At 34.6% G+C, this 144,179-nt stretch overlaps 1 long non-coding RNA gene across 2 annotated transcripts; it reads right to left on the bottom strand.

Moving 5' to 3' along the window:
- Positions 1 to 63,111: 63,111 nt before the first annotated feature.
- On the bottom strand, positions 63,112 to 140,434 carry LOC136034206 (uncharacterized). Of its 2 annotated transcripts, none has more exons than XR_010619138.1 (6): positions 140,339 to 140,434; positions 132,292 to 132,504; positions 124,989 to 125,157; positions 122,710 to 122,816; positions 117,462 to 117,575; positions 63,112 to 63,247 (listed from the first exon to the last, which is right to left on the bottom strand). It is a non-coding gene; the product is annotated as an uncharacterized LOC136034206 (long non-coding RNA). The 2 variants fall into 2 exon arrangements; XR_010619139.1 differs by lacking the exon at positions 63,112 to 63,247 and adding an exon at positions 110,285 to 111,017.
- Positions 140,435 to 144,179: the final 3,745 nt, after the last annotated feature.

Raw genomic sequence — 144,179 nt, 5'->3', positions numbered from 1 at the left:
TTGTAAATGAATAAAAGTAATATATTCTACTATAACGTTGAGATAGAACTTACCAATGTCTCAGGTTTTCCTGTCCCTTATTTGTTCTTGTTTTTTTTTCTGCCCATTGTGAAAATTCAAATGCTAAACTGGTATCTGACTTGTAACCAACCAAATTCCAATGGTCAGCTGTTGCCAATTAGACATGTGAAAAATTTAAATTCCCTTTAAATCCGGTCGTAATATCTCAAGGAAGTCAACAGAGTTCAAATATTCTGGTACAACCCTCAAGAGAGCAATTAAGCCAATGAGAAAGGAGGAAATCTCGGTACGTATTTCAATGCTATCTTAATAGAATTAGCTTTCAACCTAGGAAATTGACCTTAATAATGATAGATGGTAATAAGCTTACCTAGGCTATGGATGTCAGGTGATTGATTTTTCTTCTAATGATAATTTCGACAGGACCTGTGCCTGTCATCATCAGGTTAATTCAGGTCAAGGTCAGGTTGGCCTCAGAGAATATATTTGGTTTACTTATTTTGAACATAATTGTTTTCACTTGGTATTTACCAAGAGACATATAGCGATCGCAATTTCTGTTGGTCTGTGTGTCCCAATTTGCTAGTTTGGGTACTTCCAGATAAGCTAGGACGATGAAATTGGACAGGCGTATCTGGGACCAGACTAGATTAAATTAGGAATAGTTGTTTCCCCAATTCGACTATCTGGGAGGGGGAGAGTGGGAGGACGGTTAATTCGGAAAAATGAGGTATATTTAACTTACGAACGGGTGATCGGATCTTAATAAAATTTGATATTTAGAAGAATATCGTGTGTCAGAGTTCTTATTTTAAATCCTGACCATATCTGGTGATATTGGGAAGAGTTGGATAGGGAAACCTTAAATCTTGGAAAACGCTTAGAGTGGAGGGATTGGGATGAAACTTGGTGTGAAAAAATCACAATTCTTAGATACTTGATTTACATAAGTGGAACGGATCCACTCTCTTTGGGGGAGTTGGAGGGGGAGGGTGAATTCGGCAAAATTAGAACAAATAAGGTATTTTTAACTTACGAACGAGTGATCTGATCTTAATGAAATTTGTTATTTAGAAGGACCTCGTAAATCAGAGCTCTATTTTAATTCCTGACAGGACCCAGTAACATTGCGAGAAGTTGGAGGGAGGAAATCTTGGAAAACGCTTAGAGTGGAGAAATCTAGGTGAAACTAGGTGGGAAGGATAAGCACAAGTCCTAGATACGTGATTAACATAACTGGATTAGATTCGCTGTTTTTGGGGGAGTTGGAGGGGGGCCTAATTAGGTACTTTGGAAAAATTCGAAAAAATGAGGTATTTTTAACTTACGAACGAGTGATTGGATCCTAATGTAATTTGATATTTAGAAGAACCTCGGGTCTCAGAGCTCTTATGTCAAATCCTGACTGGATCTGGTCTTATTGGGGGGAGTTGGAGGAGGAAACCAGAAATCTTGGAAAACGCTTAGAGTGGAGAGAACGTGATGATACTTGGTGGGACGAATAAGCAGAACTCCTAGATAATTGATTAACATAACCAGAGTGGATTGGCTCTCTTTGAGGGATTTGGAGGGGGGGTTAATTTAGAAAAAAACAGGTGTTTTAACTTACGAACGAGTGATCAGATCTGAGTGAAATTTGATATTTAGAAGGATCTCGTGTCTCAGAGCTCTTGTTTTAAATACTGTCTGGATCTGGTGACATTGGGGGGGGGAGTTGAAGGGGGAACCAGAAATCTTGGAAAACGCTTAGAGTGTAGAGATTTGGGTGAAACTTGATGGGAAGAATAAGCACATGTCCTAGATACGCTATTGACATAACTAGAACGGATCCACTCTCTTTGGGGGAGTTGGGGGAAATCGCTAGTTTGGGCACTTCCAGATAAGCTAGGACAATGAAAGTTGGCAGGCACATCAGGGACCAGACGAAATTAAATTAGAAATAGTCTCTTCTCTGATTCGACCATCTTGGGGGGGGGGAGAGCGAGTGAACAAGATAATTGAGAAGAATTTTATTTGCTGATAAAACAAATGATTGTTCTTCTTAAGTATGGCGTAGTCTATTGTAGTCTAGGGGGGGGGTATGATTCTTGCTTAGAATCCAAGAGGTATCAGGCTTGAATCTCGGACCAGCCCAATTTTTACATGAAGAAGATCAGAAAATAGACACATGATCAATATAGCGATCGTTGAATGTTGGCAGGCGTTTCAGGGACCCGACTAGATTAAATTAGAAATAGTAACTTCCCCGATTTGACCATCTGGGGTGGGGAGTGGAAGGTTAGAAAGACCTCGTGTCTCAGAGCTCTTGTTCTAGATCTGACCGGATCTGATGATATTGGGGGAGTTGGAGGGGGAAACCGAAAATCTTGGAAAACGCTTAGAGTGGAGAGATCGCAATGAAACTTAGTCGGAAGAAGCTCTTTGCTCTTCCAACCTCATCACAAGTGCCATATGAGCTCTTGACTCTTGTGTTTTTAATACTATTTGAACTATATTATTTTGATGCATAGGTACAGGGGAAAATATACAAATATATGGCTTGAAAATCTGTCAAATATTTGGGGTTCTATAGGGCTGACGGAATTCTAACACTAATCTTGTTACACCCTTTAGTATAGACAAGTACTGTTTAATCCTTCCCATCTACATGCCCGACAGTTTCATCTTAATTTGCTTACCCTTTCCTAAGATATCGCAGATGCACCATTTCGACAACCTTGGATGCAAGTATTGCATTTTTATTTATGTCAATATCCCACTCGTTACCCTGTTAACCCTAATCCGTTACTGAGATTTTGAAGATGTTTTTTTATGCAATAAAGAAGTGTTTCCAAACTTTTGTTGCTATTTGATCCACTCCAACCGTGTTGGTGAACCCAGGCGCCAGTCAAACTCTGATGACAGCCTAGTTGCCTTCGATGATGACAGTACGATAGGTACAGTCAGATTCGATCAAGTATAACTGGAGAAAAAATTTCTTGCTTTATTTGAGAGACCTCTTTCATGGTTTATTGTGAACTTGGCTCTTAATGTTTCAAATTCTTTTTTATTTTCTAGAATTCTACAGCAGTTCCGAGTATTTATCTGATACATACGTCATCTGGTACTCTCCTTAGATCTTAAAGTGACCATATCCAATTCCTTGGAATCTTTCTTGATGAGAATAAGTCTTACAAATTTTACATTAACGCTTTAAAGGTTAAGATTGCCAGGAATTTTGGTATATTACCTAAACTGAATCGCACATCCCCTGGATCTATATACATTTTCTTTTCTTTATCTTGATTCAATCATATATTTCATATTGTCCTATTAATTGGATGTTGACTTACCTATCAAATTTGCAAAGTTTAGTATCTCTATGAAAAACCCAGACTAGTTGTAAAGCTTGAAAATCCATCTACTGTTAAACCCTTCTTAAGTATTCGTTCAGTGCACACGTGCTTCGTTTACTTTTGCACTGTTACATGGGCCTCTTTCAAATATATTTCAACCTCCTATTTTCGTATCTCAAAGTTCTTCTATCTGTGATGTATGGATAATATAAGAGTCCTGGCCAGACCCTGCATTCGGTCTGATTTTAGCCCTTTGGTTGAATGGAGAGATGTATTTTTTTTTTTACAGCTTATCATAATCTTCCGACCCTTTTCAGGAAAATACACAATGGGTTCTTTGTCCCTCTCTTTCTCTTAAATCTCAATTTTTTTGTCAATATCTTCTATTTTTCATGGAAATCACCTATTATTTGCGTTCACTAGAATTCATACCCCTCTCCCTCCAGTCACAAAAATGTCATGTGAGCCTTTTCCCCCCAGTTCGGGAAATGGCTTCTAAGTTTAACTTTATTAAGTCACGTTTATAATGCACTAAGTACCATTAAATCTTAAAGCATGGGTGGAATCTAAATTAAGATATAAAATCCATAAATGATTTAGTGCTCTATTAGAAGGGACACGATTTTAGGAAAAAAATCCACGGCCAAAAGAATTGATTTTCTAGTATTTTAAAAAGGAAACTTCCTCTCCAAGCTCTTGGACCTCTTCAGAATCCTTACTTCTCCAGTCAGTGGCTGATCTGGGTGGGGCTGCCCCTCCCTTCTAACATAACGTTGGATTTGGGGATAATATCATCAAATATTAAAATTAAATTCTTTTACTGTGAAGTGTGAACAGTTTTTTTTTTTTTTTTTTTTTTTTTTTTTTTTTTTTTTTTTTTTTTTTTTTTTTTTACGGCTGGCTTGTTTTTATAACTTACCATTTATTTGTATAAATATTTTAATATCATTTTAATTTCAACAGATTTATTATAACTTTAACCCTTCAGAAGATTTTTGATTAAATTTACAAACATTTCTGCAACCAGTACTTGTGCACATAATGGTGGACACTCGAGAAGAAACCGGTTTAATATGTCTGTGTTAAGGGACAATTAGCTTACGCTCAGTGGAAAGCAGGTGACAGATTATATTAGATTTATATAATTTGGGCTATTTATTTGCGTATAAAGGGGTAGGGGTTAAGTGTTGGGACAACGTGAAGTTAGAAAACAAATATTACTTCGTATGCAAAATAACTGTAGCAAACACATTTTGTGTGGGGACCCCCTATAATTTACCCCTACCCCCTAACCCCCCTGCTAATGCACAAATATAAAACCCAATTTGTTTTAAAGTATTATATTTTCATCATATTTTGGTATATATCATTAGGATTAACCAAACTTCATTTTTCGTGTACGCCACTATGTACACAAGTACCCCACTACCTACCTTCGACGTTTAATCGTTGAATTTCACTTTAAATTGCTGGCATTTCTTTGTTCGCTAGTTTATCGGAGCGACCTATTCCCCCTTTCCAAAAAAAAATTTTGGATCCACGCCTGCCTCCAATCCACCACAGAAACACTTCAGTGACTGGAAAATATTGATATTATTCAGTATAAGAGTCATGTAAATTTAAATACAGGCAGTTGGCATATCCAAAAAATTATAAAATCTAATGATGAATTCTTATAAAAAAGGCAGTTGAAGAATAAAGCATAATGTTAGAGCATGTGTCTTTGATTAGCCTGACAAGTATGCCAAACGACTTTTGAACTTTAAGTGAAAATAATGACGAACAAACTTTGACGGTAACCATTGAATTTCGCAATAAAAATGAACTTGACTAAAATCCCAGATCCGATTGAATGAAAAAAAAACTTGACTTGTCCTATACAATTTTCTGATTCAGGTTAGTTTGAATTTTCGTAAAGTCAACATCAGTTCAGGTAGATTTTATTTCTTGATTTATTATAATTCTGAATTTTTTTTGTAAGGATTTTTTCGTGGGTTTGTCGATTTAAATTGATAATTAAATGAAAAAAACAAGTTTTTTAACTGCAAGTAAGGAGCGACATTAAAACGAACAGAAACTATTCAATTTTCAGAGGGGTTGTCCCCTCCTCAATGCCTTGCTCTTCTGAAAAAAACAAAAACAAAAAAAAAAAAACAAATAAACACGCATCCGTGATCTGTCTTCTGGCAAAAAATACGAAATTCTACATATTTGTAGATAGGAGCTTGAAACTTCTACAGTAGGGTTCTCTGATACGCTGAATCTCATGTTGTGACTTTCGTTCTTTGACTTTTACGGGGTTTTTCCTTCTATTTAACCTAGCCTAACCTAGATATATTCTTTGACTTTCAGAGGGTGTTTCCCCCTATTTTCTAAAATAAGGCAAATTTTCTCAGGCTCGTAACTTTTGATGTGCAAAAATAAACTTGATGAAACTTATATATTTAGAATCAGCGTAAAAATGCAATTCTTTTGATGCAACTATTGGCATCAAAATTCCATTTTTTAGAGTTTCAGTTACTATTGAGCCGGGTCGCTCCTTACTACAGTTTGTTACGAAGAACTGTTTGAATAGAATTGACATCAGTGAGTCAAAGTTGAAACTAAAATCACTGGCAGCCCTGTGTAAGTAAAGGTATAGGATAAATCTAAGTTTTTACACAGATTGTGAAACATTATATTATGACATATTCCCCACATTTAAATAGCGACCCTATCTTAAATTTGACAGTATTAAAAAAATAAAGTTAGAATTATTAACTTATCCATTTTGCATTGTTTGACAATGAATATCCAGAAAATCTGAACAATTCCTGGTAGCACGGTGGCAGAAACCTTGAATTAAAGAAAAATTGCCAGGGGCACTAATTGGAAGGGAAAAGTGATTCCTAGAGTTTGAAAATTACAATCCCCTTTGTATCTTTGTACAAAAATTTTGAATTCTATAAAAAACACACAGGAGTTTTCTTTGGTAAATCAGGGTATGGGAGTATAAATTTCAGGGGGTTACACTGAATATCGTTTTTATGTCTCCAATTTCTTCAAAAGCAAATTACGGTCTCCTAATGCTGCATGATGAAACTAATGACAATAGAAAAGAGAATTGATTGGTATCGTTTATGCGTGCCCATAAAATTTATAAGTTGTGAGAAAAATATGCATATTTTGTTTAAATTCACTTTATTCTAATCTCAAGAGACATTTCATACAGTATGCAAATTCAAAGACAAATGTCCCATATGCAGCGCTGGTGTTGTGCGAAATGCGAATAGATCCAGTCACAATTCTTAGCACATTTACGGAAGTTCTTTTTTTGGAGCCGGTTAAAAGAAATATTAAGAAAAGTGAAAATATTGAGAAGTCAGCATGATATTTTACATAGAGGCAGTTCAATATTAATGCGTTATTATGTGAACCCAAAACGCAAAGAATAGGACTTTTATCAGGGCTTATTAGGAACTTCGAGACAAACTAGAGAATTGGAGTTTCAATTATAATCTGGAAATAAAGATTAAAACAATTAAATGATTCATGGAGCCGATCCCCTTCTACCAAATTCTCTGACCAAATTACAACTGATTTGGCCTGTCTTGTTATAGTGTGAAGATACGACAAATTGAGTAAAGAAAAAACGGGTTTAATTTCTATAAAGCAGTGAACAAAAATAAATATATAAATGAAAGACAACATATTTCAACGTATAACTCTAAACATGTCCCAGGACCAGGTGTAATTAATTTAAGCAAAAAGGAGTTAACCAAAGAACAAAAGGAAATCCTTGAAAAGGTATAAAATTTGGACTATCTCCTAATTGTCGGTTTGTAATTTTTTTTTTCCATTGAGAATGGCTCCCAGACGTGGGGTCGAAATATTTGGAGTATTTCTATTTTTTATTCCGTTAATTAAAGTGTAGTTAATATATTTTATTTTTGTTCACTGTTTTATAGAAATTAAACCCGTTTTTTTACTCAATTTTTTTTTGTAAATGGAAAAGCAGTGTTGAGTGAGAAATTATTAAGTGCGAATATCATTATTAAAAATCTCTAAAGCCTTAGTTTCTTTTTCAGTGATTTCTTTATCATTTAGAAAATTACTGTGATTGTGACAAATTTAAAAATTTTCCCGGAACTCAAGAGAGGTTAAATATTAATTTCACATATTTGGTGCGTTTCTTCGTGTTTTTGTACTAATCCCCAACGCTGAAAAACATCAACACAAATCCTGAATACGACCCTAAGAATTGCACATTAGTTTCCACCTCCACCTTCCCCTTGTTTATCTTGTAAGCCAAAATACTTTCAAGGTTTACTAAAACCTCACTATCTTAGGTATATTCTCTGCTGTTTTACCGATCCAAATATTTGCAAATAAGGTCTTTAAACCTCTACAATGGGGCTCTACTTCTTTCGTAGTTAGGAAGTTTGAGGCATCAGTTCTTTTGATGCCTCAAATGGTGATGGTTTATGCCCAAAGATTTCAACTCTCATTGAGCCTTCGGATAAACCCAGAATTTGTTCTAAGGGAGAGACGATGGGAGGGTGGAAGTAAAATTTACATATAATCCTCAGGGTGGTTATAAGACTTTTTCTTGTAGGTCGGGGAATTTTCTGTGGGAGGGAGTGCAAAAACTTCAAAATACATCAAAATTGTAAAATCGATATTTAACCCCTATTGGTTTCTGAGAATATTTCTGATCAACGCTGTTTCTATGAGATTAAAGAGTAACATTAAACCCAAAAAATTATCAGAATTAATTCCACATAGGAGGGGAACTTCCCCTTCCTCATCCCCACCTCCACCTCATGGTCGTAGAAACTTAAAAGGATGCTCATTACGTCAGAAATTGAATGTTAATCTTTTTGTATGAGTCGAAACTGATTGACTGTATTCCAGGGGGAAGGATTAAACACCGGCTTCCATTTTTGATATCTTAACTTGTTTGACCATATTAAAAAAAAACTTGTTTGAGGAAGTAGGATGCTCTGACCCTAGATTTGTCGGTGGAGAGAGGAGGAACTTCTTTAAGTGTTGTGTAATATTCATTGTTTTCTTATTAATTTAAGTTGTAGAAGAAGTAAAAAATTACAACAATTACAAAATACTCATTTTGATTAATTAGTAACTTTACAATTGTCAGTTATCTTCGTCAAGAAACAAATTGCACTTTGAAAAATGGGCAGATTACAGATTAGATCTGTATGAGTTATGATACTTTTTGTAAAACCAAGTTTTACTCGAGAGAAAGGGGGCTCATAAATCTCTAAGTAATTAAGTAAGTTTTCGGTTAAACGGAGTTCATTCCACCCTTTAGGGTTATAATGAAACACAGGTTAAAACAGTTACACCACCTTTTACAGATGAGGGATGTTAGATTCTCTAACTGCTTTTCGTTAATTTAGATGGAATTAATTGGTGTAAGTGGTGTCAATTGGGGTATTATTGCGCCCCCCTTGACATTCCCCGTCCTAGGTTTAAAAAATACAATTTACGAGATTTTCATTGGAAATTTTCTTTTCGGTACTTTCAGTGAAAAAAAAAAATTGTCACTCCCCCTAGATTTTGAAAAATGTATTTTCTACTCCAAAATCTAATTTTGAGTGATGGACATCACTGGCTTTGATTGCCAGACATATATGTAAAGTCATCAGATGGAGAGGGAAGGGGTATAAAAAATATTATAAAGCAGTAGGAAAATCATTGTGCCACTCCTTAGCATTTAGGAGGTATTGGGGGAGTGGCTACCAAATGTTTTTTTGTGAGAATTTTGTCATTTAAATTATTGCTTCATTGTAAATTTTTTCTTCTTATCGTCTCAATTGTAATTTAGCATATAACGACAACTTAAGAGAAATGACAAGACTATAATATTTTGTCAAACTAATCAAAAATTGAACAAAATCGAAAATTGTAAAATAAAAAATTAAAATAAAATGGCAAAACGAGCTTTTTTTGGGAACAGCGAAGCAAGAGTTATGTACCTTTCACAATGTGTCTTAAAACCTTTGAAACTAGCATAATTTAAGAGTTTAGGCTATGCTATGTAATCTTAAGGAGCAAAAATTATCCTTACCATAAGCAGTTTTAGATAGACTCGAGCTCTAAATAGAATTTTATGCTACAGAAGTTTATATTGCGTTATGGAAAAGTAAACATATTAGTAATATAATAAGATAATATACATAGTAGCATAGTAGCAACATAATGAGTAAAAAGTAAAATATCCTGATGAGTAATTAAAAAAATTTACAGAAATGAATAGCAAAACTTTTTCTAAAATACATACACCTTTTAATCTCCATTCCATGTACCTAATTTTTTAATATAAAAGTAAGTAAGTAAGTATGGCAGAAAACCTAGATTCTTTAAAATGTTTCTCATCGTAAAAATGGTTCTTAACGTAAAAATGGGTTATTAGCGTAACCAATTAGATTAGAAAGCTACATACAAAGAGTATTTGAAGGGCTGGTGGGTGGTCACCGAATGATGCACGTAGGGAGGAGTTTTATTCAGGGTTCTACAATATAATTGTGGGGAGAAACTTCGAGAAAACTCAGCAATAGGCGAATATACTAAATTTGTAAGGACTAAATCACAAGATTATGAGGAAATACGGAATAAAATCCTACCTACCTACGACTGCTCCCAACACTGGGCATATGTCTGAATGAAACCTTCTCTCCCTGTCATTTACTAGTTCCATGTCGATCTCCAAAATCTAGTATAAAAAGCTTATTTTTCTATTCTTGTTTAGTTTAATCATTTTTCACTCTCGTGTCCATTGGATCGCAAATTGATTTTTTCATACAAACCTCATTCATAATCAAAATTTATATAAATCCTTGTGATTTGAGATAGCAACAAATGTATCAAAAGTGATGAAAATGATTGAATTTCACAATATCCCTTGTGAATTGTTGAGCAATTGGTTGTGTATCACTGCCAAGAAAAACTAGATTATTTTCAAACCAAAATACATTTCATTTATTATTGAGTTTACAAGGTAGTTTCGTTGGGTCCAGGCTATTACCCCCACCCCTCCACATGTAAAATATCCCCTTCCCTAGGAAAAATGTCAAAAGTTTCTGACGAAACCGAGACAATAGCGTACAAGTTTTTTTATTTTTTATTTTGGGTGCTTATACATTTCACGTCTGAAATAATAGAAAGCGACCTAAAATATGGGTTCATTTGACAATTTTTTTTGCAAAGCAAGAAACTGAATGTCTTTGAATTTCAGGATGTCTCGCTATGTCATTCTCGCCTGTCAAGAACTCTTATACCTATTGCTTAATCTCGACCTGTTGAAAAATCAGCAAAATTTCTGAAACTCAACGACTTAAGATTAGAGTTCTCACACCAAGTCCCTTTGTGAATAGACTTTTTAAAGTCGCAGTCTATTTCCTTGACTCTAATATTTTTACACACGGTTCTATTTTCTAAAATTGAAACAAACGATTTGTGTGATCAAGACTTAATTTGGCAGCACTTTACGGTTTATCAATAGTTGTCTTGCGTCCTCCTCAGTTGAATATATCAATTGGAAAGGTATAAATTTATTTTCACAGACAAAACACAAATTCCTCACAATATTTGTTTATAAATAAAAACGGAAAAAAAAATTAATGAAGTGGAGAAGAAATTTAGCTGCATGTTAAGATGTGTTAACTACAATTATTTTGTGTTTCATGAAGTAAAAATTGTTTTCCTAAAATGTTCCCTTCTCAATAGCCCCCAATCTAGAACTATAGAAGAGAGAGAGAATAACATGGAAAGAGCATAGATTCAAAATCATGAAAAGGCAATTGACTTACGTTAATATCTTCACAGACTTTTACTTTCTTCAATTTTACCGACAATGATTTGTTCCAATTTGTATGTTGTTCAAATTTTATTCAGGTTTCAATGATTTATACCATCTCCTCTTATTACGATACCATGTTGGAATAAAGGAGTAATAATTCTTTGCAGAATGTCAGTGAAACTTGTTAAATATTTGACACAAAATTGGATCATCACTGAAATTAAAAACTAAATTAAAAAATAATATTACTTTCTAATGATTAGGATCTTTCAGTAACTACTCATCAGCCTGAAATTGAAAGTTGGCCGTGAACTGAAATAACGTAAGTCCAAACCTAAAAAAGATGAGAGGGAAGTGACAGATCACTGAGAAGATAACGACGGATAAGGGGGAGAGGAAAACAGAAAAGGTAATCACATACATTAACATTATCTTAAAGGCCAATACGTGCAACAGTTTCGCTTATGTACAATAGTGATCTTGAAGGGCTTTTTTTTTTTATCTAACTATAACTAAAAGATAGAATAGAATTTTATTCTAAAAATTTTTATCATATATATATATATATATATATATATATATATATATATATATATATATATATATATATATATATATATATACTCACCATATTTTATATTTGTTTTCATTATTTTTATTTTTATCTATTTTTTTTTATTTCTGACTTCTTAACTAAGTGTTGGCTTTTTATGTATTTTTTACAATTAATTTTGTTTGACATAACGTCAAGTTATTAAGAACTTGACGTTCACGTAAAACATAATTCATTGACAAAATACATAAAAAAGCCAACACTTAGTTAAGAAGTCAGAAATAAAAAATAAATAGATAAAAATAAAATTAATGAAAATAAATATAAGTCAAATTTAATTTTTCAAAACTTCATTAAAAATTCAAAATAACATAAATAGATAACTATAAAATTAATGACTAATTTTTCTGGCTATTATGTAACTCAACTAAACTTGGAACAAAACTCTTCCGGTATCTTTCATGTTTAGCTGGGATGGAAGTAAGTATGAGGATTTTTTTGAGATTTTACACGGGACGGTCTGTTGTGGGCGGGAAGGTAGGGTCCTGGGATGATGGAAGATAATCGAAGAATAGACAGGGTATTGGTACCGAAACGAAGGCATAGGAGGCCACTTCTGTCGGCCAACGTGGTGAGCTTGAACTTACCAGGTACATGACGATATGGAATCTTCCCTTTACCAATTATGATTCTAAGTGCTTGTGTTTGGACATTTTCAATCTTATAAATATGCTCTGAAGGAAGACCAAAACGCCACACTGGACAAGCAAACTTCAGTATTGGCTGAATAAAAGAACAATAAAGTTGGAGAAGAAACTTGGGGAGGGGGGAGAGAAAATTTTAGCAAATATTTTAGAAGGGAAACCGAAGGAGAAGCTTGTTTTAGGATTTTTTTTTATCATGGGCATCCCTCTTCAAGTCAGCAGTATTTGTCACCCTAAGTAATTTAATGCATGTGACAAATATTTTGGGAGGAATTGGGTTTGTGAAAGAAGAGGATGATCTTAAAAGATTAACTGTTATAACTGATTATTTACTAGCGTCAAAAAAGAAGCCTCCTGTGTGAAATCGTCAAGTAATTCATAATTGAGCTTTTAAAATTTCGTCGACAAACCTTATGTGCAGACAGGTCGTCAACATACTTCCATCACTGTGTTGTCAGTTATGAGGCTACTAACCATTAAAAAGAATAAAATTGTACCCATTTTGGTTTCCTGGGAGACCCCACAAAAGATAGGAAGGGGATCGGGATAAACATTTTTATTTAAGCACTTGAGAACGATTTGTTAAAAACGAGGCAACAATTTTAGATAAGAAGAGACTCACTTGAAACTCAGTCAGCAGTTAATTTACAAGAATATTGTGATTAATTAGGTCAAACGCTTTCTGGAGATTAATTAATAAAAGATTCAACCAAGTATCAGGGTTTTCAAGGGTTTCAAGAATGGGGTCAAGAAGACTCACAAGGTAGTGGGAATTATATGTCTCCTTCAGGTTGCCAATCTATTGTAAACCAATAAGTTCAAGGATCTCTGCCTTTAACCAATTAGCTAAAAAAAACTTGTTGTATATTCATAAGAAAAATGGGGTTAAGGTTATTGCTCGTACTCCAGTGAAATCATTCAATATATATAGTCCAGGATAGGAGTAATATAGCCCAGCTTCAAGCACGACGGGTAACATGTAATTAGTAACATGTAACAGTAACAAGTAACATGTAATTAATAATATCATTAAAAATACTAGCAAGGGGTGTTGATAGTTTATCAGTGAATGCTTTTATTTGATCACTTAGGATGTCAATGGGACAAACACTAGTTTTTTTAGTTTGTGTATTTTTTTTTATTATTTGCTTTGTTGAAGTTTCTGGGATTTTGTCTTCTGGAGTTTCAGGGATTAGACGGTTTTCCGAGATTGGAGGAATGTTTGCACAATGCTAGCTAGGTGTTTATTAAGCTCATTGGTTGTCTGTTCAGGTGGTTCATACAGAAGAAAATTGAGGTTCTTGCACAAGCGACCTGCTTTTTCTTTCTCTTTCTTAAATCGTTGCTGAGGTTTGCTCTTTTTTAAGTAATTTAATGTATTCTTACCAGAACGAGAAACAGCTCGACGTATTACTTTCTTTATTTGCTTACTGAGGGTTAAGGCCTCATATTTCTTTCCAAGGCGAAAAAGTTTTAGTGTCAATTGGACTAGTCCTGTTATTTTATTTTTAATGTAGGTTTTATATGAGGAATATACCTTCTTGGTAACCTCTGGCAAACTATTCTGGTAATTTGTCATTAATTTTGTTTGAACAAACTAACCTCTGAATTTAGATTTAAACACGACAAAACATCATCCCTACTCTCTGACATAATCCAAGATCCAAAATAAAAAAGACCTTGACTTGTTATTGGCCGGAATGAAAATTCAGAGTCTGAGTAATTTGTTTTAAAAACTAGCAGTGGTTTCAATTGTAATAGGAAACAGTAGAAACAGTAGCTACCACCGAGGGAGGGAAGGGTAGTTGGAGTATTGTAAAAGGTTTTAAGGTCGGTGTGAATAACATCCAAATTGGTTCCACCTTTTTTAGTAGGGAAATCAACAATTTGCTTAAGCTTCCGATCTTTTCAAAGATAATTAAGACTTGGTTCGTTTATGTCTCCTGCTATAAAATGGGTACCTTTTTGTCATGAAGTCAAGGCTTGCTTATAGCCTATCATGAAAATAACGACGAGAATAAGCACTCTGTCCGAGTGAATAATAAAATGAGCAAATGATTAAATTAGTGTAAGGCCGAGACAAGCGTCTGGGCTTAGTAGATATCTAAATGATTTCATCGCTATCCCCTAGACCAGGAATTTTGATAAGAGTAGGAGAGAGTCAATCCTTTTCGAAAATCATTGCTCCTCCTCCTTTTTTCCCAGTTGGTAGTAGACCTTGCGTAGCTTTACAAAATCTTGGAAACCAGTCATTTGAAGGAGATCTGGATTTTGAGCCTGGACTTCAGTATGTTTCAATTTAGCTGTTTCAAATTTTCAAAATTCAAACTTTCGGCCTTCGTAGGAAGGAAACGGGGAAGAAATAACTTTATTTTTTTTTTATCAAACTCTTTAACAACATATATCTTCAAAACAATTTTATTCTAAGGTAGCTTTGGTGGGGTGAAAGTAATAAGTTAATGCTGGAAGTGGGGAGAACATCATCTAAAACTGAAATATTATCATTTTGGTTATTGGAGGTAGGTTCGTCGTAAGGCTGAAACTCACCACCGTGGACCGACAGATTACTAAACCGGTTATGAAATGGGAAGACAAGAGGTTCAATTCTAAAAGTTGTGGGTAAATTGAGAGAGCCGGGGGTAAAAGTCTCCTGGTGCTCCAACGATTCTGTAAGAGCAGTTTCTTCTTATAGCGAAAACATGTTACTAAGTGAGATGTAACAGACTTATAGTCGAAACACGGGAGGCTCATTTTTTAAGCAAGGATAGATCTAGAGATATGGGGAGGGTTAATGGGGAAGGAGGAAGGGGAGAGCTTCAAGGGAAACCGGAGAGATACGCTGAGCCCGTGTGACCAGCGGTGACCACGAAGAAGGGATCTAGTAACGCGATGTCAGTATTGGAAAAGGTTGTTGCGGGCGCGATTTGGGGAAGGGGACTCGAAAAGGGGTTTTTTTACTCAGCTGTTGGCCCCTTCGTCTCGACAAGTTTTTTGGCATTTGCTCGGGGTCTAGGATTATTGCTTGAAGCATTCCCCCATAAGCAACCTTAGTATATTATAATCTAATATATTTTCTGAGGCCAACCTGACTTTCATACATAATGATGATAGAAGGTAATAAGCTTACCTAAGCTATGGATGTCAGGTGATTGATTTTTCTTCTAACGATAATTTCGACAGGACCTGTGCCTGTCTTCATCAGGTTAATTCAAATTTCTTGCCAGAAAGTAAAATCACTAAATAAATAAAACTAAAAACACTGAACAACACTAATGATGAGCCGAACCTGGAGTTATTGTTGTGCCATGGCCCGAATTTTGGTAGAGGCGTTGATGGCTGCTGTCCTAGTGGATCTTAAAGAGGTTGGGCCTTTAGGAAAGGGGTGGAGTTTTTTGTGGATTACCTTCTATCATCATTTTCATATTATAATCGAATACTGGAACACGGTTATAACAATTGAAATGAGTCAAACGGTCAAAATTCTTAAAAGGCACTTGATTAATGGGACAGCTGTTGCTTTGCACTTCTTCAGGTTGTATTTTCGGTATATGTGTAGGAGATTACACTTCTCTTTTTTGTTGCAAGAACCTCCTTCGAAATGCTTGCATACTTTATTTACACGGAAATTTTCTCGTTGATTTGGTTGTTTCTTCAAAACACAGTACCATTTTTGCCTTAGTGAATAAACGGACATTGTTCACCAAATTTGCATGCACCATTTGACATAAAAAAAAACGCATTATTAGTTTTACGTCTTCCGGTAATTCCTAGTCCTTCAGCAATTTTCATAACACAACTTTTTTTGAATAGCTGCAAATTCTGAGCGTTGATTTTGGTCTGTTTCTTCGACAGGGGTCGGGCATGACATTCTACTTCTATGCTGTGAATCTGTTTTTCAAGTTGTAGGATTCAATTATCTTTTGAAAGGCCACTCTCACAACTACTGGGGCAATTTTGAGTGAGCGATTTCTCCAAAGGTAGCGAAAACGTATTATTGAGGTTAACTATAGAGTATGTAGGAGTATCAGCCTCAGGGTCCTCAGTTACAACAGCCATTACACATAAGCTGTGCTTCCAGTTGCTTTTTTGCCGTAATACTGGTGTGGTTCCTGCACAGGGGGGGGGGGGCTGGAACCATGAAAGATATTTCAAGAACTGAATCTTCACACCTTTCCCACCTTTCAAATTCAGGGCAGATGTAAGTAGCTCTGGTTCGTGTCATATTTAGTGTACAATTTTACTGGTAATAAAACTTATTTATGAGTCCAAAATAAATTTTCTTCCAAACAAGGGTGTTAAATTCATAAATCCCAGGGGAAATTATACTCAAATAATTAGCTGTTAAATCATCCAAGTACTGTTTTGGAAAGTATTTTCAATAAAAGTCCGTAGGGAAAACAAATAAATAAATAATCCAAATTTAAATATTTTCAAGTTTAAGGTAAATTATGAACTGTCCATAGCGAATCACAATTGAGTCTTACTATATAACGAGATTATATCCAGATTACATTCAATAGAGGTACTTACAGAATGAACTCTCAATCTAAACTGATCATCCAAGGCTAAGTGTGACACGTAAGCTAAATTGTAAAAATAGGTTGGAGGTATATTCAGAAGGATTGCTGGTGTTTAACCCCCCATCCCCCCCAAGAACCCCCCCTGGAAAACAACCCCCCCCCCTTGGAAAATACCCCATGTGAAAAATAGGACTTTCCAAATTTGGCAATTTTATTTGAGTTTTGTTTTTCATTTTCCTCAGGCGGAAGGAATTTTGGAATTTATGTACTTTACGCTATTCACTCAAGTTTACACTGTGTAAAACTCGCGAACAAACCAGTTTCTTCGTTAGTTTCTTTCAGCTGACGGGAAATCCGGAAAAAGCTGGATTTCCCGGAATTATTTAAATACGATCAGAAATTAAATTAAAAAACAAGCTTTTTCAACTGAAACTGAGGAGTAACATCAAAAATTAAAACAAACAGATATTATTACGTATATGAAAGGACTTGCCCCTCTTACAAATTCTGGTCTTTTTCGCTAAAGTTCCGACTTTTTTTCCTAATTCTTTAAGAACGATTCCTGCAACACAAAGACCGTTTAATTAGAACAATCAGCTTTGATCTAAAATTCTATAAAAAAAAGTTTTAGCGCAAAGAGCAAGGTCTTGAGGAGGAAGCAATCTCTTTCATATACGTAGTAATTTCGGTTTATTCTAAGGTTTGAGGTTGCTCCTTACTCTTAGTTGAAACACTTGTTGTTTTCTCGATTTAATTACTTACATATAGTACTTGCTAAAGGGAAACTTACGAAACAAGTTTTTTATAGAAAAGTAGATAGCCTCATAAAACCAAAAATGAGCAGAAATTAAGTCAAATAATCTTTAAAGTAATAACTATGGAGTCTAATAGAAAAAAAAATAAGGGACATAAAATATTTTTTTGTGCTAAAAACACTGCTAAATGTCAATAAAAATGAACAGTAATTAATTTCACAAACTTTTTCTACCAAATAAGTTTGTCAAAGAATAGTAAAGAGCATCGTTAAGCAAAAATGAGTAGAAATAAATTCAAATAATTTTTCAAGCGAATAGAAATTACAATAAATAACCGATTCAAACTCAAAACCAGTAAAAATTAATATGATTAGAGCTGACAACCCCCACACCTTCGCAAGACCAAAAACATAATTTGCATTTTACTGAAAACGCAATACATTTTAAATGTTTTCACTTTTTTGACTTTAAAAATACAGAAGTAATAAGACTATAAAAAACATTGACTTGTCTCACGATAGGTAGACCTATTTTCTTGCACAGTAGAAACGAATAAACTGATAGTCAATGTACTCAAACCAGAACAAAAAAAGGCATAGGCGAATAAATAGAAACATTAAAACAGGAAAGTTTTGTTTTTGATCAGCGGAAATCTCTAGGATGAACTGACTGAGTGATCAGCTACTGAACAATGTGATGTATGTTAGGTCGCCAACCTATTAATCGTTTTCTTGAATATGTCCTTAAGCTCTCTTTTAAAAAGAGAAAAAGGACAAAACAAGGTTAATTTCCAGCCAGTGAACAAAAATTCGGCCATTGGCTAAGGATTATTGTCGTTCTTTCGTCCTTCCGTTTCTTCATTTTCTTTCCGATTTTTTATTTTCCGTTCATCTTGTGTAGCCTATGCAGCCTAAGAATCTTTTCAAAAAAAGAAGAAAAAACAAAATAAAAACGCTCCTCTTTAAAGCATGCACTGCAAAATGGCAAATGCGTATTTTTCCTTCCTATATTCTCTCATTAACTTGAACGTTTTTGTTTTGGTTTCGGGAGGTGGGGGGGGGGAGGCTACTGATCACTCTTAATCAAGTTTGAAGGTTGGTAATGAATTTTTTTCAAAAAATTCATAAGTAGAGCATCGCCTTTAATGTTGGGAAAGAAAAGAGGAAAGGGCTCTGGAAATAATGCTATCAAAACTCTAAAAAAAGATTTTAGCAGCCTAATCGATTTTGGATTACTTTACTAAATTTTGAATTTATTTTATTTTTGGATTCTGGCATTTCATGTGTTGAAGAGTTATGAACTCCTTGCGTCTTCAAGTATAGTTCTCTTTAATTAGTAACAGTTATGTATTTAACGATAAAATATTTTATAAGAATGTTAATTTAGTTAATTTATATACTCAAATCATTTAAAAACCTGCAAAACTCTGGGGAAGCAGCTGAAGGCCCCCTCCTCACTGTCTGCTTTTGTGGGTATACTCGGAAAAGCCAAGGAAGGCTAGATTGTTTGTGACGTTAGCCAAGAGAAGAGTAATTTTTGTTATTTACCGAGATTTATCAAGTCCTCGTTCTGGTTCAAGTTTTTCGTTCTCACTAGTATGAATTCGTGGTCAGTATTAAGTTGGCAGCAATATTTTCATACTACAGTATCTAATTAGTAATTCAAGTTGTATTCTTAAAGTTTTGGTGAATATGTGACCTCAGCATTCCTATTTTCAAACCATCTTTTACAAATTTGTCATTTAGAAAGAAGAACAAGAAAAAAATATTGAAACCAGAGTTGAGATGTTAAAATAAATTTTTGAATCATAATTTCACGGTTTTCAAAGACACGTCTTGACCAGTCTTGTTCTTTTCAAGCAAAAACAAATTTTCCATTCTTTCCAGATCAGAATATGTATCTAATAGTTTCTTCTAAAGTAAAATGTCTCCGTGATCAGATGAGGATGGTCACCCACTGGATTCATGCTCCAGTCAGCATTCGTGATAGGTCCAATGGATGAAATACTGCTTGTATTTTAATTTTATAGGCTGGTCAAAAACAAAGAAGAATGTTTATGACTGCAAAATACAAGCAGTTTTTTTTTCACTGAAACCAGCCGAAGAGGAGCGAATAAAAGAAGTTATATTTCCATGCTTTGTACGTGGGAGTGAGCGAGGAAGCCTAAAAATCAATTTAGATTTTTAAAATGTAGAAATTTGGCCAAAGAGAAGAGGGATTAGAAAGAAATCAAGAAGAACCTGGGGAATGCCCAAATGGGGGCAATTGTGTAATAAGAAAAAAGAATTTTTATCGCTATTGAAGAAAGCGTAGAGTAAAATACTTACGCAACAAATGCGAATTTACTAAATGCAAATGCAATCCTCAGGTTTATCTTGATTAAGTTTATTATTTGAGTTAAATTTGTTTATTTTAAATTTATTGCTGTTTAAATAGTTTTTTTTTAACTTTAACAAAATTTTGCTTATGGCAAATGCTTAGTGTTTTACTTAATGACTGTTTGAAATTTGCAACAGGATAGCTCTTTCAGGTTTATTCTACTTCAAGCTGAATTTAATAGGATTTTCTGTTTATTTACGAAAAACTTTGTGTTTTGATCCGACTCTGTTTTAAGGAATTCCTAGCTACGGCTGCAACCCGGACATATTATCGAAAAGTCATCCATTGGAAATTTACAACGAATTTTGGATGGTAGTATATCATACCAGGAACAACATATATGATTTTTGTGCACTTTTAAATTTCTTGACTGCAGACAGGGGCTAGGATTTTGTTTAGGTAGGTAACTTTATTCAAAAATAATACTTTTATTCATCAGCTAATTTTTTACCCAGCAAAACATCAGTTAAATTTTTAACCCCTGTTCCTGGAAAAGAAGGAATATTGGTTTCTTCAACGTTTACTATGAATCTTACTATTCATTTCTAATTCTTAACAGTTCAATTTAATGTCTTATCTCTTTCATTTTCTTTAAAAAAATTGTCCATGTTTCTATGTTATTTGTATGTTCGATATAAAAATGTATCTTAATTTCATGGATCTTCAATTTTCTATGGTATTTGTATGTTATTGTCTACGTTTTTATATTATTCATTTGTTTGACCAAAAAATTCATTCCGATTTCTTGGCTCTTTAATTTAGTTTAAACAATTTTTTTTTAATTTCTGTTATTTTGAAGTTATGACAACAATTTCTTTTGGTTTTATGAACCGAACTTTTGAATATTCGTCTGGTATTTTAGAAAAGCATATAAAGGATCCTACTGTTTTATTTTCAATATTCCACTGCTCCAGAAAAGATACCAGTAGTTTTTCCCTACAATAGCCTTATGCAAGATCATCTCCCATGAGTTGACATTTTTCAGGCGCCTTGCTTCCTGCAAGGGGTCATTGGAAAACTATCACGTAATCTCACTTTTCACTACAATTTGCAAAGTATTTATAATATTTCTGGGTTCTTGATTGGGCATTTTTTTTTAGCACTTTGAAGTTGATTTGTGAATATTCGTCTGGTATTTTAGAAACGCATATAGGGAGAAATAGGAAATAGATTAAGGGATGGGCCTTACAGTCGGCCTATGTGTGGAGAGATGGATGAGTTTTTGTATCATTTTCTAAGAGAATGTAGGGAGTTGAAGGAATTGCGCTTGAAAATTTTTGGTTGGGAGGTCAGGGGAGGATTTTATTTTAGAAATTTTGAGAAGTATCTGTTACTTAAATATAAACAATATTGGAAAGTTTGTCTGTGTAGGTATGAGATATCCACATAATTTTCTTAAATAATTAGTTTTAGTATTTTTTCAGTATCCACATAATTTTCTTAAATAATTAGTTTTAGTGTTTTTTCAGTCTATGTTTTGTTTCTATATTTCTTCTTTTTTTTGTGTATATCACCATGGCCTAAATGGGCTTTCGTATGAAAAAATCTATCGATTTATCTATCTATCTATAAAGGATCCTACTCTTTGTTTTTCATTGAGGTGTTTTTCATAGAGGTATGTGCTCCAGAAAAGATACCTCTAGTTTCGCCCTAAAATAGCTTTATGCAAGATTACCTCCCATGAGTTGACATTTCTCAGACGCTTTGTTTCCTTCAAGGGGCTAACGGAAAAATATCACACACACTCGTACTTTTCTCTACGATCTGCAAAGTATTTATAGGATTTCTGGGTTCTTGATCGATTTTTTTTTTATTTTTTCGAGTCGACCTGTGATTATTTGTGTGGTATTTTAGAAAAGTATATAAAGCATCCTCCTGTTTTTCTTCCTGTTTCATTATTCCACTACTCCAGAAAAGATACCTCTAGTTTATCCCTAAAATAGCTTTATGCAGGATCACCTCACATGAGTTGACATTATTAAGATGACTTGCTTCCTTCAAGGAGCCGACGGAAGATTTTTGTTCAAGCATCAGTCGACCTTCTAGAACCGCATGAATTAATGAAAATAAAGTTGTTAGTTTTCTAAATAACTATATAAGTAATGAGTATTAATTATTTTCTCAGGATATACCTCTCTAAACCACCTATCAAGTCAGAAATCATCAATTCATTCAAAGAGGCTATTGACAAGGTTAGAAAAAAGTTGAAAAAACTGGGATATAGTGTAAACCTAAGAATAATGGTACCTCACATATAAAGTGGTTACGGGATACTTAACAACTCCATATATCCCACTTAGGACCGTCAGATGTCTAAAACCCTAGATAGGGCAGGATATTCCATCTTGCTGAAAAGTGTAATTAAAAGAGCACAAGTGCACTCTAGCGTCGGAGCCATAAGCCGGGAGTGCACTTACAAGTTCATTTCGTAAATGGTAAAAGTAGAAAAGCTTCGGTTTGAACTTGATGTTCTTAACGGATGATTCTAGTTAGCCTAATCAATTTACCTCTTTCAGGTTTATTCTACTTCAAGCTGAATTTAACAAGATTTTCTTTTTATGTACGAAAAACTTTTTCGAATGGTATTTATATAGGCTGTGCTCAGAGGACTGAAGCTTATTCTGCCGGAACGTACTCTTTGTACGATATATTTTGCAATAATCTACCCGACACCAGAAATTGAGCCCCTGTGTTCAAGGACAAAGGATTTTCAGTCTAGCGTGCTAACCACTTGGGTAATGTTAAAATTTCAACTTTATTCTAGGCAAAATGTTGCATTAGCATTTCACACCACATCTCAGTTTCAGAGCAATGAAAAGCTCCATTATTTTCCCAACTTAATAATTTGATACATAAAGCTTTTGATAGAAGTATTTTCTTGAAAAAACTTATTAATATATATATATATATATATATATATATATATATATATATATATATATATATATATATATATATATATATATATATATATATATATATATATATATATATATATATATATATATATATATATATATATATATATATATATATATATATATATATATATATATATATATATGTATGTATATATATAGCATATATGTAATCATTTTCTTATGTATATACTTTTCTAATAAGTATTTTGAAAAAATTAAAGGCTTCAACAGCGACCCAGAACCCAAAGGCGCGAGCAAAAGTCCTGGAAAGCTGCATGAAAAAAAAAAACAATAACAGAAACAAGCTGCCATTAAGCCACGCACAATGAGACCTTAATGCATAAAAAGATTAATATTCTTCTACAGAGTTTCTTTGAGACATTCAATTTATCTAAACAGATCAAGTAAGGTAATACAGGCGAACACTCAATGCCAAACACTCAGCACTAAAATACCAACTATTTGGGTTAACAAATTATTTCAACATCTGCCTTTCACAAATTATCATTAGCAAATTGTGCAAAATTATGCTAGTTAAAAAAAGTTAGAAATTAGGATTCGAATGTTTAAAATCGCGTGCAAATTTCTTATGTTTTCTTTGCTAATAATTTTCAGATTTGTTTCAGTCTTGTTCAGTCATCCATCTATTGCCACAATTACTCCATTTTAGCTCTAAACAATAAGACAGGTTTCAATATTCGGCATACTACCCTGATTGCCTGGAGACCATTGGATTTTAAACTTAAAATTCTCAAAAAGTGTTAATGGTTTTAAAAAAATTCTTTATAAAAAAAACTCATTTGTTTTTATAATTTTGTATGTGTGGTAATTATTAATATCAATTAGTGTAGTGCTCGGTTTTATTCTTGGCATTTGCGCATTATAAATGTTTTGTTGTTAAATTGTGTGGTAATTAAATAGTATTTATATTTTATCAAGTTATTCTTTGAAGTAGATCAAACTTGCTCAAATTATCAGTTTGAATCATACAAGAATGAATAAAATATACTGATGAATAAACATACGTTAAAAAATATAAATTAATAAGTTATTTTTGAAAATATAAATACCTTACACCTAAAGAATAAATTTAAGAATTAATAAAATATACCTCAGTATTAGTGTCGTCGATGCGTTTGAAGCCTTCCATGAGCTTTCTAAAGCTATCCACAGTTTGGAAATTCCGTTCAGTGAATTTAATTTCCACATCCAAAAGATTAAATTTCTTACAGAGTTCAGGAAGTTCTCCTATAAACAATCAGCAATAAATGAATGAGGTAATGAAAAATTTGATAGCCTGCAACATTAGAAGATAAGATGGTATGACAGCAACTTTTTTTTATGGTTCAAACTCTGATTAAAATATAACCCAACTGTTGAGGCGCCAAGCAAATATCTACAATAAACTGAAATTTTGTATTTTTCGCTATCAAATTAATAAATAAATCAAACGTATTGTGTGCAAGTTTTTGGCATTGGCTCGGAGTCTAGGATTATTGCTGGAAGCTTTGCCCCCTTAAGCAGCCTGGCTATGGCTTGGCATATTACAATCAAAGTTCTTAAGCCAAACTGGCCAGACTTGACAACAAAGAGAGATAAGATTCAACAAAAAACCTCAAACGAGACTACGGCCAGTACGGAGAAAAGAGATGAAAGACTAAAATAACGCGGATATTTCGGCTGTAGCTAAACTAGGCGTCCTTAGCAAAAGAAAAAAAAGAAAAAAACAGTAAACTAAAAACAAATAAAACCACCACCAATAATAATAAATACAATTGTCACTACTGATCCACGTAGGGCAAAGAAACTATTAGATTTACATCAGTGAGGACATCAAAGCAACTAAGGAAAAATTATGAAAATTGAAACTAAGTTAACTATTCTGTTGCGAAATTATCCTCTCGTTAGCTAATATTGAAGCAACTCTTTTTGTTGGGTAGTCTTGCAACTCTTTTCCAGTAGGTAATCTTGTCCCCTGGTGATTATGTAAAATTTTAATTCTCTTATTGATAATTGGTTCTTTTTTCAAAAGGCAATCATAAATTGGGTCAATATTTAAATGCTCCGTGTCTCTATTAGTTGGAAAATTAGTAAACATATGTTTCTTAATCTCTATAGCCTCCCTCGCCCATTGAAAAAACCCCTATCATTATAAATAGCTGTATCCTCATCAAATTGTATAAAATGTTGGGGATGAAAGAATGTATGTTCAGCCAGTGCCAAAACAAAAGTGTCAGGAGGCTTTCTCAATTGTAGAGTTTTTTCTATTGAGTTGCGATGCTCAATAAATTGTTGGTGAGTCCTACCAATATAAAACTTTCCACAAGAACAAGGAATCTTAAACACCCCATTAACTAAATCTCCCTGGGTTAAATCCCTCCCAGAATTAAAGACACTCTAATTTTGAAGCAAGTATCAATGTTATGTTTACGCAAAATTCGTTTAAGTATCTCCCCTAAAATAGGTACATAAGACAAAGAAATGACTTTTCGGCATATTTAATTCTGTTCACTATGAAACTCCTATAACCCTATGGTTATGGTTAATGCGCATATTTTTTATTATTTTACCAATGAATTTAATCGGGTAACTTCTAAAATAAAATATTCCTTAAATACAACAATTCAGAACTTAAAAACTCCTGAGAACAAATTCTGAAAGCTATTCACCAATGCAATCACAACCCTTCGTTTCACAGAAATAGGGTGGCACAAATCAAAGTTCAAATACCTATCACTCTGTTTAGGCTTTCTATATACTGAGAACAGTAAATGGAAATTACTTTGAATCAATATGCTATCAAGAAAAGGTATTTTGTCATTTTCTTCAAAGTACACTAATTTTACATTTTTATTAAAACTATCTAAATGTTTATGTAAAAGGTCTAAGGACTCTAAATCGTGTTTCCAAATGCAAACCACATCCAAGAATCTGCCCCAGAAACAAGGGGAGAGCCTAAAACTGTGTATAGCGGAGGTTTTAATAGAGTCCATGAAGAGATTTGCTAACAAAGGAGAAAGAGATGCCACACATAGCCAAACCAAACACCTGTTTGTAAAATTCGCCTCTAAAGCCAAAATAAAGAGAATATTCATTTGCAAGGATGACCAACTTCATAATGACTTCAGTATCCAAACTAGCGATGGTCACATCTTATATCAAATCAAAGTGCTTTTGTCATTTAATCCTTAATATATCTTTGGATTTTTTCATATTAAAATTTGAATACATGAAAACCACATCAAAGCTAGAGAGAAATGAATTCTCCTCCAATATGAAAATTTTCAACTAATTGGTAAGATCAGTAGAGTTTTTCAAATACCATTTTTGTGTTCCTAAGAGTGGACGTAATGCCACCAATAATCACTTTCCTAATTTTGCCGATGCGTCACAGAAGACGCCTAGTTTAGATACAGGCGAAATATCCACGTTATTTTAGTCTTTCATCTCTTTTCTCTCTACTGGCGGTAGTCTCATTTGAGGTTTTTTGCTGTTGAATTTTTTCTCTCTTTGTTGTTTATTATCATGTCTGGCTAGTTCGGCTTAAGAACTTTCATTCGTCAAACTTAAGGGCAACAACTAGCCGCTTCTGTCAATTATTATTTTTCTTTGGTAAAAAAACACGCAAATTTTCTTAAAAAATTGCAAGAAGAAATCAGTGATTTCTAAATCTTTTAGAATCAATGCCCATTTTGGTATACTGAAAATGAATCAAAATTAAAAAAGAAATTCAGCCTCATGGCTTTCAATCACGTGACTTCCGAATAAAAACAAAGACGTTTTAAGATGTCCAAAAACTTAAATTTTGTCGAAAACGTTTTTAAGAATAACCTTCGATCTGACATGTTTCTGAGAATTAAGGAAGTGGCTGTTAGATCTTTTCACCATGGTTTCTATTTGTCAAAAAGTTCGTTTGGTTCAATAGACTTTTGTCCGGGGGAGGGGCTGCAAGTTACAAACTTTGACCATTGTTTACATGTAGTAATGGTTATTGGGAAGTGTATAGACGTTAAGTGGGACTTTTTCGCGTTGAGGAGGGATCGGGAGCAGTGAGTTATATAGGAGGATATCTCCATGGATAAATTTATCACAAGGGAAGAAAATTTGCATGAAGGGGTTACAGGGCTTTGCACGGATAGAAAATCACAATAATATTTAAATCTGCCTGTTAAATTCCAGTGATGAGTTTCAAGGCCTTACTGAAATAATAGAACTTTGTGGAACGTATAAATGTGCATAAATCTGACGTTTCAAAGGAAAAATCTGGACTCTCTTTAGCTCTTGTTGATCCAGATCTTCCTTTAGTGTTACAAATATAATCTTTGAGGGATTTGGTAGATCTTTATTTTACAGGTATTCACTCATAAAAGTGATAAAAAACCAACTAGATCCTATCTATCACGCCCATTTTTATGCATGAGTTGACACTTTTTTTTTAATCTAATTATATAAAAAGGATTTTTTTCTTAAATCTGTTTTTTATGAAAACCTCACGCAGTCCCGTTTGATCAGTACAGTCCTTAATATGTATTTTTAATTCAATCCCTAAAATACACAAAATCGCATTTAGCCACATTTTGATCTCCAAGGGGGGGATTTTCTGGACAAATATTAGGCCCAGTTTTATCCTAAATCCCTCCTTTCATCCTCCATACGTGGGCTTTTACTTAAACATAACTGCATGTGGCATCTATTGTATAATTTCACGCTACTCAATTAGAGTATTCGAATAAACCGTGAGCATATTTCAATCCAAGTTAAAACTAAATCAATCATTGGTAATTTCTCATATTCGAACAAAATAATCTTCAAAAAATATTTATTCATCTATTAACAATTTTTACTAGCAATTGCTCCTCACTTTAAACTAGCGTTAAAACTATTCTAAAACATTAAAACCTATATTTAAAATGCTTCGAAATATCTAAACTGCTTTGAATGTGGTAGATCGTTAAAAAGCATTCAATCGGAGAAAAGTCTTATCAGCGCTGTTCTGTATTCTACTCTTTTGAATTCCTTAAGTGTTCAATTTTCTCTTAATATAGACTTTAAGTACAGACATGTTTTCTTTTACGTATGGAAATTTCAAATAACCCAGAACACGTATACTGTTTAATGCAACTCTTCTATTACTTCCTTAAAGGGGTTTAACGCTATATGTAATTACCACTCATGTGGGTATTGCTCTTGTAAGTGTTTTCCTTAATTACTTAAATCTTAATTTGCGATTACACCATTTTGTTGTTACAGCCCAATTTTTTATTACAGCACATATCACCGATCCCAAAATAATGTTGCCATTATTTTTATAGGTTATTCACTTAAAATGATCATTTCTTACTCATTTTGCTTTACTTCTGTCGAGATTAATATTAATATAATGGTCTCCAGCACTAATAATAAATTAAAAACTTAAAATATGGATTTATAACATCTCGGCACCAACATTATAAATGGAAAAACACACTCAATGCTATTAGAACCAAGTATCAATTGTTTTTGTCAAATTATTATGCTTAATTATGCTGCATAATTATGTTGATTCTTGTTGTTATCATTAAAGTAATTTAACAATTGATTCGAAGTGTAGTTAAACTTGAAACACAACAAATTCAACAATCGGGCGAAAATATAAGATTTCGCACTTAAATTGTCACTTTCGATTGATTTGCCTGGTATAATAACTGCTCTTTGGTTAGGGTTTAATCTTCACAATCTATTTTCAACAGATATATTCACGTCCTGATACCCTTATATAACTAATTCGATTCGAAAGTTTGTTAATTAATTGTCTACTCAATTCAGGTAATAAGTTTTATCGATATTATAATTTTTTCCCCTCTTAAGCTGTGATTGTTCTCCTTTTTTTGGCGGGGGGGGGCCATATTTATCAAATTATAAAGTGTGGGATCAAGCTATAAATAAGTGTACACACAAATGGTCGTAAAACCAGAGGGAGACCCTCGGGTGGACTTGCTTGCCTAGTTAAACGATCCTTGCCTGTCACTGCTGTATTGTACTACTCTAATTTTTTGGCTATTAGAATTAGTAATCTTGTATTGGTAAATGTTTACCTTCCTCTTAACGAAAATTCACTGTCTTCTCTGATGAACTTTGCGACAGTGTGCTCCTCCATCAGCAGTCTGATCAAAAATATTGAAAATCGTGGGTAAGATTGGGTTCTAATGGGCGACTTCAAATGTGATTTATGTAATTAGTCAACCCGCACTGAACTTATTTTAGATTCTTTACCTGCTGTTTTCTATATTGTCCCGAAAGATACTAGACACACGTACACTCATAACGGTAGAATTCTGCACAATATTGACCATAGTGTAGGCTCTGCTACAGTATCTTCCTTGGATGTACATGTGGACGAGGATGAGCGTGATTACGACCATATCCCGATATTCTTAGCCTCTCCATTTCCTTTCACAATCCCGGTTGCCCTAATTGATAGCAAGCTTGATAAGAAGCGACGCTATAAAAGTGAATTGAGGAAATTGACATTCCATTATACATTTTCACCTTTGCTGCTCTCCTCTTAAAGCATTTTTCACTTAAAATTTTTGCTAAAGGCGATTTATGTAATAAGTCAAGCCGCTCTGAACTTATTTTAGAGTCTTTACCTGCTGTTTTCTGTATTGTCGCAAAAGATGCTTGACACACGTACACTCATAACGGTGGAACTCTGCACAATATTGTTCATAGTGTAGACCTTGCTACAGTGTCTTCCTTGGATGTAAATGTGGATGAGGATAAGCGTGATTGCGACCATCTTCCGATATTCTCAAGCCTCTCCATTTCCTTTTCACAATCCCGGTCGCCCTAACTCGCAGCAAGCTTGATAAGAAGTGGTGCTATAAAAGTGAATAGTAGAAATTGATATTCCATTATACATTTCCACCCTTGCTGCTCTCCTCTTAAAGCATTTTCACTTAAAATTTTCGCTTAAAGCAACCCCCTCCCCGCCGTAGAATGATTTCCTCTTCATTTGGACTAATTTCCCATTTTTTAAGTTTAGTTGACTGTTTTAAGAAATTTAATTTTTTCCCAAGGTTTGTTTATTGTTTATTAATGTTTTAAATTTACTTATATTATCCTTCGCCGTGGAATTGCTATTGATTTATATCTATAGTACGATATTCTTTTATGTTCTATTATTTTTTGTTCCTGCACCTAGAACTATGGTACTTAAAGTAATATTCAATGATCATGTTAACAGTAAAGTTTATTGGGTTAAAGCGTATATTGCCACACATAAGATTAATATAATGCACTTAACATAATTACAAATTTATACTGTGAATACCAAGTTACGATTGTTTTTCTAATTGAAACCTTTTTCTTATTCGTATTGTTACGATATTCTTTATAGACCACGCATCATAGGCAGTTGATTTTTTAGTTCATTCCAACCAGATTATTCTATGCCACCCACACGAGTGACAAAACGGCACTCTAGTGACACAATTGCCCCCCTTTCGGCATTTCCCACGATCTTCTGGATTTCTTTACGGCAGGCCTGACAAAATTTTGCTTCTAGTGCTTTTCTCTCTCTAGGTAGATGTCGTTGATTATTGAAAATTATTTATTTGCCATAAACAAAAGCATTTGCCATAAACAAAATTTTATTTATGTTATGAAAAACACATTGACAAAATGACAAATTAAAGAAAATTCAAAAATAAACTTAATCAAGAGACTGGATGAGAGACGCGAAAATTGCTGCGGAAATATATATAAACTCTAAGCAATTTATACGTTGATTTTCCAGTTCATACATTTGAAGAATTTTATGCTATGCCACCTACATGGTTGAGAAAAATGCGCTCTTTAATGACACAATTGTCCCCATTTGGGCATTTTCCAGGATCATCGTTTCTAGTAGTGGCTATGTTTGTTAATTGATTTTGTTGTTGTGAATTTAATAAAGCTTCTCTCTCTAGGAGTTTTAATGTTTTATATATTCATTCTTATATTTTCTTTCACCTGCGGAATTGCTATTGATCTAAATCTACAGTACGATGTTCTTTTGTGTTCTTTTATTTTTCGTTCCTGCACCCAGAACCATGGTATTTAAAATAGTATTCACTGAGCATGTTAACGTTACAGTTTATTGAGTTAAAGCTTATATTGCTACACATAATATTAATATAATGCTCTTGAACATAATTACAAATATATAATGTGAATACCAAGTTACAATTGTGGTTTTCTTATTGAAACTTTCTTCTTTATCGTATTGGTATGATATTCTTTATAGACCACGCATCATAGGCAGTTGATTTTTTATTTCATTTTAACTTGTTTATTCTATGCCACCTACATGAGTGACCCAAATGGCGCTCTCTAATGACAGAATTGTCCCCCTTTCGGCATTTCCCAGGATTTTCTGGATTTCTTTCAAGTCATTTACTGCAGTTCTGATGAAATTTGCTTCCAGTGCCTTTCTATCCTTTCCAAGGACAGAACAAGGATATATCACTATTTATTCTTTAGGATCATCTTGATTTTGTTGTTGTGATAAAGCTTTTCTAGAACCAAATCTCTGGTACGACGAGCCAAAATTTATTTCTAATTTACCTCTTTCATTTCTACATAAAATACTATAAACTTCCCCATAAGCTGCTTATATTTTGCAGTCATCAGAATCTGCTTGATAGTATTGTTTTTGAATAAAGTTACCTACCGAAAAAAAAACTTAGCCCCTGCTCCAGACAATGAGCATTGCATGAGCATCGTATGAATGTACATTTGCTGCTTAAGAATTCCTTTCTCTGTCACCTACAATGGCGACAAAAATCTCTCTCTTTGATGATACAATTGTCCCAATCTGGAAATTCCCCAGGATCATTTTGATTTTGTTGCAATAAATCTTCTCTATAGCCAAATTTTTTGCAGGATACAAATTTTTTTTTATAATTTCCTCTTTCATTTCCACAAATAAAACATGGAAATACAACAAATTCCTTTTTAGGCTCCTCTTCAACTGGCTTGAGTGCCAAAAACTGCTTACATTTTGCAGTCGTCAGAATCGTTTGAAAGTATTGTTTTGGAATAAAGTTATCTATCTAAAAAAAACCTAGCCCCTGTCTGCAGTCAAGAAACTTAAAATTGCACAAAAATCCTATATGTTGTTCATGGTATGATATACTTTCGTCTACAATTCATTAGAAATTTCCAACGGATGATTTTTCGATAATATGTCAGGGTTGAAGCCGTAGCTAGCAACTCCTTAAAACTGAGTCGGATCAAAACACAGTTTTCCGTAAATAAACAGAAAACCCTATTAAAGTCAGCTTAAGTACCTGAAATAGCTATCCTGTTGCAAATTTAAAACAGTCATTAAGACAAATAGTAAGCATTTGCCATAAGCAAAATTTTATTAATTTTATAAAAAAAACCAATTAAGCAGCAATAAATATAACTTAACATAAACAAATTTAACTCAAATAATAAACTTAATCAAGATGAAACTGAGGATTGCATTTGCATTTGGTAAATTCGCATTTGTTGCGTAAGTTTTTAATTCTACGCTTTCCAATAGCGACAAAAACTCCTTTCTCTTATTACAAAATTACCACCATTTGTGCATTCCCCAAGTTCTTCTTGATTTCTTTCTAATGCCTCTTCTCTTTAGCCAAATTTATTACAGGAATAACAAAAATTGATTTTAGGCTTCCTCACTCACTCCCACATACCAAACATGGAAATATAACTTCTTTTATTCGCTTGTCTTTGGCGGGCTTCAGTGACAAAAGCGGCTTGTATTTTGCAGTCATATAAAGTCTTCATTGTTTTTGCCCAGCCTATAAAATTAAAATGTAGGTAGTATTTAATCCATGTGACCTATTATTGGTACAGACTGGAATATGAATACAGTGAAAATGAATTTCTTCTAAAGGCACATTCCTTTGTTCTTAGCTTTTGTTTTGACTGATCCTGATTCTTTCTTGCTCACTGCCACTCGTCTTTTAATCGCAAATATTTTGCTCTTAAATTTCGTTTTGAATCGTAGTAACTGTTGTTTTGACAAGTATTATTTCCAAACATTAATTTATTCTTTTTTAATATATTGTTACTTCAGATATTATTTTAATGCCCTTTACTCTAGCTACTTGAATTAATTTGTCACATTTCATGGTCTAGTTTGTTCATTTTCACTCGTGAAATTACGATCTTCTGGTCGTTTTTGTCCTGTCTCTTTTGCTGTTCTACTTTGTTGATTTTTAGCAATTGTTCATTTTCATTTTCGTCCTCCAGGTATTATGGAACTGCTTTAAACACCTTCCCTGTTCATCACTTCGAGTTTTGATTCGTCCTGATCCTCGTATTTGCATATCTTGTAACTGCACATTTCTTTGTTCTGCACTTCTGTTTTGGACTCGTTGAAATTTTTGCTCCCGCTTATCTAATAATCGAATATTTGAATGTTCTTCTCTTTTGCTGTGAACCCGTTGTAATTAGCGGTTTTCTCAATAAATATTAATTTGTGGTTTTTTCCTCTTGTTATTATGAAACTGATGAAAATATCTTTCCTAAATATGCTCACTATGCTTAACATTTTACACTCAGATATGTTTGTTGTGAATTTCTGTATGTTTAATTGATACAACAAACGTTACAACTACTCTTATGGTGGAAATGACGTTTCTTTTCTCTCGAAATATGCCCAGAAAAATGATGTCACTGTCATTATTTTTCTCCGAAATTAAGCTCTTTATGATTTTTTTTTAATTCATGACCTATCTGGATTTTTTCTGGCCTGAAAAGCACTGGCTCAAAAGTTTCCCCGAAAATATTGATCTTTTCTTGAAAAATAGCTTTTACATAAATACAAATTATAAACAGATATGTTTGTTGTGAATTTCTGTATGTTTAATTGATACAAAAAACGTTACAACTACTCTTGTGGTGGAAATGACGTATCTTTTCTCTCGAAATATGCCCAGAAAAATGATGTCACTGTCATTATTTCTCTCAAAAATTAAGCTCTTTATGATTTTTTTTAATTCATGGCGTATCTAGATTTTTTCAGGCCTGAAAAGCACTGGCTCAAAATTCTCCCCAAAAACGTTGATCTTTTCTTGAAAAAAAGCTTATACATAAATACAAATTCTTTCTTGTTCACACAGGTAAGATACTGCAAGATATTGGCAGACCTTTGCCAACTGAATATGCAACGATCTAGTAATTAAGAAACAGTTACATAAGTTTTTGTTATTTTCTTTTTATTTTCAAGTTTTATATTAACAAGTAGGCTGACTGGCAGAGATGGCTAAGTTAAAACTATTAATGAAAGCAATATTATCGTTACACAAGCATCATTAAAAATCGTCATATTTGCCCGAAAGTCGCATTGGATCCTACGATAGTTGGTTTGTTGTATATATATTCTATCAATAATTTTTTCATTCAATGTTATACAAAGATGTTATACAAGGAGATCTATGGTTTGGCGACGGTAAACTAGGAACTTTAATGCTGATTATTTTTGCACAAAGCATTGTAGCTAGTTTTCTTTCTTTTTTTAAATTCTCTTACTTGTCGTTTTGCTTCAATTTTGTCTCGCTTTAATTCACTTGCCTCATTCTAATTACAAAACCTCCTCATTCCATTTTAGTTCTTGTATGTGACCTAGAAATAATCCCTTCGAAAAGCCGAATCTTGTCTTTTCCAAACGTGATCCCAATACTGGGCCTTCAGGACGCTGTAAGGAGTTTGATCTTTTCTCTAATAACAGAAAGCACAAAAAATAAATGAAAATTGACCTTGTAAGAAAATTGAGACAAGTAAAACTAATTTTTCATGAAAATTCAAATTTAGAAAACGACAAGCTTCAAGATTAGGGCCCGACGGTTAATATATCAGCTGGTCAATACTTAGGTCAATGTTATTATCGGATAACGGAGAAACAGTTAAACCAAATGAAGTTCTTGTCTTGACAGTAAAAATATTTTAAGCCGGTTTAGTTACATGAACACAAATATAGAAAAGTATGATTAGAAAAGTTTAAGATATAGATAGATATTCAATATTCAAAACCATAATTTACATTGTTATTAAATGGTTTCTTACTGACAAATCCATGCTAGGCACAATGGATACAGGGATGCAGCTAGGGTTTAAAGTTTGAAGGAGGGATCTAATATTCACATATCTTTTCCCATATAATTTACTATACCACCCTGTGAAATTATGGCTCCTGGAAATGGGAATCTAATTTTTTACTTAATAGTATTTTAGCCTGCTCTTGTATAAAGTTGTTCCTTTGGGGGTTAAAAGTGCCACTTCCACAGCTACAATTTAACTGTGTAGCATAATGTATTAATTTCACATGCCTACCGGTAAACATACATAAAAGTTGAGGTGTGCCCTCAAGAGCCTTGCCAAGGTCTTTACTAGGGGGGGGGGGGGTTAAATTCTTAAATACATGACACATTTGAAAATAAATTTACAAAAAATTTAAGAATTAGCCAAAGGAATAAATAATTTTAGAATCCAGAAAACTAGAAGTTTGACTTTTGATTTTTCCTGCTGAATTATTATTTTCTTTTTAAGAGAGAGAGAGGGAGAGAATTTATTTTAAAAAATCACAAAGAAATACAAAGAAGAAAAATTTGCCAAAAAGCCTAATGGCTTGTGCGGCCATTCTCGAAACTACAAAACAAATTAATTATCAATGGATTCCCCTAAAAAGCAAAAATAAGCAAAACAAAAAAAGCAAAAAAAGTCACCACTTGAGATCCTGTACTACACTAGCCTAATATAACAACACTCTTATGCACTATTTCCCTACTTTATCTATATATAAAGAAATAAGAATTATAAATCATAAATAACAAAACAATGGTCCCTAAGCAATCCACAAAAAGTCGGCCTATCAGTCTCTTAAACTACATCATAACAAAGGTGTTCCCATATAGAAGCACGAACATGTTGAATCGAAAATGTAGTTCTTGTAGAATTTTTAATCAGTTTTCAAATCGCTGACAAATTCCTTGTCTCATATTCAGGCTCATCTCTCTCAAACATACAAACCAAATATTCAGGTGCATTTCTGTGCAATATATCAAACATAAATAGAGCCTTATAAAAATTAAAAAGACCTGAAACGGGTAAAATACTAATTTTCTACAGCCATCTCGAACTGATATACGATTATCACAACCAAAAAGAACCCGAATTGTGGAATTTTAGAAAGCACGTAATGACTTCAAATGTGTTTGAAAAGTAGATGACCAAACCGAACAAAAATCAATCAAATAAGGGTGGACAATAAAAAAATACACCAATCTAAGTATATTATCTGGGATATAATATTTCAACCTCCTAAGAATCCCTACATTCCGAGAATTTTAGATGATATACATTTTATATACTTCACAGACGGTATTTCAAGATATTTCACAGGCGGTACACGCGCAATACGGTAAGATCTGACATTTAACTCCTTTAACCAAGGATAATAATCGGGTGGTCTAGAAAAAATTACCCAAAGAGATTTCTGATATTTTATCTTAAGGTGATTAACACTCATCTACTTTTCTTTCCTTGACATACTACCTCTTGTCATAGTTAATAATCCACTTTCTATTCTTGCTGCCACCGTAAGACATGTATCATCCGCAAACCGCAATAAAGCTTGATTAGGGTTCCGTTGTATTTGGGCTCTTCCAACATCAAAATACAGTCTACCAAGTGCTAAATATAGGTCATTTACATATATCGCAAACAAAAGTGGTCCCAAGGGGAACCTCTGTGGGACCACATCTTAAGTTATGATATATTGATGTACCTCCGATTTCACAAAAAAGGACTCGATCATTAAGATAAGAAGCAAACAGTCGGAACACATTCCTGCGAATACCTCAATTTTCTAATTTCTTCAATAAGATCAAATGGTCACAAGCCTTGGGCTTGTGACCCAATGGTATCAAACGCCTTGGGTTTATTTAAAGGGGATTGTCATTTTTAAGACATTTATTTTATGGATGTATTAAATCCGGGGGTTAAGTGAGTGATTAAGGTAGTGATAAACTGTAGATAATATCTAATATTTTTGACAAGAGAATCATATTAAAGATGGAACGGGCCTTATTATGTTAACTTCGATGCAGATTCCCTACTGAGCGTTCTAAGGGATTACGAGAATAATACTTGGTATCTGGATACATAAACAAACGTGATATGACAAACAATTAATTTATTTTAGTACTTACATACCATTTTTTCCGATAAATGCACTTCAATAGACTGAGTATACAGACAAGCATAAATTCAGGTTTAGAGATATGTCTATATATTATTTAAAAATACTCTCAAGACTAAAACTTGACTGAGTATCTAAAGCTTTCTGTCCTTACGTATATATTCCGCCCTTTTGCGTTGTATGACCTCCGTCTAAACAAGATATCACGACTCTGTAATATCGCAGGTATTTTCATCTTGATAAGATGTTGGCCTTTTATGGAATTGACAAGACATAGATTCATATATATTAAAATTTATGCAATTAATACTTGTGTTATTTCACAACATTGTTCTTTTCATCTTGATAAGATATCCCTTACTTATGGAGTGCATTTAAATTTATGCCATTCACGACTTGAGCAACAAAAAGTTGCTTAATTCTAAGAGGCTGGCTTTTTTTCATCATATTTATTAACAAATGTATTGAATACTTAAAGAAAGAATGTTTTTTTTCAATATTTCGAAATCGGATTGCAAAATAAATTTTTTGAAATCCATGGATTTTATAGAGGGAATTATAGGGCTGTATTTTACATATCCCAATTCCCGTCGTAGAATGATGTTTTCATCATTCAGACTAATCTCCCATTTTTATGATAGTTTATGTTGAAATTCATTTTTTGAAGTGTGATATTGTTTTTAAATGTTTTAAAACTCATCCTTATATTCCCTTCACCGCGGAATGGTTGTTGATCTACATCGATAGTACTATATTCCTTTGTGTCTCTTATTTTTTTCTTACACCTAGAACTATGATAATTTTGGTAATATCAATGACATAATTTAACGCCATAAAGCTTATAATCCTTCTCCTTACATAATTATGATACGCTTAAACAAAACTACAGGCTTACACTTTGAATGCCTAGTTTCAATTTCTTTTTTCTTAAGTCTTACTTATTTTTATTAAAAGGGATGTTAATTCAACTTTCTTTTCAATTTATTCAAGGTATTCAAAAATATTAAAGCATAATAGTCAGGTTACCTCAACAATTAAAAACTTTTATCAGTTTTATAATATTCTGCAAATCAATACTGGCACTTTTGTCATAATTCTTCACTAAGTTAGTTTTATAATATATTGCAAACCACTACTGGCATATTCCAATTATAATTTTTCTCTAAGTTTGTTATGTCTTACTTTAACATCTATGCCATAATTTGTCGTGTCTGCCCATTTAACTTTTTCATTTGGTCAATTATTATTTGTCCTTATTAAAGTAAGTGTTTAGTTCTTTCCTATCCCAATTTCACCTCATACCACTTCTAATATTTAAACTTTTCACTAGATTTGTTAAACTCTTCTCTAGATTTGTTAAAGTTTGTAATGTTTCTTAAAAATTCGTTAAATTATCGAAAAAGTTTCTTCCAATTTTCATCTTTGAAAGGTTGTTTGATTTAAAAAGTGATCAAAACCTTACTTGTATTTGTCGATGCATGTATTTGCATATATATCTATATATATAAAAATAAGTTGTCTGTCTGTGTGTCTGTCTGTCAGGTGACGTCATGTTTCTGTGTTGACTGACGTCATGAAGTTAGTTGTCGTCATTTTTGCTATGACGGTGACGTCATTAACGGTATTTAAGACATTTGTTCACGGAAAAATGTTTAATTGTAAAATGACTGAAGAACCTGCAATGGCAACAGCCGAGGAAGCTGCTCAAAGAGTTTATGCCAAAAAACTTGCTGCTGATATAGAAAGTAAGAAAAGAAAGCGTTCCGAGGAATCACAAGAACAGCAAGAAAACAGGCTTGCAGCTGATAGAGAAAGTAAGAAAAGAAAGCGTGCCGGGGAATCACAAGAACAGCAAGAAAACAGGCTTGCGGCTAAAGAACGCAAAACCGCGCAGTTAGATGAAAATCCACCTGGACAGCGAGAGTCAAAACATATCAAAACTGAAAATGATAGCGATGATGATTGGGTTTGGGATTTTGACTTGGATAAGGTTATCAATGCCTACCAGATTTAAGTTAAAAAAACAAAGTTTCGTCGATATGTACTTCATAGTGACGCTGAAAAATAAAGAAAAAAAAAGAAAACTGAAAAAAGAAAAAAGGTAAAAAACTAAAAAAAAACTAAAAAGAAAAAACACTCAAGGAGAAATTACAGACCGGGACACAAATGACGACCGAGACAGAGGGAATATAAGTGACGACCGGGAACCTCAAAGAGAAATTACAGACTGGGACACCCGGACACAAATCACGACCGGGACACAGGGAATATAAATGACGACCGGGAAACAGGGACACAACTACACCGGGGACGCCGGGGGCACAGGCGGGATATATAAATGACGACCGGGACACAGGGATTGTTCGAATAGAAATTACAGACCGGGACACAAATGACGACCGGGACACCGGGACACAGGGAATATAAATGACGACCGGGACACTCAAAGAGAAATTACAAACTGGGACACCGGGACACAAATGACAACCGGGACACAGGGAATATAAATGACGACCGGGACAAAGGGACACATCATTAGAATAATGAGGTATAGATCTGAATACGGATTGTTTTTCCCATGGACAATTATATGTTGCATGTTCAAGAGTCAGTAAACCTGACAATCTATTTATATGCACAGACAATGGGACAGCGAAGAATGTTGTATATTCGCATGTTTTATGTAGTTAAAAACATATATTTATATCTATCTCTATTCACAGGTGGGACACAGGGACACAACTACAATGGCGCGTAACGACTTACGCGCGCGGGGGGGCTTGGGGGTTGGGGCGCGAAGCGCACCACCAACTAGGTGTTGGGGTGGCGCGAAGCGCCACCGCAACAGCTAGTTACATATATATTTACATACATATATATTTGCATATATATATATTCGTTATAACATTGCAGCTTACGTCGAGAATTTTTTAACTTCATGATTGTTGATGATTTAGCCAATTTTAGTTTTTTTATAGTTCAAATTGCAGGCGATCTGTTGGTTTGTTCATGATTTTTGTCAGAGCACTACCGTATTTGTGGTTAGTTTCATGTGTCTTTGGGTTATTATTTCAAGTGTTACTTGATATCAAATCAATTTCAGTTTTGGTGTATTTTTCAGCTTTATACCTCTTCTTCTTAGGTTGACTTGGTCTTGCTGTCCACTTATTAAAAATTTTGATTGAAGGTGACTATTGAACAATTATAGTTGAAATTTTTCTGCTCTATGACTATAATTATGAATGAATGAATTTTATTTATAGCCCGCCAAACAACAAAAGAATGGGTGCAGTAAATTAACAACGAAAGAAAAATAAAAATAAACTGACAAAACCATATTAACGCATATTTAAAACACGAAAAATCAAACATTTAGCAATTTGCACAGTAGATCAAATATGTACATACACATTTAGAAAGACTGCTTAGAGCTTTTAAGTGAGCATGATCTTCAAGCTCGGGCATGTGAGCTAAAATTTTGCATAACTCACTCATTCTCCAGGTATGTATTTTAGGTATGAAGAGGGAGTCGGAGGAGAAACTTCAAGTATTTGAAAAAACGCTGTTCTAATCTTAAGTTTATCTGTAATAGATAGCCATTTCCACATTGGCAAAACATAATAAATAACTGGTAAAGCAACTGCTGAATAAATACGCGACAAAATTTTTCTATTTAAACTGAATTTGAGTGAAGCCACTTTAGAGTAACTTATCCTTAACTCCGTTGTGACTTTATCAATTGCCAATTTTCGGCTTTTTTTTATATTAGATCCACATGTAGCACCAAGATATTTCATAGATTGACTTGGACGTGCAACATGGGTCATCTACAACTACAACAGCGCTTTTGTGTAACCTGCATATACGGAAAGGCTCATAAATGAGGAACTCCGTCTTAAAAACTTAGACTTATAACCCAATAGATCTATACCCTCCTAAAAGTAACTTGGGATTTATTTGAAGCGTGTGAACATCCCTGCTAATCATAAGTAAGTCGTCAGTATAACATATAAGGTTTAGGTAAAAAAATAATCCTCCGGTTATTCTCTTCGTAATAGTTTGAATCAGGGTATTATAAAGCAAGGCACTCAGAACCAAACCCTGCCTTACACCTTTGAAAAGGCGTAAAGGTGATGATAAACTTCCATCCTACAGTTTAATGCGAGTTGAACTATATGAATACCAATACGATAAAAGAGCTACTATATAAGGATTAGCTCCTTGGTCTAAAAGTGCTAGAAAAAGTTTAAAATGCACAACGGAATCAAGAGTGGTGGTATCGAAACTGCATAAAAAAAAGATTTTGAGCATGATCTTTTGCTATAATTTTTTTAATTAACCTCTACAAAAACGCAAAACACATTCTTTTACGAAAACTGAACTGGCGTTTTCCAACTTTTCATTTAGGCACCAATTCAGAGAGTAACATGCGTTCTAAAACCTTACTCAAAGTTCCCACACTGTAATGGAGCAATAACTAGTGCACAAATTCAGGTTTTCCCACTTTTTTCAAAGTGTTCTTAACAACATCGCAACAAAATAATTTAGTTACAGCTCCCGAATCAATACACATCTGGAGGAGCACAGTGATGTGCTCTAGGAGTAGTGAAGATGCAATGCGAAAGTGTTTGCTAACAACTCCATCAATACCAGGCACTTTTGACACATTCTGATACTCTCTTGCTCACTGCCTCTCGTAATTTCAATCAAAAATATGTTGCTCTTCAGTTTCTAACCTCACATTTCTTTGTTCATTTTTGTATATTGTTACTTCAGACATTTATTGAATACCCATTACTACTGCTGCTCGAATTAATCCTGTTACATTTCGTGGTCTAGTTTGTCCATTTTCAATCGTGAATTTACAATTTTCTGGCCGTCCTCTTTATCTTGTCTTATTTGTTATTCCAATTTTTTGATTTTGGGCAATTGTTTATTTGCATTTTCGTCCTCTAGCTATTATAGAGCCGCTTTAAACACATTTGTTCTTCCCTTCGAATTTTGACTTGCTCTGATCTTCGTTTTGCATGTCTTGTAACCGCACATTTCTTTGTTCTGCACTTTTGTTTTTGAATCGTTGTTATTTTCGCTGTCACTTATCTAATAATTGAATAATTGTATGCTCTTCTTTTTTTTGTCAACTCTTTGTTATTTGCTATTTTTGCAATAAATAATTATTAAGGTTTTTTCTTCTAGTTATTATGAAACTGAAGAAACTTTTCTTTCGTAAATAGGCTCACTATGCTTGACATTTTATGCTTAGCTATGTTTCTTGTGAAGTTCTGTATGTTTAATTGATACAAAAAACGATACAACCACTCCTGTGGTGAAAATAACGTGTCTTATCTTTCGAAATTTGCCAATATAAATAATTTCACTGTCATTATTTATTTCCCAATTTAAGCTCTTAATGAACTTTTTTTCTAATTCATAATCCATCTAGATTTTTCAGGCTCGAAAATTTAATTTAAACTTGTGAAATTTAGTGCACTTTTATATTTTTTTTCTGAGTTTTGTGCCACAGTTTATTGGCATCAAAGATTACGACTGATTCGTTGTGATTCTTGATGTCGCTTGTCTTCTAAAGGAAAATTACTTTGTTCTTAGCTTTCATTTTAGACTGATTCTGATTTTTTCTTGCTCGCTACCGCCCGTCTTTTAATCACAAATATTTTGCTCTTCCATTTCTGTTTTAAATCATTGTAACTGTCGTTTTAGCCAGTATTCTTACCACACATTAATTTGTTCTTTTTTGTATTTTTCTATTTCAGATATTATTTTAATGCCCTTTAATCCAGCTACTCGAATTAATTTGTCACATTTCATGATCTCGTAAGTAAGTATTAATTCGTAAGTAAACCAAACAAGGTATTTCACTCTATATACTAAACTAAAATTACATGACCCCAAGAAAGAAAAACACTAATCTAATCTTAGTTTCAAACGAAGAAAAAAAAAAGAAAATGGAGAAAAATATTACACAACGAATGATCATCGGCTACGAAATTTCTAATCTCCTAATTCTTAAAAAAAACAATAACAAGGTTTTTTAACCTACTTATTACTCACTACTAACTTCAAATTAAAAGGAAAGCCAAGACCTACTTCAGATAAACACAAAGACACAAACATTCTCTGGGTATAATTTAAAGGACATTTAAATAGAAGATTGCTGCAAGTTTCAGAAATTTGGCAACAATGGCAAAAGCTTGAAAGAACTTTACCAATTCTACACAGTAAACTATTAAGACGATAATGGCCGGTAATAAATTGTGTCAACTTGTATTTTGGCTCAAAAGAAGAAGCAGCAATTAAATCAGGTGTACTTGAAAAGAAACAGCTTGGCCAATTGCTAATTGAACTTTGAAAATCACTATACTACATTTCATATAGCTTAAATTTAAGAAACTGCCAAAAATTTGCCAAACAAATGGCAACGCCATTGTTGCCAAAAATTTGGCAACAATGGCAGAAGCTTGAAGGAACTTTACCAATTCTATACAGTAAACTATTAAGACGATAATGGCCGGTAATAAATTGTGTCAACTTGTATTTTGGCTCAAAAGAAGAAGCAGCAATTAAATCAGGTGACTTGAAAAGAAACAGCTTGGCCAATTGCTAATTGAACTTTGAAAATCACTCTACTACATTTCATATAGCTTAAATTTAAGAAACTGACGGTTTAAAATAAGATTATTATCAAAAATACTTTGTCCAAACAATTCAGAAGGAACTTCATCTGTTAACATACTATGAAGAGATGATCTTTGAACCAAAGGGAAAGAAGGTGGAGTAAACATCGGCCAATATTGAGTGCAGTCTTTGTGACCATATCTTAATGTGGTCAGTTAAAAAGCTCTAATATGAATAGGTAACGTACTAGAAATTGCTGTTATTACTTCTGACTGTGCGCTACGAAAAGATTTGAAAATTGCCTACATCGAAATTCTTTGAGCTGATTTTAAATTTTTAGAATATGATTTTTCTTAAGAGTAGCAATCCAAACTAGAACAGCATTTAAGACTACTTTCCACAATCGACTTATACAATTTCCTCAATGCAAAAGGTTAAAGGCCTCAGGCTGTTTTTGTCGCACATAAGAGACGATCTGAGCATTGTTTAGCTAAATTAATTCTACCAACAACCTGGTCTGTCCACAATAATTCTCTATCCAAAATAACGCCCAAATATTTAACTTTTTCTTTCACTTCAATAATATCACCACCGAATCTTAGAGTTATTTTTGACATTTATGATTATTAATAAATAAAAAAGCTTCAATTTTATTTTTATCCAATTCAAGTTTATTTTTAACAGCCCAGTGCTTAAACTTTGTAAACGCTTTCTGAGCTATGTTTTCCAGTTGGCTAATACTTTCTGAACTTATTATCACACAAATATCATCTGCGAAAGCTTGTATAATACAATTTTTATCAATTTTCTCATTCGAAAAAATCATTTATGTTAATTAACCATAACAACGGAGATAAAATCAATCCTGAGGACAAAATTTTTCCATAGCCCTTGAAACTTTACTTTGGTATATTACTGCACGGTCATTAAAATAACTTTGAACTAATTTTATCAAATTTCCCGGACATTCTTTTTCTATCAATTTGTTAAATATTTTAGGATGCCAAGCATTTTCAAAATCCCTTTTATGTCAAAAACACATAAGGTAAATTTCTTTTTTAACTTGTTATTGTAAACAATAGTAACAACACTGTCTACTGCATCAACTGTACTTTTCCCCTTACAAAATCCAAACTGCAAAGAAGAAATCCAATTCTTTCAGAACTTAAATTATTCAATTTCTGCATTTTACTTTTTCAAACACATTATCTAAATTTGAAAGTAAACTAAAAGGGTGATAAGAGCGGGGACTCATATTATTTTTCTTTCCTTTTATCAAAATAATTATCACATTAGCGTTTTTCTATTCCCTAGGAAAATAACACAATTTTAAACATGCATTTATGATTTCTATAAAATCGGTGTTATCAGATTAATATTCTTTTAAACAAGATTAAGATTCTATCTCGACCTGGAGCTTTCATTGATTTCAGAGTATTTGCAGTATCTTCTAAAACATCAGCATTAATTTTATCTTCTCCAGATTTAACATTTTGAACGAAATTTTTAATTTGTTGTCTCACATCAGAATGGAACATTTTATCGTTAACACTATCATATTTTTGAAACCATTTTCCAAAAAGTCATAGCCTGCTTCATCTAGTGATGAAGTTCTGCTACCGTTATCTTTTAACACATGCAAAGGCTGAATACATCCGTCATCTGACCGACATATGTTATGAATAGTTTAGTATGGATCTAAGCTAGCTCTTTCTTCACAAAACCTTTTCAAATCTACTCTCTTAGCTCTTACAATTCAATGTTTATAATATCTAAGGGAATTTTTCATATTTACTTCACTTTCTGAATCATCTAAAAATTTTTTAATTCCCAAATTTCCACTATAATCTTGTCTTAATCTTGTCAATTCCAAATTCCACCACCATGCATACTTTTTTGATCTTTCATTACCAAAAACTGGGGTCAAATCAGCCGTGGCATCAGAAATCAACTTTCTAAAACTTTCAACAGCCACATCTATCTCTTGTACAGACGACAAAGGAAGCAAATAGACATCATCTATTATGCTTAGTAAAATTGAACTAAATATTTCCCAATCTGTTTTACTATAATCATACTTTTGAGGGAAAGTTTCGACGCCTTGCGTATAACCTAAAACTATTACAAAAGAAATATATAAATGATCAGACTGTGACGGGGAATTCGGAAAAACCATCCATTTCTTACATATTTACATCACAGCTAATACATCGGCTACTGACTGCATTGACGGGGGGCAATATTTTGACGAAACAACAACTTTATGACTTGGAAAATAAATAAACACAGTTACACATTCATTACACGAATCATCAAAATTAATATCCGCACGAAAACATTTTTTTACTAAAACTTCTGCACTAAAAACCTCTTATCGTAATTAATTCTTGAAAAACAACCATATTCTCTTGGAATGCACGAAAGCTTTCCGAACTTATTAACATAGGGTTCCTGTAGCAGAACAACATCTTCTTTCTGCATAAGCTTTGTAAACGCTTTCTGAGCCTGGTTTTCCAGTTGGCTAATACTTTCTGAACTTATTATCACACAAATATCATCTGCGAAAGCTTGTATAATACAATTTTTATCAATTTTCTCATTCGAAAAAATCATTTATGTTAATTAACCATAACAATGGAGATAAAATCAATCCTGAGGACAGAATTTTTCCATAGCCCTTGAAACTTCACTTTGGTATATTACTACACGGTCATTAAAATAACTTTGAACTAATTTTATCAAATTTCCCGGACATTCTTTTTCTATCAATTTGTTAAATATTTTAGGATGCCAAGCATTTTCAAAATCCCTTTTATGTCAAAAACACATAAGGTAAATTTCTTTTTTAACTTGTTATTGTAAACAATAGTAACAACATTGTCTACTGCATCAACTGTACTTTTCCCCTTACAAAATCCAAACTGCAAAGAAGAAATCCAATTCTTTCAGAACTTAAATTATTCAATTCCTGCATTTTACTTTTTCAAACACATTATCTAAATTTGAAAGTAAACTAAAAGGGTGATAAGAGCGGGGACTCATATTATTTTTCTTTCCTTTTATCAAAATAATTAACACATTAACGTTTTTCTATTCCCTAGGAAAATAACACAAGTTTAAACATGCATTTATGATTTCTATAAAATCGGTGTTATCAGATTAATATTCTTTTAAACAAGATTTAAGATTCTATCTCGACCTGGAGCTTTCATTGATTTCAGAGTATTTGCAGTATCTTTTAAAACATCAGCATTAATTTTATCTTCTCCAGATTTAACATTTTGAACTAAATTTATAATTTGTTGTCTCACATCAGAATGGAACATTTTATCGTTAACACTATCATCTTTTTGAAACCATTTTCCAAAAAGTCATAGCCTGCTTCATCTAGTGATGAAGTTCTGCTACCGTTATCTTTTAACACATGCAAAGGCTGAATACATCCGTCATATGACCGACATATATGTTATGAATAGTTTAGTATGGATCTAAGCTAGCTCTTTCTTCACGAAAACCTTTTCAAATCTACTCTCTTAGCTCTTACAATTTAATGTTTATAATATCTAAGGGAATTTTTCATATTTACTTCACTTTCTGAATCATCTAAAAAAAATTTAATTCCCAAATTTCCACTATAATCTTGTCTTAATCTTGTCAATTCCAAATTCCACCACTATGCATACTTTTTTGATCTTTCATTACCAAAAACTGGGGTCAAATCAGCCGTGGCATCAGAAATCAACTTTCTAAAACTTTCAACAGCCACATCTATCTTTTGTACAGACGACAAAGGAAGGAAATAAACATCATCTATTCTGCTTAGTAAAATTGAACAAAATATTTCCCAATCTGTTTTACTATAATCATACTTTTGAGAGAAAGTTTCGACGCCTTGCGTATAACCTAATACTATTACAAAAGAAATATACAAATGATCAGCCTGTGACGGGGAATCCGAAAAAAACGATCCATTTCTTACATATTTACATCACAGCTAATACATCGGCTACTGACTGCATTGACGGGGGGCAGTATTTTGACGAAACAACAACTTTATGACTTGGAAAATAAATAAACACAGTTACACATTCATTACACGAATCATCAAAATTAATATCCGCCCGAAAACATTTTTTTACTAAAACTGCTGCACTAAAAACCTCTTATCGTAATTAATTCTTGAAAAACAACCATATTCTCTTGGAATACACGAAAGCTTTCCGAACTTATTAACATAGGGTTCCTGTAGCAGAACAACATCTGGCTTTCTTTCTGCAAAGGTTTGTTGCAACTGCACTATTTCATGGAAAGAATGCTGCAAGTTAATCTGGATGAAAGACAATGATTTATTTATATCATTTACACTGCCTTATTGGAACATTATTGACCGTCGTCATACAGAATTCTATATTTCAGTTCTCGTATGACGCATGCGGGCTTCCATTGGTCTTACTATGGTGTTAGGAACATGATGGACGATCAGAAAACGATTTTGGGAAATCATCAAATGAATGGTTACCCAGACGAAAAGAGCAGCAATGCATACCTCTGCACTCAGTTGCTATTTGGCCATAATGGCAGAATTTTGAACACTTTATGAGGAACAAATAGTCTTCACAGTGCTTCATCAAAAAGTCAAGTTTCACATGACTGTTTAACAGGATGGACTGGTGGAGTGGTGGGCTAACTTCAAGTACGACGTTAGCAAAGTTTCTATCTTTCCTCAATACTGTGACAGCTTTCAGTAGCTCAAAATAATCAACCATATCTTTAACATTATCGTTGCCTCGTAAGAATTCTGTGCGGAATGAATCGGGATCTTCACACTCCGTGACTTCATATACGATTATTCTCGGCATCTTTTTCTTCACTTGGTCAGCTTTATACTTTGTCACCTCTGCTTTCTTGCTAAATGCTTAAATTGCGTCTTCTGTATCGCACTCTGAACCCAGTTCAAGTAGAATTTAGCCATTCTTATCTGGTACTGTAATTTTCACCGTCAAATTTTTGCTGTCTTCGTCAATAGTCCGGTAAAAACTTTTGGTAAGCTTTTCTAAATCATTTCATCCTAGACATGTATCACTACTTTGTCATATTTCATTGGTTCTAGATTGACCGAATAAACGCTTGGGCCACGTACCGCTAATGCAAACGAACGGAGCGAGGTTGCAGTTGACTGTGCAACCCCAAACACAGATATCCGTGTTTTATTCAGGTCACCAATACAATCTTGCAGTTTCACCATTGTTTGCAATTGGGGATTCTTGTTACAAAGTAGTTCTGAGTTCTCTTCCATAACATTCTGATGTAGAATGAGGATCTGGTTGCATATTTCTTTGACATTCTCCCTCCCGCCGGGGACTATTTACATTTCCAAAAACTTCCTTCAGCAGGCCTAATAACCCAGCGACACTTTTGTGCTATTCGACGGGACATAGAATCTCGTCATAATTTGGATTGGCTGTATCAATGCCCGAAGCCATTGTCACTGTCAGCAGTAACGGTGCTCAGTTCTCAGATTGCCAATATTCACTAGATTGTTAACAATTTTGTTTATGATTTGTACACAGATTAGTCCGAATAATGTGACAGATCTCTAGCTATCCTGTTCTGTATTATATTGCATACAGTGTGATATAATTCAAAACACTATTCGCTGCTGAATAACAAATGCACGTGCTTTTTCTCAAATCTTGCAATGATAGCTATAACAATTATTGAGTGTCCAAAGAAAACAGGTTTATCCTCAGGTTCTTGGATGTTCACCCTTTCACGCATCAAATGAGACTCTAGGGTTATAAGGCCCATTCAGAAAATAAAAAGAAAGCTGGCCTTCACACATGGGCACTGCATGACTTTCGAAGGCAGTCTATTGTGAATCGAGATTGTCAGCATTGCACTTGTATGATGGCTGGGAGATATTCATGACTTGAAACCGTGTTGAATTCTTTTATTTATAGTTTATTTAAAGTCCAAACACTCAAAGCTCTAGTCCTAAAAAAAACTTTCAGTCGTCATATTTCAAAAATGTTCCAGTAAGATCTATTTTTATAATTATGCGCTCATTTCATGCTCTAGTTTGTTCATTTACACTCGTGAAATTATGATCTTGTGGTCTTCCTCTTTGTCCTGTCTCTTTTGTTTTTCTAGTTTGCTGATTTTGAGCGATTTTTCATTTAAATTTTCGTCCCCCAGGTATTATGGAACTGCTTTAAATACCTTCCTTGTTTTTAGCTTCGAAATTTAGTTCTTTCTGATCCTCGTATTTGTATGTCTTGTAACCCATTGCTTTAAAATATTGACAAAAAGAGTTTGTTTGAGTAAAAACCAAATTTAATGTAGAAGTTACAAAAAAAATTAGTTCCTAGTAGATTTAAGCTGTGGTAAGCATAAGATACAACCAGTAAATCCTCTAATGTTCACCCATGCGGTCCCCTGTTGTTGTTTCAGTTCCCTTTTATTCCTAGAATGCCGTAATAATTTGGATCGACAACTAGCATCCAGTGATCTATCCAGTTACTTCCTGATGCAATACCAATGATGCATTTATAAGTGACATCTAACTCTCCATCTTCGTTTCTCACTTTCAATTCTTGCATCATCACTAGTGAGCCAAGAAGAAGAAGCCAAAGTACCTGAAAATAGGAGTCTGTAGTTCTTAATTTGCAATGTAAAAAAAACAGAGTTGGTGAACACAGAAGTCTTGGGTGCTTATACTTCTTTACCTAAGCTACTTGATCGTCTCAGCGAACATCTTAGAGAGTTGCAGACACCAAATTATGCTGTAAGTAACCTATATGCGTCTTTTCTTTGAGGACAGAATACATCTTATTAGACAATGTTCGCGAGCTGGCTTGTTAAGAGCCATTCACGGTGAGATATTACAAATGCCGAGATTTACCTAGCGCTAACATGAACCAATCATAATATTCTATATAATTTTGACTTTGTTTAAGAGGTTAAGTTTCAACGACTCCATACCTCTAAACAGAATACCAAATTTGCGGAAAATTGTTATCAATGCATATTAAATTTGTCTCCGTCACTATTTGGCTTTTACTTATAGCCCAGGTAAATCCTTTTACTTTTTCATCACAATGACCATGTAGTAGGATCTCTTCCTTATCGGTTTCCGAATCTTCTTCCGAATTGGTTTCCCATTCGGTTTACAAAACTTCTTTCGAATGTTTTTCCCATTCGGTTTCCGAGTCTGCTTCCGAGTTCTGTCCGCTCGGTCCTGCTGCTACAGTTTGCAGACCAATTGTCAGATATTTGCAGACCTTTGTCAACTGATTATGCAAAGATCTAGAAATTAAGGAACAGTTATAGAAGATTTTGTAACATTTTATCTTAACAACTAGGCTGGCTGGCATAGATGATTAAGTTAGACCTATTAATAAAAGCAATATTACCATTACACCAATAAAAATATCATTAAAAAATCGTCATATTTGCCCGAAATTCATATTGAATCCAACAATTGTTGGTTTGTTGTATGTATTTTCTATCAATATTTTTTTATTTAATGTTATAAAAAGATGTTATACAAGAAGATCTAAGGTATACTGACGGTCAAATTAGGAACCTCAATGCTGATTTTTTTTTTGCACTAAGCATTGTAGCTAGTTTTCTTTCTAGTTTTCCTATTTTTTTGAAGTTCTCTTACTTGTCGTTTTGCTTCATTTTTGTCTCCTTTTAATTTTCTTGTTTCTTTGATCAACACCCTTCCTTCCGTTTTAGTTCTTGTATGCGAGCTAAAAAATAATCTCTTCCAAAAGTAGGGACCTCGTCTTTTCCAAAGTTGATCCCAATACTGGGCCTTACTAATCTAACCTTAGGGGGGGGGGTGATGGTTGACTACTAGTTCTTTGAATATGGTAGCGTGCCACCAGTAGCCGCTATACGCATAGATTCACTTCTCTATCTTGTTTTGCAACAGTATATCTGTTTCTGAAGACCTATTAACACTCAAGATCTCTCCAGACAAGGAATTTTGCTTTAAGAAGAGTGTGTAAACAAAGCAGGTAAAAGAAATATGAAGTGAAAAGTAGTCACAATGGAGAGTTCTTCCTGGCTGAAGCAATGTCGTGACTTGGGCGAAGAAGTATAAATCTGGAAATGAAAAAAATTACGTTAAATCTTTTAGACACGCACGATAGGCTGTTCCTGGTGTTAATAGAAATGCTAGTATTCAAAAAAAGAATGTTGATCCTATAGGAAAGTAGATAAACCAAATTAGAATAGCAGGGTTCTTATCTCTATTTGTCGTCCACAAATTGTGACTCAAAACTCCCCGAATATTTTTCGAACATTTGCTTTTAAGGGGTGTCCTCTTCGATCCGTTTTTGTGATAAATTAGAGATTTGACTTTGACTGTCGGGGTAAAGGTTACCGGTCAATGGTCGAGGAAAAAAAATTGGTAAATGAGAGCAGATAAATAAGATGTGAAAATAAAAATAAGAGGACGTCAGCCTGTCGTAAAGTAATAAGGCAATAAATAAACAAAGGGATTTCTCCCATACTCTCCAGCTTCGAAAAAGCACGGTTCTGTGCTACGCCAACAAGTTACCTTTGTGTTTTTGAACCCTGTTTGGGTGTAGTTTGTGTCATTTAGGTGTAGTTAGTGTCATTGGGTGTAGTTAGGTATCTACTATACGAGAAGAATCTGAAACATAGAGGGTTTAAAACATTGAACATTAAACATTTGAACTAAAGATCACAGCGTCTGTAAAAAAAATCTTTATAGCACCCTAACCCATCAGGTTACATGAAATGAAAAATTTCGTGAAAAAAAAAATGTGAAAAATGATAAAAACATGACGAAAAATGATTTTTTATTTTTATTTTTATTTTGTCCAAAGGAATTCAATGTAGTTTTCGAATAATTATAAGAGATGTAAGATATGTTAGTAAAGTGATTTCAGATGTCATCAAGTTTATCCATTTCTTCCCTTAATATTCTTTGTTCTAAAAGCTATCCACTTTGATTTTTGTGTGAACTAATGTCAACTTTAGAATTTCAACCTGTGTCGAACAAAAACTCATTTCACAACCTATAATATATGATTATATAATGATAGCTGTGTATCATCACTAAGGCAAACCTACGAAAAACATTGGTTCTTGTCAAGTATTTGTCTTGACGAAACAGTGCAAAAATGAATGAAGTGAATACTACTGAATCTTTGACAGAACAAAACCTCTCACAAGGAATATCAAGAAATAATTGAATTAGATGATAAAAATATTTTTTTTACTTACCTAACCGGAAGTTATCATTTTTTTCCAGTCTTGTTTTTTTTTCTCTTCTCTTTTTTTCAGTTTCTATTCTTTTCTTCAAGTATTCTTCGTTTTTTCCTTTTTAAAAACGGGTCACTACACAAATTATTTTAACGTTAGCGGTTATTCAAAGCTGAATTTTAAATGAATCTTTTCCTCATGCAGTACCCCAAAAACCTTTACTGATATGCGCTTTTCTTTAGAGTTTGAAATACTTCGGTAACAAAAAGTGATTCTACGAATGTATTTCTAGTTCTGAAAATTCCTGATTGTGGTATATATATACTTACGTAGCATTCTTCAATGTCGACCCCTTTGTTTTGTCATACAAGTCCAAGTCCACAAGCTCTACAAGTCCAAGCAGACAGAAAGGTTTTTATGCGAAATCTAATAACTGAAGCTAAGAAGAGCAAGTAATAAATGCTGGGAGGGGGATAGATGTTACTGAAGTAATTGTTTTATCTGCTCCAAAGTCCTCCTAAAAAGTCTAATTTGTCTTCAATTTTTATCAGATGTTTTGAGTATTTAGTCCCAAATTAACTTTTTCACAAGGTTGTCTCTTGTGGAGGAATTTCTCCTTCAGATTTGAGATAGGCATAAATATTGTATCTGAACATTTATTTGGTTGTCTGTTTAAATCCACAGACATGCACATACTTAAAATAACTGCAATTGTTAATATAGTTAAGAGTATCAAAATTGGTGTTAATGACGATGAATGAATACTGGTTGGTTCGTCCGTCAAGAAGAGTTTGAGCGGAAGTTCAATGGGCGTATGAATTCTATTAGCTTGTGATATTAGCTTTTCTTGACAGTATTCATTCAGTTCTTTAGTGGTAAACTTTGTCGTAACTTGATCTAATGGTAAAATAAGCTTTTCTACTTCTGATACGGACGAAAATGATTTGACACGAAATGAAGTTGTCGGGCTATAAAAATCTTGAATTATAAAAGATAAATGACTAATTTTACTCTCAGTGCTGATAGAAAAAACTTGGGCATCACTAACGTTGATTAAATAATGTTTATAAGTTTGATTATTTAAAAATAAATTTGATTCAGGACAGACAATATTCGGGTAACTGGTCCTGACGAAGGGCTTGCAAAGACAAAGATTTATTGGTCTAAAAAAGCCGCAAATGGAGAGGAGAATGTTGTAGCCTTCCTTTCGCATAACTGGTTAATTGCGCTTGTATTTTCCGTAAAAACAGGATCTGAGCATGATGTGAAGCTAGCTTTTCTCATAACTATATGGCTATCACAAATGATTTTGTGTTTATAGGATACATACTTAAATTCTAAATCATAGCGGTTCAATAGCAAGTATGAATCAGCATCGTTTGTTACGGAAAAAAGTCGGAAGAAGGTTGAGGTTTAATATAATGTTGGGAGTCTCTTATTCTGTACAGCACTGATATTGATTCGTATAAGTTAAATTCAGTGCCTATTTGATTCAATGGTAAATAGAACACAATTATTAACTGTTCTGAAGTTGATATGAGTTCACATTTTTAAATTTTAACCAGGTCCAAAAGATATTCGCTAGAAGAAATGGCGAGCGCATAGGGATTTGGGAGGGATTGGACAATGTTAGTCAGAATTTGACTTAACTTGGTTGGGTATAATAGCTGCACTGGAAAACCTTCTAGGGATGTACTCATAAATGTAGTTAAAATTTCGTATAGCGATATACGTATAACGATGTTATAGGTTGCGGATTTCTGAAGTCGAATGCCACGAGAAGTTCTATGTTGGTTTGGAGTGATGCAACTCCGAAAATCAGATTGCTAACTGCTTCTTTTTGGGTGTCTATTATTGATTTTAGAAAGGCTAGGAGAGATTCATTAAATGTATTAAAAGTGTCCTCCCGAACCCTTGCCAAATCCTGTTCTAAGTTGCGTTTGATTCAACTCCCGGAAGTGAAGTCAAGAGTTGAATTTTTTCTCTGCTGCCGTTTTATTTAGTAAGAAGTCGACCAAGCAAGTCAACAGAGGATTGCCAATCGAACGCTTCTCTGGCAAAAAATTCAAATGTCTTCCAAGTTGCTTGAAGGAAGGAAGGGATAAACTAGCTTACTGTAAAATTATAGTTGACTCTTAAGGTGAAACAGACAGAAGGTAATTTTAACACCTTTGATTGAATAGGACACTCTAGCACTTCAGCATGTTTTTTTTTTGTTTATGCCTGCTATGAACGTACAGTAGAGGTACGCTTATTTGAACACTTTCAACTGTTCCACTAGTCCACTAACTTGACTTTTTTACTTGCCTGTAAAAAAGTCAAATGGAAAGGAAAAATAACAAACTTAATATCTTTTTAAGTCTATCTTAGTGCAACCCACCCAAACAAGAAAAAAGCAAGCTCAATAAACTCACCACATTGGTGCACAAAAGTGGTGCCTTCATCTTAGATCCATCTTAAGATATACTCCATGATTAGCTATAATTGAAACTTTTGCCTTCTTTCTTGGTTAACTTGAGACAACTGACAATTTCACCCCGTAGTGGAAAGTCAACTTTTCGCCAACCTTCAGTCAACGTTAGACAAATCTAACGCTCCCAGTTTACCAGGAATCGCAAATAAAACGTCGGACTGACGATCTAAGTTAACTTGAAAAGTAAAACGAATGCGGCTCTGAAGAATGAATATTGGTAGTAGCTGAGGTTAAAAAATGTGAAACTTTGTCATTTGTTTTCTTTATGTCGTTTAGTTTTTCTTGTACCTCCTGAACCTGACTATCATTGGCTAATCCAGCAGCATAACCTATTATGTTACAAAGACCAGGTATTAAACTTCTAGGAATCTTATTTATTTTCACTTGCATAAGAAATCTAATGCTATTTATTACTTTTTCAGCCAGCTGGACCACGAACAAGCAAAGAGTTGCGCTTTGCGATGACCCTCTGTGTAAATTCATTGCGAAATCCAAGCCAGTTAGTTAGTTGAGATCCTAAAATTTGACTTTCGTGGAATTGCTTGAACAAGCGTTTGGCCGTTGGTGTAGATGATTGTAATCCTTTTGGGGTTAAATTAAAGGATATTTGTTCCAAATTTTGTTTGTACTTTTAGTTATTTTGTTTCCGATTTCATCTAATCCTTCATTAATTTGAGAGATATTGACGTAAATAATGAGTCTATAATTTACACCAGTAGGGGTTTATTTGCCTATCTTATAGAAAGCCATTCCTTGCAACACAAAATTTTTAGTTCGATCCTTGACAGAGCCGTATACCTCTGAGAAGAGAAAGATAAAGAGCCATTTTGACCACATTACACAGAAAAGAGTGTGTGATTGTCGGAGTCCTGCATTTAAGGAAATCGTTTTAAGGTCCCAATAAACTAGGTATCGACTTAACCTTTTCTCCAAGAGGGTTGACGACAAACATATCAGTTCAATTCTAAACCTGGCTGAGGGAAAGACAACTGATAAAAGGATTTTAAGTGCGAAATCAAGTCAGTATAGTTCGAAAATTTAGCATTACTGGACTCTGAATGAACAATTTTTTGTACAAATGACCTTCTTGAGTATTTGGACTTCTTTTTAATCATGGTCTGAACAATTGACTAGTGAACTATTATGAAAAACTAACAGAGCTTTTTTCTTTTCCCAATTACCTACCCCTAACATACAAATAAATGATGAGAGTAAAACAACAACCAAAAACTATTTCTCAGAATCGAAGACCTCTTATTGAGATAGGACTAAGCTTGTAGAAGCCAGCTGGTTTATGTGTACCTCGCTTAGGTCGATTAGGTGCGAAAGTTGCTCCTGGATCGTCCATTTTGACGATGGGTGACGTTTCCTCGTGAAAGATAGTGGTGTCATATGGATCATCCGCAGAGTTGCCTTACTATCCTCCTTTTTCATCTCACATATTGAGGAAAAGATTAGAGTTTAATAGTGGACAGCATTCTGCATGTGATGGAGTTGTCTACTGTTCTCTGGCTCTCTTGACAATATAGTTGCAGAGCGTAGCACGAATTCACTCATTGTTGGATTTGTTGTAGATTTGTCAGTAGACTGATCGGCTCCTTCTGACTCGGGAAACCTTTCTCCTTCCCTTGAGAAAATATTGGATGTCTGGAGAGGATCACTTGACTGTCACCAACGGCTTTCAGTAACCAGATATTGACCGTTCTTCTTTTATAAGGTTTTTTTAAGGACTGCAAAAGAAATACATGTTTATGCATTTCTTGCAAAACACAGAACCGACCGATATAGCGGAAAATGCTGCCTTTTGGGGTCCCAGGTTTAATCGTGTCATCTTTAATGTAGATTACGCTTTCAATAGATAATAAAGAGATTATGGTGCAACCCTTGTTAAACTGCTCTGCTTGTTTTCCTCGCTCTTGTCGGAGAACCTCACTGAAAATATAATGGGTTGTAAAATTTCCTTCAAAAGCTGGACTGCTTAGTCTTCGTCATGTTCTTAAGGCTGGAGTCGAGTTCGTGAGATCTGCATACCAAGGAGACTAATAGGTTCATGAAAAAATTCTAAGGCATAGGGAGAAAACCCTCTTGGATGATTGATCGAACTGTTTAAAATAAATATATATAGATAAATAAATTCAATACAGGATCCTGAAATTACATTAAGATTAGATGTTTGCAGAGTTTGACCTTATTCTCTGCTGCTTCATTCATGGAAGGAGTCCAAGGACTGGTGAAGACACTCTTAACCTTCAAGAAACTCATGAGTCCTTTGAAAAGACTTCAGCAGAAAGCTGCGTGACAATCTGTCAATAGAAAACAAAACATTCCAAAATAATGTGACGCAGTAAAAATTTACAAATAGACTCGGCAGTAATATTAGGTATGGGTTCTAACACAACTAAGGAAGAACGGACATCTACGCAGACAACGACATATTTGTTGCCTCCAGACAGAGGTAAATGACCTAAAGTGTCCAAACACCATGTTTCAATGCTTATTTCAGCGGAGACATTATTTTGTAGCTCGGGTACAACTTTGGAGGTAATATTTCTACGCATGCAAATATGGTAATTCTAAGCCTCATTCTTCATATGTTTTGATGTATTGTCGAAATAGAAGAAATTTCGTAGTTTAACTAAGCTTTTCTCCGCGTTATGGTGGGCGGCCATGAGGACATTAGAATCCAACAGTTATAACACCAGAAATCTGGCACCTATGAATCATTAGTTGTAAAATGTGTGCGTTTGGTTTTCTGCGTTCTTTCGGTGGCAGCATCCGATACGAGATCCTCTCCCACAACATGAGCGTGTCAACTTCTTTCTGTATCTAAGGCACAATATTCCACTTTTTCAGTAACCTTTCAAAGTTTCCTGGATTCATTTGTGGATCTATAAATATACAATCATTACCTTTCATATCATTCAATTTTTCATTTCTTTCCCAAGTATCAATATAATCAGGCTGGTCTTTGAGACTAGCAGTCTCTTCTAAGAAGTCATGGTCCTGTGGCCTAACTATAATATGGCTATTTTTGCCATTTCTATCTGCGGTAAATCTCAACCTGGTGTCCCGGTCTTCCTGTCTTTGCAGGGCATCCCCATTAGTGCTATTAAATCCAAATTTCTTGTAATCATATGTCCCGTATTGAAGCATTAGGCTTATAATTGGTGCTAATTCTACGTCGTTCATCTTGTACTTCCTAATTTTTTAAATTCCAAACCTAGAAAGTCAGAACTTTCTTTCGGGGAAGTTGAATTCATTGTCGTTGAATCTGTCTGTACTGTCGATGCCAAAAACTCTGCTTCTTCATCCGTGAGTGAGGACGGTCGAGTTTGCAGAAGTTTGTCGTCTGGTGGTCGGCTTAATACATCAACGGGGTTGAGCTTCCCCTTAATGTAGAGTCATTTTATATTTCTGTCTGACAACATGACACTGATCGTATAAAGTTTTGAGTGAACATCTCTTGACTTCTGAATATAAGTGATGGCTTTGCAGTCCGTCAGTATGTAAGTTTCTTGTCCAAATTGTCGTAAGAAAATCTCTTTAATCCATCAACGATTGTCAAAGTTCTCTAGTGAAGTCACAAGATCGACGCATCGCTGGACTATGTACTCTTAACTGTGTGTCAATCAGTCGCCTTTTGTTGTCTTCTTCCTTTTGTTCTAAAGAGCTGGCGGATACATCCTTGCTTCTTTCGGTAATGATGTAGTATGGTCTACAGTCATGGTAAGGAAACTTCAAGAAGACTGGTTTAGAGATTTCTTCGTTCAAAAGATTTAAACAGGATTGTTTCTCTTCCCATTCCAATTTTGTGTCCTTGCGAGGCAGCCGTGAAAAATAGGACGTCAATTTAGCATAGTTCAGGAAAATTTTTCGGTAAAATCCAGTGAGTCTGAGGAAACTGCGAAGTTCCTTGATATTACGTGGTGGCTTCAACTTTACAATTTCTCTGATTTTGCTCTCCTGTGGTTTCACTTCTTCTGGAGTGAAGACGCAACCCAATAAGGAAACTTTCTTTGTGAGAAATTGGCATTTTGTGCTTTTTTTTCGTATGTTCTGTTCCCCTAGTCTCTCAAATACCTTTTCCAGGTGAGTGACATGCTTGTTATTGGATTGGCTGAGGCTTACCAGATCATCGAAGTAAAAACACACAAAAATTGCATTCTCTTGAACATAATAGTCATAAATTCCTGAAAAATCTGTGGAGATGGAGCAACTCCTTGCAGAAGTCGCTGGAAGATCATTTGTTGACCTGTAACTGGAGAAGATTAGCTGAAATATTTCTTGCTCTTTTCGTGAAGATTGACATTGTAGAATCCATGTAACACGTTGGTAATAGAAATGGAATTACCTCCAGACAAACCTAGGGTGCTAAAGATGTCATCTGCCCTTTTCAGAGTTCAAACTAATTGACGTATAGCCTTGTTAGTTGCAAGACATCAATCAGGAATCTAGAATTTGTTATATCCAGTTGACTATGCTCTGGAATGACGCCGTTCACTGATTTTGAGATGATGAAAACTGGAGATTGGTAAGGACTTCTTCCTGGCTTGATAATACCTGCTTGTAAAATAGCCTGAACATGGGACTCTAAAGCCTTTTGGTATAGCAATGAAAGGTTGAACTGCCTATCCTTGGGTATTGGTATGTCTGGGTTGATGTCAATTTCTGAGTCCATAATTTTGTTTTGACCAGCATTGTAGGTTGATTGCGTGAACATTCTCCCGTACATTTTCAATTCCCTCCATAACTTTTCCTTCTGTGTCTGATTCAAATTTTCCAACTTCAACTTGCCAGTTTGTTCTTCTATTTTCGATGTATTTTCAGAACTTGTGTAAGCTGCCAGAATAGCGTCCCCCTCCTTCTAAAATTCTTCCAGTGGAAAACCTTGGCTACGGCTATTTTCTTTGATTTCCTGAAAGTAACCAGGAACCTCCTAAAACTTTCTCTAACGTCCCAACTATTGTTGAAATACGGAATAAGAAACGTACTCCCGGAGAAATCGAGCGCATAAGGATGTAATCGTGGTTCTTCTTTTGCAGGAGTGAAAAGCACTGCTGCACATGCAGGAAGCTTTTCACCCATTGACCTAGCACGACAATCTAAGAGGACCATAGAGCGAGGAGGTATAGATTTCACCTTAGCCAAGGTAATATGAACACGTGCCAAATTTTCAGAACTGAAAATGCAGTCTTTTTCATCAGGGAAAGAAATCGAAGGATCATTAGAAAGATTCGTATGAGTGGCCATGTTAAAAGAGCAATTTAGATGATGCAAAAGATATTACCCTAATATTACATAGAACGATAATCTAGTCATTCCATGATCTAGCACCATTAGTGCTAGCCAGTGAATTGGGCAAAAACCTGGTATAGTGATGAATACTTCCGTTTCTCTGGCGACATCAAGAAAATCTCCAGAAAGTGATTTCACTTTTCAACCAGTGAATATTAAATTTTGTGCTGAAAGAATTTTCAGAATAAATCATTATCAATCAATAATCGACAACAACCCATTTCAACAAAACAAAGTAAGTTTTGACCTTAACCTTGCGTAAAAATGGAAAACCAGAACTTTTGAGCTTTTCCTCCTTATCTCTAGCTATATAACTGACAAAACATACATCTAGCGGTTTTGAAGGGAACAATGTTGGTTCCACCTTTAGTGCTGGAACCTGGCGTTCAAGCTTAAAGACCCATCTAAAGGGAAAGATTGATCTTCAACGTAGTTGGTTGTATCTTCAATACGGTTGAAAGGTGGACTCGGATCGTCATAATCCTCCGCCATGAAACTAACTTTCTGGGGATTTTCCTGAAAACGGACATTCCTACACTCTGGTGCGGACATCCCACAATAACTATCCTGACCCCTCATCTTTCCGTGACCTTAACCAATATGTTGTTGAAACCGATGGAATTTCGACCTCTCTGACCTTCAAATCTACCATCACAATTATCCCGTGAAGGGGAATACATAGCTGTATCGGAACAATCACCGCTAAACTGTGATCCTCGTTGTGAGTTAAAAGCACCGCGGTGATTACTACCCCTATTCGGGTCACTCCTAAAAAAAATTATATTTTCTTTATAATCGAATTAAATCAACCGTTAAAATATGGAGTAGAACTACTTCTTTGATCAAAATGACGTCTAATGCTAGAATAATTATAACTATCACTGGAACTTCTTTCATAGTACCTCCCGGGACCTTGTGAATGCCATCCCCGTGGCCCTTGATAAACTTTAGACTGAAAAAAGGTTTTCCCCATATTTGAGTGCTGGGCCATCTGGCATGGACCCTGCTGGTAAGAATTGTATTGATTTTAAAAGTTATTACCATGGGAAGCCCTTCCTGCCTGCCCGTAGAGAGTTCTGTTTCTACTAATATTTATTTCTGCAATCCCTGTCGTAATATATTCAAGTTGGTCTGTTTGGTTGTTAGATCTAAGGCTAAATTTTACTGATTCGATAATTTGGGTGGTCTCAAGTGCTTCGTCTAGATTTTCATAATCGTCTTTTCTTAACCTAACTGCTTCTTGGAGATCACTCCACAACCCCGTCTCAAACGCTTGCAGAACAATTGAGTTTACTAAGGCAAATGCATCTACACTTTTTCAGTTTGCTAACCCTTCTGCTTTATAATAATCTATCTTTCCTGCTTTTAATCTCATATAAAATTCCAAGACAGTGTCATCTGGTTTTTGTATTATTTCTAGTATTGCCTGCAGACATTGCCGAGGGGTTTTTCTAGCACCTACATTTCTTGACAGTTTTTCGCATAGGTTGTCGAGAGTAAAAGTGTTTCACGACTCAATTATTTCGTCTACAAATCGCTGGAAAATTCCTCTGCAGGTGTTTGACGCCATGACTAAAGTATATTCATCGTCCCATTTTGGAGTAGCCGTCATGCTTTTAAGTTGTCTTATCCATGCTTTTCCTTTAGATAGTTTTGTTAAAGTTTGAATGTGCAAAAAAGGGTCAGCTACCATCTGATTGGTAATTTGAGAAAGGACTTGTTGATTGGCTATTTGAGCATTATCTGGGATAGTTGCAGGGTTTTGTTTACTTGAATTTTCGGCAAACATCGTAAATCTTTACAATAAGCAATGAAATCTATTAGGATACAGATATGCTGTACTACTTTTAATATGAGTAATAAAAATCTATTGATGTTACAGACAGTAAAGATAATGTAAAAAAGAACTATCATGAGCTACGGATAATTTGATGAGGCTAAACTAATGAATTGATGAATAAAACTTATCTTATGAAACTAGTATGTTAGTCTACAGACAAGAAAATTCTAGCTTGTAGATAGGAATACGGGAATCTCCTCGGCTAAAAATGAGCCGACTCGGGCGAAGAAAAAAAATGGTAGGGGGGAAAATCTAACGAAAAAATAGATACAAAACAGCTAGAACCCCACCATAGAGCAGAAAAGAACACCGGTAGCCACCACTTTGTTAGCTTGCCACCAGTAGCTGCTATGCGTATAGGTTCACTTCTCTATCTACTATGGCAACAGTCTATCTGTTTTCTAAGGTCTATTAAAACTCACTATCCATCCAGACAAGGAATTTTACTTTAAGAAGAGTGTGTAAACAAAACAGGTAAAAGAAATATGAAGTTAAAAGAAGACGAACTGGAGAGCTCTTCCTGGCTGATGCAGTGTCGTGACTCGGACGATGAAGTAAAAATCTGGAAATGAAATAAACTTACGTTAAATCTTGTATATATATTCGTCAGGCAGTCCCTTGTGTTAATAGAAATGCTAGTATCCAAAGAAAGAATGGTGATCCAATGGGCAAGAAGATAAACCAATTCAGAGCATCCAATGGGCAAGAAGATAAACCAATTCAGAGCAGCAGGGTTGTTATCTATATCTGTCATCCACAAATTGTGAATCAGAACTCTCCGAATATTGTTCTAACAATCGCTCTTAAGAGGAGTCCTCGTCGATCTGGTTTTCCAATAAATTAGAGATTTGAGTTCTACCGTTAGGATGAAGGTTACCGGTCAACAGTAAAATAAAATAAAATTGGTAAATGAGAGCAGATAAATAAGATGGGTAAATAAAGATATGAAGACGTCAGCCTGTCGTATAGTGATAAATCAATAAATAAATAAAACAAAGGGACTTCTCACATTATTATCGGATAACGGAAAAACTGTTAATCCAAATGAAGTTCTAATCTGGACAGTAAAATAATTTTAAGCCAGTTAAGTTACATGAACACAAATATAAACAAGTCTGATTAAAGAGGTTTAAGATATTGATAGATATTCATTATTCAAAACCATAATTTTCATTCGGATTGCAAAAATAAATATTTTCATAACCTTGTATTTTATAGAACGAATTATTGGGCTGTATTTGATTTATCCCCATTCCCGTCTTAGAATGATGTCTTTGTCATTCAGACTAATCTCCCGTTTTTATGATAGTTTTTCTTGAAATACATATTTTTGAAGTTTGATATTGTTTATTAATTTTTTAAAATTCATCCTTATATTTCTTTCACTTTGGAATGGTTATTGATCTACATCGACAGTACTATAATTCCATTGTATTTGTTATTATTATTCTTACAACTAGAACTATGATAATTTAGGTAATATTATTTACATAGTTTTAACGCCATTAAGCTTTTACTCCTACATTTAAATTAATATGGTACACTTGAACAAAACTAAAGGTTTATACTGTGAATACCTAGTTTCAATTGTTTTTTTTTTCTTAAGTCGTACTTATTTTTATTAAAATTGATTTTAATTCAACTATCTTTCCAATTGATTCAAGGTATTCAAATATATTAAAAAATAATAGTCAGGTTCAATTTACATCAATAATTAGAAACACTTGTCAGTTTTAGAATATTCAGTAAATCACTAATGGCACATTTGTCACAATTCTTCACTAAGTTAGTTCTATAATGTTTATATTAAATCTTAATAAAAGTTGTCTACTTCTTTTCAAGTGCTATCATGGCATTCGGCAGTTCTTAATCGCATAAGAAACAATCAATCAAAGAAACACAGGCATTGCCTTTTCTTTGATTTTCTTTAACATTAGTTTAGGAAAGGGGGCCGTATTTATTTCTTTCCTTGGTTTTGGTATTTGTATTCTAATTTGAGTTTTTACTTTTTGTAACGTGTTTTGACTTTATTGCATTGATTTCTTCAGTTTCACCTTGTAAGGGCGTATCGTCCTGAAATCTACCTAGTTATTCGCAGGGGTCATTTAGTTTCCCCTTAAGGTATTCAAATTTGTAATCCAAATTTAGAATTTAAAGTGTCCAGCGGACGAGGATTCTCGTGGGTATTTTAAAAGTTTGTAAATATTGTACCCTTTTGTGGTGAGAACGTAACTTACATTTTCTACAAAATAAATAGTGTCGAAATTTGTCCAGGTGATTATTTATTGACAATAATCAAGTTGGGTAGCTGAGTAATTTTTTTCTCCTGGCGTGAGGGTAAGACTTGCGTATGCTATAACCTTTTGTTCCCTGTTTATTATTTGGGAGAGGATAGACCCTATTTCCTTGGTTGACGCATCTTTTTTAATTACGAATTGTCCTGTTTGGAAATCCGTTAATGGCAAGATTCGTTCCGAAATAAGTGTTTTTCAGGTAATGTAAAGAATCTTAAGCTTTTTAGACCAAGTAATGTTTTTTAAGTTTTCTCGTGTAAGATCAGTAAAGGGCTTTGCCACCTGGGCGTAATTTCGTATAAATTTTGAAAATAGCTCGTTAATCCCGAATTCCTTCTAATTGATAAATGCTTTGGGGAGGGGGGTCTAAGATTTTTATCTTATTCTACTTTCTTGAAGTCTAGTGGTATTTGGCCTTGTGTTACTGCTTCTTCCAATAATTATATTTTAGATTGTAACAGATTTACGTTTTCTGGTCTACATTTCAAATTCCCTTCTCTGAATTTTTCACATATTTTGGCTAGAGTAATTAAATGGTTCAATGCATTTTGATTCATACAAATTACGCCATCAAAGAAATGAAATATGTTATGTAAGCCTCTCAGTAAGTGAAATTAAGGCCTACATAATGCGCTTGAACTTGTTTTGAGCCCAAAGGACACTCTTAAATATGCATAGCAGCTGCCTTCTGTTGTGGAGAATGCAGTTTTATCTACATTCCCCTCGGTAATTTTTCCTTTGTGGTATCCTTTTGTCCAATCTAGGTAGGTAGGTAGGTAATTTTATTCAAAAAACAATACAATAAACTTTCATTCATCAGCTAAAAAAAAATTGGCCGTAATGGCCTGTAAGCATAGCTGACATCAAATACGATCCATAAAATATTGCACTTACATCAAAAAGAAAAATAAATAAGATAAATAAACTACAAAAAAAGAAAAAAAAACACAAAAAAGAAAACAAAACAAAAACTAATGGTCAATTTAACAAAATGGGGGAAGATACCCCTCTCTCAATCTAAAATACTCAACATTACTAATTGTTCAGAAGATGGGCCTTGAGGCGTCGTTTCAGCTGAGGAAGACTTTCTGATTCCTTAACTTGCTGTGGGAATGGATTCCAGACGGACGGTCCCATGTATCTGATGACATGAGCCGACCGGGAAGTATTCCGAAACTCATGAATAAGATTATTTGAATTTCGCGTGTCATAATCATGATAGGAAGAACCCAAGCTAAAAAAATCATTAAAAATGTCAGACCCTAAATTATGTTGACACTGATATACTAAAATACCAATCTGCATGTCTCTGATTTTTCCAACCTCCAAATTATCTAACTTCTTATATATAGACACAGTGCTAGCGCTTCCATGATCATAATTTCCTAGAATTCTAATTGCCTTATTCTGTTGCACTTGAACTCTCCTGTAATTAGACTGAAAGTTACTAGCCCAGATTAAACAACCATAATTTATATACGACGCTATTGAAATATGGTACAGTGACATTGAAACTTTCAAAGGAAGCACATTTTTTAGACGCCACACCATTTCCAACTCCCCTTGACACTTTGCAGGAAACTAGGTCATTGTGTGCCTTCCAACTCAGTTTGAAGTCAAGAAGAAACCCGAGGTAACGCGTTTCTCGGACTTGTTTTAAGGAAACACCATTGTACTTAATATCTGAAGGTAAATCTTGGGGCTCACCAGTCCTTTTAAAAACCATGTAACTTGTTTTTGAAGCATTAACAGCAAGTTTACTGAGTGTAACAAACGTATGTAGTCCCTTTAAAGCACTGTTTGCTCGGTCTATCAAGTCCGGCAAGGATTTGGCAATAACAGTTATAGCAGTGTCATCAGCAAAAGACGTTAAGTAACCAGGGACAAAAAATCTCATACTATCTACATAAATTAAAAATAAAAGAGGACCTAGGACAGAACCTTGTGGCACTCCGCAATTCAATGGGTAAGCTTGTGAAACTTCATTATTTATTACGACTTTTACACTTCTACCTCGCAAATACGACTCAAACCAACTCAAACACTTATTACTAATACCTAACTTCGACAATCTATCCAGCAAAATTCCAAAATCAACAGTATCAAAAGCTTTCTTAAAATCAATGAAAATTGACATGCAAAAATAATTTTTTTTCAGTGCACTGTTTACCTTATCAATTAAATTTAAAGCAGCATGCACAGTTGAACGTCTTTTTCTAAATCCAAATTGAGTTTCAGACAGAAATCCGCAATTTGTTAGATGCTCATATAGTCTTTTGTGCACTATATAGCTTTGGAATGATGGGTAGTATTGATATAGGTCTCCAATTTGAAAAATCACTTAGAGTCCCAGACTTCGGAAGCGGGATGACTTTGGCCATTTTCAGTGTACAGGGAAATTGACCCTCTGCCATTGACAGATTTATTAAAAATACTAGTACTGGAAGAATATTCAGAAGCACTGATTTTAGAGTTCATAGGTTGAGGCCATCGGTCCCAGCACTGTTTGATTTTATTGAAGAAACAATCTTCTCTATTTCTACAGAATCGCAGGGTTCTAATTTCATTTCAAAATCTTGACCTCTTAGGTCTTCAAAAGTTGATTCTTCTATCAGCAACTCGTTTCTCACTGCTGCTTCACTCTGAACAGTTTGACCAATCTTCGAGAAATGATAAGCAAACAAATCACATACTTTGTCAAGATCTCGAACTATTTCGCCACCAGAATTTAGGCTATACTGTTGTGGAGCAGGACTACCTCTTATCACTTCATTAATAATTTTCCTAGTGGCTTTAGGATTTGATGCATTTTTCTTAAATTCTTCGCCATAAAAGTTTCTCATTTTCTTTGGTCTAGTAGAGTTAACTAGTTTACGTTGATCCTTGAACTGTGCAGAACTAAACTCATTTGGTTCATTGATGTGTGCTGTATACAAAGCATTTCTTATATCAATCATTCGCAAAAGCTCATCATCAACCCAAGGTTTTCTCGCTGCTTTTTTTCTTATTTTCATGCTTTTCAGTGGGCATGTCAAGTCATAAATACCTAGCAGCGTGGTGTTGAACTTTTCAAAAGCCGAGGAGGGGTTATTCTCCCTAAATATACTCTCCCAATTTACAGCACCTAGCTCTTCTGAAAACATTTTAACGTTTGCTGGCTTCAGATCTCGGATCTGTATATTATGCTTCACTACTTGTTTTTTTATGTGAAGTCCTAATCTAGCTAGGACTGGTAGGTGATCGGAGATAGGCGAAACTATAACGTCTGTGCATGTAATTGCTACTTGACGTTACGAAACAAATATGTTGTCAATCAAGGTCGCAGAATGCTCGGTGATCTTTGTTGGAACTGTGACCACAGGGTATAGATCGTGAGATGACATGAAATTTAAAAAATCAAGATTCATACCAGCTAGTATTTTCAAATCATAATTAAAATCACCCATTATACTAAATTCCAAACCTGAATTTCTTACATTCAGCATTAAATCATCAAAACCAGATATAAAACGATCAAACATAGCACTTGGTGGTCTATAAATAATACAAAATAAAAAATTCTTTTCTTCAAATCTAACTTCAACAGAAAAACTTTCAAATTCACCCTCTAGCCAAACCTCAAGATCATCACGCACCTTTTACTGTAGAGAGTCCCTTACTTGAAACGCCAGGCCTCCTCTGCCCATTTTTGAACGGTTTTTGATTATTAATATTCGTGCCGAAAACAAAGTAGACTGCTCTGCCACAAGCTTAGATAATAAATATTTGTCAATATCAAATGGGTCTTGTTCATATCGCTTAAGCCACAAACTTAGTAGATCAGTACCCATTAAAACGAAAAATAGTAAATATTGGCGTTACTATCGAACAATAAAAATAAAAATAAAAAATATCTGAAAAAGAAAAAGAAAAAAAAAAATCAACAAAATCACATGCAATCAACAAGTGACCTTATTCTGTGAACAGAAGGGTCACTTGGCATTTTCACAAGGCCATTACCATGGTCTGTCCAAACATACTTCACACCAAATTTGTCTCTCGCCATGTTCAAAATGTCTCTTCGACTCTTTGTTAAAGCCTCAGTGATGTATACACCGGTACTCGCTAATTTTGCTTTTTCTTTGAAGACTCTTCGGACAATATCTTTGCTCTGAAACTTCACCATTATTGGAGCTACTTTACCAGAACCATCAGCAATGATCATACTCTGCCGGAATCGAAATACACTTGTAATATGCCCATCCGTTATATCGCTAACACCTAACTTCTGCTTAACCAAATCAATCACAGTGGTATTCAGGTTAACACCTGGCTGTTGTTTCATTCCATGGATTACGAGACTATTAAGCAGAACTTCTTGGTCATAATCATCAAGCCTCATCTCTATGCGATTAACGCGCTCCTCAAGATTTTCAATAAGTATTTTTAGGGTTTTGAGTGATTTTTCAAGCTTTTCAAATTTAAGATTACATTCAACCGAAATAGAGTCGTACACTTCGCTGACAATTGTATCCACAGAGCCACCACCAGTAGCCATTTCTGCTATTTTACGGGCTATATCATTTTTTAGACTCAACTTCGTTTTTTCCCACTCAGCCTGCACCGTAGCCACTTGGCCAAGTAGACCTGAAGTCGCAGGTTCAGGGTCAGCCAGAGTAAGATTCTTTGCGGCAAAAGTCTTACTTCTACGATATATATCGGGCATCGACTCTAGCTCAGCGAAAACTTTATCTACTCCTTTTGATTTGTTTTTTTAGGCCTGTTGAAATTTAGCCTTTTCGGACGTGATATTTGACTCAGCGACTATATATTCACTATGCTGACCGTAGCAGAAAACAAGGCATTTGGAATCTCTGTCACACTCAGTTGTAACTTTCATTATTCTTGATGGCCAGAGAGGATATCCTGCAAAGTGGACTAAAACCAAGTCGAACTACCTAAACTTTGGCATTTTAAGGTGGCAAAAAATAAACCGAAAAAAGTGTGAAGTGAAGAAAAAAAACTTCACTTGCAAGAGAAGTAAGGGAAGCGTTGGAGGCTGCCTACCTTGTCCCTGCAATTTAAGGGACAAGCCCGGCGTTACTTCTAGGGTAGTAAACACTTTGATTTTATTTGACATGGAATCTATGATCTCATCTATTCTAGGTAGAAAAAATTTGTCACTAACCACTTATTTGTTCAAGGCTCAATAATCCACGATGAATTTAAGGTTGTTATTTTTCTTTGGGACTAGAATTACTGGTGTTATCAATCTGAAATACTGAATTAGTATTGCGAAAATTTATGTGTCATTGGCTTTCATTATGACGCGTGGAAAGCCCCTGCGGTAACGCTCAGCCATATGGATTACTGCCCTCGTGTCAGCCTCTTCATGTGTGCTTGCTAGCCTCTCAGCGAGTAGAGAGCAAATATCAGGAGGAATACCTCTAAAATGAATTTTTCTTCTATCGCGAAAACCTCGAGCAAGCACTAGCGGACAGGGTGTGTTTTCCGTCTCTTCTTTCCATACCAAAAAATTATTTCTGCTATTTTTGACGATGACTGTGTCAGCATCACCTCTTAGTTTTCCCGAGTTGCATCCGAGGAATTTAAACACGTTCCTGCGTTGCCCTTGCCCCTTCTACCATAACAGCCGCTGCTGGCTTTGAGGAGAATGGGACAACCTTATGGGTCCTTCACAGAATACAATCCATCACGTATGTCGCACATTACCTGGAGTTTAGTCAATTCTGTCGGATCTCTAGTTATATTTCGTAAGCTTCTTAAAGCAAACTATCCCAAAGTCTCGGTTCTCGAGAGAGTTTGCGTTCTGATATATGGTATAACATTCATTACAACAGCCTGCCATAGTACAGGTGTGGGAGAAATTTTTATAGCCTAGAACAAATCTCACTGAGTATCCATATAGCATCTAGAAGTGTAGCTTTGGAATCAGTCCTTAAGGGAATAACAGCACCGGTCCCTGTTCTTTCAATTAGAGCTGGCGGTACCAGAAGAAGTTCATGTGGCATAAATCTTTGAAGCATTGACAAAGATGAAGCGGGTGCACTATAGCGGGCAAGCACTATTTTTCTAGTCACTTCTAGTTCCTCTTGGACGGTTTTGAAGGCTTTCTTTTTATGTCCGTTACCTTTGTTCAGGTTAGTAACCATTGTAGCTATTTTAACTTTTGAAAATAAATTGGGCAGCCCAACGACAAATGCTTCAATGACTTAAGCCGTTTTCTTCAGCAGACAAAACACTCTCCTCAACTGATTTTTCTGCAATCTCATTTATAATTATGTTCACAAGTTCTTTTTCTTGGTAGTCAAAGAGATTCACGTAAGTTTCGGCTACTGACATGGTCTTTAGTACTTAGTTTTCGGTTTTAAAGTCCATCCTCTTGGAATCATTGCACTTGCTGGAGCTATCCATTCCAGCTAATTTACAAAGTGAAACTTTCGCACAGATAGGCTAGGTGGATGACAATTTTTTATTCTAATATATTTTTTAAACCTGGGATATTGCAGCTACTAGGTTCTCGTGGATCTTTTCGACTCCGATGGCCAACGTTTCTAATTGCCAAAACCTAGTATTTAGACAGTTGGGAGTTTAAAAAAAGGAGAGTTATATTACAAAAGTAAGAGAGAGAGAGAGAGAGAGATAGGTTTATTTAAACAACATCGTAGCTAACAGCTAATTTGCGTTGCTTCACTATGCTAAATAACAAACTAACACAAAAAAAAGAAGAAAATAACAGTGGCGAATAACAGCTTCAAATCTTCTGTTTTGTTGCACAGCGATCTAGTGTTGCAAACGAAGAAGTTAGGAAGGCCACGGCGAGCGTTGAAAGTAACAGGTCTTAAGATGGGAGGCGGCTACTGTAAACAGGGCTGACATCTAAAAATAGGGACGGTAGCAGCATCTGATGGCTTCGACAGAAGATTAAAAGTCACCAAGTTCACTTGCTCGCTATAGAATTTTTCCTCCTCTTCATAGGGATCGTTCTCGTCGTCAAGGAGATCCACGGATTCTGAAACTGGCAATAATTTCCAAAACGACTGCCTGATTTAGGCATCATGGGGCACAATTTTTTGACCATTGCATCCTTCTTCTCTTTGAATATCCTTCTTGGAATTCCGCTGACCTCCAAAAAACGTTTGATGTCAAACTTTGGTTGCATAGAGTCGCAAGCCTCCATATCTTTGTCAAAGTCTATACGATAGTAAAGTAGGCGAGACTCTTTTTCAAAATTTGGTTTCAACAATGTTCATTAACTGTGGCAGCACATACTTTTTGTTCTGTGCTCGTTTTTGTAAAACCCATTGCCTAAATTCACGTAGCTCCACAGCTGAGAGTCCTTTTCTTGACGTTGAAACGCACTCTACAAAATCTGGAAAATCGTATACTTTTCCTTTTTTCCACATCTTAGTTTTAATATTGCCATGATAACCTCTTGTCAAGTACTTCAGTGTCACAGTTTGAGGTCCGTTCAAACTTTTTACAATATGGAAAAGGGAGGTGTGCAAAATCCAGTTATGCAAAATCCAATTATTATGACTGGTTCAGTTGTCCATCCAAAATATAAAATCCTGAATTTCACGCTCTGAAGTAGATGAAATAACATCATAAAAGGCATCAACAATCTTTTCAGCTGTCCTGTCTTTCAGTGCTTCATGCCATACAACCAGTGAGAATGACCTTCCCCTACCGATGCTGGGTCAAATTGGTTCACACCTGCAAAGGTCTCGTTAAACACAACCAGTCGACTAAGAAAAATAACTCCAGGCATATCAGAAAAAAGAATAACCTTTTGTAAATCTACTGCAAAGATACTTTTCTCAGAATCGCTGCTGCAACTTGATGCGTCTGATTGATAGACAGGTGTAGCTTTCCTAGCACGTTCGATGCGTTTCTCCCAGTCTTTTTTCTTCGGTGCTTTGTGATTGTCAGAATCTGTCTGATCCTTGTCATTTCCTAGACTGTCAGCCGTACAGTACTATTCACACTCAGCACAAACATCACATGCTGGCATTTTCAATGATATGTTTATTCTCTTTACCTGCCATCTCTATGTCTCAAGAGAGAGCTTCAAAGTTGGAAATTTCACACTGAAATCTTGATGTGTGTTAATGAGAGTCAAAGAAGGTTGCAAATATTTGATGTTCAGTGTATTTTCGCGACGGTAAGGGGGTGTAGAAAGACCAAAGCTATTGATATAGATCTCAATCTTATCAAGGTGTTCTGAAGTCACCTTGCCATGAGGTGCTTTGTTTCCTCTATTATCCGCAACATGCAGGATGGCAAGACCACAGTTTATTTTTCTTACAGAGTTCAGTCAAATGAGAATCAGTTTTGAATTCAAAGGTATTCATTAACATCTTCTTGCAAACCTCTAACTTTACTTCAACATTCTGTTCGATTTTTGGTAGGTAATAATGCCCACTAGTGTGAGTGGTTTAATTTTTTATTTTTTTATTTTTCGTGTGTTGGCAATACTTAATTACCAAAAAAATATTTAAAAATATTTTTGAATATAATTTTTGTTTGGCATCTAATGAAGTTTCTTTTACTTAGAATTAATTCGGCTAGGGGTATTAAACTGGTGTTTTGAAACACACATATCCATTAATTCATTAACACAAACAAGAAGCAAAACATAGTGTTGAGTGAAAATCACTGGACAATGCTTGACCTTTAAAATTAAAGGAAGATAGGCTTTTAGAAAATGGACTAGTTTTCTGGATTAAACAGTACTTGTTTAATCAATTAAACAATTTCAGTTTCGGCAAGACCTCCCCCTCTCCAATATGATATTCTTAAATTTAAGTTGGAATAAACTCCGCAATGGATGCTCTTGTCAAAATCATTTCGAGATTTTTTTTGGGAATGAACGAAAAGACTAATTAAAAAGATTGTATTACAAGAAACGTGTTCAATTTTCTCTATAAACACTAGAAATTCCATAATGGATCTAGCTAAGTCTCAGATGCTATTTAAAGAACATCTGTGTCATTTTGTTTTCAAGCAGGATATATATATATATATATATATATATATATATATATATATATATATATATATATATATATATATATATATATATATATATATATATATATATATATATATATATATATATATATATATATATATATATATATATATATATATATAGGAAACAACAAATGAAAAGAGAAGAATCAAATAGGTGAAAAATGAGGATTTTATCAGCCAGGTGCAAAATATGAAAAACAAGCAAATATTTCGAAAAGGACCTCCGCCAAGTTGTCCTCAGTGCTAAAAAAAACGAGAAAGAGGAAAAAGAAAAAGAAGAAACAAAGAAGAAACATCAACAAAATCTAACCTCTTTAAGTGAACTGTACGAGATGAAAAAAGACACTGAATCAAACAACAAAAATCAACTTGAAATCAATGAAAGAGAAGTTACCAATTAGATTGAATAAGTATCCTTTGCCTTGCAACAGATTTCGCCCGTCTATAATTTCGGTTTTCACTACATATGCGGACAGGTTGTCTTAAATTAGACTGTGCGAAAATATTCATAGAGTCTTTTAATATTAAATTTTTAAAATATATATATATATATATATATATATATATATATATATATATATATATATATATATATATATATATATATATATATATATATATATATATATATATGTGTGTGTGTGTGTGATCTTTTATGAACAAATATTGTAATAAGTCCTGGAAAAACAAAAATATTACGGATGGATCGTTATGAAATACTCAACGAAATGAATAATTGGAAAGGAAACGGCGATTGGTGAAAATAGGAATAAATCATGGTAAAAGCATAAGTAGCGTGATAGCATGATAGGTAGCAGCATTGCATTTGAAACAGAATGACAAATTTTATCTCTTATTCTATTATATTATTAAATACCAACATGACTAAGTATATCTCAAAGTATAGATAGATAGATAGATAAGTGTATTTCAAAAAACCATGGGTCATATACACATAAAATATAAATAAATAAAAAACAAGCAAGGAAATTAACAACAGTACGAAATTACAAACACGCACAAAAAACAGACTTCAACGCGAAAAGTGCCTAATCTAACAACAAAAGAAATTAGTCATATAAAACTTTTTCTTTTTATTAAGGATTTATCTATATACGCTCCCACTCGAAATATTGTGGTTGGGTTGCTATTTTGCAAAATACCTGGAAGCATCAAATTAATCCCATGCAAATAAATTTCTCGTAATTCCAAGAGCACCGGGCATTTCCGGAGGAAATGATCCAAGTCTTCATCATCATCTTTACAAAGGGAACAAACATACCGCATATCAGGACCAACTATCATTTTATTTTTACCGAAAGTTTTTTGCCTGTTCTGGATTGGAAGACAATTCGCCCTAAGCTGAATCCAACGACGTAGAATCATAGCCGGTATATTAAATTTAAAATAAACTTCCTCTCCAAAACTAGGTTTTGCCTGATTATAATGTTGTAGGGTTGTAGAATCTAAAACCAGCCCTTGCCAATGCTGAATTTCCTGACTCTCTAATATAAATCGTACCTGGCTTTCTATATTTGTTGGTACATCACTAGAGCAAAGACCATTATTCCATAAATAAGGCATTCCTACTTTTTCTAGTAATGATTTAATTTGGGACGGCCGCGAGGTTTTTAAACCACATTTCAACATCTGTTCATATGCCGCTCTTACTAGTCTATCTTCATTACTCTTAGTTAACTTCAACCAGAATATAAGCATTAACATATACCTACGTAGCTTTAAATAAAATAGGCCCATATCACCTTTCAGAATCTGTGAATGAGTTGTCTGATGTAGACCAAACACTGATGTATCTCAAAGTATATTTAATAAACCTACTGTCGATGTTAATGTCCAAGGTACACACCAGAGTCGGGCTTAGACAATAATTAAGAACTCTGAATTACTTTTGTGAGAATTTAAAAAAACGTTGAAATCATGTCCTATTTGAAAGAAAAATTAAAATTTTTGCGAGAATTTCAAAGGATTAGCAAATTTATAGCAAAGTTCTAACACTATTCGGAGTTTTATTGTTCTTTTTATTTATCCTATCCAATTTATATCCTTTCAGGGTAAGCTGTCGAAGGGTTGCCAATGAAACCAAAAAAATAGGAATGCCAAATTCTCATCGCCACGAAATTATTGAAAGATTTACTCTAGTATTTTCATAAAAAAGAATTTAAAGAATTTGCCCTCCTCCTTCATCTTGAAAAAAACTGCTGAAATTAATTTTTAGTATTTCTTATCAGATATAAACAATAAGAATGCCCCTCCCTATTATTTGGATTGAGACAGAGGTCAATTATGTAATTGTATGATCAGCCAGAGTAGATCCAGCTTTCAACAGTTACTTAAAGAAATCTTGAGGAGAACACCCCATGACATTAGCCCCAACCAAATATTGTACTTCAAGGCTCAAGTTTCAAATATAGAAAAGTAAATAAAAATTTGGGCTGACGAATCATGGTTTGCTCGTTTAGAAGACCGGTGGTTGACTGGTTGACCATTTCTGGTTGACGCTTTGCTACATTATATTCTGCTTTCCGAGGTCTCTCTAAAAAAAAGTTCCAGTGCTGCTGAATCAGTTCTGCAGCCTGAAGAAATATTGTAACTCAAAAGCCCGTACACAAAGCTTATGAACAAAGAAGCCTCAACTGAGCAGGAGATCATGCGTTGTTTCAAACAGCTAATGGCCTTACCGATGGAAGTGGTATGACAAGAGATTCAAAGGTCCCTATACGTTTTTCTTGACCAGTCTACTCTGCATTAAATCTTCTAATTGAGGGGGTGTCACAGGTTTTCTAGGGAACTAATAAACAACATAAGGAAACTTTCGAGCCGAGACAGCTAAGATACTATAAAGACACCCAGATTATTATTGATTCCTATGAAGAGGATAACCATTTAATGGGGATCTTCAACTAAGCAACATCACCTATGGTGTGACAGCCTACGAATCTACCAAGGTTAGTTCTAATAGAGATTTAGGCCTAAAATCATTGATTCCATGTCTGGAGTGATGGTCGCTGATTGTAGGTTTCGACGAAAACAACAGGCAGTTCAAATTACTACAAAACAGAATTCAGGGGGATATTGCAAAATACCAGACCCCACACTCATTTTTCAGAGGTTCATGACGCTAGAAAAGAGGATCAATCTCACAAAATCTAAGTACTTTCAACAAGAACTGTGTTCCAATCCTGCATCGGTTTTTGACACTTCTTGCATGCTCTGGTCTCCAAACAAGCCAGAGTTTCCCAAGGCTATAGCACAGGCTTGCAATCTTAAAGAGCGTTCTACTCCCCTTCCCGATTACGTTCAATATATCATAGATCGTGGAGCTCTTTTGCACAGAATTCCATGGTCCAAAAACGAACGATACTCTGAAATCCTTGAGTTTTGTTCAGTTTTGGCTGAGGTGGAAAGAAGAGTCTCTTGCTTGATACGTCACCATTATAAGGCTATAGAAACAAAAGATCAGTATCATATTCAATCACCTTACCTTAGCCTTAGTTCCTCCAAAGCCATCAGTGGCACATAGGACGTCGACAAAGCCTCTCCATTCGTCTTGCATTGGTGCTGCAGCGATGACGTTTTCCCATTCATGTATTAGTGAGGTGCCAGCCGTCCTCAGATTTCGGTCATATGTTCGTCTCAATGTATTTTTGGGGCGGCCTCTCTTTCTTCTACCGACTGTCTTCCATTCATAGGTTGTTCGAGGAAGGCGGCTCTATATCCAATGACGGCAGTATCGTAATACCGGGAAGGATTAACAGCAGCATAATTTATGTTCGAAAATCTAAAATTACCAATCCCCTTCGAATCTCGAGCTGAAGTAAAATAAGGTAACCGCTTATATACAACAGTTTCCAAAAACCTTAAATGAAAGAACTCTCCTATCGCAATTAATTCAGCTTGGTAATTAACATTGACAGAAAAAGTTTGTCATTTCTTAACTCTAATTGAAATGCCTCTGTTTTTTCATTTACTCAAAAGTTAAAAATCATTCATTATTAAAACAGAATTATAACAGTGAAGAATTTTCAACTAAGAACACTAAATACAAAAAGAGAAATTCCAACACTAGTAAGAGCACAAAAAGTAGAAACATTCAAAATATTTTCAAAAGGTCCTTTTGACTACTTTCTTAAGACAAGCAATTATTTTTATTTTTTGAAATATGTACTGTTCCGGGAAATGGATCTATATTTTTGTTTAAACTGTCCATTAAGTTGAAAAACAATCCACTAAGTTATAAAAATAATAAAAACTTAAAATATGTTAAATGACCATTTCCAAACATTCATTTCCTTTCAACATTGTACTTTACTATTAGTCGTTCATCAGGATCACCCCACATTTTACAAGCCACATTTTACAAGGGTTGTTTAGCAATGTTGCAGCAATCACTGAGTTGTACAGTGTTACGAATATCAATACGAATAACAAAATTACCTTAATGACCTATGCTAAATTTAATGTTACATGTTACCCATGCACGTGACTACCATGATCCATGACAATACCTCCTTGATTTTTTCTCCAGTTTGAATTGAAGTATATTGAAATTAATTAAAAACTTGAAACTAGCAGAAATTAAAGCATAAAGGAAACTAGCATAAAGGAGGTTGGCTCATCCTAAGTACCTAGTACCAAACTTGGGCTCTTTGCGCCCAAGTTTGGTTTTTTGTTCCAATAATAAGGAAAGACTCATGAACCATAAGGGTTGTTTTATTAGAAAAATAAGCTTTTGAGTTCTAAAACAGCTATAGCTTAAAGGGCAAAGTATTGAGGGGGGACAACCCCCTTGCATACGCAATAGTTTCCGTTTTTTTAAGTTTTAATACTGCTCCTCACTTTCAGTTGATAAAAACTTATTCCTAATTTAGAAATACAAAACTTGATTTTTAATTTAATTTCTGATCGTTTTTACATTATGCCGGGAAATCCAAGTTCCTTTGGATGGATATGAAGCATAGCTCCAGCATTTTTGTTTGGGGGAGGGGGAAGGGGGAGAGGGGGTTTACCTTTGTTCCATTTGTTTAAAATTTACAAGGTTTCACCCTTAGTTTTATATTCTCCTTGATTTCGAGGGAAATAAATAAATGCCATGTAGAACGAAACTACCGCACAAATGGTAACACACAATCAAGTAGAAACAAGACTAAACAAAATTTTACCGTAAAGATTGAGGCGATGAGGCGGAGACAGCCCCTTTCATATACGGAATAATTTCGGTTCGTTTTTAATATTTCTCCTTAATTTCAGTAAAAAGAAAAACTTTTTACTTGATATCATACCAGAGAACTGCAGTGTAGAGGTTTCAAGCTCCTATATGCAAGATGTGGAATTTTAAATTGTTTGCCAAAAGACGGATCATGGATGCTTATTTTTTTTTTCAGGGGTGATAGTATTGAGCCAGTGATCAGAGAAAATCATAAGAGGGCTCATTTGATTAGAGATCAAAAGTTTTAGTGCCCTTTAAAGTGACTAAAAATGCTGGAGGGCAGCTAGTTATCTCCTAACCCTCTCTTCCCCTAAAATCATCTCATCAAAATTTTAAGATTTTTAAGATATTAAATTTTTCAGTAATAGTTTTGAGGATGATCTGTCTCTCCAGAGTCCCTTGGGGAAGTGTTTCAAGTTTTGAAAATTATTTACATATATTATATATCATTGGGAAGCATATAGACATTTTCAGGGGAACGTTTAAGTTGCAGGAGGGATACGTGGAAGAACCTTTCTATGGAAAAAAATTAATGAAGTAAGGTTTTTATTGTTTTTATTTAATCATAATTTAATCTTGTTTTATTTTAAGAATAGACAGTGCAATAACGCTCCTTAGTTAAAGAACAGTGTTGGCACAATGTATTGAGGAGAAACTCGCATCTTGTGCTGAAATTTTAGCGGTGAAAATTTGAAATAAAATAATATTAAATTCACCATTATTTTTTTACCTTTTAAAATTTTATTTTTGTTGTAATGAAGCAGAGCTAGTAGTTCGAAGTAAGTTAAGTACTGTAATAATTATATAATAATGCTTAATACTTACTGTAAGTGTAAACAAATTGAAGAGGCCAGACCCACCACTGATTTCCCCCAAAGTATAGTCCATGCTCCAATACTTTCCAAAGGTAAACCCCCTCTCACCCTTCCCCCCTCCCCCAAACAAAAATGCTGGAGCTATGCTTCTGGGTCCAAACAATTAACTTTGTTCATTGTTTATATATAGTATGGGCTATTGGGATCCATGAGGACATTAAATCTTTCAATGGAAGATTTTTTTTTTTGGGGGGGGGGGGAATTTCCATCCAAAGGAACTTGGATTTCCCGGCATAATGTAAAAACGATCAGAAATTAAATTAAAAATCAAGTTTTTTATTTCTAAATTAGGAACAAGTTTTTATCAACTGAAAGTGAGGAGCAGTATTAAAACTTAAAAAAAACGGAAATTATTACTTATGCAAGGGGGTTGTCCCCCCTCAATACTTTGCCCTTTAAGCTATAGCTGTTTTAGAACTCAAAAGCTTATTTTTCTAATAAAACAACCCTTATGGTTCATGAGTCTTTCCTTATTATTGGAACAAAAAATCAAACTTGGGCGCAAAGAGCTAGGTACTAAGGATGAGCCAACCTCCTTTATGCTAGTTTCCTTTATGCTGTAATTTCTGCTAGTTTCAAGTTTTTAATTAATTTCAATATACTTCAATTCAAACTGGAGAAAAAATCAAGGAGGTATTGTCATGGATCATGGTAGTCACGCGCATGGGTAACATGTAACATTATATTTAGCATAGGTCATTAAGGTAATTTTGTTAAATGGAAGATACTCAGAGGAATGGCTCGTAATTTACACTGTTCATGAGACTTTTACACGCGCTGTATTGCCTTTATTAAAGGCCTGATATGTCTTCAGTTTCATAGCTAAATAGCTTATTCTTATTTACTTATTTTCTTAAAACATATAAACTAACGTACTAAGTTTTTTTTCATCATGTTCAATTAAAAAAAGAGGTAAAACTAGTTTTTTTTTCTCTCCCCTGAACAAATGTTTTTCTTCCTTTTTCAGGATGAAAGAGGGATATTCGTAGCACTGCACAACTCAGTGAGTGCTGCAACATTGATAAACAACCCTTGTAAAATGTGGCTTTTAAAATGTGGGGTGATCCTGGTGAACGACTAATAGTAAAGTACAATGTTGAAAGGAAATGAATGTTCGGAAATGATGATTTAACATATTTTAAGTTTTTATTATTTTTATAACTTAGTGGATTGTTTTTCAACTTAGTTTAAACAAAAATATAGATCCATTTCCCGGAACAGTACATATTTCTAAAAATAAAAATAATTGCTTGTTTTGAGAAAGAAGTCAAAAGGACCTTTTGACAATATTTTGAATGTTTCTACTTTTTCTGCTCTTGCTAATGTTGGAATTTCTCTTTTTGTAATTAGTGTTCTTAGTTGAAAATTCTTAACTGTTCTAATTCTGTTTTAATCATGAATAATATTTCACTTTCGAGTAAATTGAAAAACAGAGGCATTTTAATTAGAGTTAAGAGAAGACAAAATTTTTCTGTCAATGTTAATTACCAAGCTGAAATAATTGCGATTAAAGGTTCTTTCATTTAAGGTTTTTGGAAACTGTTGTATATAAGCAGTTACCTTATTTTACTTCAACTCGAGATTCGAAGGGGATTGGTAATTTTAGATTTTCTAAGATAAATTATGCTGCTGTTAATCCTTCCCGGTATTACGATACTGCCGTCATTGGATATAGAGCCACATTCCTCGAACAACCTATGAATGGAAGACAGTCGGTAGAAGAAAGAGAGGCCGCCCCAAAAATACATTGAGACGAACATATGACCGAAATCTGAGGACGTCCGACACCTCACTAATACATGAATGGGAAGACGTCATCGCTGCAGCACCAATGCAAGACGAATGGAGAGGCTTTGTCGACGCCCTATGTGCAACCGATGGCTCTGGAGGAACTAAGGCTAAGGTAAGGTGACTGGATATGATACTGATCTTTTGTTTCTATAGTATTAGAGTGGTGATGTATCAAGCAAGAGACTCTTCTCTCCACCTCAGCCAAAACTGAACAAAGCTCAAGGATTTCAGAGTATCGTTCGTTTTTGGACCATGGAATTATGTGCAAAAGAGCTCCACGATCTATGATATATCGAACGCAATCGGAAAGGGGAGTAGAGCGCTCTTTAAGATTACAACCCTGTGCTATAGCCTTGGGAAACTAAGGCTTTTTTGGAGACCAGAGCATGCAAGAAGTGTCAAAAACCGATTCAGGATTGGAACACAGTTCTTGTTGAAAGTACTTAGATTTTGTGAGATTGATCCTCTTTTCTAGCGTGATGAACCTCTGAAAAATGAGTGTGGGGTCTGGTCTTTTGCAATTTCCCCCTGAATTCTGTTTTGTAGTAATTTGAACTGCCTGTTGTTTTCGCCGAAACCTACAATCAGCGACCATCACTCCAGACATGGAATCAATGATTTTAGGCCTAAATCTCTATCAGAACCCACTTTGGTAGATTCGTAGGCTGTCACACCATAGGTGATGTTTCTTAGTTGAAGATTCCCATTAAATGGTTATCCTTTTCCTAGGAATCAATAATAATCTGGGTGTCCTTATAGTCTCTCAGCTGTCTCGGCTCGAACGTTTCCTTATGTTGTTCATTAGTTCCCTAGAAAACCTGTGACACCCCCTCAATCAGAAGATTTAATGCAGAGCAGACTGGTCAAGAAAAAACCAATAGGGACCTTTAAACCTCTTGTCATACCACTTCCATTGGTAAGGCCATTAGCTGTTTGAAACAACGCATGATCTCCTGCTCAGTTGAGGCTTCTTTGTTCATAAGATTTGTGTACGGCCTTTTGAGTTACAATATTTCTTCAGGCTGCAGAACCGATTCAGCAGCACTGGAACTTTTTTTTAGAGAGACCTCGGAAAGCAGAATATAATGTAGCAAAGCGTCAACCAGAAATGGTCAACCGGTCAACCACCGGTCTTCTAAACGAGCCAACCATGATTTATCAGCCCAAATTTTTATTTATTTTTCTATATTTGAAACTTGAGACTTGAAGTACAATATTTGGTTGGGGCTAATGTCTTGGGGTGTTCTCCTCAAGATTTCTTTATGTAACTGTTGAAAGCTGGATCTGCTCTGGCTGATCATACAATTACATAATTGACCCCTGTCTTAATCCAAATAACAGGGAGGGGCATTCTTATTGTTTATTTCTGATAAGAAATACTAAAAATTAATTTCAGCAGTATTTTTCAAGATGAAAGAGGAGGGCAAATGCTTTAAATTATTTTTTATTAAAATACTAGAGCAAATCTTTTAATAATTTCGTGTCCCATGTGGGCCGAGAAAAGCTTCTAGACCTGTCTCACTGATTTTGCTTCAAAATTTTACTCGCTCTCTACCCTGATCCTTGTTATACTCTCCATCTGTTATATTGATTGACATTTGTTCAAACTTTTCCATCGTTTCATCCTTATGAATTTCTCTTTCCGCGAGTGTTATGGCTTCTTCTAATGAATCTGGTTTTTGAGGAAGTAAAAGTATAATTAAATTTTTGAGCAATCCCTGTGTAAATGCATGTAATTGTACTTTTTTGGATTGTTTCATCTGCCTCAGTTTTCCTTAGCTGCAAACATACTGCTATTCAACTTTTGTGTGCATACTCCTTAATGCTGATGGAGCTATCAAATGTTAAACTTCTGTTTTTAGTTTTTTCAGTCAAACTTGGTGCTTTGAACCTAGTTTTAAAAACTTCTAACAACTTGTCCATTCAATGATATGCAGTTCCTCAATCTGTACTAGAATCAAAATATTGCAAGGCACTCCGTCTTAGCTTAGTCGCTAGACACTGCTTCTTAGTCTTAAACTCATACGGCTACGCAAGGCTATTGAAGATTTGAGTCTTTTAGTGAACATATCTGCGTCACTTGTTCTTGCATATTCAGGAATACTTTCCACTATTCCTAATACCGTTGTGACAGAGGATATATTCTTTTCCTCCTCTTCCGTCAAAGACATGACGGAAATAACCTAGCCCTTGGATGTCCTTTTCTGAGTCTCTGTACCACTGCCACCACTGTAATGTTTTTGGTCACTAGGGTTGCTGAAACTGAAGACTGTACTAGCTCAACTGTCTAAATTGGATGTTTTTTGGTGGTCCTTTACGCTCGTTAAGACGAGCCAACCGATTTCAAGACACCCAGAATTTCAAAAGACAGCCAACGATTTCAAAAACACCGCAAGCTTTATGTCGGCAAAACCACAGTCGAGCCCAAATGCCTATGCAAAAATGCGCGGGGTCTTGAGTGAGTTTAAACTAAGGAAATCCGAAGTTCTCTCTCAACAAGAACTTTGGAGTATTGACAACGAGTATTAACTGAAAATGTAGAGCAAGCACAATACAACCAATAATACTTATAAGAATGCCTAACAAAACTTAAAACACCTAAACCACACTTACTTAAGAATTATACTATAACGTTTTTTCGCAGTATTTTTTCTTTTTTTGGAGCGATAAAATTATAAAAACGAACTTAAAACACAGACTTAATTGTAAAGGTATGAAAAATATGTGTATTCATACGAAAAGAAAGTTATGGTTGATCACTTGTAAATACAAGACAGAGTAGCTTTAATGACCAAATTACTTTTATTATCTCAGTGAAAATTTGGGTTGTAGCTGTAGCAGCACCTACTCAGCAATAAATTGAAGTTTAAAAAAAACATTAAAAATTAATAGAAACTAGGGCCATCTAAGAACACAGAGTGTTTGAGGCATTTTTTATAGGTGTCTGAGACATTAAATGTCAAAGACTTTATAGACACAAATACTAGTCGAATTTGACAAACAATTGGCCACGGCAGTCAAATAGTTTTAAGTTCAGGCCATCCATTTTCTCCATTGCATTTGCTGTTGCAATTTTCGGGTCGTTCTCTGTGACGGACATCGCATGTTGATGACTCGGACATATTGTGTTTTTTTTCCTATAAAATCTCTCCAACCCAGGTATACACACATTAACCAAGATATGCAATTTCTCTTGGTTAACCGCCTGGGGAGCAGTAATCACTAGCCGACGACATGGCTCGTCAATATAGGCAAATATCATTTTCCTCGGAGAGCCTTTGGCGAAGTGACGGCAAATGTTCTTATCAGAATGGTGCACAAAGCGATGATTCTCATCTTAGCTGCTGCAAACACGTCTTCCGTTGGACCGTCAGCCTATTAATATTAATGACTATTGAACTAAGAATTACTGAATCTTTTGTGGATCAAATAATTAATCCTCTTTACTAAAATTCTCTGAACATCCTAATTTTTTCAACTTAAAAAAAAATTCTACTAATCCTTTCTATTATATTTAAAATCCTATTCTACCTTTCTTCAAAAATTTAAATATTTAAATAATAAATTAATAAACCTATTAAACTTTAAATAAAATTTAAATTTAATAGGTTCTCTGTGTTTGTACTTGAACTTGTACTAAATACTAAGGTTGGCATTCCTGGCTTGTATAAGCTGCTCTTGTCCTGGGTTTGGTATGACATATGGATGCCAATAGCAAAAACTCGCCGTTGGATATTACTGCTTCCATTTCACGCAATAAAGCCCTCTCAAACGCAACGCCATCACTTCCTGTTTTTGGAAATCTTTAATCCATGTTAATCTTTCTTATCTCTTAGTTAAGTTTGATTCAAAACTATTGTCTCTCAGAAACCTCTTTGACCGCAATGGAATGGCAAATTCATATTGACTAAAAACACTGATTGCAAGTAGAATGTACTTGTCTTGCCGAATAGCACGCCGTTGAATCTCATATAGTTAAAAGATCTGCTTGTAATATTTACCATGGGAAAAGGCTTTAGTTTAGTTTATATTAGTTATATGTTATATACCCTTATCTTATCAGCCAAAGAGTATGAATTTAATGAAGTCTTACTCCTCTATATCTTATATTCCCTTTTGAGCGTTCCTAAAGATCAGGAGAATTCTTCCTGGTATGTGGAAAGACAGACAAGGAAATTATAATCAACAATTATTCAAACAAGTACTCATATACAAGATGAAAACTGACATATACTTGATAAGCAGTGTAGCAAACAGAACATTGGGTGTTGGTAAGCTCTGATAAGACTAAATTTTTTGAGTATATATTCGATACAGGTGCACTTTAGACTGGTTATTTTTAGCCTCTTACTCTGGACCCAAATAAAGATGAATAAAAAACTCCGATGTTACATGTTTCGTGAATTGGAGACTGTATCTCTTAAAACGATCTAATTGTGCAGATAGAATTTCGCCCATGGTTCTCTCCTTTTTTTAGTTTGTGAAATAACAAGTTGTTTAAATAAGGCGACAAATTCTCGAAAAAGTGTTTTTATTGCTATTTAGAGGCCGGGTGAAGAAGCGACAATATTATATTTTCTCTTATCTTAACACTCTTATCTTAATTTTGCTATATGTCACATATTTCTTTTCTCACGGTTCAATAATACACTCATCGTTAAGACTTATTCCCTATTTATTTTCTTACTTATAACATTTATTATATTTAATTTACTTCTTATTGTACGATTTGTCTTTTTACACAGTTTAAACACTATTGATTAATTTTAAATGAAATCATAATATTCCACTTTCTCTTTCACCGTTGGGTGGATAATATTAGTGTATTTTTTCATTATTATAAAAATTTTAAACAGTATTTATCTATTATAGGTTAATAATTGAAGGTTTATACTCCTACGTCTCACATTAAAATAATATCACTGTAAGATAACAGCAACTACAAAAAATGAATACCGCGCTGCAATTGTTTTGATTTAAGTTGAGTTTATGGTTTCTTTTCTTTTCATTGTTAAAACTTGAAGTTGATACAAGATTTTCAAAATTTGAATATATCAGTGTAAACATAACAGTTATCATTTAACAATACTGCTAAAACAATTGTCATTTTTTAAATGTTGTGGTATATTTTTAGTCATATCTGTTCACTAATTTGTCTTATTCTTTTCTTCACACCTACGTATCATTTCTATGTGTTTCTAATCTACCCATTCCACTTATTGATTTTGATAAAATATTGTTCTTCATTGTAGATACAAATTTTAGTTCCTCAATTTCCCACTTTTACTTTATTTTGATTTTGTTTTGTAGATTCTTTGGAGTTTTTAATATTCGTCAAAGTTACAATTATTGTTCAAATAGTTTTTGTCTAGCCTTATTTGTGAAAGATTGTTTGATTCAGAAAGTTATTAAAACCCTACTAGCTATTGAAGAGTGAACTCCTATAATCGGATTACTTTTTCAAGTTAAAAGGATTAAATTTGACATTGTTTTTGACTTATCTATTGTGTAATTTGATGAAAGCATTGACTTCTACGTGCGGTTTTTCTGTCTCAATAATTATTCTTAAGACGAAGTTAGGCAAATATCAGTAGAAAATGCTAAGCTACAAGATGAAGCAAAAAGCATCAAAATGATCTAGAGAAAGAAAAATTGCGCAATTACGATTTGGAAAGTAGGCTTTCGGACATCGAAGTGAGGGAAAGGAGATTAAATTTGATTTTCCATGGTCTGCCTGTTGAAAAGCATAACCAATCAGTGACTAGTAACGTAATTTCTCTTCTTTCTGACAAATTGGAAATTACCAAGGACAATTTCTCTTACCAAATGTATATCACATAACGAGAAATAGCAGTTCAAGCATTACTAGTAGGAAAACTAGTGTTCGACCGGTCCCCGTTTTTATATCGCTAGACAAGAATCGTAGCCTTCAGTCGATTCTCAGTGAGGTAAATAAGTCGAAGGGTAGTGGAATTGGCATTTGCAGTGATCTCCAGCCAAAACTAAATTTTCTGAGGAATGAGCTATTGTCTAAGGGAAAGGACATGCGTGATTCGGGTTCGGTTCATCTTACGCGTATTAAACAAAAAGGGAGCAAATTGTGGTTCGAATGTAAAAAGTTTTTGTCTTCACAGTGGGTTAAGATTGAATAGTTACGGTGATTAATAATGACATTTCGTTTGGTCAGATTATTTTTATTACCTTACAATATGTAATGTTTCCCTATTCATACGATCATATTTTTTCTTGTGCAATGTTTGTTCCTCTGTACCTTATTATGAGTTTATTTTATGTCTTTTTTCTTTTTTTGTTTGTGTTTCTATTTATATGAAGTAATTGAGTGCAATAATTTTTCAATATATACATTTCATCTTACATTGAATATGTTCTATTTCTTTCTCTTGTTTCTATTTATTTTCAAGAAGTTTCTTTTTCTTTCATTATTTTCGAGTTCTCACTGGTTTAGTTGTTCTTGCTGCTTTAGGACTCAGACGGTGTGCATTTTGCGAAAGTTTCTGGTGGTTTGGATAATAATTCTGATTTTGGTACATTGGATGATAATTGTATTGGGGTTAGACTGAGATACCTTTAGTCTAACACTTTTGATTTTTCCATATTCTTGAGAAATGATAAATTTGCTGGTAATGAGATAAATGAAGGTGGGCTAATTAATTTTCCAAATTATAAATATAAATTACCTTCCAAAGTTTCTGATCTTACCAGTACCGGTGTTGTGACAACAGGATTTTTAAATTTTAGGTTTTTTTTTTAGTTCACAGGATGATCTTGTCGATGTAGTTCATAGGCGATCTTGTCATGTCGTTGGATTCTGTGAGACTTTTCTTGCAGACCTGACTCCTCAGGTTGTTTTCCTGAGTATCAATTTATTTTTAAAAATCAATTGACTAAGCGCCAAGGTGGTTTAGCAGTATTACTCAAAGAAGGTATCTCTTTTCGACGCCTTGCAAATCTGGAAGGTTCTCATGAGGAAATACTTTTTGAAGTAATGGTTACTGAAATTAGTCTTGGAAAAAAAGGTTTTTTTTGCGTAGTATACCAACCACCTTCTTCTCCAGTCAAGTCTTTCCTCTCTAAACTCTATGATTTTTTGCATCAGCCTCATTTTCAAAGAAAACACGTTATCCTTTCTGGAGATTTCAATATTGACCTTCTAGAAGCTTCAAATGAATCTTCTGTTGAGTTATTGTCTTCTTGCTTTTCTGCGTATCTGCTTCCTACTTTCTTGATACCTACAAGAATTTCACCTTGTTCTGCTTCTCTTATTGATAATATTTCTACATCTTTATCAATTCAGGCAAATTTTGCTATTTTAAGTGATATTTCGGATCATTTCCTGCTGGTTTCAGGCTTAGCTTTTACTAATAACGTACTGCAGGTAGATCAGGAACGTCAAGAATGGGTAATAAATAAAATAACATTAAAGCACCTGAATGAAAGCCTTGGACTGTTGGATTGGCATGATGTAATATTCACAGAGGATACAGATATGGCATCAAATGCTGCCTTGATTCTAGTTGCCCATTTGTTACGAATAAAATTTGCTGAGAAAAATCTCCTATAAGGATGTGGATAACGTCTGGAATTTTGATATCAATTAAGAAAAAAAATCAGTTATTTAAAAATCTATTAAAGAATCCAAGTGATTATAATATTAAAATTTTCGCATTATCAAAAATAAATTAACCACACTGATACGATTGTAAAAACATAGGTATTATGAAGAGTCTTTTGAAAAAGCTCAAAATTCTCCTCGCAAAACGCGGTCTTTAATTAAGTCTTGTGTAAAAAAAGAAATGAAGTCGACTGCTAATAAATCGGAGAAAGAGGCTGATATTTTGAATACTTATATTGCTAATATAAGAGATAAAAATTTTTCATATGTAATGAACCGGTTTGATTCACGTAGCAATACACATTTTTCTCAATACCTTCCGTCTCCTCAAAGTATTTCAGTTTTTCTCGGGCCAATTTCTCAGTCTGAAAGAACAAAAATAGTGTGATCTAATCTTCCATTTGTAATAATTAATCTTCCATTTAAAACTGGAGTTTTCCCATCTGCTTTTAAAGAAGCACGGATAATTCTGCTTCGCAAAGGTGACTCTCCTGAAAATCAATTAAATTACCGCCCTATTTCTACTTTGTCAACAATTTCTAAAATACTTCAATCAATCAATTTATTAATACTAAAAGAAAAATTATTACAAAGTAAAGCGGTTACTAGGCCCAAGAAGCTTTGCTTGTAATGGACCACAGAAAACAAGAATAAAACACTTTTATAAAATATATATGTAAAAAAAAACACTAGAACAAGACAAGGACATTTAATAGATAGAATATCTAACAGATAGAAGATTTAGAATGAGATTTAACATATAGCTGAAAATGATTTTAAAAGAAGAGAAGAGAGACATGCAAATTAGGATAGAATTAAAAAACAAAGAGAGAGAAAATTATTGAACTGAAAAGACCCGACAAGAAACTGCCTTTCCAGAAAGAAATTGAGGGACATCAAGAGAGATAAACAAGGACTTGAGAAGGCAATTTATGAGAAGTTTTAAGACTTTCTTAAATCGTCTAATTTCTTCACGAATTCTCAGTTTAGTTTCCAGTCTGGACACAAAACTGAACATGCTATCGTTGCTCTCATCCAAATACTCATGAATGCTTGGATAGAGGTGGAAGTCCAGCAACAAAATATTTAGATTTAAAAAAGCATTCGATAAACTATCCCATTGCATTCTTTTTTGTAAATCAGATAATTGTTGTGTGCGCGGACCGGCGTTGGATCTAGTTAAATCTCACCTTGATAAGAGAAAGCAACGATTAGATGGAGGCAATTTCCTCTCTTCGCCTGTACCTCAGTCTTCAAAGGTTGGGTTGCCTGAGGGCTCTGTCCTAGGTCCTCTGCTTTTTTAATTGATATAAATAATCTTCACCACCCTTTTAAATTCCCGTTTCTCAACAAACATTTTGCTGAAAATACAGCAGTTTCAAATTCTGAGAGGAATTACGAGGAGTTGGAGGCAAAACTGAATGCTGCATTTGCTAATGTTCTTGATTGGTGTTCTTCAAATTTTATTGCTTTGAATGTATCAAAAACTAATTTCATATTTTACGGCAGGAAGTCAAATATCTGTCCTAGGATGACCTGAGTCACCTCAAAGTATCTATTATCAATATCTCGGGTGAAAACGACAAAGTACCTAGGACTTGTGATTGACGAAAGCTTATCTTTAAAAATACACATTTAAAATCTATGCTTAAACATTTTAAAAGTATGTTGGTTTTATACGGAGGTTTAAGCTTTATTTGCCCTAATCTGCTTTATGAAATATTAATTTTGCTCTCATTCAGACTAATACTAATTATTGTTCTCTAGTATATTTATCTATATTTAAAAGCCAGATTAAACCAATACAGATTTTACAAAATAAAACCCCAAGAATCTTTAAACTTTTTATTCCATCACCTATTGAATTTCAAAATAAGTCTTCTACAGCATCTTTATATACTTATCTAGATATTCTTCCAGTTTCTCAACAATTTACTCTTGGAGCAATTCTTTTCAAATTCAATTATCAAATTCAATTGATGTCAACAGAAAAAAAATCTGGTGAATGCTTTGTTCTAATCAAATCCTAAGGCCGACAAATATTTTTTTATAGTTCCAAAATAACTATAAAACCTGTTTCGGGTTTGAATTCTAGATTGCTATACTTGACATTGTTGTTGTGGGGTATTAAAAAATAGAGTATAAAATTTTCTATTCAACAATCAGAAACTTATTTCTTTATTACAGTCTTTTAATCTTTTGTCCCTGCATCTAAACCCTATATGTACAATATATTGCATAGATAGGTTCCAATTTCTTGTGAACACGATGTGTGAATTTTACTGGAATTCCTAAAAATCTAAAGAAAGAAGTCGAGTTTGTTAGTCACTAAAATTGCACTAAGGTGATAGAAATAGGAAGAGATCTTTTTCTCGTGGGGAGGCTGATTTTTTTCGTATTAAGTCTTATAAGTGGATCTCCACAAAAAAATTAGGTAGAAACAGGAACAGATCTCTTTCACATAGGGAGGGTGATTTCTTTTTTCATTATAAGTTTGATAGGTGGATCTGTATCTAAAAATCTTTTACTTTACAGTTTTGGCGATTGGTACAGCACATGCTGCTCCCATCAAGGGAAACAAGATGATAAAAATGTGAAAGAAACTGGGGATGCAAGAAGTGGAGTTACTGCAGCAATGGATGTAATTGTAAAGCTTGTTGATCCGCTAGTGCAAGTTGCTCTCAAGACTGCCTATGCTGTTATCATATCTCTCAGTGGAGCTGTCGGTGGTGTGGTCAAAACAGTATCTAATGCTCTGAATAGTGTTTTCTGTACAGCCACTGGCCGTTTGTTTGATTGGTGTTGATGTTGATTATTATATTTGGTTTATATATTATATTTGGTTTATATAAAATATATATATTAATTTGGTTTACATAAATAAATTATAAAAGAAAATCATTTGTTTTCCTCTTCTGTTTAAAAATGGAATGTGCAGACTTTGTAAACTTAGAAAGATAGGTGTTTATATAAGTATGTGTGTCAATAACTCTAGGGTGGTAATGATTTATCTTAAAATATCGAGTTATCTTATAGTTTTGGCATTTGAGTAGCGGCTGCCCCGTTGAAAAAAAAAGATGAACGTGACGAAAAAGATAAAAGAAATTGAAGAGGCAATCAGCACGGTGACCAAAATAATAGATGGGGGTATAATGATATCTGAAAAGTTGGTGGCTTTTGCTGTTAAAGTTATCACCTGTTTAGTGGATTATGCTGTCAACGGTTTAGTGAGCATTATTTCTCATGCTACAAAGACCGCTTACTGTTTCATATTTTGTTGGCTTGGGTTATGTTGATAATTGCAATGTAATCTATATATATATATATATATATATATATATATATATATATATATATATATATATATATATATATATATATATATATATATATATATATATATATATATATATATATATATATATATATATATATATATATATATATATATATACATAATTATATATTCTGATTTCGTTTGGTGCTATATATATTCTCTATATAATGTTTAATAATATATAATAAATTATAAAAGAAAATCATATATTTTCTTCTTCTGTTTACAGATGTAACGTGTTGACTCTTATAAACCTAAAAAAAGATAGGTCTTTATAATAAGTATGTGCGTCAATATCTCTAGGGTGATAACGAGTTATCTTAAAAAGGACAATTGAGAAAATCTAGTGATTTTCTCTTCACCGAGGGGGAGCCGGTTGCGACTTGTTCTGAGAACGAAAAGGCTGTTGTCACTCATCAGTGCTCCCTGGAGACGGAAAAAAACGTCAAATTGCCTATCCGTTGCTAATTGTTTGTCCTTTTATTGTGTTTTATTGTACGTCTGACTAAAGAAAGGTAACCATTGTAAGTCAAATTATATTTAAGGCAGAACACACTCTCAAGGAATCTTCCTATACTTCCCATGTTCAACATTTGGAGTTTGCAAGACGTTCCTGAATTAGTGATTTCGGTGGTTTTTATGTCAGTAGAAAAAAAATTTGTGAATATTTTGTTCTAATCAAATCTTAAAGCCGACAAATACTTTTTTATACTTCCAAAATAATTATAAAACCCGTTTTGGGTTTGCATTCTAGATTGCTATACTTGACACTCTTGTTGTGGGGTATCAAAAAATAGAGTAAAAAATTTTCTATTCAACAATCAAAAACTTATTTCTTTATTGCAGTCTTTTAATCTTTTGTCCCTGCATCTAAAATCTATATGTACAATATATTGCATAGATAGGTTCTAACTTCTTATGAACACGATTTGTGGATTTTACTGAAATTCCTACAAATTTAAAGAAAAAAAAAATCGAGTTTGTTAGTGACTAAAATTGCACTCAGGTGGTAGAAATAGGAAGAGATCTTTTTCTCGTGGGGAGGGTGATTTTCTTTTTTCATATTAAGTTTGATAAGTGGATCTCCACTAAAAAATTAGGTAGAAGTAAGAAGAGATCTCTTTTGCACGGAGAGGGGGATTTGTTTTTTCAATTTTAAGTTTGATAGGTGGATCTGGATCTAAAAAATCTTTTACATTACAGTGTTGGCAATTGGAGTAGCAGTTGCTGCCCCATTGAAGAATAAGATGAACTTGATGAGAAAGATAGTAAAAACTGAAGAGGCTATCAGCACAGTGACCAAAATAATCGACGGTACATTAAAGATTGTTGACAAGGTAGGGGCTTTTGCTACCAAAGCTGTCGACGGTTTAGTGCGCACCGTTTCTAATGCTGTAAAGAGCTTTTTCTGTTCAATCTTCGGCTGGCTTGGTTTATGTTGATAAAATGCAATGTAATCTGTATATATATATATATATATATATATATATATATATATATATATATATATATATATATATATATATATATATATATATATATATATATATATATCTGATTTCGTTTGTTGCTATATAATGTTTGATAATATATAATAAATTATAAAAGAAAATCATATGTTTTCTTCTTCAGTTTATAGATGGAACGTTTTGACTCTTGTAAACCTAAAAATAGATAAGTGTTTATAATAAGTATGTGCGTCAATATCTCTAGGGTGGTAACGAGTTATCTTAAAAAGGACAATTGAGTTTAGTTCACGTAAATGAAGGACTTTACACTTTGTTTCGACGGAGTATTCGTCATCTACAGCCTAAAAGTTGTCGTGTTGTTTGAATTTGTCGTGTATGTGAAGTAATTGTCGTGTGTGTGAAGTTGTTGTTTGGAGTTGCATGAAGTCGTTAATTGTATGTGAAGTTGTAATTAGTCTAAAATAAATTGGTCAAGAATCAGAACTAAAAGATCATCGGGCAGATTGATGAAAAATAATTGACGACGTTAATATTTACAATCGTGATTTTCGGCATTTATATTTGTTAAAAATAATGTTATGCTTAAAATTGCCAACGTATAAGTTGTCTTAGAACTCCAGCAATAATACAGCTTTCAAGTGTAGTATTGACCACAGAAGATGATTTTTATATGTATTCTATTCAGCCCCCATAGAACCAGGTATAACCATGAGTATTGAAGAGGAGTAGATTGCAGACGGTTTGGCACCTCACTTCATTGGCTTCTGTGTCTGTGATTTATAGGCTTTTTTTACTTATGTTCATGGAAATCTGTGAAACAAAAACAAGGGATTTAATATTCTCGGCAGCCATCGTTTTACTATTATTTGCTCTTAAAATCTAGCTATATTTTGCGAGTCACCCAAATTATTACTGGTCTAAGCTTTGCGAGGCGCCCTTTTTGAAAGCCAGTTTAGACGTAAGTTAAAAATGTATTTTTCAAAAAAATAAAGATCAAAGTCGGCATTCTATTGCTGTATTATTAAAGAGCCATTAGCCTCACAAATAAAATGTTTTTTCAATGACCACTCATGTGGAATGGGTGCTCAAAAACTTGGAAAGAGAATTGTTCTCTTGAAACTTGAAAGTTCTAGTGCATTTTTTTAAGATTGAAAATGATGGGACGGGAAGGAATCTCCCTCACATGTCTCCTTTTACTAGATGGCTCTCTGTAACTCTCCAATATACCTGATATCAATACATCTTATGAATTAAAAGAAGTCAAGGTCCAGTAAATATGACTCAAGAAAAGTCATCTCATACCCACTGGGACAAGGATCAAAAACTATACAAATTCCTAAATGTTTCAGATAGATTTTATAGTTAAAAAATGGGACTTGTTTAGAGTTAGGTTTACAACTGGCTGGAAATTTTCTATATTCTGGTCTCCTGACCTGGAGGATCGAACATTTTTCTGGAGGATAAGGAATTGAAGGGCTGTAGAAGGGCCAACCAACTTTTGCCTCCAATGAATTTTAGCGTTACCATTAGAAAATATTTGGAAAAGAGGAACCTAATGAAAAAATTACTTTAAGCCACGGGATCCAATGGGTACGAAATAAGTGCCAGAATACCAACTGTTTTCCCAAACAAAGGGCCAAAATTTTTTCTAATTGACTTGATCCTTAAGACCACCAGTCAATGGACAAAGGGGTCCCAAATATAAATAGAAGAATTAGTCCGGGGGTGTAGGGAACCCAAAAAAGAGAATCGTAATTGATATGGCTTTATTTGAGGGCTTAAATCTCATATGCTTAAGTCCTTAAGACATAAGGTCCACGTGCACAAGAATGAGCTGAACAAAAAAATTGACCCTCCCCCCAGATTTTGGCCCATAGGTGGCCGAAAATCTTTCTGTAGCTGGGGAGTTGATCTTCTAAATATGGGACTGGAAATGGCTCTAAGCCATAAGAAATAGTATCTATGCTTTTCTGTCTGACTGACTTTAAATTTCCAAGAACCGTTACCCTAATAATGAAGACTAAATATGAACGTTCTCAAATATAGTGTTGCCTATAGTAAAGGCCATATGGCTCCAATATCTTATTATTAATATTTTTCCCCAGAGGCAATTCATATGGAAGACCCTGTGGCATAAACTTCGGAGGGGACTTATTTGATTGGAAATCACAAGATTCAAGAGCCCGAAGAGATCAGAGGGTAACCAGCCCCACCTCCTCATGCCTCGTTTCCCCCAAATACATCAGATTTTTTTTTTATAGAGCTATTTTGTTTAAAATATTACAAAAATTATATAACAAAAACTCCGGTATGAACCCCCCCCCCCAGGGACCGGGAACAGATGTTTTAAGTTATGCCCAATGGAAGGGGTGGTCAAATACACTTCAGAGAGGGCTCATTTGATTGGAGACTGAAAGTTCCAGTTCAATTTTTAAGAGTCGAAAGAGATCGGAGGGCAACTAGCCCCCCTTCCAGGCTATTTTTTCCTCAAACCCATCTGATAAGAACTTTGAGACACAACCCATCCCCAGGGCCTGCAGGCAGGCGTTATAATATATGTCATGGGGCATACATAGTTCTTATGGAGGGGATGCTTGTAAAAACTTCAGAGAGGGCTCATTTGACTTGAAACTGAAAGCTCTAGTTCAGTTTTTAAGAGTCAAAGGATATTTGATGGCAACTAAAGCCCCCCCCCCCATCCCCATGTCCCTTGTCCCCAAATGCATCTGATTAAAATTTTGTGATGGCTATTTTGTTTAAAATAGTTTAAAGGTCAGATGACAAAACTCGGGTGTCGTCATGACCCCCCAGGGCCCAGAAGCAGCTGCTATAAGGTTATACCCTCTATATGGGAATATATAGTTCTTATGATTGATAATTAGAATTCACTTTTTAAAAGTAAAAAGAGATCCGAGGACGAAAAGCCTCCCCCATGTTTTCCCCCCTAGTTCATCCAATAACAATTTTGAGATAGCCATTTTGTTATTAACGACTCTTAACGACATTAATGACAGATTGTTCTAATTAAGCGACTCTTGTGTTTCCGGAGTCGTTCTTAAAGAATTCAAAAAAATTCAAGCTTTAGCGTAAACGGCAATGTTTTGCGGAGGGGGCAATCTCTGTCAAATACGTAATGATTTCTATTATTTTTCAATTTTAATATTGCTCCGTGCTTTCAGTTGAAAACATGGTTCTTATTTAATTTCTGATAGTTTTTTAAATAATGCCAGGAAATCTGGCCCCACCTTTGGGACAAATTAAATGTTAAAAAAACAAGTTTTTTTTACTGCAAGTATGGAACAACATAAAAAAATAAAAATAACGGAAATTATTCCGTACATGAAAGGGGTTGTCCCCTCCTCAATGCTTCGCTCTTTACACTAAGTTTGACTTTGTCACAACTCTACTTTTTAAAACAATAAAAAATCTTTAAGAAAGACCCCCAAATCACAAAGGCCTTAAAATAAATAGTTGAAATTACTAAGAATACTTTAGCGTAACGAGCAAGGTATTGTGGAGGAGAAGAACCCCTTTATATACGCAATACTCTATGTTCGTTTTAAGTTTTAATGCTGCTCATTACTTCCAGTTAAAAAAACTATTTATTTGCTCATTGTTTTTATTTTTTTAAATAATACTAGAAAATCCTGCGCCTCCTTCATGGAAATTATTTTCCCTCATGATAAATTCCTCCATGGAAAGATCCTCCCACATAACCCCGTCCCCCTGACCCACCCCCACCGCTACGCGAAAAGGTCATTCTGAAAACGTCAGCACAGTTTATAATAAGCATTACTATATGCAAACAATGGTCAAAGTTTGTAACTTGCAGCTCCTTCCCCTGGGGACTGTGGGGGACTAAGTGTCTCCAAAGACATATTTATTAGGTTTTCGACTAAGCTGAACAGAACAGCTATCCCAAAACTTCGAACCGGCAAATTTGGGGAAAATATGTGCGTGGGAAGGGCCCTAGGTGCCCTCCAATTTCTTTGGTCACTTAAAAAGGTCACCAAAACTCTTAGTTTCCGTTAGAATGAGCCCTCTTGCGAAACTCTAAGACAATTGGGTCGATTCGATCACCCCTGGAAAAAAAAACAAAAAATAAATGAACACGCATCCATGATCTGTCTTCTGGCAAAAAATATGAAATTCTGCATTTTTGTAGATAGGAGCTTGAAACTTCTACAGTAGGGTTCTCTGATACATTGAATCATGGTGTTATTTTCATTACGATTCTTTTCGGGGGTGTTTTCCACTATTTTCTAAAATAGCACAAATTTTCTCAAACACGTAACTTTTGATGGGTAAGTTTAAACTTGATAAAGCTTATATATTTAAAATCAGCATTAAAATACAATTCTTTTGATGTAATTTTTGGTATAAAAATTCTGTTTTATAGAGTTTTGGTTAATATTGAGCCGGGTCGCTCCTTACTCAATAACTCTGCTTAATAGTTACCTGGAACACTGTCTCTTGAAGCTGTGGTTATAATCCCAAATAATATGCTTTTTAAATTTAACATATATTTTACCCTGTTAAGTCCCTTTGTAAAGTTCTACGAAATTGATCGACGAAATCCCATTTTTCTCTCAAGAATCACATTTTTTTTTCTATACATCTGTCCTCTGAAATTTCAGAATGTGGTACTTTATACGCAAATCACTCAAACGCCTTCAAAAACATAATTCAAAATAAAAAACATTCTTACTAAAAATTTCACAGAATTCTGATCTTTGTGAAAGGCATGCGCAGGAAACACATTCATTCTAGTTATTAATGATATGGCTACAAGATACCAAGAAGCTATCCCAATACGAACAGTAAAATCAGCGAAATATGCGGAAAATTTAGCGTAATATTTCTCACGTCACGGAATCCCAGAGGAAGAAACAAATCAACGAGAAGTTAGAATACTTACGAAAATGACACTTACAACAAAACAAAATTGTAGAAGACTACGACCTATACCAGATAATTAGAACAGAAAAATATGTGGTTAAAAGATAATCGGTAACGAGCAAAAGCGAATTCTGCTGTTAAACGAAATGGCAAAGAGAGAATCAGAACGAGTCAAAAATGAAAGTGAAGAAGAAAGAAAAAATATGTTTCAATAACACCATCGCAATCTTTGACGCCAACAAAGTATGGCACAAAACTTACTGTAAACCTATAAAGATGCTATAAACTACAAAAGTTTAAATGTCAATTCATTGGGACCCTGCAATGTTGTATATATTTCCTGTGGTCTTCCATTTTCGCGAGAAAAGAGTAGCCAACAAAGATAATTCATTAGGAAGTTGCTGCTTGCTTGTTCAAAATGTTTTGCCACCTCCAAAATATTTAAATGAATTGGCTTGGTCTTTTATTGGAAGTCACTTCCTCTCTGAGGGTTCAAACAAATCCGTGACTTGAATTCGTGTTTTACTTAAGCTTCATTCAACGCAAGCAATAATGAAACCATCAATAATCGTAATAGGTTCAGATTCAAAACCGCTGAAAAATTTTATCCGAAAATGATATTTAGAGGAAAGTGAATCGTAAATCTTTGAGTATGATTTTTAGCCACATTTATATGGCTAAATGTGCTTTTAAGACCCTAGTGATGCTGTCAAGGCCAACATTGTACATCCATCTAATAATGGAATCTCTCGTAACCTAAAGGAACTCTTTGAAGAAAAATTGCAAGACAAAAAAACGACTATACCAAAAGTTACATGAAAATGTGACAAGGGAAGAACTATGTCCACCAACCTGTAATTTCACTAAAGCAAACTAATTTATAAGCCATAAGGCTTTTTGCTAAACTGTCCTTATTTTATATTGTTTTTAAAATCAATTATCTCTATATATATTGAATAAAAGCCTGCCGTGTCGCTGTGAGGGAGACCACCGACAAAACAGCTACCCAACCATAAATATTAATAAAAGGAAATATTCCAAAAACAATTTTGCACGACAAATACATTCAAATAGCAATAGTCAATCAAAAACCAACGTAGCTAAACCTGTAAATTAGTTTAGAGGTCAATACTAATGCAAACTAGTAGATAGTATATCTCCATGGATATAAATTTTAAGTGAAGCCCCAAAAAAGACAAGGATATACAATAAAAATTTAAATAAGTTATTCTAAGGGATTCTGGCGGTGACCGCGTGTGGCATTGTGTCACTAGCGCCCTAACTGATCTCCATAACTGATATTTACACGAGGAGGGGGGTATAGCAAGTGAAATAATTGTGGAGGGAAATAAGGCCCGAACTGTTTGGCCGGGGGTACCAAAACTTCATCACCACTAACGAATATACCTTTGGAGGAGGCTCCTCTGGTAGATACTTCAATGACAATTCTGTTCCTAACCCCACAAGGGTTCGTGGAAAAATAATCTCAAGCAATATTAGATATTACTTTAGAGAACTTACTTTTAGTTCAAATTTCCACTCCTACAATCAAACTTTTATCAACTCTGAAAATGAACTTGAACTAAAATAATAATTATCTATCCACAGAAAATGTACAATTGCCTTCCGCAATAGAAACGTACAATGTTGTGCAAGGACAAAATTGCACATCCATTTATTACTGAAGTCTCTTGTAGCCTAATGGACCTTTCTGAAGAAAAATTGCGAGACAAAAGACAGCTATGCCAAAAGTTGCATAAGAATGTGAAGTGGAGGATGATATCAACCACCCTGCTATTTCACTTAAGCAGCATCATTAAAAAAAAAACCGACAATAAGGTTCAGTTGCACCACAAGCCATAGGGCTTTTTGGCATTTTTTTTTATATTTTTGTATTTTTTTAAAATAAATTATCTATCTAAATAATGAATAAAAGCCTGTCACGTCACTGTGGTGGATACCGCCTGCAAAGCAGCTACCCAACAATAAATATTAAAAAGAGGAAATATTCTTAAAACAATTTGTACGAGGAAAACATTCAAACAGCAACAGAGTCAATCAAAACCAATGTAGCTAAGCCTGAAATTAGTTTTGAGGTAAGTATTGCTGCAAAATAGTAAATAGTACATATTCATGTATATGAATTTTAAGAGAAGCCCAAAAAACGACAAGGACATGCAAAAGAAATTTAAATAAGTTATTGTAAGGGATTCTGGCGGTGGCCGTGTATGTCATTATGTCACTAGTGCCACAACTCATTTCCATTAGAGTATGGTATATCATAGTCAAGCGGTCTCAAGGGCTCTAACTGCTCGTTTGCATTGATATTTACACCAGGAGGGGTAGTATACCAGGTGTACTACTTGTGGAGGGAAGTAAGGGCCGAAATATTTGGCCAGAAGTACCAAGACTTTGTCACCACTAACAAATATACCCTTGGAGGGGGATGGCCCCTCCGATGGATACAATAATGACAATTCTTTTCCTAACCCCACAAGTGCTCGTGGAAAAATAATCCCCTGGAATAGTAGAGATTAACTTACTTTTATTTCCAATTTCAACTCCAACAATCAATCTATTATCAAATCTGAACATAAACTGGAACTAACATAATAATTATGTATTCACATAAAACCTACAATTCCCTCTAACTTCGCCTGTATAAACACGGGACAATCAAACGTATCCAACCTAAAAATTCAATTTGTCAGGTCCAAAAATTAAGAATCAATGACCCGAGATTTAGCAAGCCCGTCTGAGAACTCATACAAAATTGACATACAGAGCTAACTTACTTTTTCTTGCAAAACTATGGGCTTGTCAACCAGGTTTTCAATTTAAAACCCAAATTATATAGAAGGTATATCTAAGCAAAAATGAAAAAGAACATTTTTCAGACTATTTTTTTCTGATTTTCATCTACCACAAAACCTTTGTAAGAAAAATGTGGATCAATCCTCCACGTTCAAGAGCTACAATGTTGGAAAGGTTGAGATAACTATGGCACGTTCTGTAGATGAAAGATGACAGATTGCCGAAAATTGTCCTTTCTAGCCAATCATCAAGGGCTAAACAGAGATCAGGTCGTCTTCAGTTGATATGGGATGATGCCTTAAGGAGAGATCAGAGGGAAATTGGAAGTCTCTATGATGGTGTAAAGAGGAAGGCTTTGAATGGGCTGGGGTGGACGAAGAGTATTCGTCACTGTGTTGGCCATGGGCAGCTTTGTGCTGCAGTTAGTTGTTAGTAGTGGAAGCAGTAGTAAATATAGTTGTAAAGGCATGTTCACAAAATGGGGTCTTTCGGCTCCGCGTCAGTCAACCGAAAATATCAGGGTTTTCCCTATTATCTCTTATTTATCTAAATAATTTACATAATTTGGAATATTTTCTCAATTGAACAATGTTGTGCCTCAACTCACCTAGTAGTAGATGATCAGGATTATCTTTAAAAAATTAGTGAGTAATTATCTTAGATATATTTGATTTTTTGCTTCTTGTTTCTCCAGCTCAGTCTTTATTTAATTTTCTCTAGCAGTTCAATCTACTGAAACATAATTGTTCACTAGAAAATTGATTTTCATGCTACGCAAACTTGTGTTGCAATTATTCTCATGAGTAATTTTTTGTGTAGTTATTACCCTTATTTGCTTTACCCAATTAGCCCTTTGAACGTTTTTACTAGATTCTAAAACTTGATTTAGCCTATTCCTGTGCATTTGCTTTTAAAAGTCTCTTAGTATTTTTGTGCAGTTCAACGTTTAGAGTTAACCGTTTTTCATTTTTGCGATTATCTGACATCCGCTATCCGGTCTCCTTTAAAAAAAAAATCGTATCAGTCTGAACCAAAAGTAAAAATTCAGAGAGCAGATTTATAGGAGCCAAATGTGATTCCAAAAAGAAAAACGGAATTTTGACAATCAATTTCGTCAAACCTGACAAAGGAAAGATTTGTTCTTCCCTTCCTGAGGCTTGATCTTTATGGTATATATTTTCAAGTAGTTCTTTACGCATACATTTAAATTTTTTACATATACCTTTGAAACATGCAAAAAAACAAGTTGCACATTTTAGGAGTTTAAAAAGGATTTTGAGCTTCAATATATATTTAAACACGAGTTTAGATACTTAAAATAAAGAAAAACAAAATTAAATATAATATGTCTGTTCAGTTTTTAAATTCTTTATTTGAAATACTATCGATTGAAGGTACTTCGGAATATATACTATCTATTATATTGCGTTATGATATCTATTACAGTGCGTTATTTTTATACCAAAGTCATACTTGGGTATAATAAGTAACGAAGAAATTATGTGTAATATAGTCTGTTTTCAGTGTCAGATAGATGTAGCTCCATGTCCGAAAGTCCTCGGAAGTGTTCCACGTAGGGGAAGAAAAAGAGACATTGTTATTGACGAGGCAAATGTCGGGTTTCTTTATTCGTAGGTTTTTCGTTTTTCCATTTCCTGCTCGTATTGCAGCCGTACTTGAGCATTGACCTCATGCGAAGATGATAGAAAATACTTCACTACCTAACACAGCTATGTTCCCATTCTATGTTCCAACTGGGTTATTTTAAACGCAAATAAGTATATATATATATTTTTTTTTTCAGTTGCTATCCTATTTGAAATTTATTGTATTTCATAATGAAAGGTCACAGTCAGATTTTTATGCAGCCTTACGGGGAAAGTTTAAGATGGACTGAACGAAAATGTAGTACCCTAGAAGAAGAGCTCCAGCGCAAAAATGAAAACGTATCTATTTTTAAGAGAAATTAAATAGATTAGATCATGTGGTTTACTTGACTCTAGTCGAGTCAACTAAGGTCCAGAGTATTTTCCCCATCTGTGGGAAATATTCCCCGAAAACTCGCATCCCCTTCCTTAATGGATTCCTTCCTTAACTCCTGCGGAAAATTCCGCGACGGAGAGTTTCTCCTATGGATCGTTTAAACATCAATCGTTTAATCCGCGTATAAACGTTTAAATAAGCACCCATCTCCACCTAGTATGACCCAACGAACTCGTAAAATTAGAAAAAAAATTTATATGGGAGTATTAACTTAATTTGTTTATCTTTATTCATTTTTGCTTTACTTTGGGTGAAAGCTATTATAACAACTTTTACCAAAAGAACACAACACGTAAGACTATGTATATTTTTTTATATATTTTCTTACCAGACGACTTAAAGCCTATTTAAACTATTTCAAAGCCATTTTCTATGCTTAGATGGTCTCTCTTTTGCTAGAGCTAAATAACAAAAGTTAAGTTGACGAGAATGTCATAGAGTGTTATTTATATTTTTTTGCCATATGAAATCAAAGCTAAGACATTTCTGCGTGTCAGAGAAAAAAACACGTTTTGGAAGCATTGAAGGTAAAAAGGTCATGTGTTTAACAGCAACTTCATACAAATATTTTTGAGAGTCAAACAACAAAAGCTCCAAAATTTGACGATATTGCTTCTAGCTGGTGACATAAAAAAAATTGCATGTTGACAAATGATTTGCATAGCGCAGGGATCCATCTCCTGATCCTCTACCTTCGGCCAGGAGTATAATGCGTGGTAGGGGGAAAATCACCCGACGCTTCTTATGTTCGCTTGTTCTCGACAATGGCTCAATATTTTTTCGGAAAAAATTGGTAACCTGGGATTTTCTGACCTAAATAACATCTATGTAGGTCAAAGGCTTGGAAAAATTCGTTAAGAGCCTTCATTTGGGAAAAAAAATTATGTGAGCGATATCAAATTTATGAATTCATTTCTAGAGCATATAAACGTCTTGTTCGATGACAGGAAAATCATATAATTCACGTAATATTTGTATTACAATCCAAGAAAATAAATTTCACCCCCCCCCCTTCCCCCACGAGTGAAAGTTCTCAAAACCCACCATAATCGCAAAAAAATAAAAAATCATGGATGTCACGATTGTCAATATTCTTAAAGTAACAAGGACAGTTGAAATGAAATCTGGTGTTTCATATTCCTGGTGTCACGTATTTACTCATTTGCTTGCTTCGACTTCGCATCTTCCACACAATATCTACTAATATCTACCAGATGCGGCGAATCAAAACCTACCCAGCTAGTGCCGGCCTTAGGGTTGGCTAACAGTGTGGAAGGAAGTTTTCTTCTCATTTGATATTTGTTTGTTGCCTTCCAGTTGGTCGCAGCCATAATCATTGATTCCTACTTGGCACAAGTATATACCGTTCATTTCTCTTTCTGTTTAATATTTAAAGGATTTAAAAATAAATGGTAAAAGCAGCCTATAGCAAAAAAGTTTGAAAGCATTAAAAAAATAGCTCTTGTTTTAGAAGGCGAAAATGTAATGGGCTTGACGTTCAATATAGTGAGGGATGATAATAACCTGACTCTAAAACCTGACTGGCATAGACAAACTGAGCACTTAAGAGACCATATGAAAACTTTTACTGATGGCTCCAAGTAGAATAAGGCACCTAAGATGAATTGCAGTCTCAATGTCTATACTTTAACGACAAAAAAAAACCACTAAATTTCGAGATCAAACCTCTCAATTTCGAGCTCAAACTGGTCCATTCTATTGGTTTTTCACCGTTGGTAATTTTTTTGTCAACATTACCACCGGTTTCCACTCGTATGTGTAACCCCTACTCTTTGAAAGGAGCAATTCAAATATTTACTACTATAACATAGCTCTCACCATAACAAGGCAATTCACTTCTTCACTGATGCTCTGTACTTCCATCCTCAACTGAAGAGGATTCCGCAAAACTATGTACACATTATCTGTGTACAAACCCCACACAAGCTGGATATCCCTAATTCGTAGATTAGGCCTGCCCAGCATTGGAGGTGAAATATAGGGGGATCAAACAATTCTTTTTATTTTAAAGAGGATTACTTGATTAAACTTGTCTTCCAAAAATTCAAAGACTATGTCTACCTTCTAAGATGCAACAGAGGTTGGTTGTATGGTAGTCACAAATCCATTAATTGTAAAGGAATAACTGATTGTCCATATTGCACAGGAAAACATGTATATTAGTCGTGTACATCTTCTAAGCCATCCAGACATCCGTGACAATAATAAGGAGATAAAGGCACCACAAATTCCCTGTGTGACACAAATAATTGCCCTACCGGCCATTCCCAGTATGACCAAGGAATTGCTATATTGTAAAAAGTAAACAATTTAATGAAAAGTACCATTAACTTTTCTCATGAACCATTTTGAGTCAAGTTGTGACTTTAAGTTCCTGCAACTCAACAAGTTCCAGCAAATCAACTTGCAATATGCATATAGTCCAAGGGTAACACTGGATAAGACCTTAGATGATCATAAACTAGATGTGGTACTAGATGAGGCCTATGCGAATACATCTGGAATAATATCATCAAATTACAATAATTTTTCGAACTTTCATCCTGATAAAGAGGTTTTACAGTAAAGAAATATTGGTTAAAAGTGGTATAAAATCTAATGGACATCATAAAGTTCCTGTTATTAAGTTGTTTACGGTGACTCTATACATCAAGGGTCGCATAATCATAGTGTTCTCTTTATATTGGCTTCCATAAGCGAGTTTCTTAGCTTGCCATTAACAATGGTATGTCAAAAAGATGTCTACAGTTGTCAATAGTTGTCTAATACCTTAGACAATGTGAAAAATACATCTTCCTATATTGTACGTGATGAATTTAATGCTAGAAGCTAATTGTAAGACCGAAAGAAGATTACATTCGTAGTAACGAATTTTAAGATTTAATAGCTAGAAGAAATCATGTAGTATTGCATTACCCAAACAAAAATATATATCTAATAAGTGGCAACACAAGTCCAGAGGTTAACGAAGTTAGTTCTTCCTCACCTTCGTTCGTTGAAGAATTGGATGTCTTTTCTGACAAAGTATCCAAAATCTTCCGGCAATGGTCTTTTATTGTTGGTTAAAGCTCAAAATAGATTTTCATATTTATAACAATCATATTTAGTGTAAATTTGATTATAAAAAAGTTACTACATTTAAATAGTGAATCCTTATTGTTTTTATAAGATTCTTTTAGTTTTCGTAAGATATTGGTGTGAAAATGGTGATGGAAAATGTATATAAAGAAAAACCAACCATCATACGGTGCAAAATGGTTTTTGGCCAAAATGGTAAATTTTTCTTAATGACACTTTACATTGTTTAATGTTAATTAAACTTTTTGATAGGACAAACTTGGCATTCCCTGCCAGCCGCCCTACTTATTAAAATAAAACTAGCAAGTGCCAAAAATTGTGTAAAAATCTTCTGTAACTATTTCTCAATTCCTAGAACTTTACAAAATCATTTTCCAAATGTCTAACCTCTGCGATGCAGACCTCTCTTGCCATGTCATATCTCTTTAAAATCAATAGTAGTGAATTTATACATCAATTTCGCTCGAAAATAGTCTGGCCCTAGGAAACAAGCTAGATAGATACTGGGTTCCATAGAAACAGTTAAGACTTTAAATACGTCATTTCCATCTCAGGAGAGAATATATCGTTTTTATTATCAAAGACACATGCCAAATAACACAAGAATCACAGTTAGGCATAAAATATTATGCGTAATAATTTTATTGACAAATGGTGTTTTTAGCAGTTTCATAATATCTAGAGGACAAACATAAATTAACAATAGCATAGAAAACAACAATTACAACAAGTCGAAAACGAAGGTGAAGAACAAAGAAATATACCGTTAAAAGATAAGTGGCATCAAAAATTACAACGAGTCAAAACGGCAGAGAAGAACAAAGAAATGTAAAGCTACTAGATATGCAATGAAAATCAGAACGATTCGAAAATGCTATTGAAAAGCAATGAATGCTTTTTAAGTAGTTTTAAATCACCTAGAGGACACAAACAAAAATTAACAATTGTTCAAAGTAAACAAACTGGACCATTAAATGAAACAAGATCAAGAGAATGACCTGAGAATTATAAATCACAGTGGGAAGGGTGGGTGGACAGCCTGGACCATGAAAAGTGAAGACGAATCCAAGCAGCTAAGGCGAGCATCATTGAAAAAATGCCTAATGTAATGACAAAAGAATATGAAGAACAAAGCAACAAGTAGTCAGAATACTTACGAAAACGACTGTTGCAACAAGTTAAAAACAAAATTGTAGAAGACTACGAACTACGCAAGATAATTTGAACAGCAAACTGCGTGGTTAAAAGACAATCGGTACCGAGTGAAAATCAGAACGTGCCCAAAAAAATTGAAGAACCAAGAATTTTGCCGTTAAAATACATGCCACAGTGAGAATCAGAACGAGTCAAAATTGAAAATGAAGAAGGAAGAAAAATTATGTTTCAATAACACCATCTCAATCTTTGACACCAACAAGCTATGGAAAAAACCCACTATATACCTACAAAGATGAAGTAAACTACACAAGTTTAAATTACAAATCATTGGGACCTTTCAACATTGTATGTATTCGCTGAGGAGTCCTCCATTTTCTGGAGAAAAGAGGAGCCGACAAATCATTGGGAAGTTGCTGCTTGCTTGTTCAAATTGCATTTCCACCTCCAAAATATTGAAATGAACTGGTTTCGTCTTTTATTGGACGTCACTTCCTGTCTGAAAGGTTCAAAGAAATCCGAGACTTGAACTCGTGTTTTACTTTAGCTTCATTCAAAGCAAGCAATGATAAAACCATCAATAATCATAATATTTTCAGATTCAAAACCGCTAGAAAAATTTATCAGAAAACTAAATTTAAAGGGTATTCAATCGTAAATCCTTGAATATGATTTTTAACCACCTTCAAATGGCTAATGTGCTTTTAAGACCCAGTGAAGCTGCTAAAAATAACATTACATATCCATTAATTTATGGAATCTCTCGTAACCTAATAGAACTCTTTGATGAAAAAATGCGTAACAAAAAAAAACTATGCCAAAAGTTACATGAAAATTTGAAAAGTGGAGGATGATGTCAACCAACCTGCTGTTACATTAAAGCAACCTCATTTATAAGACAACCGACATAAATAACAAAGTTTCTATATTATATTTTTTTTAATACACTAAAATTCTATATCAGATAAATAGAATAGACATCAGCAACTGGCTCAACAGAAATCTATCAGAAAATTCAGGAAATATCGGAAATTATCGGAAAATATCGGAATTACAAAGATTAGGAATAATCACAATGCATGTAACCTACCGAGCTTTCTCGATTTCTTCATCGCTGAGTATCCTTGATGAAGTATGAAATAGTTAAATTCCCTTGATGAGACCATTCTTCCCCACAATATTGTCAAGTATATCCAGTTCCAGTGGTTTACGACATATAAATAATCATTAATTATATATCTAATCATATGTTTGGATTATACAATCAGTTATTGCTAATTTGACAAAGTTCAAGATCAGTAATAAACAGCGAATCCTATAAATTTCGCTTCTAGAAAGATTTTTATATAATTGAATTACTTTGCTGTTTTTTCAAATTTGAATCTTTTCAAATTTTAGAGGGAGTACTTCAAATTTTGGAGGCAAAACCCCTTCAAACACTTTGTAGGGGAGTAAACTTATTTCGTTAATATGACTATTTATTCTTTAGGAAATGAAAAAACAAAAAATCACCCCTCAAAGTAAAATTCGTTTTCAGGATTAAGAAATCGGGGTCCAGGTATTTTGAATTGATACGTCATGTTAGTCTTACTGATTCTGTAATTTCTGTTGTTTTAACTTTAACTTGATTATTTATTTTAATATGAAATTTACGGTTCCTATAAATGCTTGTTTTTAAGCTTGATTTAGCCAAGTTGGTTCAAATTATATTCAATAAAACCCAGTAAAGTGATTATATTTCACATCATCTATCATAGAGAATAATCATTCAGATTTTGCGGAGGGGTGGGGTGATTAATAAAACGAAAGGTTCTTCAATATATATATATATATATATGTATATATATATATATATATATATATATATATATATATATATATATATATATATATATATATATATATCATCATTTTCAAAATCCGTGCCAATATGGGCCAGATTTGTTCCTTATTAAGTAACACCTATTGTTACAACCATAAAAACCAGTTTTAACAGATGGAAGACTTACGCCAGAAACGATAAAACTTTCTGGCATTCCAGTTTCAATTGGCTGATTTCCCATTACAATGTCAAATTCTCAATTAAAATTTTTCTATACATTATATTCATTTCCATATGGATTTTATATTGGGAAAGGATTAGGGGCAATTTGAGCTTCGCTTAATTTTGAAGTGAGTCTGTTCTTAGAACCAAGCCAGGATGTAGATATTGTCCCGAATCAATTTTCTGCGATATTACAAAATTTCAAAACATCAACTTGACTTGTTTTGGAACCCGTAAAAGACTTTTGTCGCCCTTGCAGTCTTCTATTAGAAAAACTGATAAGCATCCAATTAGGCTATAACGTTGAAAAGGGCCTAACATATCTGATTGTATACGACCAATCCTATATTTTACCGATTTTTACTTAAATATAAAGAAATCAAAGAAAATATTTAAAATAAAAATAGCGGGTTTCAGTTTTTCCTTAAGCCCCCAGTGTTTCCTACCAAATCGACACAAATACAGAGTGTTACTGAGTTAAATATATACGTACACTATCAGTATCAGCTTTCGACATCTAATAATTGTTTGGCTTTGGCAGATGCCGTTTCTCAGACTTGCACAAGTCTACTTATTCAAAACAGCAAAAATTTATTCGTCTTTCATAGGTTTTTCGCTAGAAAACCAAAATATTGACCAATTAGCCGTTCGCTTTTTCAACAAAAAAACGATAATATCAAAATGACTACCACTTTCATAGGTCAAAAAGACGGAAAAACAGCTGATCTATAAAACTGAATACTTAATTTTTGCCTAATTTTCGCATGATCCTTGATTTTAAATATTATTTCTTCGTTAAAATACCGTTTATTTCAAGGAGTGAGCAGAAGAAAGGGGAAAATGAAACTTTTGATTATTTGCAATGATATGGATGGCTATTTAAAATATTCACCATTTTATTGTCATATTCGCCTCGAGCCCCCCTCCCCCACCGGCTCTCACGCATGTACTTCTATGAGTTTATTCAGGAAATAAAGGAAGCATTTGAGAGACGAATTGAATAATATTAATTCGACATATCGCAACTCTGCCTTCCCTCTTTATCCATTTGACTTTAGACGTCTGAGAAACTCATATTCCACGGGTAAAAGGATGAAATTAAGTGATTTTTTTTTCTGGTGGGGATGATGAATGCATAGGCAGGGAGTAGGACTCATGATGAATAAGGAAACTGCCATGTCATGCTTAGGTCGAGAACGGGGTTAATAATAGAATCCTAGTATGATATATCCCTGTGGAAACGACTGACGGAAATAGTAGTGACTCAGATGAAGTTTACTTAACGCTGCGTGCACAAATAGACAGGATCTTAGGTTGAAAAATTCTGTTTTTATTTTGGATTTTAGAAATGGGAATATATGTTACCCAAGCCTTTGTATATTTGGTGTCGGAAAGAAAATCAGAAATAGTTTAAAACTGCTGCAGTTTTGTAGATATAATAGTGTTTTTAAAAGCGGCGAAGTATTTGGTTGTAAAATGACCGAAAAAGTAAAATAGTAAACCTAATATAGTAAGACTACAAACCCTATTCATTTTCTTATTGTTACTTGTAGGTTGGTAGGATCAAAACACGGAAGGGTGTTTGGTTGTGGTTTTTACGTGAACCGTACAGGTCAAGATCTAATAGTGTCTAGGGTTAATTTAAAGCTGAAATGTAGGAAGGATGATTACCTTCAAGGAAGTTATTGTATCGATAGACTCTAGGATGTGAAAGTAAGCGAAATTTTTCAGGAAGAGCTAAATATTAAACTGGAGAATTTGAAATTCTACAATGTAAAAAATAGGTGGAATAATTTTAGGAAATTTTTTTCAAAAATTGCAGATGGTTTTATAAAAATGATAGTTGGAAATGCCGTTATAATTAATAGTGAAATCGCTTCTGTTTAGCAGAAAAAAAGATGGGTATTACACAAAGTATTATAAAAATAAAAGAAACGTAAGGAAAGCGGAGAGAACTTGAAAGTATAAAATAAGGAGGAATGGAGGCCTTTGATAAAATTACTGAAGTTGTGGAAGATCAAACCATAATTCAAAACTGTACAATGTCGTAAAGAGTTTTGATTAGGTTATTAGTTGTTATAAGCATAATTTTACAATATTTAGCAAAATTAAAAGGTAACTGTCAGTCTGGATATGTTTCAATTAACAATAGGAACTGGGCTTCATTTAGTGAACAGGAAAGTCTTACAGAGGAATATTCAGTATATATTTCAGAATATGATAAACCCTGATAAATTTACTGTAAATGCTGTGTGAAATGAATGACAAATTTGTGACAGTTTTGAAGAGACTGAATACTTATTATTCGATGAAGCATTAGAGATGATAGTAAATGGATACAAAATTAAATAGGCGGCGGGTGCTGATAATATGGTAAATGATTTTTCTAAACAAATATAAAAGGTTGTGAAGTTTGAAGATTAGGAACATGATTTAAGAAAAGGGGAAGTGAGTAGTAATTTTAATAAAACTTCATTTAAACCAATTTATCAGACGTTTCAGAGCTATAGTAAAGAGCCATAAGATTCCAAAAATTCATCCAATAAAAGTTATGAGACAGCCATTTTGTTCAAAATAGTCCAAAGGTCAAATATCTGCTTCTGGGTTTGACATCCTTCTATCCCCAGGGCATTAAGTTATTCAAGTTGTCCATTGTTAACACTTACGGTTTTAAAGACAAGAAGGCATATCTGATCAAAAACCTAAAAAAAAGCTTAAAGTATTAAAGCTAAACCCTAAGGAAATTTTGAGACGGATGTCAAACACAATCAAACCAAACTATGATTTGTTGGTTGTGAAAAGTGAATATTAGCAAAGTATAATGAATAATTCGGGGTATTATAGGCGGAAACTCTCAAGGTATGTTGAGGGGACAATAGACTGATTCTGGGTGTGTTCGGAATAGTTGAGGGCCTTTGAAGGTAAAACTATTTGGAATATTGAAGGACATGTCAAACAGAATCAGAAGATACTACGTGCATTCAGCTTATCAAAAAGATGTGTGTGTAAGCTGTCATGAACAGTAGTAAGTTTGAACCCTGGATGCATGTTGAAGAGGATGTTAAAAAATGATTTGGAGGGTAAAAAGACCCTTTCTTATTCCCTTATTAGCAGCCCTCCTTAAAAACTTCTGATTAAGATTTGAAACAACTATCTTGTTCAAAATGGTCGAAAAGTCCAATAACTATGCCACTGTTGATGATATAGCCTCTCAGAGTACCTGGGACAGTTCTTTAAAAGTCAAGTGAACATCAAAGTAAAATTTTATAAATACGGTAATCAAACAGTTCGTGGTAACGAACATTAGTAAGGAGTGACACGGCTCAATAGTAACCGAAACTCTAAAAAAAATTGAATTTTGATACTAATAGTTACATAAAAAAATTGCATTTTAATGCTGATCTTAAATATATGACTTTCATCAAGATAAGTATTACCTATCAAAAGTTACGAGCCTGATAAAATTTGCCTCGTTTTAGAAAATAGGGGAAAACACCCGTTAAAAGTCATACAATCTTAACGAAAATCACACCATCAGCTTCAGAGTGTCAGAAAACCTTATTGTAGAGTTTCAAGCTCCTATCTACAAAAATGTGGAATTTCGTATTTTTTGCCAGAAGACAAATCTCGGATGCGTGTTTATTTGTTTTGTTTTTTTGTAGTTTTTTTTTTCAGGGGTGATCGTATCGACCCAGTGGTCCTAGAATGTCGCAAGAGGGCTCATTCTAACGGAAACTAAAAGTTCTAGTGCCCTTTTTAAGTGACCAAAAAAAATCGGAGGACACCTAGGCCCCCTCCCATGCTCATTTTTTTCCCAAGGTCACCGGATCAAAATTCTGAGATAGCCATTTTATTCATCATAGTCGAAAAACCTAATAACTATGTCTTTGGGGATGACTTACTCCCCCGCAGTCCCCATGGGAGGGGTTACAAGTTACAAAATTTGACCTGTGTTTACATATAGTAATGTTTACTGGGAAGTGTACGGACGTTTTCAGGGGGAATTTTTTTGGTTTGGGAGGGAGAGTTGAGATGAGGGGGTTTACGTGGGAGGATCGTTCCATGGAAAAACTTCTCATGGGGGAAGAGACTTTCCATGAATCGGGCTTAAGATTTTTTAGCATTATTTAGAAAAAACAATGAAAAAATAAATATGAAAAGTTTTTTTCTACTGATAGTGAGGAGTAGCATTAAAACTTAAGACGAGCAGAAATTATTGCGCATATTAGGGGTTTACCTCCTCGTAATACCTCGCTCTTTACGCTAAAATATTTTTAGTAATTTTAACTATTTATTCTACGGCCTTTGTGATTCAAGGGTCATTCTTAAGGAATTGGGACATAATTTAAGCTTTAGTGTAAAGAGCGAGGTATCGACGAGGATTGAACTCCCTCATATACGCAAAAAAACATATGAACATAAAAGTTCGTTACGTAAGTTAATTCTTAAGTTACGTATATCTTTCACTAATGAAAATGTTTGTAAAAAAATCAAAAGTTCTAGTTGCCTTTCTAAGTAATCAAAAAATTGGAGGGTAACTAGGCTTCCTCCCTCTCTCCTTTTTTCTCAAAATCTTCCGATTAAAACTATGAGAAAGCCATTTAGCCAAAAAAAATTAATATGCAAATTTCGTTTAATTATTTATGTGCGGAGAGCCAAGTAAAAATATGCATTAATTAAAAAACGTCCAGAAATTAAATAAAAAAAACAAGTTTTTTTAAATGAAGGAAAACTTAAAACGAAGAGAAATTACTCCGTATATGAAAGGGGCTTTTCCTCCTGAACTCCCCGCTCTTTACACTAAAGTTTTTTACTGTTTTAAGAAGTAGAGTTAAAAGAAATTGTCAAACTTTAGCGTAAAGAGTGGGGCGTTGAGACGGAAAAGCCCCTTTCATATACGGAGTAATTTCTGTTTGTTTTAAGTTTTAATGTCGCTCCTTACTTTCATTTAAAAAAAAACTTGTTTTTTTATTTAATAGGAGGTAGAAGCGGATTTTTTGGTTCCCAAATCACCTCAGGCTTGTATGAAGAAGGAAGATTTCATTCGACATATCAGCAGCAAATCCTTCATCTAGTTTTAAGAATAGTTTTTAGGATTGGAGCCGTCCTAGCCGAGTGGGTTGGTGCGCTGGATTCGGGATCCCTTGTCTGAGAGGACCCGGGTTCGAATCTCGGTGCACCCAATTCTTCAGTTTGGGACGGAGGTCAGTGGCGAGACTCTGTAAGTTTAGCCAGGTTCGACCCAGCTCTAAATGGGTACCTGCGGAAATCTGAGGAAGGTAAACAGGAAGGGAGTGCGAAAGCATAGGATGGCTGGCCCCCGACCCCCCGTTGCACTTCCTGGCTGAAGGGCCAAGAAACGGAGATCAGCACCGCCGGTACGAACTGTAAAGTCTAATGCTGTACCCTCCTCCTTTTTAGGATTGAGGGAGACGGGACGAAGATTTGCTCTTTTCTTAATTTCCCAATTCTTCTTCCAGTCTCTAATAGGGAAATAATGGGAACAAAATGGAAATTGTATTAGCTTGTATTTAATTAAATTATACAAATAGAGCGTCCTGCAGGTCCTAGAAAATCCAAAAAGAGAATCCTAGAAAATCAGACACCCACTTCTGAAGAAGTGGATAAGCAGTTAAGGATAACCACTTCTGAAGAACAAAAGCTTTCTAAATTAGAAGCGGGGAACGTGTTAAGGTTATTGGTGGTAACTTTGGGTGGTTCAGGTAGATTGAAATTAAGCTGGTCTGGTTGCCTAACACACAACTTCTTATCCTCAGAATATCAATTAACTTTTTGGTGCGCTATTGACCAATTCTAGGTCTTTTTTTATATTAAAATCGGCTCAATATATTGATCTCTTTATCGCTCTAACACATTTTAATTTTTTTTTTCTGTGAAATTATCATTCAGGTGCTTATGGAAAGCAGCAATTATGCATTAAGATTTTATAAATTGAAAATATTTGACCGGTCTTCGTCATTCAGCCACGTAGCAAAAAACCCGAGGGATATAATGCTTAAAAAAGTGATAGGAATAACATAAAAAAATGTTTCCCCTTGTTGTTGGAATTTAAAATATTTTCTTAACATTAAGAGAAGAGTAAATTGAATCCATTTTAATGTCACTGATCACTAACTAGAAACACTTTTGTGGGACAAAACTCAACCCTTTTGATTTCGTGAATATTAGAAGAAAACAATTATAATACTATTAAAAAGATCTAGGAGACCTTTCGGCTTCATACTAAGGAAATGGATTTCAGCATACTCGGGTAAACAAGGGGCTACGATAATTTTGTGAATATTAAGGGAAAACTTTAAGGAAATTTTGAGATGTCAAACACAATCATGTATTTGACAATCTATGTAAAACATACAAAAATTAAGACGTATAGAGAATCAACCTTCAAACACAAAGTAACAAGCCCATTACGGATTAATAAATAAATATAAATTAAGTTTGTTAAACTTAATAGACTATGAGAGAATAAATGCAATTTGTAACGGACAACATGAAAAAAGAATGAAGTATATTTTTATATAAGAAGAAATCATCACAAGCAACAGTTGGGTTACCAACCGCTTAATATTTGTAAACAAAAAAAAAGAAAAAAAAAGTTTTTTACTGAAAAAGTTCATATATACAAAAACTTGTATAAAGTTTCGTTTCCACGCACAAGTTCAGAAAAGATATTTTTATATATAAGGGTCAGGTGGGGGATATTTACCCTCCAGTTCCATTCGGTTCTTAAAAAGGCATTGTTAAGCCAACCCTCATTATAGAAACAAACACACCTGAAATTATTTCAGCATCCTTTCCCTCACCCAGTCCACCTCCAGTGCAATAAATACACTTTTGTTAATCCTAGGTATTTTTGTCTGAAGACCTTCGATATAATCCAGTTTTGCAATCATCACAAAAATGAACCATAAAAACTAAAAATTTATTTTCATTCTGATATCATAATAAGATACAAGGGCTGAATACTCAAACCCGTTTGAGTCAGTTCTGTTATGCGATGTTATCGATACCAGAAGTGGAGATTCTCAACAATTATTACCTGAATCTTCTCTTGAAATTCCCAAAATTGGCATCAAATTTTCTCAAAATGAAAGTCCAAAAACTACTCGAAATTTGACTGTCTTTAAACTTTTCTCCATCGACTTTCACATGCCTACAAAATACAAAATATTTATTATTAAAACGTAAAACATTTCAGTACTTTTGAGATTTAATTTGGATGACTACTGGCCTATTGCAAAATCTATGCTAATTAACTTTTCAGAGTAACATTTTACTTCCCCAGATTTGTTTCCTTACTAGGTAACACCTATTGTATCAATCATAAAAACCAGTTCTAACAGAATGAAGACTTTAGCCAGAAACAATATAACTTTCTGGCACTACAGTTTCAATTTGCTGACTTTCCTGTGTAATGTCAGAGTCTCAATTATAATTTTTTGCTCTATATATTATTTTTTTAATAAATGTTAGTAGAAGTCTTGGAAATTTATCCACCATATTCCTTTTCTCCATGAAATCTTGACATTGGGAAGGGATTAGGGGCAGCTTGAGTTTTGATTAGTTTTAAATTTCACAGAACTGATTTGGCTCGTTTTGGAGCCCAGACATGACATCTGTCGGCCTTGCAATTTTCTTATGGAAACTTGTTTTCAAATTGGAAATTGAAAAAGATTGAAAATTCCAGCATCACATTAGTTGAAATGAGTGAACAAAACTCACGATAGGGCTGACCATGAAGAGGAGCCCGAGGTTGAGGGGTCCAACTTTTCCTTGAAATTAAAAGAAATAAAATTGTTTAAGGGATTTTGACTATAAACAATCTGCAACTCGTGTAGAGCTTTACCTGTGATGAGCAAATCATTTCCAACATTTGGGCAGGTCACCCCCAATTCAGATCCCCTCAAAAAGCAAATTATTTAGATTTCTTCACCATTTTGGGTGAAATCACTATCTCACCAATTAATTCTGAGGGAACAAAGGAGTACCCGGGGGTAAATAATGAAATTCAAAATTAATTGATATTCTGAGGATAAGAAATTGTGCGGTAGGAAACCAGACCACCTTAATTTCAATCTACCTGAACCACCCAAGTTACCACCAATAACCCTAACACGTTCCCCCCTCCTATTGTAGAAAACTTTTGTTTCTTGTAGACTTCTTCAGAAGTGGTTATCCTTAACTGCAAAAAAAGCTGTTCCGAAGGATTAATTTTGAGACTGCTGTGAACAACAGTTACTACTCCAGGATAATTTGGGTTTAGGTACGTAAAGATTCAATGTCAATGGCTACTTAGGTGAATTTATTAGTAACTAAGATCAAGCTGAAATTTAATGCCAACCCCCAACAATACATATCCACAACAACAAAAATAAAAGGTCAGGGGGTTTAAATGACTCCAAAGGCAAAGAGCATCAAACTTTCGTTCATCATCATTAACTACACTTAGACCTGACATTATTATGCAGTCTTCAGGACTGTATATTTCAATAAAATACTAAAAAGACTTTTTGGTTGAAGTGACGAAATGACTTAATCTTGTAAAAAGAAGACATAGGGATTTTTGGATTTTTGGGATCTGGATTTTTTGGGATCTTTGGGAATGGATTTCTGACTTTACAATTGTGTCTATTTCTTAACGTGGTATATCTTAATATTCTATAGATTTTAGGATAAAATCAATAGATTTTGTAAATTTTAATTTTCTCGACAGAAAAGCATTGTCAGATCCATAGGAATTAATTTCCTATGAACGACTCGGGGTATTATATGAATGACTCTGGGTATTATAGGTTGAAACTCTCAAGGTATGTTGAGGGGATGTTGAAGAGAGATTGGAAGGTAACCAGCCCCCCCCCTTTCCTTGCCCTTTTTAGGTGCCTTTCTTCTTTACAATGATAAGTTCTTATTTAATTTTCAATGCTTTTAAATTAGTTTGAAGATCTAATAGCTATGGCTTCAGGGTTGCCACACCTCTCAACTCTAGGGAAAAGCTTGTAAATTTTCCAATTTGCCGAGTGTATATATATAGGATTTATCATTAAAAAAAGAAGATATGTTTGTTGGAAATATGTTTGTTCTGTGTGTACCTGAAAGGCTTATGACAATTAATGTGAAAATAGTCAGAAGATCAATTAACTAGGTGACAAATAACTAGCTAGGGGTGACAAAACCCCTCACATCTTTGGAAAAAGATTCCGAAGACAATCAACTGATTCTTGGTGTGTTTGGAATAGTTAATGGTATTTGAAGGAAAAAATATGTGGAATATTGAAGGACATGTCAAGTTGAATCAGAAGATACTAAGTGCACCCAGATTACAAAAAGATGTGTGTAAGCTGTCATGAACAGTAGTAAGTTCGAACCCTGGATGCATGTTGAGGGGGATGTTACAAAGTGGTTTGGAGGGTGACAAGACCCTTTCTTATTCCTTATTAGCAGCCGTCCTTCGAAACTTCTGATTAAGATTTGAAATAACCATCTTGTTCAAAATGGTTGAAAAGTCCAATAACTATGCCACCGTTGATGACAACCCCTCACAGTACCTAGGAGGGTTCTTTAAAAAGCCTGAGAGTATCAAAGTAAAATTTTATAAATAAGGTAATAGGAAGAAGAAGCGAATTTTTGGCTCCCAAATCACCTCAGGCTTGTATGCAGAAGAATGATTTCCTTCAGTATATCAGCAACAAACCCTTCTTGTACTTATAAGAATAATTTTTAGGATTGAGGGAGACGGGACGAAGATTTACTATTTTCTTAATTTCCCGTTTCTTCTTTCAATCTCTAATAGGGAAATCTAATAACAAAATGGAAATTGTATTAGCTTGTATTTGATTAGATAGTACTGACAAGGTGCCCTGCAGATCCCAAAAATCCAAAAATCCCTATGTCTTCCTTTTACAAGATTAAGTCATTTCGTCACTTCAACCAAAAAGTCTTTTTAGTATTTTATTGAAATATACAGTCCTGAAGACTGCATAATAATGTCAGGTCTAAGTGTAGTTAATGATGATGAACGAAAGTTTGATGCTCTTTGCCTTTGGAGTCATTCAAACCCCCTGACCTTTTATTTTTGTTGTTGTGGATATGTATTGTTGGGGGTTGGCATTAAATTTCAGCTTGATCTTAGTTACTAATAAATTCACCTAAGTAGCCATTGACATTGAATCTTTACGTACCTAAACCCAAATTATCCTGGAGTAGTAACTGTTGTTCACAGCAGTCTCAAAATTAATCCTTCGGAACAGCTTTTTTTGCAGTTAAGGATAACCACTTCTGAAGAAGTCTACAAGAAACAAAAGTTTTCTACAATTGGAGGGGGGAACCTGTTAGGGTTACAATACATAAGTGCTTACAGAGCGTTACTATTGAAGGGTATACTACAACTAATATTAACCAATCGTTTCTGCTCCTAGCCAGCCAGAGCTGTGGAAACTCAGCTTCAATTTCATTCATGAGATTCCTGTATTTTTTTAATATGTACTTATAATATCTTTTCACATCATCCGAGAAATTCTGCTTTACGCTTGGAACTCATTGATATATCTACGCATAGTTTTGCCAGGTGATCAACCTTTTTTCTGTAAGATACTTTCTAGACTATTTTCATTTTTCTTCAAAATTGACTGGGACAATCAGTCAAACCAAAATTGTCTCACAGCTTCTCCTTAAATGTACAGTTGCTAAAATGAGTACACAAAACTACTTGTAAAAATTTATCGAAAAATTTAGAATATCTTCCTTAACTTTTCAAAGCACCGTATTTCAGAATTATACCTAACGACTGTCTAACGTAGAAAATTCTCATTCATCACATAAAATGACGTATAAAGATACAAATTTATGTATAAAACGTAGTAAATTCGTATCTTAGTAAAAAAATCGTTCTTAACGTAAATATTAAATAAAATTTGTTTATTTCAACAGCGGCGCATTGTAATGCGGCAATCATTGATTAAAAATTAATTGGAAGCCTAAAATGAGTTCAAATAGGAATGATTTCTTGATTAATTCAAATAGGCACAAAATACATTAACAAAAGCCAAAATTCTTCATTCAACATTTGAATATACAGACCTGACCAAAACTTAATATTCTTATCGCTAAATAGATTAGGGTAGCAGGAGAAAAATATGAATTTTTGAGCAACAATTTAAAAAATCAAAGAATAAACCAAAATATTTAATTTAAGAAATAACTGTAGTTTACTTCTGTATTGGACACTTTGAACTACTTTTTAAATTTACATGTACAAGAGAAGGTCCCATTTTGAAATTATTCTTTTCTTCCTGCTTCACTGTGACTGGAAATAGCCAGAAGCAAAACACTCGTTTATGAAGATGGACAGTGGTAATACTATGAAGGCTGCATATTCACGTCGCAGTTCGGCAGATAATTCACCAAAGTGTGAAGATGTATTCGGTTTGATCTTTCGTAATTCCGTGTAAACGTCAAACTCACTGACTATTTTGCTGTTCTCAGGCTCACATTTTTCAAGTGTGGTGGACTTTTCATGAGTCGTAATAGTTGGATAGTTAATTTAGATCTTGGTGAAGAATTCACTCATTTCTTCTGCACTGATTAAGGACCCAACATCATTGCTGGTCTTTACACTGCTGTCAAAAGCTTGGCCGGCCACTTTTATCACAGTCTTGTGCCACTTTTTTGGGTCTGAAGTAAGTAATTGGGAGGGCATGGTTTCACGACCATGGCGAGCTTTAGCTTTCTTTACCAAAGAGACTATTTTATTTCGCAATTTCTTGCCTTTGATAATATCACCACGGGAGTAGAGGCGAGACCTCTCTTTTATTAGTGATTTAATATACATCCTATACATTGCTTATATACACCATATATACTGATTTTAAGTGCTATCAGTTAAAACGTAGCATGGCAGTAAAAAATATATCATATTGTTTGAGACTTGGTATATATACCGTATACGGCCATTTATGTTCCATGATTTAACCAAAAATAGAAGAATTTGTACAATACGTTACTTTTGGGTAGTGGTTTTTTTCGAAAAACTAGTAAGTACTACGTAGATTTCTTTACTGACATGTGAAAAAAAACATAAAGAAATACAGAGAACCTTAAAAACACGTGAATTGAGGAAAAAACACGAAACACACCAATTATATGGCAAATATAATAAACGCGGAGAACTAGTGAAGCAAGAGTGGGATGTTCCCAGATAATTGATAATCTTGAAAATTTCTGATCAGGAATTGGGATTGCAATATAAAAAACCAAGAAAATTTTGAGATTTGAATAAAGTGAACAATTACCTTTCTTCCTCTTTCCCTGCCTTGTTTGACTTTTTCATATCTTCTTCTTTAAATTCAAAAGAGTCGAAAAGAATATCAAAGTCGTTCACACTTTCTTCCTCTATAGACTAAAATGAAATAAATATTAAGTTGCATATTTATAAGAAGTGAATAATAAGATTGGAAAAAGCAAGAACAAAAAGAGGAAAAATAGGGATCAGACAGAAAGTATTTTTATGTAAATTAGCAGTGGTTTCGACATTAAACTGTAATCAACATTAAATTGCACAAAGGTAAATAAACTACTCTTGCACATTTTGAAACGAGTCTCGTTGGCGGATGGGTGCATCAAATCCGCAAAAAACTAAAATAAGTGAAGGTTATTCAAAAGAGAAACAAACCTAGCACCCAACCCCATTTCTAGAACTTGGAAACAACTTTTTGATATTTCTGTAAGAAAAATCGAAAAAAAAAACCTCTGCCATCTTAGATTTAGAAAATTATTTTTTTCTTGTATCTTAATTAAGAAGAAGAGCTAACAGCTCATGTGGCACTTGTGACGAAAGATCAGATCCGGTCCGGTTATGTCAATCACGCATCTAGAACTCGGTGCTTATTCTCGAACTCGCCAAAGCACTAGAAATCCCTTCAGCTCTCCCAAAGAGATCGGATCTGGTCCAGTTATGTTAATCATGTATCTAGAACGTGTGCTTATTCTTCGCATCAATTTATATCCCAATCTCTTTACTCTAAGCGCTTTCCAAGATTTCCGGTCTCCAAGATTTTCGTTTCACCCCTCCACCCCCAATGTCCCCAGATCCAATCCGGATTAAAACTGGAGCATCTGAGCATCTGAGATATGACATCTTTCTATTTATCAAGTCTCATTCAGATCCAATCACCCATTCGCGACATAAACATACCTCGATTTTCACAATTTCCTCTCTCTCCAGATGGTTGAATCAGAGAAACGACTGTTACAAAGTCAATTTGTGCAGTTCCCTGATACACCTACGAATTTCCATCGTCCTAGCACATCCAGAAGCACCGAACTCACCAAAGCACTGGAAACCGGGACCAACAGACAGACAGACGGACAGAAAATGCGATCGCCATATGTCACTTGGTACGTACCAAGTGCCATAAAAATCAGTGGCATTACATAAGATTGCTTTGAAATGGGAATCTTGGCTTTATCGACAGAGAATTAAGAGCAGTCGTTTTAGTTCCGTGAAGTCTGTGTAAGTAAACAGGACAAAGGACCCTATAAATGGCCATAGAACAAAAGAGATTTGGTCTTAGGCATATCACATATGGCCTTGGGATATAGATATTAAACGGTTAAAAGACCAATATTTATGTCCCAGCAAATGTGTAAAATAGGCAAAAAGGGTGCAATAAGGGAGGGGGAAGGGGTCGAGACTTGACTCATGTAACCCTTTAGATTTGATATTAAAAGATAAATATAATTAAAACAGAGAAAATAACCTTTAGCAGTGAAATTATTGTCATTTGATTCAATTATTAACTTTGAAAACTTAGTTTTTTGTATCAGTGGTTTAACTGTTCTTATTTACAGGTGTTTGTAGAAAATATGTACAGATTTGAAGCATACGTCAGGCGCAGAGAAGAAATTGAAATACTTGAGGCACATCTGAAACTGGTCTATGGGGCTCTTATATGGTTATAGGTATAGTTACAAAGAAGAGATAAATAAATAAATAAAAACGAATACTCTTTGAGATGCAAGCTTCTTCTGAGCTTGTTTTTGAAGTTTGAATTCTAAGAGGTTAGTAGCTAACTCATCTCCATCATTCTTTTCAGGTGCCCATCTCTATTTCCCAGTTCTAACAGTCTTAGAACGACTGAATTAATCCAAGAACGGCTGGTCACCGGAGAAAAGCGGCTCCATTGAAGCGGAGGAGAGGATGGAACTCCAGACTGAAATTTAACATTTTTAAGACTGTTCAGAGCAAATAGGTTTAAAAAGTAATACGCACTTTTTGAAGAATAAAAACTTGTTTAACATTTCTATTTTAATTCTTTTAGTATTTAGTAATTCTTTTAAGACAAGAGAGTAATTTGTTCTTTCATTTCATCCTAAACATGCATATTCAAACTGCAAGATTATACGATATTGATCTGGCTCTGAATCATACAGGAAAAGCAACTGGAAGAAACCAAATTTATTTTTGCAGTCTTACCTTGCCATTACTCTTACGTATTTGCCCAACGGCCAATACGACATTAAGCTGGCACAGCATAACACAGAGGAAGCATCTAAAAAAAATTAGACTTACCTTTCCAGGCTGAATACTTTCTACTTCAGATGTTCGACGACTGGAAGCAGCTAGAGGCCTATTTTCAAGTGCTTCTTTCTAAACAACTGCATGCTGTTTAGGTTCCAAATGTGATTTAGTGGCAGAAACACATTACATTGGACCATTCTGAGGAAGATTTTTCATATCGCTAATAAGAAACAAATAACTTGTAAATGATAGAATAGAACAGATAAATAGTATGTGCAGTGATGGAAAAACTAGCAGCAATGACATCTCATCCTACATGGAGAATGAAGAAATTATTTGGGGAGGTGTAGGTCACCGAGTGTTGCATATTTAGCAACTTTTGGAAAACCCTAATTAGACCACTGGACACGAAATGTGATAAGAGTTAGTGTGGTAGTTACAGACATTAGCCTGGTTTCTCTAGGTAGCATATTACTTGGTATGATGATACTTTTTAGACTTAGAGATGCAGTAAACAAAGATTTAAGAGAAGAACAGCGTGGTTTTAAGAAGGATAGAGAATGTATCGACCAAATTTTCACTCTGAGTCATTACTTTTAGTCCTCAGTTTTATTTATCATTAATAAGTTTTTGATTCAGCTCATAGTAGGTCTTATCCTTGTAATTAGTGAAGAAGACCACACTGCCCTTACATGTCAACCAAACACAACGTAGAAACAATAGAGACTTTTTTTTATCCAAGAGAGTGGAATTCAATTCAGTGGATATTTCGGCCCTATATCCAAGTGCCGTTTCCAGCAATATACAAAAAATAAGCATATATATATATATATATATATATATATATATATATATATATATATATATATATATATATATATATATATATATATATATATATATATATATATATATATATATATATATATATATATATATATATATATATATATATATATATATATATTCATATATATATATATATATATATATATATATATATATATATATATATATATATATATATATATACTAATTAACACTTTTAACAGTGTATATATTAATGTTTTAGTGTAATTAACACTAAAACTGTTTTTGAAAAGACTTTTTAAAACAGCTTTAGCATCCTTACTTCAACGAGGTTCAACCAGGACTTTTCTGGTGTCGTGCTGAAGACGACCCTTGGATAAAGGGCTGAGATATTCACTGAATTGAATTCCAATGTCTTTAAAAAAGACATTGTTTCTAAGCTGTGTTTGTTTCTTATCCTTGTCAAATTTACAAGACAAATGGTATATGTCTTGTATCTAGGCTTGTGACAGACTTTTTTTTTAAATCAGTACCTTATCTTATCATATTCTTGAATATTCAAGGTCTAAAGAATGAATAAGATAAGAGTGCATTAAAAAATTTATACCGCTGATATAGGAGGAAGGTCCATAATAGAATCTTTTTGCTGCGTCATACATGTAGTCAGTAATACCAATTGGTAGGAGTCATTTATGGGCTGAGAGTCCATGGACAATGTGCAGATTTTATTCTCAAGAAAAATAAATAAATTTGTATATTTGAAGATAAAAGGTTAAAACTTTAATTATATATTTCTCGAGTATATTATGTTGGTTGCTGTAATTTTCATCCGCCTACAAAAAAGTTTCTAGGATGTATTTACTTTAATTCTATGAATTATCTTATGCCAATTACTTTGGATATATAACTTTAAACTTATCAGAGTCAACAATCTTGTTGACTCTTCTACACATATATCTAAAACACCTTTTTTTTTAGTTTTGGTTGCCATTGACACGAGTCGCTCTTTACATATTGTTCATTAGCATGAACTGTTCCACTTATTATGATAAAATGTAATATTATTTCTTTATATAGCAAAAGTAGTTCTGCAAAAAAGAGTTAAAGAAACTTTAAAACGCAAATAATAGAACTTTAATTAATCAAAACTAATTAATTGCTTCTAAATAATGGCTCTAACATTGCCAAATCATCTGTATCAATCCGGAAGGTGCTATTTTCTATTTGTTGATCAACATAACATTCGTGACGATCGCCTGATCACACTAATATCAAGAGAATATCACAAAAGAAACACTTGATTCCTTTCAACTTATACGATTAATAGTTATAATCAATTAAATTATAAATAAATAATGCAAAATAGAAAAAAAAAAACATTAGAAATGGAAAGCACAGAACTGGACTGGACAGAACTGGACTGGACTGGGGGACTGGACTCCAGCATTCAAACTATTTTGTTTAGGAATTCGGTTTCCACGGAAACAAATACTCCTGAAATCTTTGTTTTTGCTTTTGAATAAGTCTATTTTCCATCGGGAATTGATAAATGCATTAAGGTACACTTTCCTTTTTTCTTATAAAAGGCAGAGGAAAAATCTACGAAATTGAAAATAATTCTTTGAGTTACAAAGTTTTATGGTGATTACACAGTAAGGGGACTTGTGAGTTGGGGAAATTGGAGGAAACTTTTTCACCTTTTTGCTTATTCAGAAATCTTCCAAATCCCGCATTCTAATCTAAAAAATCACTTTCATGACCATTGCCTTAATAGCAGTCTGTATAATTAATGCATATAGTGAATGCAAAATGTACTAAAGGGTAATATAGTGCTCATGAACAACACTTGGGACAAACGTTTTTTCACACCGCACAGATTTCATATTTATTTCTGTCAGTTGTGGAACTTGTCTTACAACAACCCTTGGAGTTTGCAACCCTCCACAAGTTTGGTTCCTGGGATCATATTTTTATTTTATTTTCTGCTCGTTTTCGTGCGTGATATATTTAGTATAACATAAATGCTGATGATGACGATGATGTAGTTTCAGCATAAAATTTAAGGAAAAAATTAAAATTTAAAAATTCAAATTCACTAAAATTTAAGTCACGATTCTAATAGGTATCTAGGTATTCCCCTCGACCCCCCCCTCGCCAATTTTTTTTTCAATAATCTCAGCTTCATTTTTCTTTGCTTCAACGTAACTAAATCAAATGTAACTAAAAATTCAGAATATAGAACTTTCACGGTGACGAAGAATAACAAAAAGAATTTGTTTCAGCTGTTTGTTTGTTTCTGTATTAACAAGGGTTAACACGGTTAACACGTATAAATTATTCCGAAGAGAAACCAAAATGTCACACCAGGAAAGTCTACCTTAAAAGCAAGTCTTATCAAAATAAAATGAATGCTTTAAAGATGGGACGATGGGTTGCCTCTCTTCACTAACTCTGTGGTAAGCACATCCCACTGAAGATTCTGCTTCTATCTAGCCGCTACCAGAACTCTTTTGTCCCTTTTTTTACGTCAATATATAATAGTGCATAATAACAAGTTTTGTATTTTTGATCAAATTAGCCTTTTGAACTACGATTGTTGTTTAAATAAATGTTACAAAGCACGGTCAATCTGACGTATCTGAAGAATGGCTTTGTAGTGAAGCACGGCTTGGAGATAAAAAAAACTCTGACGGCCTCGTGTGCCACGATGGTGTCTTTTGTCCCCCAAAATCACATTATGTTTGAGGTAGTTTTGTCATGCAGCATTCATATTTCCGGGATTGTCAGCAAAATAATTTTTGTAGATAATTATTTTTGCCAACTTATTTTTTTTTATTCTTCCAACCTTTTTATTTCAACTGTGAAAGAACACCTTGGAACTTGTCTATTCTACTTTTAACTGTAATAAAATTTCAAAATGAAATCTGATTTTGAATTAATCAAGTGGAAACTTACACAGCCATAAATATGCATCTTAAAAATTAGAAGAAAATCAGGAATATATTTTGGAACAACCAAAAGAAAAATTTAAGAAAATCGTTATTTTCACATAAGAATAAACCTAAGTTGGGCCCAAGGGGGGGGGGGGCAAAAAAGATTCTATTTTGTGTCCTTGGCACTTGAAATTCTGCATATCGTTTCTGATCTTTAGTTATTTTCCTTTTTTCTTATTCTTTCATATTCTTTTTGCTTTTTTCTGTTTCACTATTTTTGAAGTTTTAGATATTTCACCGGACTGTCTTTGTGAACCTGAAAGTCGTGTATACTATCACATGTCTTGGTACTTTAAAATTATTTGCTACAATACCGTAAATGCCGACCGAAAATGCGACCATCTTTTCTAATAATAAATCGGAAATACTTTGAAACTTTAGAAAACCTTCAAAAAAGAAATAAATTGGCAAAAATACTTAAAAAGCTGTCTCTTGGCTTGCCACTTGCATACAGAATACCATAAGGTAACGAATCTCCCCAACATGGAAGCCTGTGACGACGGGGTCCATTATCTTAATCATGGTTGCAAAATATACTGCAACCTAGTAAAGAATGAAATCTAGCCCATAGAAACATAAAACTTCACCATAGGAATATCGATAGCCGAAAACCTTTCATAGAAAAATTTCAGTCCCTAATCCTAAGCAACAAAAACAAGTCACTTCTAAGTATGGGAAGCATGAGATGTATTCTTGTTTTTTATGTCACCACAATGGGGGCTCTGGAACATCACAAAGAGATTTTTAAGAACTCATTTAATTGGAAATTGTTACATCTACTGCTTTTTATGATTAACAAGAGATAGGGAATGGGGGCAGGTCCGTCATAGTAGCTGGTCCGAACATCGGTTCTGCAAACCGCATTCTTGAATTTTAAACTACGCGCCCTTTCTTTTCAGAACTTGTAAACATACACATACCTTTTGTAAAAAATATTCCAGCACTTACAGTCAAGCATTCATAGTGAACGGAGCTAAGAGTTACTGTTTTGCATGAGAGTTTCACGGAATATCTTTGACACCTTGTTTTCGTGATTTAGAAACCACTTACGCCGTCATTGATTTTTCTGTAGATATTAGAACATTGAGGCTATCATATCGTCCAAAAATATCAAAAGATCGGATAAGGAGCTTGAGAGCTATAAATTCAATTCTTAAAAAATTGCAGTGAAGGTAGGTTCCGATAAAATTGATTGGGGCAGGTTCATACGTGTCTGGACCGGCCCCCAGTACTTTATGTTTCATAAATATGTTTTATCTTTTAAGAAGCCATTATAACTGGAGTTTTTGGTTTTAAGACTTGCAAACTTGTCCTACTTGTTAACCAAGTATCTTTTCTTTCAGACATGGTTTAAACATACAAGCCAAAGCGCGAAACGCCCCTGTTTCAGACAAAATTATTTCAGCTACAGTCAGAGCTGTACTTGTAGAAAAAAGACGGTCAGAAGTGTATCTGCTAAATTCAGATTTCCGCGGTCAACACTCGGTGACAATATCACCAGCAGTGTTAGAAAGATGCGTTTTCCATACAGAGTTGCAACAATATCAGAAAAACAGGTTCCTAACATGGGAACATGAATTGAGAGATTATCTTCACCAAGATCTTAACAAATGAGCAAGAAGCTTCTCTTGAACGCTACCTCTTAAGATCGTTACAGATGAACTGTGGCTTAGCTCAACTTGTCTTCCCACGCAAAATCTACAAGCCACACTTCCTCTTTGGAGCCCCCCACCTGGCAGCCTTGATCTAGCCCAGACAACAGGATGTATCACAGTTAGCAATTGACAGGTGCGAAGAGGAAGATCCTGTACTTCTGCTACTAGATAATCATGAAAGCCACATTAGCCTGGAGCTTGTTATTTTGCAAGAGACAGCGGTATTGTTATACTCTTATTCCAACCTCACTACAGCCATTGCCTCCAGCCACTAGACGTTGCCGATTATTGCCCCCTGAAAGCAGCACTAAAAAGATCTTTCAACAACTGGATGAACTGTCACCCATTCCAGAGAATCCAAATTACTAACATAGGTCATTTAGTCGGCAATGCATATCCAGCAGCTATTACCATGCAGAACATCACATCTGATTTCTCGTAGCCCGGTATTTGGCTGTTCAGCACAACTGCATTTAGTGACGAAGATTTCTATGCTGCATCAGTTAGTGATTGACCAGAGCAGCTTTCATCACCAGTAGTGGCAACTGCGAACCCTGACTCTTTCATTTCGACATCTGTAAGTGATACGCTGCAACAGCCTTCAACTAAAGGTCACAAAAATGACGATAAAGACAAAACATCCACCTTATCTCTTGATTCAGCAGCAAAAAATTCTCAAAATCTGCTCCCTGAAGACATTAGACCCTATCTGAGAGCTCCAACCTGCAAGACCGACATTAAAAGCGGCAAGAAAAGGGCTTCAAAACCACTCACGGATACTCCTGAAAAGGACGCGATTGAAGCAGATGCAAAAGCAAAGAAAGACAAGTTAAAGGAGAAAAAAAGAAGAACAGAGCAAAGGAAGAAAGAGTCGGATCAGGGAAGGGGAAAAGGTCAGCAAAAAAACAAGAAGTTTTTGAAACCTATTCTGGAGGAAAACGAATCCGATTCAGACCCAGCGGTAACACAATATCAGGATGAAAGTGACTTGGACGAGAGTTTACATTTGGAGAAAAGCCTGTTGATCTAGAGACGGTGCTTCCCGAAGATATTGCCTTAATTAAGTTCGAGAACAAAAACTCGTTCAACTACTATGTTGGACTTGTTTTGAAATGGAAAAGGATGAGCTCAAGATCAAGTTTGCGAGGAAGAAGTTGGGCAGCAGACTGAAGTTCGTTTTTCCAGATGTGGATGACATTTCTCAAGTTAATATTAAAGACGTAAAGCTCAAACTACCCTGTCAAACGAATACTCGGGATTGACTTCAACAACAATTTACAACAATTAATACTGGAGGTAGTAATGCCTCGGCCATAACGTTTGGGCTAAATCTGGGCAGTATCCAGAACCTTCACTAGAAGGTTCAAGTGTTTTACCCTTCTTTACATTTTTACTACCGAATTTTACTATGTATCTGAAATAAAAGCAAAATGAAAATTTGGCCGGATCCTCAGCATGGGAAAAAATGGTATCCGGAGCTGTCCCATCCATGTCCAAACTTACTCCCAGTTTGAGGAAGGTCCGGACAAAAATAGCTCATAGGAAAATGGCAAGTGCGAAGGGATGAAGGTAACAAGATTCTACAAAGTAATAACTATAGCAGAGATATCATTCTAGATAATCGGATAAAAATGGATTCGGTTGCACTTCAAAAAAAATTCTTGAGTCGCCAAAAAACAAAAACGCAACGAACCTGCCCCTTTCTACCCTAATATGAAATTCAAATGCTATTTTTAACGAAAATTGCATGATGACGTAATATACCTTGCTTTTGACTAGTAATTTAACACACGTATCTTTTCAAAAGTTGCTTCTCTAGGGTATAATGTCACGTTTTAGTAACTCCACGGCCTGAATCCCTTTGGGATGTTCCTTACAATTATTTTAAGGACTTACCACACTTTGTTGAAGTAGCTGTTGTAGTGCTTGATTTTTTGCAATAAGATTTTGTGCTGATTTTGTGCTGTTGGATCTGCATACTCTGAGCAACTGCCAATTAAGGGAAAAGTATCTACATATTTTGCTGCATAGCGGTGATGTTTTGCATTTCAAAGCCACCTGGAGTTGGTGACATCATTCCTGGTATTACAGACGGTGGAAACGGATATCCTATAAAAGTTAATAATTTCTATTGAAATTATTCGATGTTGTATGGAACTACTAGTTATTAAATTAGATGAACTTAAAAATGCTATAAAATACTTCATTCTTAAGAATAAAAGGTAGATGATCTTGGAAATTCTATAGAACTTGGTAATAGCCTGTATGGCAAAGCGTTACGGAAGTTGATAACCGTCTTTTACGATCGAATATGAACAACTTCTAAGACTATAATGACTAAACATGACAAAATAAAAAATAAATAAAAATGGAGAAGAATAAACAGGAATAATTCCTGACAGTGAAAAAAGGATAAATAAATTGCTCAACAACCCCAGACCAAAAAAGTAAATAAAAGTAAAAAAAATGTACGATTAAACTTTCCAATAACAAAATAAAACGAAACAAACCTTAAAATAAGCACTAAATTAAAAGAGGCTCTCTTGGAGCAACGGTGCATTAAAACTGGAAACGTTGTTGTTGTGTTTTTTTACTCCGAATTCATTTTTATTATTCTAATCTGTTGAATATAGGCTGCAAAAGAAAATAAATATATCTAGTAATACAAAAACAATCCATTTAAAACAATTAAAAAATATGTCAAAAGCGAAAACTTGACTACACAATGACAAATGGCATTATTTTGTCATTTCAGGCCCCTCGTCCCTCTCATATGAGTTGTCCATTCACCTCGGCTACGAATTCAGTTATTAGGTCTTTACGTTCAACTCCAATTCGTTCACTTGGTCTTTTATTTAGTTCAATAAAAGTCTTTTTTTTAGTAGTTCTTCCTTTTTTTCTCTTTTCTTCCTAAAATGTTAATAGCTGTTTATACTTTTATAATTTTTGGATTTTTGACTTTTTCTTATTTTTTATTTACAATTCTCAGTTTTTCATTGTTTATTTTTTTTATTTGTCGGTATGTTTCGGTCCATCAAGACCGTATCCAGGATTTTTGTTTCAAGGGGGGGGGAGAAAGAGTTAGAAAGTTTCAAAAAGGCATCATAATTTGTTTATGTTGATTTTTGTTTATTTTTAAGAGTCAGACAGAAACTTCGAGGGGGAGGTGTCAAACCTCACCCCCCCCTAGGGTAAAACCTTGCCTTCCATTATAATTAACTAAACATAAAGCTAAAATAGGCCAAATAGCCTGGTTTATCAACCCTCAAATACCACACAAAAATGGTACACCATAAAGGAAAGGCATAGGTCGTAGTAAAAACCTTTTCCTCTGCTGGAAAAACAAGAGCTAAGACCTCATATGGCACTCTAGAAAAATTTTAAGAATCAATAGATTGCTTTAAAAGGAAAATCAGAGCTTAATGCCGGTCGGGATTAAAAATAAGAGCTCTGAGTCAAGAGGTCCTTCTAAATGTCAAAATCCATTAAGATCCGATCACCCACTCGTAAGTTAAAAATACCTGAATTTTTCTAATTTTTCCTCTCCCTTCAGCCCCCCAGATGGTCGAATCAGGGAAAACGACTTTGTCAAGTCAATTTTTGCAGTTCCCTAACAAACCTACCAATTTTCATCGTCCTAGCACGTCCAGAAGCCAAATTCGCCAAAGCACTGAATCCCACCCCCTAACTCTCCCAAAGAGAGCGAATCCAGTCCGGTTTCGTCAACCACGAATCTAAAACATTTATAAGCGTTTTCCAAGATTTCTGGTTTCCAATCCCCCCCCCCCAATCTCAACAGATCTAGTCGGGATTTGAAAAAAGAGCTCTGATACATGAGATCCTTTTAAATATCAAATTTCATTAAGATCTGGTCACCCGTTCTTAAGTTAACAATACCTCAATTTATCAAATTTCTCCAAATTTACAACCCGCAGCTCCCCCAAAGAGAACGGATCCGTTCCAATTACGTCAATCACGTATCTTTAACTTCTGCTTATTCTTCCCATCAAGTTTCATCCCGATCTCTCCACTCTAAGCGTTTTCCAAGATTTCCGGTTTCTTAGATTTCCCTTCTCCCCCTCCAACTTCCCCCAATGTCACTGGATCTGGTCAGAATTTAAAATAAAAGTTCTAAAGCACAAGATCCTTCTAGATATCAAATTGTATTAAGATCTGATCACCCGTTGGTAAGTTTCAAATACCTCATTTTTTTTTTAGAATTACCCCCCCCCCCCCAGCTCCACCAAAGAGAGCGGATACGGTTCGGTTATGCCACTCACTTATCTTGGACTTGTGCTTATTCTTCCTATCAAGTTTCATCCCGATCTCAGCGCTTTGAGCGTTTCCAAGATTTCCAGTCCCCCCCCATTGACACCGGATCCGGTCGGGATTTAAAATAAGGGATCTGAGTTACAAAGTCTTTCTAAATATGGAATTTCATAAAGATCCGATCATTTCTTCGTAAGTTAAAAATACCTCATTTTTTAATATTTTAGTATTAACCCTACCCCCCCACCCCCCCAACTACCCCAAGAGAGCAGATCCGTTCCAATTATGTCAATCACGTATCTAGGATACGTGATTGACCACCAAGTTTTATCCTGATCCCTCCACTAAAGGATCGAGTTTGACTCTTTTTCACAGTTCTACTTTTTAAGGCTTTAGCGTAAAGAGCGAGGGATTACGGAGGGGACAACCCATTTCATATACGGAGTAATTTCTGTTCGTTTTATGTTTTAATGTTGCTCCTTCATTTCAGCTAAAACAATTAGTTTTTTTTTATTTAATCAATAACAGTAGACAAACCTCTTTTTTCTGCTCTCCTGGAATAAAACTGTCCTTTAATCTAACACTTTATAGTTACTAAAATAGATAATTGGCAAGGGGCGCCAATCGGGGGAAAGGAGAGGCAATATCTCCCTTATGTTTGGAAAAAAATGTTTTTGTTTATAAAAAAAACGTAATGTCCCCCTTCCGTGCATTGGCACTCCCAGTCAGCAGCATGGCTTAGGAAAAAAATCTATCGCAAATCCAAAAAGGGAACCACGTGCCAACTAAATCACGTCTATTAGCATCCACTCACCTTCCATTACAACATAAAATTCCATTTACAAAGTATTTACCAAAACCCAATATATCCCTCCAATTACACAAGTTTACAACCGGCGGTAGGTCTAAGGTTCGAATATCGACAAGGCTTCACGACAAAATTACTTTATTGAGGGCACTTGTAAGTATTTTAAAAGCGGCGACAAAGGAGAAAAAAAGCACTTTGGCTATTTGGAGGGACAGGACTTCAGGTTTTGTACAATGAACAATATGTTTTTCCGGTATACTAAAACAGAAATTAGCTTCGATAATATTTTAAGTTAGACATTCCAAAGAAAACAAGAGCTAAGAGCTCATATGGCACTTGTGACGAGGCATGAAGAGCTAAGAGTCAAGAGATCATATGGTATGAGCTCTAACAAAATTCTATTAATCAATAGATTGATTTAAAAAGGAAATTAAGAGGGTTAATGCCGGTCAGGATTTAAAATAAGAGCTCTGAGTCACAATGTCCTTCTAAATATCAAAATTCATTAAGATCCGATCACCCACTCGTAAGTTATAAATACCTAATTTTTTCTACTTTTTCCTCTCTCTTTAGCCCCCCAGATGGTTGAATCTGGGAAAACGACTTTATCAAGTCAAATTGTGCAGCTCCCTGACACGCCTACCAATTTTCATCGTCCGAGCACGTCCAGACGCACCAAAATTGCCAAATCACTGAAACCCACCCCCCAACTCCTCCAAAGAGAGCGAATCCAGTATGATTCTGTCAATCACGTATCAAGGACATTTGTTTATTCTATCCACCAAGCTTCATCCCGATTCCTCTACAAGTGTTTTTCCAAGATTTCTCCCTCCAACTCCTAACAATGTCAAAAGATCTGATCGGGATTTGAAATAAGAGCTCTGAGACATGAATTCATTCTAAAAATCAATTTTCATTAAGATCCGATCATCTACTCGTAAGATAAAAATACCCCAGTTTTCACGTTTTCCAAGAATTCCGGTTTCCCCCTCCAACTCCCCCCAATGTCACAGGATCTGGTCGGAATTTAAAATTAGAACTGTAAAGCCCAAGATCCTTCTAAATATCAAATTTCATTAAGATCTGACCACCCTTTCGTAAGTTACAAATACCTCAATTTTCAAAATTACCCCCCCCCCCTAATTCCACCAAATAGAGCAGATCCGGTCCAGTTATGTCAGTCACGTATCTTAGACAGGTTTCTATTCTTCCCATCCAGTTTCATCCTGATCTCACCGCTTTAAGTATTTTCTAAGATTTCCGGTCCCCCCCAACTGCCCCCCAATTACGCTTGATCTGGTTGAAATTTAAAATAAGAACTCTGAGTTATGAGGTCCTTCTAAATATTAAGTTTCATGAAGATACGATCACTCCTTCGTAAGTTAAAAATACGTAATTTTTTCTTATTTTTCAGAATTAACCCCCCCCCCCAATAGAGCGGATCCGTTCCAATTATGTAAATCACGTATGCAAGACTTCTGCTTATTTTTCCCACCAAGTTTCATCCCGATCCCTCCAATTTAAGCGTTTTCTTTGATTTTAGGTTCCACCACCCCAAACTTCCCCCAAAGTCACCAGATCCGGTCAGGATTTAAAATAAGAGCTTTGAGACACGATATCCTTCTAAAAATCAAATTTCATTGAGATCCAATCACCCGTTCATAAGTTAAAAAACCTCATTTTTTCTATTTTTTCAGAATTAACCCCTCCCCCAACTACCCCAAGAGAGCGGATCTATTTCGGTTATGTCAATCATGTATCTAGGACTTGTGCTTATTTTTCCCACCAAGTTTCATCCCGATCCCTCCTCTCTAAGTGTTTTCCAAGTTTTAGGTTTCCCTCTCCCAACTCCCCCCCCTCAATGTCACCAGATCGAGTCGGGATTTAAAATAAGAGCTCTGAGACACGATATCCTTCTAAATATCAAATTCCATTGATATCCGATCACCTATTCGTAAGTTAAAAATACCTCATTTTTTTCAAATTTTTCAGAATTAACCCCCCCCCCCAACTACCCCAAAGAGAGCGAATCCGTTCTGATTATGTCAATCATGTATCTGAGACTTGTGCTTATTTTTCCCATCAAGTTTCATCCCGATCCCTCCACTCTAAGTGTTTTCCAATATTTTAGGTTTCCCCCCTCCAACTCCCCCCAATGTCGTCAGATCCGGTCGGGATTTGAAATAAGAGCTCTAAAACACAATATCATTCCAAAAATCTAATTTCATTAAGATCCCATCACCCGCTAATAAGTTAAAAATACTTCATTTTTTCTATTTTTTCCGAATTAACCGCCCCAACCCCCCACCCCCAGATGGTCAAATCGGGAAAACGACTGTTTCTAAATTAATCTGGTCCGGTCCCTGATACGCTTGCCAAATTTCATCGTCCTACCTTACCTGGAAGTGCCTAAAGTAGCAAAACCGGGACCGACAGACAGACATACAGACAGACCGACAGACCGACAGAATTTGCGATTGCTCTATGTCACTTGGTTAATACCAAAAAAGTTTGACTTTTTGCCACAATTCTACTTTTTAAAACAATTAAAAGCTTTAGCGTAAAGAGCGAGGGATTGCGGAGGGGACAACCCATTTCATATACGGAGTAATTTCTGTTCATTTTAAGTTTTATGTCGCTCCTTACTTTCAGCTAAAAAAATTAGTTTTTTTTATTTAATTATATTTATGAATCGTTCTTGACAATGACAAATTAAAATGAACCAGTATCCTATTATTCATTTCATCAATTTTTTAACACAGAGGGGTGGCTCCTGGGATTGGTCCGAGCAACCTCCCCCGAAAAAAGCGTGGCAGGAAACTGTGATTCCTCCATTGTCAGCCCCACTAGGAAAATTCCCGATTTTCGAAACTAGTTGGGTTTAGTAGACAATACTTTCGGAAATAAATCCATAGGCTAAATCATGTTCCCGGAATGTCGTTTGAAGTATTGACCTCCACTTCTCTCCTCTTCCGGACTAACCTTTTAAGAACTTAAGTCAGTAGTGAGCCTCATATCTTTGCTAAATCCTTAACCTTCAGGATTTTTAAGAATTTGAAAAGTATCTTTTAAATTATAAAAGAAATCCCATTATGGCTTAAAATCCTACTCAAAGGATTGGAATTATGCTTTCATATATTGAGTTGCAGAAAACTTTATTCAAACCAAAATTCAGGAAAAAACACATTTCCCAGAGTCAAAAATTTATTTCCCGGAGTTGAAAAAGGTACAGACATGTTTTCTATGCATTCTTCTAAGCCTTAGAAATGAGAAAATTTAGATAGGTGCTCGAAAACTCTGCCTGGACAAAGTTTTGAGTCAAAATTCATTTCTGAAAGTATCCCTCGCCTAACCTACTTTCCAATGTACCAAAAACCTCTCATGTAAAATTTTACTCAATTTCTCCTATACCCATCTTAAGAATCAGGCCTGTATGTAACTCTGTAACTCAAGTCTGTATGTGAGTTATTTCGGCGATGGGAGCTTTTTTTACACTAGACTTACTACAAAGTTTCCCAGCCCAGATTAAATACAAAATTTACCCCCCCCCCCCCTCCCCATTTCGTGAACCACTGGTCTTCCTAATTTTTTGCCAGCTTACATTTTGAGTGCGGTATTCCAAAATGCAATATGTTGCGCAGCATACTTTACCAAAATTATGAAAAAAAAATCAAAACTTGTCGCTTCTTTTTTAATGTTAAACAACTGCGGCAACTCGTTATACAATGGAACATTACAGCTGTATCCAAAATATGGCAAAAATATTTTAATATCCATACGTCAAATTCCCAACAATTTCCGTGAGGGAGAAATGAGAACAACACATTTTAACAGTAAGAAAGAATTCAAAATATCATAGGGGACAAATAAAATGAAATACAACGGATAGAACTTTTTTTTAAACATTTTCACATAAGCAAGTATTCTGTTTTTAAGTGTTACTCTTTTTTCGATTATTGGCATTCGATCTTGGTACCGAACTTAAATTTTTATTGTCTGGCCTGGTCTCCTCCTTTAACTATTATGGTACTTTTCCATTATCTAAAAAACACTCAAGAAGTGAAGTATGGTGACAATAAAGTTATGAAAACAGAATAGTTTATTAGCAAAATTGTGAATGTCATTTTTGAATTATTAAATTGGGAACTTCGGCGTTGGCTGACTGTCTCAAAGACAAAAAAAGTTTATAATTAACGTGATTCTTGACCTAGTTCATTTTAGTTCATTATTAACGGGATTCAAAACGACGCCAGTTAGTTATCTTTGACTAATGATAGAAATATGGTGTCTCGCCATGGACGTTCAAATTAAAATGTGGGATTTGCCAAGGACCAACATATTTCCAAGTTGTAGTTTTCACAATTTTGCTAATAAAGTATTCTGTTTTGGTCATATTTTTTCATTAGCATTAACCAAAATTCACTACTCGAGTGTATTTTATATAATAGAAAAGAGCGAGTATTACTTGCTTGAAATCGTTGACCTAGTACGACCAGCTACTTTTTAAACTAACTTGCAAATCGTAAAAATTTCAATAGAGCTGGTAAAAATCCTTTAATTCCAAAGATCAACGCTCCCAGTACGAAAGTTTCAACGTTTTAATTGAACATAATTGAAAGACTTGCATGGTCTAAGACATGAAAATCAGCACAAAGCATTGGGATTAGGATACTTAGGTCACAGGTGGCTTTCTAGTCAAAGAATGACCAATTGGATTATGCGATTGACTCGGTTTTATTATGACCTGGAGTTGAATATCACAGTTCAGACGCCCGAAAGGAGATTCTAAACCTAAGATTTTTATCTTCATTCGTCGTTTATATGTACCAAAATACCCCTAAAATATACAGAAAAACACAAGCTTACTGGTGCTTGGAGTGGAAAATTGCAGTGAACTTTGAGTCAATAAAACGGAGACAACACAGAATAGTCTCATAGAATATCTGGTGCTCATTCTCCACTGAATAGAAAGAAATTAATTACAGTAATTCATACAAAATATAAAAACGACTTATACTATAAAAATAATATATGCATTTATATATATAAGGACTTATGCAAGATATTGTAGGATTTGTATGTAATAATGCGAAATGCAAGGATTTGTAGTAATTATATTTATTTTAAAAGTAGATGTAAAATCTTAAGCCAAAAATTGATGTTAAAAGGTTTTTCTGCAAATAAATTAACTTGGCAATTTAAAAAATTTAGTTTTCATTATAACGAACTTTTAAATAAGTACTAAAAGAATTATCTATAAATACTTAAGGAAATTTTCGGTTAATTTCGTAGGTTCGCGAAAAGTTGATGCAGCGCCATCTATTTTGTGAATTGTGTATCAAAATGAGCAGATTTTTCAAAAATTGCCACATGGTACTGAATGAAATCTGTAATTATTTTAGTTCATTCAGGTTTTTTGCAAGGAGTTATTATTTGCGATTTAGTAAAATTTATCACATTTAGTTTACCTGTTGCTGCTAAACAGAGGATTATATTAACAGGATAAGCTTGTCTTGGTGTTACTTGGTTGTTCTACATTTGCTTGTTTTTTCTTTCATAGGCATATATTCTGTGGGTGATACCTGACACGGGGATACCATAGGTATTCTGTGGTAGGCACAAACCTTGAATTAAGACTGATTAACATTTTCTGTGCCATCAATATGCAAATTAAGTACAGGAAAGATAATCTATTTGACCTTTCTTCACCCCTGTATACGGTGGCGCCATCTACTTTTTTGAACTTGGTGACTTTTAATCTTCTGACGAAGCCACCAGATGCTGCTACCGTCCCTTTTTTAGATGTCAGCACTGTTCATAGTAGAGCTACTTCTAAGCCTCCCATTAAAGCGAGTCACAGTTGCAGAAGTGGTAAACGCGTTTCTGAGAGGAGGAATCCCCTAGTGGAACCGAGTAACTTATCTGCTCTAAGTGACACCCGCGTCAATGTAGGCAGACCGACTGAATCGAGTCTCATAGACTTACCCGTAATCGAACGCTTCGACAGTTTGCCCGTTAACGACTATGCCAATGAGCCGCCTCCTATCCTAAGACCTGTTACTTTCAACGCTCGTCGTGGCCTTCCTAACTTCCTCGTTTGCAACACTAGATCGCTGTGCAACAAAACAGAAGATTTTGAAGTTGTTATTCGCCAGAACAACATTGCCATAGCAGCCGTTACTGAAACATGGAACCTCGACGAAAATACTGGTCGTGTGGCTGGATACTCTGTGTTCTTGAACACTCGCTCTAATCGTGGTCTATCGAAACTTGGGGGCGGTGTTGGTCTGTTTGTAAGAGAAGATATACCCTGTAAACTCCTTTCTGATCTCGCTAATCCGGACCATGAAGTAATCTGGGCGAAGTGCAGACCGACTTACTTGCCCCGCTTATACTCGTGCATAATTTTGGCATCAGTATATTACCCAGAAAGTGCAAAGAATCGCCGAGACCTTGTCTCTTACTTGCAAAATACTGTTGATGTGCTTCGGATCCACTATAGTAATCCTGCTTTTATCATAGCAGGCAACTTCAACCAGACGAAAAAAGGCTGGCTTTCATCCAGTCTATCCCTTAAACAAGTGGTTCAGATGCCTACTCACGTTTCAGGCAGCATTCTGGATCTTATTCACTACTGTAATCCTGTTTCTCTCGGACCAGTGGCCTAGTCCGACCATTTTGCTATTCTGTGGAAAGCCCACAGCTCATTGCCCAAGCCTAAACTAAGCCGCGTAGTTGCCCGCCCGCTGACAGACTCTGCCATTCGAGCCTATGGTCAGTTGATAGGCAATTGCCGGTGATTCAAGCATCCACGAAAAGACTAAAAGATTCAGTGACATTCTGTACTCCAAATACACCGAAATCTTCCCCACCAAGTCAGTTATCATTAGTGAGTTTGATAAGCCATGGATTACCCCTGCCATAAAAAACTCATACGTGAGAGATGCCGCCTATATTCTATCGGTGATGTAGTAAACGCAAAGAAACTACGAAATTACACCGTCACTGTCATACGGAAGGCCAAACTTCAATATGGCCGTTTATCAGTGTCACCTATGCGCATCAGTAATCCAAAGAAATGGCATCAGTCTGTTCGAAAAATGTCAGGAAAATCCACTACCTGTAGTGTGAGAATATTGGTGGGAAACTTCTCACTGCGACAGATGTGAACTCCTTCTTCACTGAAATCTGCACAACCCACCCTCCAACCACCGAATCCTAAAAAGCCGATCTCTTGTACGGCTGCTCAGAAGAGGAAGTTATTGAAGTCACTGAAGAAAACGTCTTCAAAGAATTAATGAAAATTAAGCCCAGCAGTGCATCCTATCCTTCGGAACTTCCTGTAAAACTTGTTCGTGAATACGCCCCCTTCATTGCCAAGCCATTATCCGTGTTGATCAACCTGTGTTTCATGCTTGGTACTTTCCCAGATATTTAGAAAAAGGCATATATCCGGGTTATTCCGAAGTCGGGCCCCCTAAAGCATGTGATGAATTGCGTCCTATCTCGATAACCCCCTGCCTGGTTAAAGTTACGGAAGCATTTGTACTCCGTCGATTGCTCGACCAAATCAGTTCTTCTATCGATAAGTACCAGTATGGTGGACTCCAGGAGTGCGGTACTACAATTTATCTAGTGCGTATGTACGATTGTATACTTACATGGCTGGGTAAGGGTAATCGGTTCCTGGATCTAGGTACAATAGACTTCCGAAAAGCTTTTGATTTCATTAACCACCTGATTGCTGGCCAAAATTGGAAGATAATGGGTGCGAAAAAACGCGTGTTATCCGTGATTATGGATTTCTTATCTAATAGGAAACAGCGTGTTTATGCTCTGTTTGAGGGGGATTCTGACTCTGATTGGACAGGTATAGCATGTGGAGCTCCGCAGGGCACAAAGTTGGCTGCCATTGTATTTATAGCCGCGATCAACTACCTACTAGTCGATCATAAGGATCATTACAAGTTTATAGACGATATCTCTTTTCTACTGAAATACTTAGTTGAAAACTGGATTGTTAGGAAAGAGTTCAGTGACGATTTCTTCGATGCGTTTATTGCCGAGTGCAATGTCTCTAAATTGATCATTAACACGAATAAGTCAAAGGTCTTACGCTTCAATCCGTTGAAGCGCACATTCAGCTAACCGTATGTTCCGTTTCCGATTGTCGACTCAATAAAGATTTTGGGAGTTACTTTTTCAAGTGATTGTTCTTTCGGCTTGCACGTTGAAAATGTTGTTAAAAACGCAAATTCATGTCTGCAGTCTTTAAGTACAATGCGTAGATTTGGCTGTGATGTCCAGTGCCTATTGCTAGCTTATCATGCATACGTCCGTCCAGTTCTGGAATATACAAGCCCACTATAGGGGGCCTGCAGCACTGCGTACTGTATACCTCATCCAAGAACTTGAGTCGGTGCAAAAGCGAGCCGTGTTCATTATTATTGGCGATCGACAACTATCTTATGGTGAAGCGCTTGTTAAACTCGACCTCCCCACGTTGGCCCAAAGATACGAGCAGATTATCCTGAGATTTGGGAAGTTTCTTCTCTCTAAACCCCAGCATCGAGACATCTTACCACCTACAACACCGCCCAACAACCGTACGCGTCACCAAAATAAACTGGTTCCAGTAGCTTCACGCACGAACCGCCACGCAAACTCGTTTGTACCTTTTTTTACAGATTTGCTAAACAAAGCAGAG

The sequence above is a fragment of the Artemia franciscana genome, chromosome 12, assembly GCF_032884065.1.
Source record: "Artemia franciscana chromosome 12, ASM3288406v1, whole genome shotgun sequence".
Taxonomy (NCBI): domain Eukaryota; kingdom Metazoa; phylum Arthropoda; class Branchiopoda; order Anostraca; family Artemiidae; genus Artemia; species Artemia franciscana.
This window is presented reverse-complemented; position numbering and strand designations above follow the sequence as displayed.